General features: G+C 43.3%; 1 protein-coding gene across 2 annotated transcripts; it reads left to right on the forward strand.

Annotated features, from left to right (window-relative positions):
* The first annotated feature begins 18,015 nt into the window (after window positions 1-18,015).
* LOC115175142 (synapse differentiation-inducing gene protein 1-like) lies at window positions 18,016-117,400 on the forward strand. 2 transcript variants are annotated; one of them, XM_029734358.1, is made up of 4 exons: window positions 18,016-18,823; window positions 48,307-48,904; window positions 100,609-100,746; window positions 116,677-117,400. In XM_029734358.1, exons 2-4 carry the CDS (start codon window positions 48,395-48,397, stop codon window positions 117,055-117,057), a joined length of 1,029 nt encoding a protein of 342 aa, XP_029590218.1. In that variant the 5' UTR covers window positions 18,016-18,823; window positions 48,307-48,394; the 3' UTR covers window positions 117,058-117,400. The 2 variants fall into 2 exon arrangements, with proteins under 2 accessions (XP_029590218.1, XP_029590219.1); XM_029734359.1 differs by having other exon boundaries at window positions 116,672-116,921.
* Window positions 117,401-144,179: the final 26,779 nt, after the last annotated feature.

A 144,179-nucleotide genomic window follows, 5' to 3' on the forward strand; every position in this document is an offset into this window, starting at 1 on the left:
AAGCGTTTATCATGAGTAATTTAGTAAATTCACCGGAAGTTTGCGGTGGGTATGCTAGTTCTGAACAATACATGCTAATGTAAAAAGCTGGTTTTTGATATAAATATGAACTTGATTGAACAAAACATGCATGTATTGCATAACATAATGTCCTAGGAGTGTCATCTGATGAAGATCATCAAAGGTTAGTGCTGCATTTAGCTGTGGTTTTGGTTTTTGTGACATATATGCTTGCTTTGAAAATGGCTGTGTGATTATTTTTGGCAGGGTACTCTCCTGACATAATCTAATGTTTTGCTTTCGTTGAAATCGGACAATGTGGTTAGATAAAGGAGAGCCTTATCTTTCAAATGGTGTAAAATAGTCATATGTTTGAGAAATTGAAATTATAGCATTTTTAAGGTTTTTCGTATTTCGCGCCAGGCGCTACCATTGGTTATTGGTGAGGCGTTCCGTCTGTCCATAAGAGGATATACTACTGAGATAAGGAGGAGGCCGGTTCTCTCTCTCTCTCTCTATCTCTCTCTCTCTCTCCCCCTCTCTTTCTCTCTCGCTCACTCTCTCTCTCTCTGTCTTTATCTCTGTCTTCCTCTCCCTCTCTCTTTCTTCCTTGCTCTCTCTCTCTCTCTCTCTCTCTCTCTTCCTCTCTTCCTCTCATCACTGCTGAGTCTGTCATCTGATCAGATACAGTGTTCTTTAAATTGAACATTGAGGTGCAGGTTGTAGGTGCAGGTTGTCATGGTGTTGTAGGTGCAGGTTGTCATAGTGTTGTGGGTGCAGGTTGTCATGGTGTTGTAGGTGCAGGTTGTCATGTTGTTGGTGGTGCAGGTTGTCATGGTGTTGTGGGTGCAGGTTGTCATGGTGTTGTGGATGCAGGTTGTCATGGTGTTGTGGGTGCATGTTGTCATGGTGTTGTGGGAGCAGGTTGTCATGGCGTTGTACAGTAGGTGCAGGTTGTCATGGTGTTGTGGGTGCAGGTTGTCATGTTGTTGTAGGTGCAGGTTGTCATGGTGTTGTGGGTGCAGGTTGTCATGGTGTTGTGGGTGCAGGTTGTCATGGTGTTGTGGGTGCAGGTTGTCATGGTGTTGTGGGTGCAGGTTGTAATGGTGTTGTGGGTGCAGGTTGTCATGGTGTTGTGGGTGCAGGTTGTCATGGTGTTGTAGGTGCAGGTTGTCATGGTGTTGTAGGTGCAGGTTGTCATGGTGTTGTGGGTGCAGGTTGTCATGGTGTTGTGCGTGCAGGTTGTCATGGTCTTGTGGGTGCAGGTTGTCATGGTCTTGTGGGTGCAAGTTGTCATGGTGTTGTGGGTGCAGGTTGTCATGGTGTTGTGGGTGCAGGTTGTCATGGTGTTGTGGGTGCAGGTTGTAATGGTGTTGTGGGTGCAGGTTGTCATGGTGTTGTAGGTGCAGGTTGTCATGGTGTTGTGGGTGCAGGTTGTCATGGTCTTGTGGGTGCAGGTTGTCATGTTGTGGGTGCAGGTTGTCATGGTGTTGTGGGTGCAGGTTGTCATGTTGTGGGTGCAGGTTGTCATGGTGTTGTGGGTGCAGGTTGTCATGGTGTTGTGGGTGCAGGTTGTCATGGTGTTGTGGGTGCAGGTTGTCATGGTGTTGTGGGTGCAGGTTGTCATGGTGTTGTGGGTGCAGGTTGTCATGGTGTTGTAGGTGCAGGTTGTCATGGTGTTGTAGGTGCAGGCTGTCATGGTGTTGTGGGTGCAGGTTGTCATGGTGTTGTGGGTGCAGGTTGTCATGGTCTTGTGGGTGCAGGTTGTCATGTTGTGGGTGCAGGTTGTCATGGTGTTGTGGATGCAGGTTGTTATGGTGTTGTTGGAGCAGGTTGTCATGGTGTTGTGGGGGCAGGTTGTCATGGTGTTGTGGGTGCAGGTTGTCATGGTGTTGTGGGTGCAGGTTGTCATGGTGTTGTGGGTGCAGGTTGTCATGGTGCAGGTAATATATAGTTGCAGTGGATTGTGTGTCAAATGTCCATCCTTCATATTCTCGACCAACCAAAAGTAATAGGAGTAACAGATTGCATTTATTATGAAACATTTTTTCTCAGTCTCAAAATGTGCAATGTCATTGTTATTCTCTACTAAAATGTTAAACCCACCTAGTTCTTCTAATCATGGGCTTTGTTATCATCCAGGTGTGTTGGTTCGCGCTGGGCTCAAAACAAAAGCCTGCATGCCCCCTGTGGGCCCCCTGTGGGCCCCCTGTGGGCCCCCTGTGAGCCCCAAGACCATGGTTGGTAACATTACATTTTGCAGTGTTAAATCAACACTACCCCTAGCTTCAGATAACATATGGTTCTACTCTACAGAGTGTATAAAGTACTGATTATAATGTTACATTTTGCGTGTTAATGTAACACAACATAGTGTACACAATTAACATTGCATTACACTTGCCAGTGAGAGAGAGAGAGAGAGAGAGAGGGAGCGAGAGAGAGCGAGCAAGATGGAGAGAGAGGGAGAGAGAGTGAGAGAGGGAGAGAGAGAGAGGGAGAGAGAGAGGGAGAGAGAGAGAGAGAGAGAGAGAGAGAGAGAGAGAGAGCAAGATGGAGAGAGATGGAGAGAGATGAAGAGGGAGAGAGGGAGCGAGAGAGAGCGAGCGAGATGGAGAGAGAGGGAGAGAGAGTGAGAGAGGTGCCTGGGGGAAAACAGTAATTTACTGTCCCTAATATTCTGTGGCAACGGGATTGAAGTCATTTCAGCACAAACAAATTGGATCTCAGAGCCTCATTGCCGGTGACTCAAGTCAAGCCTAAAGCTATAGTATGCTACGGTAGGGGGGGTATGGTGCAGGTACATAGCTGCAGTATGCTACGGTAGAAGGTTGTAGGGTGCAGGTACATAGAAATATAATTAATAGAGAAGGGAAAAACCCAAAGTAGTTTGACTTGAAAGTGAATGTCTGTTCTATTCAGTCTATTTCTATGGTATAACAGCAGCAGCTACACCACCCAGAGAGGGTCACAGCTGAATCTTCCAGTATGATTGGTGGGTACTTCGCTAATGGGCAATCTGGGTGCCATGCTTCAAAAGGGGAGAGGAGAATGAGAGAAGAGAGGAGGGTGAGAAGTGTGGTGTTTCTGATTGATGTGGTAGAAGTGCTGCCGGGTGCAGCCAACCATCCAGACGATCAGAGCCTGCTCTGTCGGAAGACGGCGGAAGCGTTGATACAGGGGAATGAGGAGCAGGATGGGGCGACGGCTCGTCACATTGAATGAACCTCAGAAAGAGAGAGAGAGAGTCAGAGGACAGAGATGAGCTCAGTGGTTCAGAACTGTTAGGTTATTACACGCTCAGAGACGCCTCCCTTTGTTTCCTCGCTTTCTGTCTATTTCTCTTTCTCTCTCTCTCTCTTTCTCTCTCTCTCCCTTGTGTCTCTCCTTTTCTCTCCCTCTCTCTACCTCTCTCTCCACTCTCTCTCCCCCTTCTCTTCTCTCCTCTCTCTCTCTCTCTCGCTCTCTCTCTCCCTCACTCTGACTCCGCTCTCCCTCGCTCTTTTCTATTGTGTGTTCTGTGGTCATCCCAAACAATGGTTCACATAGTTCCTTACTTATAGACTGTTTGATCTTGTTGACTACTTGTTCTTCTGCGTTAATGGCAGCACTCACCTAAGGGACTGTAACATACTCTCTTTTAAGGAATGACGGGTGGATATATTGTCTCAGTCCATTCAGCCAGCGGGGTTCCCCATCCATCGAGCAGACAGTAAGAAAGAACTCTCCGGGAAAAAGAAAGTTGGAGGGATTTGTTTCATGATTACCAACACATGGTGTGAATGTGGAAACGTACAGGAAGTCCTTTTGTTCCCCAGATCTGGAATACCTCACCATGAAATGCTGATTGAATTACCTCCCGAGATAATTTTCTTTGGTTATTGTCACTGCCATGTATATTCCTCCCCAAGCCGACACCGCGACAGTGGACACTGGACTTTGTGCAAACTGGAAACAGCAGATCCTGAGGCACATTCATTGTAGCTGGGGACTTTAATAAAGGAAATCTGAGGAAAACGCTCCCGAAATTCTTTCAACACATTTTCTGTGCTACAGGCGGGGAGAACAGACGTCACCATTGTTGCTCTCCCTTTTTGGGAAGGCTACAAGGCCCTCCCCCTGCCTCCCTTCGGCAAATCAGAACACGCCATGCATCCTGCTCCTTCTCACCTATAGGCAGAAACTTAAGCAGGATGAAACCTGGACGGTTCTACGTTGGTCTGACCAATCGGAATCTATGCTTCAAGACTGTTTTGATCACGTGGAATGGGGAATGTTCCCAGGTCACCTCTGAGAATAATATCAATGTATACACTGATTCGGTGACTGGGTTCATCAGGAAGTGCATAGAGGATGTTGTTTCTACTGTGACGATTACAACTTTATCCCAACCACAAACTGTGGATAGATGGCAGCATTCACACAAAAATAAAAACGTGACCAACGCGTTTAACCACGACAAGGTGACTGGGAACATAGACATGGAAAAACAGACCAGGTTTGACCTTCGTAAGGCAATCAAAGAAGCAAAACGACAGTATAGGAACAAAGTGGAGTCGCCATTCAACGGCTCAGACACTAGACGCATGTGGCAGGAATTCCAGACAATCACGGATTATAAAGTGAAAGCCAGGCACATCGCGGACACCGACGTCTCGCTCACAGAGAAGCTAATCACCTTCTTCGCCCTCTTCGAAGAAAACAAGACAGAGTCACTGACATGGCCCCCCCACTCACAAGGACTATGTGCTCCTGATCTCCGTGGCCGATGTGAGTTAGACATTGAAGCGTGTTAACCCTTGCATGGCTTCTGGCCCAGACGGCATCACAAGTTGCGTCCTCAGAACATATGACAACAGTGGTAGGCCTAATAGACCTAGTAGGCGTGGTATCCCTGATTACCAACAACAACCCTCAACGTGAACAAAACGAAGGAGTTAATCGTGGACTACAGGAGACAGCAGAGAGAGAAGTGGAGAGGGTCAAAAGCTACAAGTTCCTCTGTGCGCACATCACTAAGATCCTGAAATGGTCCACTTCACACCGACAGCGTGGTGAATATTGTGCAACAGCACCCCTTCAATCTCAGGAGGCTGAAGAAATGTGTCTTGGCCCGTAAGACCCTCACAAACTTCTACAGATGCACCGTTGAGAGCATTCTGTCGGGTTATATCACCACCTGGTACGGCAACTGCACCGCCCGCAAACGCAGGGCTCTCCAGAGGGTGGCGTGGTCAGTCCAACGTATGATCGGGGGCACACTACCCGCCCTCCAGGACATCTACAGCACCCAGTGTCACAGGAAGGCCAAGAAGATCATCAAGGACCTCAGCCACCCGAGTCATGGCTTGTTCACCCCGTTACCATCTAGCTGGAAACAGTACAGGTGCATCAAAGTTGGGTCTGAGAGACTGTAATACAGCTTCTTTCTCCAGGCCGTCAGACTGTTGAACATACGGCCCCTGCCCAGTACCCTACCGTGAACCTTAGACACGTTCACTAGCCGGCTACCACACTGCATCTTAGAGACTACTGTCCTATTTACATAGAGTCATTGAACATTGGTCGCTTTAATAATGTTTACATACTGTTTAAGCCATATGTAAATACTGCATTTTAGTCATGGATCATATATAACTACTGCTGAAGAGAACTTTTTATTTCCATATACAGCCCATACTGTCTATACCAGGGCTCTCCAACACTGTTCCTGGAGAGATAATCTCCTGTAGGTTTACACCAGGGCTCTCCAACCCTGTTCCTGGAGAACTACTGTCCTGTAGGTTTACATCAGGGCTCTCCAACCCTGTTCCTGGAGAGCTACTGTCCTGTAGGTTTACACCAGGGCTCTCCAACCCTGTTCCTGGAGAGCTACTGTCCTGTAGGTTTACACCAGGGCTCTCCAACCCTGTTCCTGGAGAGCTACTGTCCTGTAGGTTTACACCAGGGCTCTCCAACCCTGTTCCTGGAGAACTACTGTCCTGTAGGTTTACACCAGGGCTCTCCAACCCCATTCCTGGAGAGCTAATCTCCTGTAGGTTTACACCAGGGCTCTCCAACCCTGTTCCTGGAGAACTACTGTCCTGTAGGTTTACACCAGGGCTCTCCAACCCCGTTCCTGGAGAGCTAATCTCCTGTAGCTTTACACCAGGGCTCTCCAACCCTGTTCCTGGAGAGATAATCTCCTGTAGGTTTTCACTCCAACCCCAGTTTTAACTAACCTGATTCACCTTATCAACCAACTAATTGTAAGAACCATGTGCGCTAGATTGAGATTGGAGCGAAAACCTACAGGACAGCAGCTCTCCAGGAACAGGGTTGGAGTTAAAACCTACAGGACAGCAGCTCTCCAGGAACAGGGTTGGAGTGAAAACCTACAGGATGGTAGTTCTACAGGAACAGGGTTGGAGTGAAAACCTACAGGACAGCAGCTCTCCAGGAACAGGGTTGGAGTTAAAACCTACAGGATGGTAGTTCTACAGGAACATTGCTAGTTCTGAAATTACTGGTTCTGATATTACTGGTTCTGATTTTGCTGGTTCTAATATTGTTGGTTCTGATATTACTGGTTCTGATATTACTGGTTCTGATATTACTAGTTCTGATATTACTGGTTCTGATATTACTGGTTCTGATATTACTAGTTCTGATATTACTGGTTCTGATATTGCTGGTTCTGATTTTGCTAGTTCTGATATTACTGGTTCTGATATTGCTGGTTCTGATTTAGCTAGTTCTGATATTACTGGTTCTGATATTACTGGTTCTGATATTACTGGGTCTGATATTGCTAGTTCTGATATTACTGGTTCTGATATTACTGGTTCTTATATTGTTGGTTCTGATATTGCTAGTACTGATATTACTGGTTCTGATATTGCTAGTTCTGATATTACTGGTTCTAATAATTTTGGTTCTGATATTACTGGGTCTGATATTGCTAGTTCTGATATTACTGGTTCTAATATTGTTGGTTCTGATATTGCTAGTCCTGATATTACTGGTTCTAATATTGCTAGTTCTGATATTACTGGTTCTAATATTGTTGGTACTGATATTGCTAGTCCTGATATTACTGGTTCTGATATTGCTAGTTCTGATATTACTGGTTCTGATTTTGCTAGTTCTGATATTACTGGTTCTGATATTACTGGTTTTAATATTACTGGTTCTGATTTTGCTGGTTCTGATTTTGCTGGTTCTGATTGTGTTTAATGATACTGTATTGCTAGATATTGCTGCATTTTGCTGCACCTGCTGTGCAGCAGGTGCAGCAAAATTTGATTTGACACTGAAACACACAAACACTTTCCCTCTCTCACCACACATGCAGGGAGGGAGGAAGTATTCACCACATCAGTACCCTGAGTGCAGAGCAGCAGGCGTCAGACCCTTCACTCACAGATCAATCTGACAACGCCAGCAACACTTTGTGTCTGTGCCAAAAATGGTAGGGCACTAACTTTGACCAGAGACCTATGTACCCAGTTCAAAAGTGGTACACTATACACAGTTTATATATATATATATATATATATATATATATATATATATATATATATATATATATATATATATATATATATATATGTGTATGTATAAGTATATATGTATAAGTATATATACATATGTATAAGTATATATATATATGTATAAGTATATATATATAAATATTAGTATATATATATGTATATATGTATAAGTATATATATATGTATATATGTATAAGTATATATATATGTATATATGTATAAGTATGTATATATATATATATATATATATATGTATATATATATATATATATATATATATATATATATATATATATATATATATATATATATATATATATATATATAAACTCAGCCAAAAAATAAACATCCCTTTTTCAGGACCCTGTCCTTCAAAGATAATTCGTAAAAATCAATGAACCATAAACAATTAATGAACATGCACCTAGGGAACGGTCATTAAGACACTAACAGCTTACAGACGGTAAGCAATTAAGTTCACAGTTATGAAAACTTAGGATACTAAAGAGGCCTTTCTAATGACTCTGAAAAACACCAAAAGAAAGATGCCCACGGTCCCTTCTCATCTGTGTGAATGTGCCTTATGCATGATGTAAGGAGGCATGAGGACTGCAGATGTGGCCAGGGCAATAAATTGCAATGTCCGTACTGTGAGATGCCTAAGACAGTGCTACAGGGAGACATGACGGATAGCTGATTGTCCTCGCAGTGGCAGACCACATGTAACAACACCTGGACAGGATCAGTACATCCAAACATCACACCTGCAGGACAGGTACAGGATGGCAACAACAACTGCCCAAGTTATACCAGGAACGCACAATCCCTCCATCAGTGCTCAGACTGTCCACAATAGGCTGAGAGGCTGGACTGAGGGCTTGTAGGCCTGTTGTAAGGCAGGTCCTCACCAGACATCACCGGCAACAACATCGCCTATGGGCACAAACCCACCGTCGCTGGACCAGACAGGACTGGTAAAAAGTGCTCTTCACTGATGAGCTGCAGTATTGTCTCACCAGGGGTGATGGCCAGATTCACGTTTATCGTCAAAGGAATGAGTGTTACACCGAGGCTTGTACTCTGGTACAGGATCGATTTGGAGGTGGAGGGTCCGTCATGGTCTGGGGCGGTGTGTCATAGCATCATTGGACTGAGCTTGTTGTCATTGCAGGCAATCTCAATGCTGTGCGTTACAGGGAAGACATCCTCCTCCCTCATGTGGTACCCTTCCTGCAGGCTCATCCTGACATGACCCTCCAGCATGACAATGCCATAACGCACAGAACGAGCAGTATGGCTGATTTCCTGCAAAACAGGCATGTCAGTGTTCTGCCAAGATCTCAATCCCATTGAGCACGTCTGGGACCTGTTGTATCAGAGGGTGAGGGCTAGGGCCCCCAGAAATGCCCTGGAACTTGCCGGTGCCTTGGTGGAAGAATGGGGTAACATCTCACAGCAAGAACTGGCAAATCTGGAGGAGATGCATGAGGAGGAGATGCACTGCAGTACTTAATGCAGCTGGTGGCCACACCAGATACTGACTGTTACTTTTGATTTTGACCCCCCCTTTGTTCAGGGACACATTATTACATTTCTATTAGTCACATGTCTGTGGAACTTTTTCAGTTTATGTCTCAATTGTTGATTCTTGTTATGTTCATACAAATATTTTCAAATATTATGTTTGCTGAAAATAAACACAGTTGACAGTGAGAGGACATTTATTTTTTGCTGAGTTTATATATATATATATATATATATATATATGCTCCAAAAAATAAAGGGAACACTTAAACAACACAATGTAACTCCAAGTCAATCACACTTCTGTGAAATCAAACTGTCCACTTAGGAAGCAACACTGATTGACAATCAATTTCACATGCTTTTGTGCAAATGGAATAGACAACAGGTAGAAATTATAGGCAATAAGCAAGACACCCCAAATAAAGGAGTGGTTCTGCAGGTGGTGACCACAGACCACTTCTCAGTTCCTATGCTTCCTGGCTGATGTTTTGGTCACTTTTGAATGCTGGCGGTGCTTTCACTCTAGTGGTAGCATGAGACGGAGTCTACAACCCACACAAGTGGCTCAGGTAGTGCAGCTCATCCAGGATGACACATCAATGCGAGCTGTGGCAAGAAGGTTTGCTGTGTCTGTCAGCGTAGTGTCCAGAGCATGGAGGCGCTACCAGGAGACAGGCCAGTACATCAGGAGACGTGGAGGAGGCCGTAGGAGGGCAACAACCCAGCAGCAGGACCGCTACCTCCGCCTTTGTGCAAGGAGGAGCAGGAGGAGCACTGCCAGAGCCCTGCAAAATGACCTCCAGCAGGCCACAAATGTGCATGTGTATGCACAAACTGTCAGAAACAGACTCCATGAGGGTGGTATGAGGGCCCGACGTCCACAGGTGGGGGTTGTGCTTACAGCCCAACACTGTGCAGGACGTTTGGCATTTGCCAGAGAACACCAAGATTGGCAAATTCGCCACTGGCGTCTTGTGCTCTTCACAGATGAAAGCAGATTCACACTGAGCACATGTGACAGACGTGACAGAGTCTGGAGACGCCGTGGAGAACGTTCTGCTGCCTGCAACATCCTCCAGCATGACCGGTTTGGCGGTGGGTCAGTCATGGTGTGGGGTGGCATTTCTTTGGGGGGCCGCACAGCCCTCCATGTGCTCGCCAGAGGTAGCCTGACTGCCATTAGGTACCGAGATGAGATCCTCAGACCCCTTGTGAGACCATATGCTTGTGCGGTTGGCCCTGGGTTCCTCCTAATGCAAGACAATGCTAGACCTCATGTGGCTGGAGTGTGTCAGCAGTTCCTGCAAGAGGAAGGCATTGATGCTATGGACTGGCCCGCCCGTTCCCCAGACCTGAATCCAATTGAGCACATCTGGGACATCATGTCTCGCTCCATCCACTAACGCCACGTTGCACCACAGACTGTCCAGGAGTTGGCGGATGCTTTAGTCCAGGTCTGGGAGGAGATCCCTCAGGAGACCATCCGCCACCTCATCAGGAGCATGCCCAGGCATTGTAGGGAGGTCATACAGGCACCTGGAGGCCACACACACTACTGAGCCTCATTTTGACTTGTTTTAAGGACATTACATCAAAGTTGGATCAGCCTGTAGTGTGGTTTTCCACTTTAATTTTGAGTGTGACTCCAAATCCAGACCTCCATGGGTTGATAAATTGGATTTCCATTGATAATTTTTGTGTGATTTTGTTGTCAGCACATTCAACTATGTAAAGAAAAAAGTATTTAGTAAGATTATTTCATTCATTCAGATCTAGGATGTGTTATTTTAGTGTTCCCTTTATTTTTTTGAGCAGTGTATATATATATATATACTGAGTAGACAAAACATTAAGAACACCTGCTCTTTCCATGACATAGACTGACCAGGTGGATCCAGGTGAAAGCTATGATTCCTTATTGATGTCACCTGTTAAATCCACTTCAATCCGTGCAGATGAAGGGGAGGAGACAGGTTAAAGAAGGACTTTCAAGCCTCGAGACAATTGAAGCATGGATTCTGTATGTGTCCCATTCGGAGGACGAATGGACAAGACAAAAAGATGTAACCTTTTTTTGCCTTTGAACAGGGTATGGTAGAGATCTGAAACACTGCTGGGTTTTTCACGCTCAACAGTTTCCCATGTGTATCAAGATTGTTCCACCACTCACAGGATATCCAGCCAACTTTCGACACCTGGTAGAGTCCATGCCCCCGTCAAATTGAGGTTGTTCTGAGGGCAAAAGAGGTTGCAACTCAATATTAGGATGTTTTCATATTGTTTCGTTCACTCAGTTTCTAAACATTAGTAAAGCCATTAAGCACCTTTCATAGTGAAGGAGAGAAGACCTAGATGGGAGTAAGGAAATGAGATTACAAACTTGGGTACCTGGCTGGTTCTGTTTTGAAGTTAATTGGCTTTAGTGAGCTACTTAAATCTCAAATTAACCCCAATGAGCAATGAGTCTGTCTTTGAACTTTGAATAATGAATAATAAAGTTTGTTTAAAAAAACGAACTGGAGAACAAGGCAGACTGTATCTGATTCGCTTCATAAAACCTGAATGCCATAAAGTGTCCATTCTAATGCTGTTCCCTATTCCTTACAGCAGGGATCATCAACTAGATTCAGCCGCAGGACCATTTTTTTATTGAGCTGAGTGTTGGGGGGCCCGGGAACAAAATTACAAATAATTTGTAGACTGCAAATTGACCGCAAGAAGCCCAGACAGATATAATGTTTGACTAAAACATAATAATATCAATGTGTATACGATCACGTGGTCTCTCTACTATGCGTGGGAATACATGGGAACAGATTTCTTAAATGAATATCACTTGGAGCTGATTTTCTGGTTTAGTTATATATATATTTTTTAATGTCTTTTTTTTATATAGTCTTTTATATTCGATAATGAACATTTAAATTAAAGCACACTTTTTTTCTCCAACTGTTTAATTGATTTATTTTGCTCAGAAAACTTTCGAGGGGCCATATAAAATCACTGCCAGTTGGGGAACCCTGCTTTAGTGGATATAGTGCACTCCTATGCATAACATTGGGCTCCGGTCAAAAGTAGTGATCTATATAGGGAATAGCATGCTGTTTCACCTATAACTCTGATTTGAAGCTTTTATATCATTGAATTTCTGGCTAAATATTTTGCTAGAGGCTCAATTTGATATACAATGTCATCCAGAAAAGACACAATATCATAGCAGTATTACAGACAGGTTATTAGAAGAAGAAGAAAAAGTTGTTGTTGGTACTGAAATGGAATCTGGCACAATGATGATTAAAGCTGCGTTACCTTTCTAAATAAGATATAACACATCACAGATGAACTATCGGAGGACTGTGTGTGTGTGTGTGTGTGTGTGTGTGTGTGTGTGTAATAACACAAATTCTCCTAATAATAAGTGCATCACAGCGTGTGGATTAATGTTGGCAGGAAATATAACTGAATGAAGCTAGTAATATAATATTAATTTGTATTATAACCGGCAGAGGTCTTATGTCTGTTTTCATTTCTCTACACCGATGATAGATTGCACCAGAGAATGAACCAGAACTCTAAATTCTGTCACGGAAACAAAGAGTGTCTTAGTTCTCATCTCCTCTAATATACTCTCATCTTTGAAAGTACTGATGTTATGTTTGGTATTGAACTATATATTCTGGAGAGAAAAAAGAACACAAGATGCAACAATTTCAAAGATTTTACTGAGTTACAGTTCATAGAAGGAAGTCAGTCAATTGAAATAAATTCCTTAGGCTATAATATATGGATTTCACATGACTGGCAATACAAATATGCATCTGTTGGTCACAGATACCTTCAAAAAAAGGTAGGGGACGTGGATCAGAAAACCAGTCAGTATCTGGTGTGACCACCATTTGCCTCAAGCAGCGTGACACATCTCCTTCGCATAGAGTTGATCAAGCTGTTGATTTGTGTCCTGTGGAATGTTGTCCCTCTCCTCTCCAATGGCTGTGCGAAGTTGCTGGATATTGGCGGGAACTGGAACACGCTGTCGAACACGTTGATCCAGAGCATCCCAAACATGCTCAATGGGTGACATGTCTGGTGAGTATGTAGGCCATGGAAGAACTGGGACATTTTTAGGAATTGTGTACACATCCTTGTGACATGGGGCCGTGTATTATCATGATGAAAAATGAGGTGATGTTGGGGGGTGAATGGCACGACAATGGGCCTCAGGATCTCGTCACGGTCTCTCTGTTCAATTAAATTGCTGTCAATAAAATGCAATTGTGTTCATTGTCCATAGTTTATGCCTGCCCATACCATAACCCCACCGCCACCATTGGGCACTCTGTTCGCAAGGATGATATGAGCAAACCGCTTGCCGACAAAACACCATTCACGTGGTCTGCGCATGCTTCTGAAGCCGGTTGGACGTACTTCAAAAATCTCTAAAACAACGTTGGAAGGGGCATATGGTAGAGAAATTAACATTAATTTCTCTGGCAAAAGCTCTGGTGGACATTTCCGCAGACAGCATGCCAATTGCATGATCCCTCAAAATTTTAGACATCTGTGGTTTTGTGTTGTGTGATAAAACTGCACATTTTAGAGTGACCTTTCATTGTCCCCAGCACAAGGTGCACCTGGGTAATGATCATGCTGTTTAATCAGCTTCTTGATATACCATACCTGTCAGGTGGATGGATAATCTTGGCAAAGGAGAAATGCTCACTAACAGGGATGTAAACAAATTTGTGCATAACATTTGAGAAAATATGTTTTTTTTGTGCGTATGGAACATTTCTGGGATCTTTTATTTCAGCTCATGAAACATAGGACCAACACTTTACATGTTGTGTTGATATTTTTGTTCAGTGTAGCTGCAAAGACGAGAAGTCAGCTGTAACGTCATCAACAACCAACGTGAGGAAGAACCCAATGTCTCCGGTTTTCAGAACTGTGAATGAAAACCAATCTGTGTGTGTATGTTTCATAAAGAATTCCTGTGCGTCCGTTTATAGTGAAGTAATTCACCAGGATGTCTCTAAGCTTGAGATATGTGTTGATGAATGGTGTCCGTCATGTTTCCACACACATAAGCAATTTGTCACCAGTATGTGTGTGTGGCTGTGTGTTTGTCTTTAACTATCCTTGAAGGTAACAGAAGTCCTCACAAGGATAGTAAAACAAGGAAAATTCAGACAAGTGGGGACATTTTTCCAGTCCCCACAAGGGGTTTGGTTTAGGGTTAGTGGTTAGGTTTAGGGGTTAGGTTTAGGGTTAGGGGTTAGGTTTAGGGGTTAGGTTTAGGGGTTAGGTTTAGGGTTAGTGGTTAGGTTTAGGGGTTAGGTTTAGGGTTAGGTGTTAGGTTTAGGGGTTAGGTTTAGGTTTGGGGGTTAAGGGTTAGGTTTAGGGGTTAGGTTTAGGGTTAGGTGTTAGGTTAGGGGTTAGGTTTAGGGGTTAGGTTTAGGGTTAGTGGTTAGGTTTAAGGGTTAGGTTTAGGGTTAGGTGTTAGGTTTAGGCGTTAGGTTTAGGTTTGGGGGTTAAGGGTTAGGTTTAGGGGTTAGGTTTAGAGAATAGGTTTAGGTTTGGGGGTTAAGGGTTAGGTTTAGGGGTTAGGTTTAGGTTTGGGGGTTAAGGGTTAGGTTTAGGGGTTAGGTTTAGAGGTTAGGTTTAGGGGTTAGGTTTAGGGTTAGTGGTTAGGTTTAAGGGTTAGGTTTAGGGTTAGGTGTTAGGTTTAGGGGTTAGGTTTAGGTTTGGGGGTTAAGGGTTAGGTTTAGGGGTTAGGTTTAGGGGTTAGGTTTAGGGTTAGGTGTTAGGTTAGGGGTTAGGTTTAGGGGTTAGGTTTAGGGTTAGTGGTTAGGTTTAGGGGTTAGGTTTAGGGTTAGGTGTTAGGTTTAGGTGTTAGGTTTAGGTTTGGGGGTTAAGGGTTAGGTTTAGGGGTTAGGTTTAGAGAATAGGTTTAGGTTTGGGGGTTAAGGGTTAGGTTTAGGGGTTAGGTTTAGGGGTTAGGTTTAGGTTTGGGGGTTAAGGGTTAGGTTTAGGGGTTAGGTTTAGAGGTTAGGTGTAGGGGTTAGGTGTAGAGTTAGGAGTTACGGTTAGGTTTAGGATTATGGTTAGCATTTTGGGGTTAAGGTTAGGCTTACGGTTAGGTTAGGGTTAGGGTTATTTTTAGGGATAGGGTAAATAGGATTTTGGATGGGAATCAATTTCTTTGGTCCCCACAAGGATAGAAATACAAAACTGTGTGTTTGTGCGTGTGTGTGTGTGTGTGTGGCTGTTATTGTGAAGTGTTGTGAATTGAAACACATTCTAGAATGCAGTGCTGAGAATTGAAACACATTCTATAATGCAGTGCTGTGAATTGAAACACATTCTATAATGCAGTGCTGTGAACTGAAACACATTCTAGAATGCAGTGCTGTGAATTGAAACACATTCTAGAATGCAGTGCAGTGAATTGTTGTCACAAGTATTCCCAGAATCCCCGGAAATAGCCCATGGAGTGGGAAGGTTCCACTCTGAACTGTGTTTGCAAGTCTGTGTCAGCCATATTGACAATACCAAACAAAACATTACAATTGTAAATAATAAGGAATACATTGAAAAAAAGTGTGAAATGAAAAAAAAAGACAGATCCATTGTTTCTTCGAAATGTCAAGACACCAACATACCATGGCTTCTATCTCCCTGAATGACCACCACAAAGTGTACAGTAGCTTTTTACTAAAGTACTATTCTTGATAACTGGCTATTGTTACACTCATACTCTTTAATTAAACTGCATGGATGAAATGGGGGGCAGGCTAATCATTGTTTAGTCATCTAAAATGTGTTGTGTTGCCATTGACAATTTGAACAACAATGTACAATTCACCTGCTGCTGAGGTAGAGGTACCCTGCTGCTGCAGTAGAGATACCCTGCTACTGAGGTAGAGACACCCTGCTGCTGAGGTAGAGATACCCTGCTACTGAGGTAGAGACACCCTGCTGCTGAGGTAGAGGTACCCTGCTGCTGAAACAGAGGTACCCTGCTACTGAGGTAGAGGTACCCTGCTGCTGAGGTAGAGGTACCCTGCTGCTGAGGTAGAGATACCCTGCTGCTGAGGTAGAGGTACCCTGCTGCTGAAATAGAGATACCCTGCTGCTGAGGTAGAGATACCCTGCTGCTGAGGTAGAGGTACCCTGCTGCTGAGGTAGAGGTACCCTGCTGCTGAGGTAGAGGTACCATGCTGCTGAGGTAGAGATACCCTGCTGCTGAGGTAAAGATACCCTGCTGCTGAGGTAGAGGTACCCTGCTGCTGAGGTAGAGATAACCTGCTGCTGAGGTAGAGGTACCCTGCTGCTGAAGTAGAGGCAGCAGGGTACCTCTACCTCAGCAGCAGGGTATCTCTACCTCAGCAGCAGGGTACCTCTACCTCAGCAGCAGATTATCTCTACCTCAGCAGCAGGGTACCTCTACCTCAGCAGCAGGGTACCTCTACCTCAGCAGCAGGGTACCTCTACCTCAGCAGCAGGGTACCTCTACCTCAGCAGCAGGGTACCTCTACCTCAGCAGCAGGGTACCTCTACCTCAGCAGCAGGGTACCTCTACCTCAGCAGCAGGGTACCTCTACCTCAGCAGCAGGGTACCTCTACCTCAGCAGCAGGGTACCTCTACCTCAGCAGCAGGGTACCTCTACCTCAGCAGCAGGGTACCTCTACCTCAGCAGCAGGGTACCTCTACCTCAGCAGCAGGGTATCTCTACCTCAGCAGCAGGGTATCTCTACCTCAGCAGCAGGGCGTTTCCAACTGCCTTCCATGGTTCTATTTTTTTCTGGTGCTGCAGTTTAAATTCCAGAAGCAGCACGAGTCACATCGCTTGACTTCAACAACATACCCATGCTCTGCACATTGGCATTCGTACCTTCCCTCCTTCTAATAATGTCCACTGTTTGAGAAGAAACTTCTGAATTTAGCCTAGGTGTTGTCAGTTTGGAATTATATCCACTGGCATAATGCAGTTTCTCTGGACAACCGTAAATTCGGAGTTTGCCCTCCTAAAATAAAATTAAATCGAATTGATCGCAAGACAACCACTTACAAACTAGGCCTATAGCCTACCGATCAATGTCCATGGAATTGAGACATGTCTATGCGGCTGCTTATCAAATCGTTGATAGGTTTTCTGTGGTGCCAGACAATGTCGCCTGTAGCTTTGCTAATGCATAAATGTTTTTCGGCAGGCCAATTTGGTCATTGTTTTCTCAAAGCCCAACATTTCACAACGCTAATCAAGACTGTCATGATTAAGACTGCTGGCTGGTAGGTATAATGTCATTATTTGTTCAGTAATTAAAGTTGGAAATTTAAACATTGCAGATTGTAAAATACATTTGTGATACAACATCATGCTAATCAGCAACCAATAGCTTTTTAAAAAAAAATACAACTGTCCTGTATAGCCTACCTGAACCTGCATGACATGAGCCATCCTCTCTCTCTCCCAGCTTGGATCCAAAGTTGTTGTGTGTAAACCAGTCTATTAATACCAAATAATACAGTCAGTCCACCCTGAAAACACCTGAGAGACTCCCCTGGTCTTCTGAAGATCTCCTGACACACTGTACATTAGATGTCCATTTCGCTGAACACAATTTAAACGCAGTCAACTTAAACCAAGACATACCAGATATAAAAGACTGTTGTTGATATTGCAGCCACACAACTCAAACACCAGTTCACCAGTATGAAGAAAACAGCCTTTTTATAAATCTTTTTTTTTTTGAGCCCTCAAGAACTATTGATCTGTTTTCATCTGCCAATGAATTGTCTGTTCCAGTATCTCGACGACCAGAGCTTCCTATACAGTTCTCCCTTGCGGAGGCAGCAGGGGTGTCCAATACGCCAGTGATTATAACCTATAGGCTTTCCACTGCCAGACTCGCGAACATAAACATATTATACAAACAGTGTCAGGATGCTGTTAACATTAGGCATGAGAGTTGGATGAACTTGCAGAACACTTCACGATAAAATGACACATTTATCGCGGATGAGGACGGATACAAGTCTGGTGGGATACTGTACGGAGCTCGCAAACTGTACACACAAAAATAAATAAAGACAAATTGTAAAAGGAAGGAAGACGATACTACTTGGCTGTGAGAATTTTGTTTAAAAAAAATAGAGCATCTTCAAAGTATGTCTTTATAAACACATACAAAACGAATTATAGGCTACAAGTCTCTCTAGATACATGCCAAGGGCACGTTGACGTGTATTTTTCACGAACCCTATTAAATGTTGACCTGCACAAGGAAAGCGGACTTGGAGACGCATTGCCATTTCGCTCTGAGAACACCGAGTTGGTTTTGAGTGACGTTTCTTCTCTTTTCCTCCGGGGCTATCAGTCTGCGAGCTACACCGTTTTCTAATTGATCCGTCATAAATGTCATTCCTGAACATAAGAAAGCAGCGACAGCAGCTTACTCCTGTATCGTATTATTTCGTCTCATTAATTTCGAAGCCAGAGGATCGATAAACAAGATCAATTTTTTTGTTGAGAGTTGAGAGAAATCAATAGGCGACATATCAACTGCCACGCCGAGACCTATTCCCTCATTGAAGTGAACGCAGTGACATTACGACTCTAACGGACTCGGTCAGATCAGGTGAATCATTTTCAAAGACAAGGACTATCATTGGTCTCACACCAACCGACAATAATGCCAACAGAAATACAAGCAAGTGGCTGTACATGTCAAACAACGTTTGGATTGTCAGGAATTCGCAGGTAAGGACATGTCATGTATTTTAGATATTATTTTTACAAAAGTAACCAACTGTCCTTTTCTTTACGCATCCAACCATATAGCTGCGGCATGTCGTGTTCTTCCCATACGATCATATCTCAGCGCGGAGTGAAAGGAGTGCTTGTTGATTTATGAGAAAATGTATAAACTGCCTAAATGCACATTGTTAACGCAAATTGACTTGTATGTTAAAACGGTCAAAAATATAGTGTTGGACTGTGGCTTTTAGGGTAACCAAATTGGAAGCGCGCACTTTGCGCATAGGCTGTGTTGTGCCTGTGTGTTGGAACGGTGCGGATATTGGCACATTGGATGCTACGTGTTGTGCAATTGGTCTACCCCATCACTGGTCGTTAAAGTCAGTGTATTTTTGTTACTAGATTAGATAAGGACTTAGTTTATAGGCGTGTGAAACACTGAGAGTTACTTTTTTTAAATTGTTTTTTTTTTTCGTTGCAGTGGGTTTTGAGGCATGAGCATACAGCCTCAAATACCTGAAGTGTACATATCTACACATATGACACCTTTGTTGTAAATACTAGATCCATTATCCCTGTAGCTTTCAACATACTGTGTATACTCTACATCCTGACAATAATTGCACAGAATTTTTTATGAGAAGAGTATACTGATTCCAAATAGAAAAGTATGGACTATTGTAAACTGCCCCAAAAAAATTACAGGGAGACAGTGCCACATCTGAATATTCAAACATCTTTGCAATGGTGTTCTGTGGATCTTAAATTCTCTGTGTGAGGAAGATGAAACAGAAAGTATTTTTTTGTCAACTCCCTTTTCTCTCTTAAGTGAACTACTCACAAGATGATTAATTAATTCTTATCAGAGAAGTGGCGGAGACAAAATCAAAAGAGTACAGTTTTGTTGGAGCACTGTTCAGTTCCGTATCTCTCTCTCTCGTGTGTGTCGCCAAGAGGAAGTCAGAGGAGAGCTATAGTCAGGTTGTATCAGCAGGAGTCAGGCGTTCTAATGGCTGGGAATACAGTGGACAGCTGCTGCAGCAACACACACGCACACACACACACACACACACACACACACACACACACACACACACACACACACACACACACACACACACACACACACACACACACACACACACACACACACACACACACACACACACACCTCCGATATACTCCCAGTGAATGGAAGGATGCTTCTCACTCAAAATGAAAAGCAGCACTATACAGAAATAACCGTCTTCTCTCAGATCTCTCTGTGTCTCTGTCTCTGTGTCTCGGTCTATCTCTCTGTGTCTCTCTCTCTCTCTGTCTGTCTGTCTGTCTGTCTGTCTGTCTGTCTGTCTGTCTGTCTGTCTGTCTGTCTGTCTGTCTGTCTGTCTGTCTGTCTGTCTGTCTGTCTGTCTGTCTGTCTGTCTGTCTGTCTGTCTGTCTGTCTGTCTGTCTGTCTGTGTCTCTCTCTGTCTCTATCTGCATCTCTCTGCCTCTCTCTGCCTCTCTCTGTGTCTCTCTGTGTCTCTCTGTGTCTCTCTATGTCTCTCTGTGTCGTGTGTGTGTTTAATATGCTAGTCTGCGTTGTACAGGAATCTGAGACAGTGATGATGGCTCCTGATAACACAGTTAGAAAGGATTAGGGCCTAGTGGACATAGTGTTGATGACATTGTGTTGATGACATTGTGTTGATGACATAGTGTTGTGATGACATAGTATTGATGACATAGTGTTGATGACATTGTGTTGATGACATAGTGTTGATGACATAGTGTTGATGACATAGTATTGATGACATAGTGTTGATGACATAGTGTTGATGACATTGTGTTGATAACATTGTGTTTATGACATAGTGTTGATGACATTGTGTTGATGACATTGTGTTGATGACATAGTGTTGATGACATAGTGTTGATGACATTGTGTTGATAACATTGTGTTGATGACATTGTGTTGATGACATTGCGTTGATGACATAGTGTTGATGACATTGTGTTGATGACATTGTGTTAATGACATAGTGTTGATGACATAGTGTTGATGACATAGTGTTGATGACATAGTATTGATGACATAGTGTTGATGACATTGTGTTGATGACATTGTGTTGATGACATAGTGTTGATGACATAGTATTGATGACATAGTGTTGATGACATTGTGTTGATGACATTGTGTTGATGACATAGTATTGATGACATAGTGTTGATGACATTGTGTTGATGACATTGTGTTGATGACATAGTGTTGATGACATAGTGTTGATGACATATTGTTGATGACATTGTGTTGATGACTTTGTGTTGATGACATTGTGTTGATGACATTGTGTTGATGACATAGTGTTGATGACATAGTGTTGATGACATAGTGTTGATGACTTTGTGTTGATGACATTGTGTTGATGACATAGTGTTGATGACTTTGTGTTGATGACATTGTGTTGATGACATAGTGTTGATGACATAGTGTTGATGACATAGTGTTGATGACTTTGTGTTGATGACATAGTGTTGATGACATAGTGTTGATGACATATTGTTGATGACATTGTGTTGATGACTTTGTGTTGATGACATTGTGTTGATGACATTGTGTTGATGACATAGTGTTGATGACATAGTGTTGATGACATAGTGTTGATGACTTTGTGTTGATGACATTGTGTTGATGACATAGTGTTGATGACTTTGTGTTGATGACATTGTGTTGATGACATAGTGTTGATGACATAGTGTTGATGACATAGTGTTGATGACTTTGTGTTGATGACATAGTGTTGATGACATTGTGTTGATGACTTTGTGTTGATGACATAGTGTTGATGACATAGTGTTGATGACATAGTGTTGATGACTTTGTGTTGATGACTTTGTGTTGATGACTTTGTGTTGATGACTTTGTGTTGATGACATAGTGTTGATGACATAGTGTTGATGACATTGTGTTGATTACTTTGTGTTGATTACTTTGTGTTGGCAGTTTCCTTTGATGGTGGTGGTAGTTATTAATAGGATCAATCTACAGTACACTCCCCATTCTATTACACACATCTGTGTTTGTTAACAGGTAAGATCATACTGTAGGACTACAGTGGTATTTTAATAAGGGGATATGAGAGCAGTAAGAGAACCATTTAGGAAGACGATTCATGTGCTTGATTCAGGTTCTTTACCATTGGCATAGGAGCAGTACAGAGAACCGTTTAGGATGAAGATGATTCATGAAGAATTGTGTTTAGAATAACACCTGCCACATGAGACTAGTCAAGCTCTTCTTAATCTTCTTCTTCTTCTCTAGTCAAGCTCTTCTTCTCTAGTCTAGCTCTTCTTCTCTAGTCTAGCTCTTCTTCTCTAGTCTAGCTCTTCTTCTCTAGTCTAGCTCTTCTTCTCTAGTCTAGCTCTTCTTCTTCTCTAGTCTAGCTCTTCTTCTTCTTCTCTCTAGTCTAGCTCTTCTTCTTCTCTCTAGTCTAGCTCTTCTTCTTCTCTCTAGTCTAGCTCTTCTTCTTCTCTCTAGTCTAGCTCTTCTTCTTCTCTCTAGTCTAGCTCTTCTTCTTCTCTCTAGTCTAGCTCTTCTTCTTCTCTCTAGTCTAGCTCTTCTTCTTCTTCTCTAGTCTAGCTCTTCTTCTTCTCTCTAGTCTAGCTCTTCTTCTTCTCTAGTCTAGCTCTTCTTCTTCTTCTCTAGTCTAGCTCTTCTTCTTCTTCTCTAGTCTAGCTCTTCTTCTTCTTCTCTAGTCTAGCTCTTCTTCTTCTTCTCTAGTCTAGCTCTTCTTCTTCTTCTTCTTCTCTCTAGTCTAGCTCTTCTTCTCTAGTCTAGCTCTTCTTCTTCTTCTCTAGTCTAGCTCTTCTTCTTCTTCTTCTTCTCTCTAGTCTAGCTCTTCTTCTCTAGTCTAGCTCTTCTTCTTCTTCTCTAGTCTAGCTCTTCTTGTTCTTCTCTCTAGTCTAGCTCTTCTTCTTCTTCTCTCTAGTCTAGCTCTGCTTCTTCTTCTTCTCTAGTCTAGCTCTTCTTCTCTCTAGTCTAGCTCTTCTTCTTCTCTAGTCTAGCTCTTCTTCTTCTCTAGTCTAGCTCTTCTTCTTCTCTAGTCTAGCTCTTCTTCTTCTCTAGTCTAGCTCTTCTTCTTCTCTAGTCTAGCTCTTCTTCTTCTTCTCTAGTCTAGCTCTTCTTGTTCTTCTCTCTAGTCTAGCTCTTCTTCTTCTTCTTCTCTAGTCTAGCTCTTCTTCTTCTCTCTAGTCTAGCTCTTCTTCTTCTTCTCTAGTCTAGCTCTTCTTCTTCTTCTCTAGTCTAGCTCTTCTTCTTCTTCTCTAGTCTAGCTCTTCTTCTTCTTCTCTAGTCTAGCTCTTCTTCTTCTTCTCTAGTCTAGCTCTTCTTCTTCTCTAGTCTAGCTCTTCTTCTTCTCTAGTCTAGCTCTTCTTCTTCTTCTCTAGTCTAGCTCTTCTTCTTCTTCTTCTTCTCTCTAGTCTAGCTCTTCTTCTCTAGTCTAGCTCTTCTTCTTCTTCTCTAGTCTAGCTCTTCTTGTTCTTCTCTCTAGTCTAGCTCTTCTTCTTCTTCTCTCTAGTCTAGCTCTGCTTCTTCTTCTTCTCTAGTCTAGCTCTTCTTCTTCTCTAGTCTAGCTCTTCTTCTTCACTAGTCTAGCTCTTCTTCTTCTTCCTCCTCTGTTTGTTGCCATGTATTATATCTTACCATTGTGTCACAGCTTCACGGTAGAATACTGATTGCTCAGTCATAGCTAGAGAGAGAAAGAATTTAGCTGTCTGTCTTCATCGTCGTGGCAGCAGGATAAAGCAGGCCTGGAAAAACAGCCCTGACCGATAAGACACATCGGTATTCTAATGCATCTTCAACGGCTGGCCTTGGGGCTGGGCTGATAATGCCTGCCCTCGCTTGCTGAGGTCAGTTTCTTGATTGGCAGCAGGCTGACACAAGGAAATGTTTCCTGGCTGGCTGCTGCCTGCTGTCTAATAAGGTTGTAGCCTGTAGCACACGGCAGCCCTGTATCAATATGTATCAGCCCTGCTAGTGGAGTGTACAGAGTGAGTGGCCATAGCCCCACTTGTACAGACGACATGCTGCTTACAGGTGGAGGTGGAAGCTGTTGTGTTCTCATCAGCCACCATTTACCCCCAGGGCCATGTCAGAAAACACAACAGCACCCAGGCTACACAAACAGTGCATTCGGAAAGTTTTTAAACCCCTTGACTTTTTCCACATTTTGTTGTGTTACAGCCTTATTCAAAAAAATGTAATCTACACAATATAATGTATTTATAAAAGATCCCCACAGCGTAATGCTGTCACCACCATGCTTCACCGTAGGGATGGTGCCAGGTTTCCTCCAGATGTGATGCTTGGCATTCAGGCCAAAAAGTTCAATCTTGGTTTCCTCAGATCAGAGAATCTTGTTTCTCATGGTCTGAGAGTCTTTAGGTGCCCTTTGGCAAACTCCAAGTGGGTTGTCATGTGCTTTTTACTGAGGAGTGGTTTCTGTCTGGCCACTCTGTAATAAAGGCCTGATTGGTGGAGTGCTGCAGAGATGGTTGTCTTTCTGGAAGGTTCTCCCATCCCCAGAGAGGAACTCTAGAGCTCTGTCAGAGTGACCATCAGGTTCTTGGTCACCTCCCTGACCAAGGCCCTTCTCCCCAGATTGCTCAGTTTGGCCAGGCGGCCAGCTCTAGGAAGTCTTGGTGGTTCCAAACTTATTCCATTTAAGAATGATGGAGGCCACTGTGTTCTCGGGAACCTTCAATGATGCTGAAATGTTTTGGTACCCTTTCCCAGATCTGTGCCTAGACACAATCCTGTCTCGGAGCTCTACGGACAATTTTTTCGACCTCATGACTTGGTTTTTGCTCTCACATGCACTGACATCTGTGGGACCTTATATAGACAGGTGTGTGCCTTTCCAAATCATGTTCAATCAATTTAATTTACCACAGGTGAACTGCAATCAAGTTGTAGAAACGTCTCAAGGATGATCAATGAAAAGAGGATGCACCATACTTATGTAAATAAGGTATTTCTGGGCTTTGTCATTATGGGGTATTGTGTGTAGAATGCTGAGATTTTCGTTGTTGTTTTAATCGATTTTAGAATAAGGCTGTAACGTAACAAAATGTGGAAAAAATCATGGGGTCTGAATAATTTCCAAAGGCACTGTGTCTGTCTCCTGCTCTGTCTCCCACTCTGTCTCTCTTCATCTATCATTCTCTCTGCCCCCAACACACAATTGTGTCCTATATCAGCCAGCCTCCCTTCACACAACTCAGTTCCACCCATCAGCCAGCCTCCCTTCACAGAGCACAGCACAGCTCCATCCATCAGCCAGCCTCCCTTCACACAACTCAGTTCCACCCATCAGCCATCATCCCTTCATACAACTCAGCTCCATCCATCAGGCAGCCTCCCTTCACATATTTCAGCTCCACCCATCAGCCATCCTCCCTTCATACAACTCAGCTCCATCCATCAGCCAGCCTCCCTTCACAGAGCACAGCACAGCTCCATCCATCAGCCAGCCTCCCTTCACATATCTCAGCTCCACCCATCAGCCAGCCTCTCTTCACACAACTCAGCTCCATCCATCAGCCAGCCTCCCTTCACTCAACTCAGCTCCATCCATCAGCCAGCCTCCCTTCACACAACTCAGCTCCATCCATCAGCCAGCCTCCCTTCACACAACTCAGATCCATCCATCAGCCAGCCTCCCTTCACACAACTCAGCTCCATCCATCAGCCAGCCTCTCTTCACACAACTCAGATCCATCCATCAGCCAGCCTCCCTTCACACAACTCAGCTCCATCCATCAGCCAGCCTCTCTTCACTCAACTCAGCTCCACCCATCAGCCAGCCTCTCTTCACACAACTCAGTTCCATCCATCAGCCAGCCTCTCTTCACTCAACTCAGCTCCACCCATCAGCCAGCCTCTCTTCACTCAACTCAGCTCCACCCATCAGCCAGCCTCTCTTCACACAACTCAGTTCCATCCATCAGCCAGCCTCTCTTCACTCAACTCAGCTCCACCCATCAGCCAGCCTCTCTTCACACAACTCAGTTCCATCCATCAGCCAGCCTCTCTTCACTCAACTCAGCTCCACCCATCAGCCAGCCTCTCTTCACTCAACTCAGCTCCATCCATCAGCCAGCCTCTCTTCACACAACTCAGTTCCATCCATTCATGCCTAAACCATAAACCTTCATTTCTTCCACTGACTTTTAGGCTTCTGTGCTATCCCAAACTGATTACACACATCACTGGGAGGTAATAGAATAGAGATAAAGTTGATGTCAATGCATAGTTCTGTAAGACACGCACACACACACACACACACACACACACACACACACACACACACACACACACACACACACACACACACACACACACACACACACACACACACACACACACACACACACACAAACACACACACACAAACAAAGCTGATGTCGATGGCTAGCTCTGTAACACTTCTGTAACAGTTGATTTGAGTTACAGAAATATATCTAACACTGAGTATGAATGGTTTTTTCAGATGTGTGAAAAGGGAGGTTTGGGCTGCCTGGATCCTGCCAGTAGACTAATCCGTCTCCAAAATGACTCCCTATTCCATACAGAGTGCAATGCTTTAGACCAGAGCAGTATTCCATACAGAGTGCACAGCTTTAGACCAGAGCCCTATTCCATACAGAGTGCAATGCTTTAGACCAGAGCAGTATTCCATACAGAGTGCACAGCTTTAGACCAGAGCCCTATTCCATACAGAGTGCAATGCTTTAGACCAGAGCAGTATTCCATACAGAGTGCACAGCTTTAGACCAGAGCAGTATTCCATACAGATTGCAATGCTTTAGACCAGAGCCATATTCCATACAGATTGCAATGCTTTAGACCAGAGCCCTATTCCATACAGAGTGCAATGCTTTAGACCAGAGCAGTATTCCAGCTAGATCCATGATGAGGAGGAAGAGGGAGACATGATGATGAGGAGGAAGAGGGAGACATGATGAGGAGGAAGAGGGAACCATGATGATGAGGAGGAAGAGGGAGACGTGATGATGAGGAGGAAGAGGGAGACATGATGATGAGGAGGAAGAGGGAACCATGATGATGAGGAGGAAGAGGGAGACATGATGATGAGGAGGAAGAGGGAACCATGATGATGAGGAGGAAGAGGGAGACATGATGATGAGGAGGAAGGGGAAACCATGATGATGAGGAGGAAGAGGGAACCATGATGAGGAGGAAGAGAATGGGACAGTAGACCGAAGAAAGAATGGGACAGTAGACCGAAGAAAGAATGGGACTGTAGACCAAAGAAAGAATGGGACAGTAGACCGAAGAAAGAATGGGACAGTAGACCGAAGAAAGAATGGGACAGTAGACCGAAGAAAGAATGGGACAGTAGATCGAAGAAAGAATGGGACAGTAGACTGAGGAAAGAATGGGACAGTAGACTGAGGAAAGAATGGGACAGTATACTGAGGAAAGAATGGGACTGTAGGCCGAAGAAAGAACTGGATGGGACAATGCGTGTGTCTAGAGACTGGTATAAAGGTAGCGTCAGAAAGGAAGGAATGAGGCATAACAACACCAGCAAGGCGAGATAAAGCTAATCCAGGAGGGACCCCTGAGGAGCTTGTTGTGTTCAGGCATGCCCCAGTGCATCCTGGGAGCACGGACCTGCTGGTTTATTCATGGGGGGTGAACTATGTCGAACCCAGTGAGGGGTGAGGAGGGAGGTGCGAGGGAGAGAGGGAAGGAGGGTGAAAGGAGCGAGGGGAGAGGGGGGAGAGGAGGAGGTGAGGAGAAGAGGAAAGGAGAGGGAGAGAGGGGGAGACGGGGAGTGGGGAGCGAAGCAGGAGCGGGAAGTTGCAAGCCACTGGCTTAGAAAACCAATGGCACAGAATGATGTATCGCCTGGGGTTTAGAGGTTACTGAAGACAGCAGCCATCCAGGAGAGAGGATCCACTTAGGTCTCTAAGCCGAGAGAGACAAAGTGTGTGTGAGAGAGAGAGAGAGAGAGAGAGAGAGAGAGAGAGAGAGAGAGAGAGAGAGAGAGAGAGAGAGAGAGATGGGGAGAGACAGAGAGAGACAGACAGAGAGAGGGGAGGGGGACAGACAGACAGACAGACAGACAGACAGACAGACAGACAGACAGACAGACAGACAGACAGACAGACAGACAGAGAAAGATGGGGGCAGGGACAATAGGAGAGCCACTTGGGATTGAAAACCAATAGAGCAAGAAAAGGAGGGATAGTGAGCTGGTAGTGTTCCCAGGCTGTAGTGAATGAGACATGGATGAAACCCTGGGTTTAGAAGGTCACTGGAAACATAATCAATCTTCTCCTTAGTTGATCATTCTACAGTGACTGGCTGCTCCAGTTTATTGCAGCCAGCCAGCCAGCCAGCCAGCCAGCCAGCCAGCCAGCCAGCCAGCCAAGCAGGCCAGGCTTGACCTGCCCCACATTCCTTTACTTCACCATCTCATGTCTGTCTATGGCAGCTACATGTATACCACAGTATGCATTGCCAACATGGTATCATTCAAAAACGGGTTTTTTTTTCGTTTTTTTTTTAGCATCACAGAAAGTGAAAAGATAAGTGTCCTTTGACACATAAATCAATACATAAATGCTAAGTTGTGGAAGAACATGTTTTTGTGCCACAGCACCTCGGTATTGGTTTTTGAACCACAGTATTCTCAGCATTAGACCTCATTCTCAGTATTAATGATCGTGTTACTTCTCATTGGCCAGTTGCTTGATTTTTGTGATTTGCAAAGCGCTTTTATTTTAGTGATCCAGCCAGACAGGAAGGCCAATGGGTCAACACCACTGGAAATAATCTGCACTTTATCAGATTACATGTAATCAGATGAATCAAATCAAGGTTAGGAGGTGCAAGGCCCACTGCAACACTCATAGTGCATACACAAATCAAATCACATTTGCCACCACACACACACACACACACACACATACATACACAAAATCTCACTGGATAGCTCCTGTACAGGTGGTGCTATCTCCTAGGTTACCTGTGCATAGTATGGATATCGAAGCCCATTGATGACAACAACATTATTCTAAGAATAAAAAGGCCCAGACAGGAGCATACACAGAGCGGACAAAACATTAGGAACACCTGCTCTTTCCGTGACATAGACTGACCAGGTGAATCCAGGTGAAAGCTATGATCCGCTATTGATGTCACTTGTTAAATCCACTTCAATCAGTGTAGATGAAGGGGGAGGAGACAGGTTAAAGAAGGATTTTTAAGCTTTGAGATAATTGAAACATGGATTGTGTATGGTGTTCCATTCAGAGGGTGAACGGGGCAAGACAAAAATATTTAAGTGCCTTTGAACGGGGTATGGTTGTAGGTGCCAGGTGCACCGGTTTGAGTGTGTCAAGAACTGCGTCGGTTTAGTAGATAATAAGAAAATATGATCTGTATTTACCTGACTGAGAAGGAATATAATATATATTATTTACAGGAAACTCATTCAACTATCTTAAATGAAGTTGTGTGGGAAAAGGACTGGCCGGGAGAAATATACACCACCATCCAAAAGTTTGGGGTCACTTAGGAATATCATTTTTTTTTAAAAGAAAAGCTAATTTCTGATCAATTTTATGTTATTTTAAATGGACAAAAAAAAAGTGCTTTTCTTTCAAAAACAAGGACATTTCTAAGTGACCCCAACATTTTTGAACGGCAGTGTATGTGCCTGGAAGAACAATTCCCACCATAATGACGATCTAAATTATAATCAATTAATTAATCTCATAAATGTTATTAGAGCTACAGACACATACAAAGAGAATATACACACATTAAATCCTATACACAGAGACCCAGACATAATTGTTAAACAGAACAGCTTCAATACACCTTGGCATAGATTCTACAAGTGTCTGGAACTCTATTGGAGGGACGCGACACCATTCTTCCACGGGAAATGCCATAATTTGGTGTTTCGTTGGTGGTGGTGGTGGAAAACGCTCCAGAATCTTCCATGAGTGTTCAATTGGGTTGAGATCTGAGGTGTAATTCTTTACTGAAACCATTTTCTGTTTTTAAGAACCGAACGAAAGCAAACGGAACGAAATTGCGAGGGACCTACCTGAATTTGTCCTAAAGAAAGTCTCGTTTGCATTTTCCGTTTGTTGTAAATGGTTTCTGAGGCAAAAGTTTTGCAACAGAATCGGCGTAATGACGACACCCCTGATGACTAAGACACACACACACACACACACACACACACACACACACACACACACACACACACACACACACACACACACACACACACACACACACACACACACACACACACTTTAAACCTCCTATGCTCCTTAGAGACCCTTTTCCAAGTCACTGAGATCTCTTTTTCTAGCCATGGTCGGCAGAATAATGGTCAACTGGGTATACATGACCCTAAGCGTGATGCAAAGTTAATTGCTTCATTAATACACTCAGGAACCACACCTATGTGGAAGCACCTGCTTTCGATATACATTGCAAACCTCATTTACTCAAGTGTTTCCTTTATTTTGCCAGTTACCTGTACTGAATACATTTAGACAACTTTAATGTATGTATGTTCTTGGGTGAACCATCGTTATCCTAATGATCAAATCGTCTGCAACAGGTGTAGACTTTACCGATAATTCTAATGATCCGATCTGCTGGTGTGGTCGAGTTTCATCGAGTCTGATAATGAGCTTGGCGTGTGTGTGTGTGTGTGTGTGTGTGTGTGTGTTGCTAGAGGTTTGTGGTCTGCAAACCTCAAAGAGCATGCACTTGCTTCTCAGATTATATTTTACGTCTCAGATGGTATTTTAGCGTCTCAGATGGTATTTTAGCATCTCAGATGGTATTTTAGCGTCTCAGATGGTATTTTAGCATCTCAGATGGTATTTTAGCGTCTCAGATGGTATTTTAGCATCTCAGATGGTATTTTAGCATCTCAGATGTGCGCGTGCAACCTGCAGACGTTAGTTGGTCTCCTGTATCGTGTGAGTCAGTAGCTTTGTTCTAGGGTGTCAGTGTGCTACGCACATACCAGTCGGCGCACTAACTCTGGTCCAGGGTGTTATGTTAACCACTGTTGCTAGTGCAGCTAGCTAGCTACTACACTAACTCTAGTACATACTAACTCTATTACAGACTAGCTAACTAGTACACACTACCTAGTACACACTAACTAGCTAGTACAGACTAGCTACTACTCTAGCTCTAGTACATACTAACTCTATTACAGACTAGCTAACTAGTACACACTACCTAGTACACACTAACTAGCTAGTAATAGTTAGTACAGCACTACCTAGTACACACTAACAAGCTAGTACAGACTAGCTAGCTACTACTCTAGCTCTAGTACATACTAGAGCTAGAGTAGTAGATGCGAGCCCTCCAATCAGAGCTGCTTCCGGTCACAACTTGCAGACTTGTTTACGCTGCTGTGCGTTTTTGTTGCTGTTTTTACTTTGCTACCTGACGGTTTTTACTTTTTCATTACCGTATATTTTTACTTTTTCCCTCACTCAACTTTTTTTTTTTTTTTTTCCTTCAACTTTCCTACCCCGGAGGTTTTATCTGGACATGGTTCGTCAGGACTTCAAACAGCCGAAGCTAAGTAACATTAACATGATGCCTTCTAATTGCAGTCGTTGTACTCATAATATACAGGAGAACGATCGCCTTACGGCAAGGATAGCTGTGCTGCAAGCCCAGCTTCAGACGAAATCGTTAGGCAAGGGTCATTTCAGTGTAGGAAAGGATGAAACAGCGTCTGTGCCACCAGCAAGTACAGATAGTAACGTTAGTATAAACCCCCTCGCACGGTCCCCGCAGCCGGACATCTTTCTCATGGCTTCTGGAGGGAAACGCTGTAGGAATGCTCAACCGGTGTCGCTTATTCAGCCGACAGAAACTTTCAACCGGTTCTCCCCATTAAGCGAGTCGGAGTCGGAGGCCGAGACTTCTCTGGTCTCTGCTCCTCCCGTTGTGGGGTCTGAGACGCCGACGGCTCCCACCATTAGCTCTGACAAATTGAAAGCCCTAGTCATTGGCGACTCCATTACCCGCAGTATTAGACTTAAAACTAATCATCCAGCGATCATACACTGTTTACCAGGGGGCAGGGCTACCGACGTTAAGGCTAATCTAAAGACGGTGCTGGCTAAAGCTAAAACTGGCGAGTGTAGAGAGTATAGAGATATTGTTATCCACGTCGGCACCAACGATGTTAGGATGAAACAGTCAGAGGTCACCAAGCGCAACATAGCTTCAGCATGTAAATCAGCTAGAAAGATGTGTCGGCATCGATTAATTGTCTCTGGCCCCCTCCCAGTTAGGGGGAGTGATGAGCTCTACAGCAGAGTCTCACAACTCAATCGCTGGATGAAAACTGTTTTCTGCCCCTCCCAAAAGATAGAATTTGTAGATAACTGGCCCTCTTTCTGGGATTCACCCACAAACAGGACCAAGCCTGGCCTGCTGAGGAGTGACGGACTCCATCCTAGCTGGAGGGGTGCTCTCATCTTATCTACGAACATAGACAGGGCTCTAACTCCTCTAGCTCCACAATGAAATAGGGTGCAGGCCAGGCAACAGGCTGTTAGCCAGCCTGCCAGCTTAGTGGAGTCTGCCACTAGCACAGTTAGCGTAGTCAGCTCAGCTTTCCCCATTGAGACCGTGTCTGTGCCTCGATCTTGGTTGGGCAAAATTAAAAATGGCGGTGTTCGCTTCAGTAATCTTACTAGTATAAAGACCTCCTCCATTCCTGCCATTATTGAAAGAGATTGTGATACTTCACATCTCAAAATTGGGTTACTTAATGTTAGATCCCTCACTTCCAAGGCAGTTATAGTCAATGAACTAATCACTGATCATAATCTTGATGTGATTGGCCTGACTGAAACATGGCTTAAGACTGATGAATTTACTGTGTTAAATGAGGCCTCACCCCCTGGTTACACTAGTGACCAAACCCCCCGTGCATCCGGCAAAGGCGGAGGTGTTGCTAACATTTACGATAGCAAATTTCAATTTACAAAAAAAAAAACAATGACGTTTTCGTCTTTTGAGCTTCTAGTCATGAAATCTATGCAGCCTACTCAATCACTTTTTATAGCTACTGTTTACAGGCCTCCTGGGCCATATGCAGTGTTCCTTACTGAGTTCCCTGAATTCCTATCGGATCTTGTAGTCATAGCAGATAATATTCTAATTTTTGGAGACTTTAACATTCACATGGAAAAGTCCACAGACCCACTCCAAAAGGCTTTCGGAGCCATCATCGACTCAGTGGGTTTTGTCCAACATGTCTCTGGACCTACTCACTGCCACAGTCATACTCTGGACCTAGTTTTGTCCCATGGAATAAATGTTGTGGATCTTAATGTTTTTCCTCATAATGCTGGATTATCGGACCACCATTTTATTGCGTTTACAATTGCAACAAATAATCTGCTCAGACCCCAACCAAGGAAGATTAAAAGTCGTGCTATAAATTCTCAGACAACCCAAAGATTCCTTGATGCCCTTCCAGACTCCCTCTGCCTACCCAAGGACGTCAGAGGACAAGAATCAGTTAACCACCTAACCGAGGAACTCAATTCAACCTTGCGCAATACCCTAGATGCAGTTGCACCCCTAAAAATTAAAAACATCTGTCATAAGAAACTAGCTCCCTGGTATACAGAAAATACACGAGCTCTGAAGCAAGCTTCCAGAAAATTGGAACGGAAATGGCGCCACACTAAACTGGAAGTCTTCCGACTAGCTTGGAAAGACAGTACCGCGCAGTATCGAAGAGCCCTCACTGCTGCACGATCATCCTATTTTTCCAACTTAATTGAGGAAAATAAGAACAATCCGAAATTTCTTTTTGACACTGTCGCAAAGCTAACTAAAAAGCAGCATTCGCAAATGGAGGATGGCTTTCACTTCAGCAGTAATAAATTTATGAACTTCTTTGAGGAAAAGATCATGATCATTAGAAAGCAAATTACGGACTCCTCTTTAAATCTGGGTATTCCTCCAGGGCTTCATTGTCCAGAGTCTGCACAACTCTGCCAGGACCTAGGATCAAGGGAGATACTAAAGTGTTTTAGTACTATATCTCTTGACATAATGATGAAAATAATCATGGCCTCCAAACCCTCAAGCTGCATACTGGACCCTATTCCAACTAAACTACTGAAAGAGCTGCTTCCTGTGCTTGGCCCTCCTATGTTGAACATAATAAACGGCTCTCTATCCACCGGATGTGTACCAAGCTCACTAAAAGTGGCAGTAATAAAGCCTCTCTTGAAAAAGCCGAATCTTGACCCAGAAATTATAAAAAACTATCGGCCTATATCGAATCTTCCATTCCTCTCAAAAATTTTAGAAAAAGTTGTTGCGCAGCAACTCACTGCCTTCCTAAAGACAAACAATGTATACGAAACGCTTCAGTCTGGTTTTAGACCCCATCATAGCACTGAGACTGCACTTGTGAAGGTGGTAAATGACCTTTTAATGACGTCAGACCGAGGCTCTGCATCTGTCCTCATGCTCCTAGATCTTAGTGCCGCTTTTGATACCATCGATCACCACATTCTTTTGGAGAGATTGGAAACCCAAATTGGTCTACATGGACAAGTTCTGGCCTGGTTTAGATCTTATCTGTCGGAAAGATATCAGTTTGTCTCTGTGAATGGTTCGTCCTCTGACAAATCAATTGTAAATTTCGGTGTTCCTCAAGGTTCCGTTCTAGGACCACTATTGTTTTCACTATATATTTTACCTCTTGGGGATGTCATTCGAAAACATAATGTTAAATTTCACTGATATGCGGACGACACACAGCTGTACATTTCAATGAAACATGGTGAAGCCCCAAAATTGCCCTCGCTAGAAGCCTGTGTTTCAGACATAAGGAAGTGGATGGCTGCAAATTTTCTGCTTTTAAACTCGGACAAAACAGAGATGCTTGTCCTAGGTCCCAAGAAACAAAGAGATCTTCTGTTGAATCTGACAATTAATCTGGATGGTTGTACAGTCGTTTCAAATAAAACTGTGAAGGACCTCGGCGTTACTCTGGACCCTGATCTCTCTTTTGAAGAACATATCAAGACTGCTTCAAGGACAGCTTTTTTCCATCTACGTAACATTGCAAAAATCAGAAACTTTCTGTCCAAAAATGATGCAGAAAAATTAATCCATGCTTTTGTTACTTCTAGGCTAGACTACTGCAATGCTCTACTTTCCGGCTACCCGGATAAAGCACTAAACAAACTTCAGTTAGTGCTAAATACGCCTGCTAGAATCCTGACTAGAACCAAAAAATTTGATCATATTACTCCAGTGCTAGCCTCCCTACACTGGCTTCCTGTTAAGGCAAGGGCTGATTTCAAGGTTTTACTGCTAACCTACAAAGCATTACATGGGCTTGCTCCTACCTATCTTTCCGATTTGGTCCTGCCGTACATACCTACACGTACGCTACGGTCACAAGACGCAGGCCTCCTAATTGTCCCTAGAATTTCTAAGCAAACGGCTGGAGGTAGGGCTTTCTCCTATAGAGCTCCATTTTTATGGAATGGTCTGCCTACCCATGTGAGAGACGCAGACTCAGTCTCAACCTTTAAGTCTTTACTGAAGACTTATCTCTTCAGTAGGTCCTATGATTAAGTATAGTCTGGCCCAGGAGTGTGAAGGTGAACGGAAAGGCTGGACCAACGAACCGCCCTTGCTGTCTCTGCCTTGTCGGTTCCCCTCTTCCCACTGGGATTCTCTGCCTCTAACCCTTTTACAGGGGCTGAGTCACTGACTTACTGGTGTTCTTCCATGCCGTCCATGGGAGGGGTGCGTCACTTGAGTAGGTTGAGCCACTGACGTGGTCTTCCTGTCTGGGTTGGCGCCCCCCCCTTGGGTTGTGCCGTGGCGGAGATCTTTGTGGGCTATACTCGGCCTTGTCTTCGGACGGTAAGTTGGTGGTTGTAGATATCCCTCTAGTGGTGTGGGGGCTGTGCTTTGGCAAAGTGGGTGGGGTTATATCCTGCCTGTTTGGCCCTGTCCGGGGGTATCATCGGATGGGGCCACAGTGTCTTCTGATCCCTCCTGTCTCAGCCTCCAGTATTTATGCTGCAGTAGTTTATGTGTCGGGGGGCTAGGGTCAGTCTGTTACATCTGGAGTATTCTCTTGTCTTATCCGGTGTCCTGTGTGAATGTAAATATGCTCTCTCTAATTCTCTCTTTCTCTCTTTCTTTCTTTCTCTCGGAGGACCTGAGCCCTAGGACCATGCCTCAGGACTACCTGGCATGATGACTCCTTGCTGTCCCCAGTCCACCTGGCCATGCTGCTGCTCCAGTTTCAACTGTTCTGCCTGCGGCTACGGAACCCTGACCTGTTCACCGGACGTGCTTGTTGCACCCTCGACAATTACTATGATTATTATTATTTGACCATGCTGGTCATTTACGAACATTTTAACATCTTTACCATGTTCTGTTATAATATCCACCCGGCACAGCCAGAAGAGGACTGGCCACCCCTCATAGCCTGGTTCCTCTCTAGGTTTCTTCCTAGGTTTTTGGCCTTTCTCAGGAGTTTTTCCTAGGGAGTTTTTCCCAGCCACCGTGCTTCTTTCACATGCATTGCTTGCTGTTTGGGGTTTTAGGCTGGGTTTCTGTACAGCACTTTGAGATTTCAGCTGATGTACGAAGGGCTATATAAATAAATTTGATTTGATTTGATTTGATTTTACTAACTCTATTACAGACTAGCTAACTAGTACACACTACCTAGTACACACTAACAAGCTAGTACAGACTAGCTAGCTACTACTCTAGCTCTAGTACATGCTAACTCTATTACAGACTAGCTAACTAGTACACACTACCTAGTACACACTAACAAGCTAGTACAGACTAGCTAGCTACTACTCTAGCTCTAGTACATGCTAACTCTATTACAGACTAGCTAACTAGTACACACTACCTAGTACACACTAACTAGCTAGTACAGACAAGCTAGCTACTACTCTAGCTCTAGTACATACTAACTCTATTACAGACTAGCTAGCTAGTACACACTACCTAGTACACACTAACTAGCTAGTACAGACAAGCTAGCTAGTACTAGCTAGTACACTACCTAGCTAGTACACACTAACTAGCTAGTACACTACCTAGCTAGTACACTTCAAGCTAGCTAGTACACACTAGCTAGTACTAACTAGCTAGTATACACTAACTAGCTAGTACAAAACTAGCTTCCTAGTACAACACTAGCTTCACTAGTACAGCACTTGCTCTAGTACAGACTAGCTAGCTATTACACACTAGCTAGTATAACACTTGCTTCACTAGTACAACACTTGCTCTAGTAGAGTGTCTGTGGCGTCAGAAGGTATCTGCCAGATCCTATTGAAGGCTTCAGGCAGAAAGCCTCAGTGAGTGATAGCATCCATCCTCCTCCTCCTTCGTTGTGTTGCATTGTTCTCTCTGTTTTGTAGGCAGGCTAAACAAGCCTTAACAATGAGTACACCAGTATCTGTGGGGAGGGAGGCAAACGCACACACACACGCACACACACACACATACGCACACACACACGCACGCACGCACACACACAAGCACATACACAAGAGAGAACACAAACACACCTTGCCCTAGTGTTTAATTAAAATATCTGTATTTTCTACAGAGCATGCAGATTAAGCTGGTTCCAGGAGATGGGCTTTGCGTGTGTGTGTGTGTGTGTGTGTGTGCGAGTGCGTGTGCATGTCTGTGTGTGTGTGTGTTGGATATTCTTTCCTTGTGGGGACCTAAAACACCCAAAAGTCCCCACAAGAAATGTAAAACAAGGAAAATGATCCCTCGTCGGAACATTTCCCACGTCCCCATGAGGACGAACGCTATTTTAAGTTTAAGGGTTAGGTTTAGGGTTAGGGTTAGGGTTACAGTTAGGGTTAGAATTAGGGCTAGGGTAAGGGGTTAGTGGTTAGGGTTAAGGGTTATGGGTTAAGATTAGGGTTAGTGTTATGGTAAGGGTAATGGTTTGAGTTAGGTTTAGTATTAACGGTTAGGGAAAATAAGATTTTGAATGGAAATTCATTTTAGTTCCCCAAGAGAACAGAATAACATAACATGTGTGTGCGTGTGTGTCTGCATGTGTGTGTGTGTGTCTGCATGTGTGTGTGTGTGTGTGTGTGGCTGTCTGCATGTGTGTGTGTGTGTGTGTGTGTGTGGCTGTCTGCATGTGTGTGTGTATGTGTGTGTGTGTGTGTGTGTGTGTGTGTGTGTGTGTGGCTGTCTGCACATTTGTACCTGTGAGTGTTGAGTCTAACTGCAGAATCAGATGTTTGTCCATGAACATCAAATTTCGAAGATTAAATGTAGACATTCATTCCGTATAAGGGTTAAGGTTTGGGATAGGTTAAACATATTAAATTTAAAAAAAAAAACATGTGGCTAGCACTGGCAACCCTCGGAGCCTGAGCTCATCAGCCATCCCCGTCCACAACACCCTAACTAAACCCAAAGCCTACTGTCCATAGCTCCCAAGCTAAACCCTAGCCTACCGTCCACAGCACCCTAACTAAACCCAAAGCCTACTGTCCATAGCTCCTTAGCTAAAACTTAGCCTACCGTCCACAACACCCTAACTAAACCCAAAGCCTACTGTCCATAGCTCCCTAGCTAAGCCCTAGCCTACCGTCCACAACACCCTAACTAAACCCAAAGCCTACTGTCCATAGCTCCCTAGCTAAACCCTAGTCTAACGTCCACAACACCCTAACTAAACCCAAAGCCTACTGTCCATAGCTCCCAAGCTAAACCCTAGCCTACCGTCCACAACACCCTAACTAAACCCAAAGCCTACTGTCCATAGCTCCTTAGCTAAACCCTAGCCTACCGTCCACAACACCCTAACTAAACCCAAAGCCTACTGTCCATAGCTCCCAAGCTAAACCCTAGCCTACAGTCCACAACACCCTAGCTAAACCCAAAGCCTACTGTCCATAGCTCCCAAGCTAAACCCTAGCCTACCGTCCACAATGGTCTATCTAAACCCAAAGCCTACTGTCCATAGCTCCCAAGCTAAACCCTAGCCTACCGTCCACAAAGGTCTAGCTAAACCCAAAGCCTACTGTCCATAGCTCCCAAGCTAAACCCTAGCCTACCGTCCACAACACCCTAACTAAACCCAAAGCCTACTGTCCATAGCTCCCAAGCTAAACCCTAGCCTACCGTCCACAACACCCTAACTAAACCCAAAGCCTACTGTCCATAGCTCCCTAGCTAAACACTAGCCTACCGTCCTCAATGGTCTATCTAAACCCAAAGCCTACTGTCCATAGCTCCCAAGCTAAACCCTAGCCTACCGTCCACAATGGTCTAGCTAAACCCAAAGCCTACTGTCCATAGCTCCCAAGCTAAACCCTAGCCTACCGTCCACAACACCCTAACTAAACCCAAAGCCTACTGTCCATAGCTCCCAAGCTAAACCCTAGCCTACCGTCCACAACACCCTAACTAAACCCAAAGCCTACTGTCCATAGCTCCCAAGCTAAACCCTAGCCTACCGTACACAACACCCTAACTAAACCCAAATTCTACTGTCCATAGCTCCCTAGCTAAACCCTAGCCTACCGTCCACAACACCCTAACTAAACCCTAGCCTACAGCTCCCTAGCTAAACCCTAGCCTACCGTCCACAACACCCTAACTAAACCCAAAGCCTACTGTCCATAGCTAAACCCTAGCCTACCGTCCACAACACCCTAACTAAACCCTAGCCTACAGCTCCCTAGCTAAACCCTAGCCTACCGTCCACAACGCCCTAACTAAACCCTAGCCTACAGCTCCCTAGCTAAACCCTAGCCTACTGTCCACAACACCCTAACTAAACCCTAGCCTACAGCTCCCTAGCTAAACCCTAGCCTACCGTCCACAACACCCTAACTAAACCCTAGCCTACAGCTCCCTAGCTAAACCCTAGCCTACCGTCCACAACACCCTAACTAAACCCTAGCCTACAGCTCCCTAGCTAAACCCTAGCCTACCGTCCACAACACCCTAACTAAACCCTAGCCTACAGCTCCCTAGCTAAACCCTAGCCTACCGTCCACAACACCCTAACTAAACCCTAGCCTACAGCTCCCTAGCTAAACCCTAGCCTACCGTCCACAACACCCTAACTAAACACTAGCCTACAGCTCCCTAGCTAAACCCTAGCCTACCGTCCACAACACACTAACTAAACCCTAGCCTACAGCTCCCTAGCTAAACCCTAGCCTACCGTCCACAACACCCTAACTAAACCCTAGCCTACAGCTCCCTAGCTAAACCCTAGCCTACCGTCCACAACACCCTAACTAAACCCAAAGCCTACTGTCCATAGCTCCCTAGCTAAACCCTAGCCTACCGTCCACAACACCCTAACTAAACCCTAGCCTACAGCTCCCTAGCTAAACCCTAGCCTACTGACCACAACACCCTAACTAAACCCTAGCCTACAGCTCCCTAACTAAACCCTAGCCTACTGTCCACAACACCCTAACTAAACCCTAGCTTACAGCTCCCTAACTAAACCCTAGCCTACTGTCCACAACACCCTAACTAAACCCTAGCCTACAGCTCCCTAGCTAAACCCTAGCCTACTGTCCACAACACCCTAACTAAACCCTAGCCTACAGCTCCCTAACTAAACCCTAGCCTACTGTCCACAACACCCTAACTAAACCCTAGCCTACAGCTCCCTAACTAAACCCTAGCCTACTGTCCACAACACCCTAACTAAACCCTAGCCTACAGCTCCCTAACTAAACCCTAGCCTACTGTCCACAACACCCTAACTAAACCCTAGCCTACAGCTCCCTAACTAAACCCTAGCCTACTGTCCACAACACCCTAACTAAACCCTAGCCTACAGCTCCCTAACTAAACCCTAGCCTACCGTCCACAACACCCTAACTAAACCCTAGCCTACAGCTCCCTAGCTAAACCCTAGCCTACCGTCCACAACACCCTAACTAAACCCTAGCCTACAGCTCCCTAGCTAAACCCTAGCCTACCGTCCACAATGGTCTATCTAAACCCTAGGCTACCGTCCACAACACCCTAACTAAACCCAAAGCCTACTGTCCATAGCTCCCTAGCTAAACCCTAGTCTACCGTCCACAATGGTCTAGCTAAACCCTAGTCTACTGTTCACAGCTCCCTAGCTAAACCCTAGGCTACTGTCCACCCTAGTTAATCCCAAGATTACCATCCACATCGCCTTGGCTAAACCCTAGCCTACCGTACACAATGGCCTAGCTAAACCCAAGTCTACTGTTCATAGCTCCCTAGCTAAACCCTAGCCTACCGCCCACAACACCCTGACTAAACCCAAAGCCTACTGTCCATAGCTAAACCCTAGCCTACCGTCCACAACACCCTAACTAAACCCAAAGCCTACTGTCCATAGCTCCCTAGCTAAACCCTAGCCTACCGTCCACAACAGCCTAACTAAACCCAAAGCCTACTGTCAATAGCTTCCTAGCTAAACCCTAGCCTACCGTCCACAACACCCTAACTAAACCCAAAGCCTACTGTCCATAGCTCCCAAGCTAAACCCTAGCCTACCGTCCACAACACCCTAACTAAACCCAAAGCCTACTGTCCATAGCTCCCTAGCTAAACCCTAGTCTACCGTCCACAACACCCTAACTAAACCCAAAGCCTACTGTCCATAGCTCCCTAGCTAAACCCTAGCCTACCGTCCACAACACCCTAACTAAACCCAAAGCCTACTGTCCATAGCTCCCTAGCTAAACCCTAGCCTACCGTCCACAACACCCTAACTAAACCCAAAGCCTACTGTCCATAGCTCCCTAGCTAAACCCTAGCCTACCGTCCACAGCACCCTAACTAAACCCAAAGCCTACTGTCCATAGCTCCCTAGCTAAACCCTAGTCTACCGTCCACAACACCCTAACTAAACCCAAAGCCTACTGTCCATAGCTCCCTAGCTAAACCCTAGCCTACAACACCCTAACTAAACCCAAAGCCTACTGTCCATAGCTCCCTAGCTAAACCCTAGCCTACCGCCCACAACACCCTAACTAAACCCAAAGCCTACTGTCCATAGCTCCCTAGCTAAACCCTAGCCTACCGTCCACAACACCCTAACTAAACCCAAAGCCTACTGTCCATAGCTCCCTAGCTAAACCCTAGCCTACCGTCCACAGCACCCTAACTAAACCCAAAGCCTACTGTCCATAGCTCCCTAGCTAAACCCTAGCCTACCGTCCACAACACCCTAACTAAACCCTAGCCTACAGCTCCCTAGCTAAACCCTAGCCTACCGTCCACAACACCCTAACTAAACCCTAGCCTACAGCTCCCTAGCTAAACCCTAGCCTACCGTCCACAACACCCTAACTAAACCCTAGCCTACAGCTCCCTAGCTAAACCCTAGCCTACTGTCCACAACACCCTAACTAAACACTAGCCTACAGCTCCCTAACTAAACCCTAGCCTACCGTCCACAACACCCTAACAAAACCCAAAGCCTACTGTCCATAGCTCCCTAGCTAAACCCTAGCCTACCGTCCACAACACCCTAACTAAACCCTAGACTACAGCTCCCTAGCTAAACCCTAGCCTACTGTCCACAACACCCTAACTAAACCCTAGCCTACAGCTCCCTAACTAAACCCTAGCCTACTGTCCACAACACCCTAACTAAACCCTAGCCTACAGCTCCCTAACTAAACCCTAGCCTACTGTCCACAACACCCTAACTAAACCCTAGCCTACAGCTCCCTAACTAACCCTAGCCTACTGTCCACAACACCCTAACTAAACCCTAGCCTACAGCTCCCTAACTAAACCCTAGCCTACTGTCCACAACACCCTAACTTAACCCTAGCCTCCAGCTCCCTAACTAAACCCTAGCCTACCGTCCACAACACCCTAACTAAACCCTAGCCTACAGCTCCCTAGCTAAACCCTAGCCTACCGTCCACAACACCCTAACTAAACCCTAGCCTACAGCTCCCTAGCTAAACCCTAGCCTACCGTCCACAATGGTCTATCTAAACCCTAGCCTACCGTCCACAACACCCTAACTAAACCCAAAGCCTACTGTCCATAGCTCCCTAGCTAAACCCTAGTCTACCGTCCACAATGGTCTAGCTAAACCCTAGTCTACTGTTCACAGCTCCCTAGCTAAACCCTAGGCTACTGTCCACCCTAGTTAATCCCAAGATTACCATCCACATCGCCTTGGCTAAACCCTAGCCTACCGTACACAATGGCCTAGCTAAACCCAAGTCTACTGTTCATAGCTCCCTAGCTAAACCCTAGCCTACCGTCCACAACACCCTAACTAAACCCAAAGCCTACTGTCCATAGCTAAACCCTAGCCTACCGTCCACAACACCCTAACTAAACCCAAAGCCTACTGTCCATAGCTCCCTAGCTAAACCCTAGCCTACCGTCCACAACAGCCTAACTAAACCCAAAGCCTACTGTCAATAGCTCCCTAGCTAAACCCTAGCCTACCGTCCACAACACCCTAACTAAACCCAAAGCCTACTGTCCATAGCTCCCAAGCTAAACCCTAGCCTACCGTCCACAACACCCTAACTAAACCCAAAGCCTACTGTCCATAGCTCCCTAGCTAAACCCTAGTCTACCGTCCACAACACCCTAACTAAACCCAAAGCCTACTGTCCATAGCTCCCTAGCTAAACCCTAGCCTACCGTCCACAACACCCTAACTAAACCCAAAGCCTACTGTCCATAGCTCCCTAGCTAAACCCTAGCCTACCGTCCACAGCACCCTAACTAAACCCAAAGCCTACTGTCCATAGCTCCCTAGCTAAACCCTAGTCTACCGTCCACAACACCCTAACTAAACCCAAAGCCTACTGTCCATAGCTCCCTAGCTAAACCCTAGCCTACAACACCCTAACTAAACCCAAAGCCTACTGTCCATAGCTCCCTAGCTAAACCCTAGCCTACCGTCCACAACACCCTAACTAAACCCAAAGTCTACTGTCCATAGCTCCCTAGCTAAACCCTAGCCTACCGTCCACAACACCCTAACTAAACCCAAAGCCTACTGTCCATAGCTCCCTAGCTAAACCCTAGCCTACCGTCCACAGCACCCTAACTAAACCCAAAGCCTACTGTCCATAGCTCCCTAGCTAAACCCTAGCCTACCGTCCACAGCACCCTAACTAAACCCAAAGCCTACTGTCCATAGCTCCCTAGCTAAACCCTAGCCTACCGTCCACAACACCCTAACTAAACCCAAAGCCTACTGTCCATAGCTCCCTAGCTAAACCCAAAGCCTACCGTCCACAATGGTCTATCTAAACCCAAAGCCTACTGTCCATAGCTCCCAAGCTAAACCCTAGCCTACCGTCCACAACACCCTAACTAAACCCAAAGCCTACTGTCCATAGCTCCCTAGCTAAACCCTAGCCTACCGTCCACAATTCCCTAACTAAACCCAAAGCCTACTGTCCATAGCTCCCTAGCTAAACCCTAGCCTACTGTCCACAACACCCTAACTAAACCCAAAGCCTACTGTCCATAGCTCCCTAGCTAAACCCTAGCCTACCGTCCACAGCACCCTAACTAAACCCAAAGCCTACTGTCCATAGCTCCCTAGCTAAACCCTAGCCTACAACACCCTAACTAAACCCAAAGCCTACTGTCCATAGCTCCCTAGCTAAACCCTAGCCTACCGTCCACAACACCCTAACTAAACCCAAAGCCTACTGTCCATAGCTCCCTAGCTAAACCCTAGTCTACCGTCCACAACACCCTAACTAAACCCAAAGCCTACTGTCCATAGCTCCCTAGCTAAACCCTAGCCTACCGTCCACAGCACCCTAACTAAACCCAAAGCCTACTGTCCATAGCTCCCTAGCTAAACCCTAGCCTACCGTCCACAGCACCCTAACTAAACCCAAAGCCTACTGTCCATAGCTCCCTAGCTAAACCCTAGCCTACCGTCCACAACACCCTAACTAAACCCAAAGCCTACTGTCCATAGCTCCCTAGCTAAACCCTAGCCTACCGTCCACAGCACCCTAACTAAACCCAAAGCCTACTGTCCATAGCTCCCTAGCTAAACCCTAGCCTACCGTCCACAGCACCCTAACTAAACCCAAAGCCTACTGTCCATAGCTCCCTAGCTAAACCCTAGCCTACCGTCCACAACACCCTATCTAAACCCAAAGTCTACTGTCCACAGCTCCCTAGCTAAACCCTAGCCTACCGTCCACAGCACCCTAACTAAACCCAAAGCCTACTGTCCATAGCTCCCTAGCTAAACCCTAGCCTACCGTCCACAACACCCTAACTAAACCCAAAGCCTACTGTCCATAGCTCCCAAGCTAAACCCTAGACTACCGTCCACAACACCCTAACTAAACCCAAAGCCTACTGTCCACAGCTCCCTAGCTAAACCCAAAGTCTACCGTCCACAATGGCCTAGGTTAGGGTTGCCAACTTTTTCACTACCAAATAAGAGACGAAAGGTCGCGTGCCAGTGCACGGTGCCACGGTCGCATGCCAGTGCACGGTGCCACGGTCGCATGCCAGTGCACGGTGCCACGGCGGTGTGGGTATGGTGTTGTGTGAATTAATATACAGTGTATATTCATATTCTTATTCAATTGGAAAGGCAAAACATTTCTATATTCCATTTAGCCTATAGCTTTACTAAAACTGTATCATTATGTAAACTTGTGTGAATAAACCTCAAAATAAATAATCAAAGAAATCACAATTTGGACCTTTACAGCAAAAAACTACTTTTCAAATGCAAAAGAGGAAAAGAGGGGCATGAGTCACTCACCAAGTCTACATATTTTTTGCTACTCTTGACTGATTCAAGCAGTCCTTTCTCCTCTTGCAAGTCACAGTTCCCAGATATTTGAAGTTCATTTTTGATCAGCTCTGTGCTGCATCTGTTTCTTGAGTGTGACCATTTAATGATCATCAGAGAGAAAGTCCTCTCCACAAAGGCATTTGAGCCTGGCACACTGAGGACAAATGAGACAATCCTGAACATGTTGATCAAATGTGCATTCCCTAGGTTTTGGAAAACTGCCACCTACTTCTCACTGGTGGATTTTGTGGTATCCTGTCTGGCTTTTTGTATTTCCTCCCGGCTAGCATAAAACTCTTCATAGAGTTGGTCCATACTGACTGTCTCTGTCAGTGAAGGAGAGCTCCGCATAGATCAGTTTCACCATTACATGTTCTGCTGAGAAATCAAACCACTTGTCAATGTATGTAATGACAGTGTCATAAAACGTCCTGTTGCTGCTTGGACCTTTGTGCCGACAATTGTTTGTCCATCAGCTACTTGGTCTACTCAGAAAAAACTGTCCTGTTTCAACTGAAGCATCTTAAATTTTGAACTTTTGGACTTCCTCGTAAACATCTGTGATGCAGAGCGTTGTTTCCTCCAGCATTTTTTACGAGTTGGTCATAAACACACCCCACTTTGTGGAAAAAGCACAGATAAATCTCAGCAGCTTCCGTTTTTTCTTCATACTCAAAAATACTATTCAGTGCCTCAGGACAAGTCTCCCTAAGGGACCTGAAGTATGATGTAAGAGCTGGCCAGCTTTGCAGGAGACTATCGACAGCTGGAGGAAGAGAGCCATCGTGTGCAAACATGTCGCAGAATTTCGCGCCACTCAGTGTCAACAAAGGCAAAAAAAATAAATAAATGCACACAGTTCCTCTCTTCGGGAAGCGGATACTGATAAGTGGCTGTAGATCTGTAAAACAATTGTCTCAATATCCACTGACCGCTGATCGCAGCCGTGCTTGCAGGCATTATGAGCTATGTGAGCTGGGCAATTATGCTTTCAGAATGCGATTATTGGCTCTGCTCAATAACTGGTAAACAGAGAGGTGTTTTCCAATTATGTCAGTTTCCGCAGTAGACGTCACAAAGAATGCACCGATATTGCTAGCACCTTTAGCTAGCGTGGCCTTGTGCATTTCTGTGGATGCATGCTGAGTTAGGTCATTCTCCCCTCCATGGCCAATTGAGAATTCCCTCGACGGCATAAAGTACAGAAAGCTTTCATCGGGTCACCACTGACAGCCTTAACACACATCTTTATTGCCTCACATTGTTTGTTGTAGCTGCACAGTCTTTTCTATTTTGCATGTTTATCAATACTTCCTTGATATGCCAAACCGACCGAACAATAACAGAAATTACTTTGCAGGAATTGGCCCGTTTACACTATACTGTGATTGGATGAATATACGGGACAAAGGAGGTCCTGTATGGGACAAACCAATTTAGCCAAATATAAGGGACATCCCGGCTAATGCGGGACAGTTGGCAACCCTACCCTAGCTAAACCTTAGACATCTATCTAACACCTACCAGTAGACTAACAACTTCATTACATTCTTCTGGAAGTGTTAAATGCAGTGTTGTCTCTCAATAGCCCAGTGTATTGTGTTTACAACACTGCTTCACTGAGATGGAAAACTGAGTTTACTAACTTCTCTTATTTCCTCTCCTCCCTGCAGCTCTCATCCTGTTCAACACCATCAGTATCTGCCTCCTTCAGTGAGGTCCTCTTAAGCCACTTTCTGCCTCCTTAACCCAGCCACTTCCTTCTCCCCTCCACCCCTTCCTCCCTCCACAATGACCTAGCGAATCCCAAGCTTAATGTCCACAGCTCCCTAGCTAAACCCTAGCTGACGTCTACAAAGCCCTAGCTATACCCAAGTCTACTGTCCACAACACCCTTGCTAAACACAAGCCTACCGTCCACAATGCCCTATCTCAACCCTAAACTACCATTCAACCTAGCTAAACCCAAGTCTACCGTCCACAACGTCTAGGTAAACCCTGGTCTACTGTCCACAGCTCCCTAGCTAAACCCTAGCCTACCATTCACCCTAGCTAAACTCAAGCCTACTATCCACAATGCCCTTAGCTAAATCCAAGTCTACTGTCCACAACACCTTAGCTAAACCCAAGGCTACCATCTACAACACCCTAGCTAAACCAAAAGTCTTATGTCCACAATGCCCTAGCTAAACCCTACTTTCCACAGCTCCCTAGCTAAACCCAAGTCTACCGTCCACAACGCCCTAGCTAAACACTAGACTACTGTCAACTATGCCCTGTCTAAACCCTAGCCTACCGTCCACAATGGCCTAGCTAAACCCAAGTCTACCGTCCACAACGCCCTAGCTAAACACTAGACTACTGTCAACTATGCCCTGTCTAAACCCTAGCCTACCGTCCACAACACCCTAGCTAAACCTTAGACATCTATCTAACACCTACCAGTAGACTAACAACTTGATTAAATTCTTCTGGAAGTGTTAAATGCAGTGTTGTCTCTCAATAGCCCAGTGTATTGTGTTTACACCACTGCTTCACTGAGACGGAAACCTGAGTTTACTAACTTCTCTTATTTCCTCTCTGCAGCTCTCATCCTGTTGAACACCATCAGTAGCTGCCACCTTCAGTGAGGTCCTCTTAAGCCACTTCCACTGACCCCTGAACCCTCGTTGCCATGGAGAACATGAGTGAGCTCCAGAACCCGCTCCTGGACAAGAACAGCAAGCACGTCGTCAACGGTTACGGCGGCGACTTCCCTAACAACCAGTACCAGGAGAACATCATCAACTACTTAACCGGTGGCAACAGCGGAGAAGGAGGAGGTAACACTAACAACGGTACGGTGGCCCATGTGGGACACAACAACCCCAACGGCAAGACGAAAGCCCAACAACTCCTGGACGCCACCTCCCTCCATCTGGCCGTCGAGGCCTTCTACAGGCCTAACTTTATCCTGTACAAGGAGGAAGGGGGAGGAGGCGGCGTCAAGGCCAAGGATTATAAGAGCGAGTGCTGTGAGACTACCTTCACAGAGAAGAAAGAGAAGGAGAGGGAGGCGTCTGTCGCAGTGGAGACCCCCGGCAGCACAGAGGACCCTCAGGCCAAGCTTCTGGAAGAAGGAGACAATGTGAAGATACAGACTGTCTCCTACGAGGTGGAGGAGGAGGAGTATGTGGATTACGAGGTAAGGAAGAGGAAACACTCGGTTGTATCTCCCATAGTAGATTCAGAATTTATGAGCATGCACCTGGGGAATTGTGAGCATGCACCTGGGGAATTGTGAGCATGCACCTGGGGAATTGTGAGCATGCACCTGGGGAATTGTGAGCATGCACCTGGGGAATTGCTGGAAGTGTGAGCATGCACATGGGGAATTGCTGGAAGTGTGGTAAGGGATTTGTGGTTTTGGTAGAAAGTTCGAAACCGCTGTGCCTCCATCCTCTCTAGCTCCTGTGTGTGCTGGCTGGGGGAGCAGTGGGATTGGTTAGGATTGAGGGGTAGACCAGAGAAGAAGGTAGTGGATTGGGAAGTGGTGCAGAGAAGCAGTTACAAGGTTAGGCAGTAGAGCAGAGAAGCAGGTACAAGGTTAGGCAGTAGAGCAGAGAAGCAGGTAGAAAGTTAGGCAGTAGAGCAGAGAAGCAGGTACAAGGTTAGGCAGTAGAGCAGAGAAGCAGGTACCAGGTTAGGCAGTAGAGCAGAGAAGCAGGTACAAGGATAGGCAGTAGAGCAGAGAAGCAGGTACCAGGTTAGGCAGTAGAACAGAGAAGCAGGTACCAGGTTAGGCAGTAGAACAGAGAAGCAGGTACCAGGTTAGGCAGTAGAGCAGAGAAGCAGGTACCAGGTTAGGCAGTAGAGCAGAGAAGCAGGTACCAGGTTAGGCAGTAGAATAGAGAAGCAGGTAGTAGGGTTGTTGTAATGTTTTACAGTAAGGAAAGTAGTAATGTGAAGTATATTACAGCATCTCTGCTGTAAAGGAATATTACAGTATGAAACTAGCAACTCTGGTGACAGGATACTGCTGTAAATTTACAGTGAAATTCTTCCTGAAATCTAAAAGAAAAATAATACATTTGTACATATATACAGTACCAGTCAAAAGTTTGGACACACCTACACATTCCAGGGTTTTTCTTTATTTTTACTATTTTCTACATTGTACAATAATAGTGAAGACATCAAAAACCATGAAATTTCACATTTGGAATCATGTACTAACCAAAAAATATTTATATTTGAGATTCTTCAACGTAGCCACCCTTTGCCTTGATGACAGCTTTTCACACTCTTGGCATTCTCTCAACCAGCTTCATAGTCACCTGGAATACATTTCAATTAACTTTTGTTAAAAGTTAATTTGTGGAATTTCTTTCCTTCTTAAAATGTGTTTGAGCCAATCAGTTCTGTTGTGACAAGGTAGGGGTGGTAAACAGAAGATAGCCCTATTTGGTAAAAGACCAAGTCCACATTAAGGCAAGAACAGCTCACATAAGCAAAGATAAACGACAGTCCATCATTACTTTAAGACATGAAGGTCAGTCAATCTGGAAGATTTCTTAAAGTGCAGTTGCTTAAACCATCAAGCGCTATGATGAAACTGGTTCTCATGAGGACCGCCACAGGAAAGGAAGACCCAGAGTTACCTCTGCTGCAGAGGATAAGTTCATCAGAGTTACCAGCCTCAAAAATTGCAGCCCAAATAAATGCTTCACAGAGTTCAAGTAACAGACATCTCAACGTCAACTGTTCAGAGGAGAATTAAGCCTTCATGGTCAAATTACTGCAAAGAAACCCCTACTAAAGGACTCCAGTAATAATAAGAGACTTGCTTGGGCCAAGAAACATGAGCAATGGACATTAGAATGGAAGTCTGTCCTTTGGTCTGATGAGTCCAAATTTGATATTTTTGGTTCCAACCACCGTGTCTTTGTGAGATGCAGAGTAGGTGAACGGATAGTCTCTGCATGTGTGGTTCCCACCGTGAAGCATGGAGGAGGTGTGATGGTGTGGGAGTGCTTTGCTGGTGACACTGTCTATGATTTATTTAGAATTCAAGGCACACTTAACCAGCATGGCTAACACAGCATTCTGCAGCGATATACCATCCCATCTGGTTTGCGCTTAGTGGGACTGTCATTTGTTTTTAAACATGACAATGACCCGAAACACACCTCCAGGCTGTGTAAGGGCTATTTGACCAAAAAGGAGAGTGATGGAGTGCTGCATCAGATGACCTGGCCTCCACAATCATCCAACCACAACCCAATTGAGATGGTTTGGGATGAGTTGGACCGCAAAGTGAAGAAAAAGCAGCCAATAAGTGCTCAGCATATGTGGGAACTCCTTCAAGATTGTTGGAAAAGCATTACAGGTGAAGTTGGTTGAGAAAATGCCAAGAGAGTGCAAAGTTATCATCAAGGCAAAGGGTGACAACTTTGAAGAATCTAAAATATATTTGAATTTTTATAACACTTTGTGTTACTACATGATTCCATATCTGTTATTTCATATTTTTGATGACTTCACTATTATTCTACAATGTAGAAAACAGTAAAAACAAAGAAAACCCATTGAATTAGTAGTTGTGTCCAAACCTTTGACTGGTACTGTATATTTATTCAAATTGGTAACAACATTAACATCAAATTACCAACAGAATTGACGGTAGAAATAAGAACAGTTAACACATATGTAACCAAATAAGAGCATCATTACAACACTAATTTAAAAACTACATTGTGTGCCTATGTGTGTGGTGGGGAGAGAGAGACGAAGAGAGAGAGAGAGGGAAAGTTGGGATTGGGTACAATCCTAGATCTACGATCAAGGGGCAACTCTCTTCTGGTTAAGGGGGGGGTTCAAAGGCAGTGAAACACACAACGGGACAGTTTGGGCAGGAGAGCATCCAGGAGAGAGAATTCAGCGCAGAATCATGTGTCCTTCATGGGGTTCCGTAACAATCATCCTCAGATCTGATTGGTCAGTTCTTCTCACCCCTTGGACAAGCATAGAAAAAGAATGACTAGAATGAGAGACCGAGAGCACCAGGGCTTTTACTCTGTAAGAGACAGGTGACAAAGGACATAATAGGCAGGTGTCGTGTGTGTGTGTTGTGTGTGTGTGTGTTGTGTGTTGTGTGTTGCGTGTGCATGCATGTGAGGTCTTTATTCAAACTCAGTGAGCTCTTGGAAGAATGGGGCAATGTAGGGGTTGTGAACCGCTGGCTTCCTCTGGACCACCTTGTCAGTTTGTCACATCTTCAGAGTTCATCAACTTGGGCTGACTCGAACCAGGAATCTGTACAGCCATAGATCCAATATAGTTTATGAAATCAATTTAGAGATTGAACAAATAACTTACAACAGCTAGAGACACCTACTTCAAACCCTGGCTAACTAATATAGTATTGCTATAGCTACAATACCACAGATTATTTTACCAGACTCACAACAGTTTCCTTTCTTTCTGTGCCTCTTAATTTTTGCATACTACTGGTACAGTGAACAGGTTTAGCTAAAACTGTAACGTTATGGAACAATGTTGTTTAAATCAAACAATTGGTACACTTGGAGAGGCTATATGGACACCCCCTGGCCTACAAAACGACGAGGTATGTCGCACCGCCGAGAGCCGAGTGAATGGAGGACAGTGTTCCGGTGTTGTTGCCATTCATGCTCTCCCTATTGAGTAGACTGTATCACAGTGACATCTAGATGGCTATCAATATTACTTATTTATAGTGTAGGCTGCTATTCTACAACTACAAAAAATGGCCGCGTTACTAGCTAGCGTTACGTGACGAAGCTTATCATCACAACAATTATTGTCTGGGTGATGTTTTTCTAGGTCGCACAGCAAGATATTTACGAGCAATTTAGAGCAGACAGAAATGGCTTGAGCTAGCTAACTAGCTTAGCTACGAAAACATTCAGTTGGCTAGCAATGAAGATTCTTATTCTTCCACTTCACAACCACTTAAAGAAGATATTTACTAATAGTCAGAACTTCATGCATCTCACCTGACAGCATGAGGTTGGCGCCTGAAACTGATCATTTAAATATGAATCTACAGTAGGCGTAAGCTACTGCTCTAAAGAAATACACTATGTTAGAGTAATCTTTACAGGAGGTTTCCAATTACAGGTAGTAACAGTATTTTACCTGGTAATGCAGTGCAATCGAACAGCATTAATTATGTTATACACATTTCTGTTATTTTATTATGTATTCTACAGTGTTCTACTGTTGAATTTACAGAAAACTCTTACAGTGCAGCCACAGCGAGTTGACTGTTCTCTCCCGTCTCCCCCTCACCCTCCCTTCCTAGCAGTTGAACAATGACATTCCAGTTACCCAGCAGTTGACCAATGATATTACAGCCATTCTCCCCTTTTGAAAACCTCTCTGCTCTGCTCTGCTCTCTACCTTTGCTGTGTATACAGTATATACCTCAACCATAGAACGCTGTGCCTCCTGTGTTCCAAGATGGCGTAGCAGTGCAGACGTTGTTTGTCATTCTCCCGTGTACATTTTGTATATATTTCAATTTATTTTCAATCTTTTTTTCCATTTTTAAATTAAATATACCTTCCGGCAACCCACCTCACCCAATGTGAAACAAATCCGCTATTTTTAGACCTTATAGCCAGAACCTCCATCAGAAGCTAGTCATCAGAAGCTAACCAGCTAATTAGCTACTAGCTAATTTAGTCATTGTTTGCCACTGCTAGCGGCCTTTACCTTTTGCACAGACACCAGCCGCTTTTAGCCTGCTAACTCTTTTTTTGAGAGCCGTGTCTTCCGCTTGCTAGTGTAGTAACGACTACCCAGCGGCTTCCCTGTTTCATCTATTGCTGTTCACTGGACACTATGATCACTTGGCTACATTTTGTTTATCTGTCGGCCCCAGCCTCAAACTCAGGCCTTGTGTGTAAATAACTGACCCTTTCTGCCCATTCATCGTCATTTTACCTGTTGTTGTTGTCTTAGCTGATTAGCTGTTGTTGTCTTACCCATTGTTGTCTTAGCTAGCTCTCCCAATCAACACCTGTGATTGCTTTATGCCTCGCTTTATGTCTCTCTCTAATGTCAATATGCCTTGTATACGGTTGTTTAGAATAGTTGTCATTGTTTCAGTTCACTGCGGATCCCCTAGTCCCACTCAACATACTCAACCTCAGATACCTCTTTTGTGATACCTCTTTTGTCCCACCTCCCACACATGCGGTGACCTCGCCCAGTATAACTAGTGCGTCCAGAGAAGCAAACTCTCTTATCGCCACTCTATGCCTAGGTTTACCTCCACTGTACCCTACCATACCCCTGTCTGTACATTATGCCCTGAATCTATTCTACCACGCCCAGAAATCTGCTCCTTTTATTCTCTGTCCTCAACGCACTAGACAACCAGTTTTGATAGCCTTTAGCCGTACCCTCATCCTACTCCTCCTCTGTTCCTCGGGTGATGTGGAAGTTAACCCAGGCCCTGCGTGTCCACAGGCACTCTCATTTGTTGACTTCTGTAACTGTAAAAGCCTTGGTTTCATGCATGTTAACATCAGAAGCTTCCTCCCTAAGTTTGTTTTACTCACTGCTTTAGCACACTCCGCCAATCCGGATGTCCTTGCCGTGTCTGAATCCTGGATTAGGAAGGCCACCAAAAAATCTGAGATTTCCATCCCCAACTACAAAATGTTCCATCAAGATAGAACTGCCAAAGGGGGAGGAGTTGCAATCTACTGAAGAGAAAGCCTGCAAAGTTCTGTCATACTTTCCAGGTCTATGCCCAAACAGTTCAAGCTTCTAATTAAAAATGAATCTCTCCAGAAATATGTCTCTCACTGTTGCCGCCTGTTATAGATCCCCCTCAGCTCCCAACTGTGCCCTGGACACCATATGTGAATTGATTGCCCTCCATCTATCTTCAGAGTTTGTTCTGTTAGGTGAGCTGGCAGTCCTACAATCTAAGGAATACCCTCAATCTCACACAAGCTAACAAGGAACCTACCAGGTACAACCCTAAATCCATAAACATGGGCACCCTCATAGATATTATCCTGACCAACTTGCCCTCCAAATACACCTCTGCTGTTTTCAATCAGGATCTCAGCGATCACTGCCTCATTGCCTGCATCTGCCATGGGTCCGCGGTCAAACGACCATCCCTCATACCTGTCAAACACTCCCTAAAACACTTCAGCGAGCAGGCCTTTTTAATCGACCTGGCCCGGGTATCCTGGAAGGATATTGGCCTCATCCCATCAGTAGAGGATGCCTGGGTGTTCTTTAAAAGTAATTTCCTCACCATCTTAAATAAACATGCCCTTTCAAAAAATGTGGAAGTAAGAACAGATATAGCCCTTGGTTCACTCCAGACCTGACTGCACTCAACCAGCACAAAAACATCCTGCACTAGCATCGAATAGTCCCTGCGATATGCAACTTTTTAGGGAAGTCAGTCACCAATACACGCAGTCAGTCAGGAAAGCAAAGGATTGCTTTTTCAAACAGAAATTTGCCTCCTGTTGCTCTAACTCCAAAAAGTTTTGGGACACTTTACTCTTTTCTCTGTTTACATCAACGATGTCGCTCTTGCTACGGGTGATTCCCTGATCCACCTCTACGCAGACGACACCATTCTGTATACTTCTGGCCCTTCTTTGGACACGGTGTTAACTAACCTCCAAACGAGCTTCAATGCCATACAACACTCCTTTTGTTACCTCCAACTGCTCTTAAACGCTAGTAAAACTAAATGCATGCTTTTCAACTGATCGCTGCCCGCACCCGCCCGCCCGACTAGCATCACTACTCTGGACGGTTCTGACTTAGAATATGTGAACAACTACAAATACCTAGGTGTCTGGCTAGACTGTAAACTCTCCTTCCAGACTCACATCAAACATCTCCAATCCAAAATGAAATCTAGAATCAGCTTCCTATTTCGCAACAAAGCCTCCTTCACTCACGTCGTCAAACATACCCTTGTAAAACTGACTATCCTACCGATCCTCGACTTCGGCGATGTCATTTACAAAATAGCCTCCAACACTCTAATCAGCAAACTGGATGCAGTCTATCACAGTGCCATCCGTTTTGTCACCAAAGCCCCATAAACCACCCACCACTGCGACCTGTATGCTCTCGTCGGCTGGCCCTCGCTACATTTTTGTCGCCAGACCCACTGGCTCCAGGTCATCTAGGTAAAGCTCCGCCTTATGTCAGCTCACTGGTCACGATAACAACACCCACCCGTAGCACACGCTCCAGCAGGTATATCTCACTGGTTATCCCCAAAGCCAACACCTACTTTGGCCGCCTTTCCTTCCAGTTCTCTGCTGCCAATGACTGGAATGAATTGCAAATATCGCTGAAGTTGGAGACTTATATCTCCCTCACTAACTTTAAACATCAGCTATCTGAGCAGCTTACTGATCGCTGCAGCTGTACACAGCCCATCTGTAAATAGCCCATCCAATCTACCTACCTCATCCCCATATTGTTTTTATATACTTTTTTGCACACCAGTATTTCTACTTGCACATCATCATCTGCACATCTATCACTCCAGTGTTAATTTGCTAAATTGTAATTACTTTGCTACTGTGGCCTATTTATTGCCTTACCACCTCACGCCATTTGCACACACTGTATATAGACTTTTTTTTATGTTGTTTTATTGACTGTATGTTTTTGTTTATTCCATGTAACTCTGTGTTGTTGTTTGTGTCGCACTGCTTTGCTTTATCTTGGCCAGGTCGCAGTTGTAAATGAGAACTTGTTCTCAACTAGCTTACCTGGTAAAATAAAGGTGAAATAAATAAATAAAAACCTACAGTATATTACCTCAAACATAGAACGCTGCGTCTCCTGAAACAGCTAACTCTCCTCTTTACCTGGACAACATTTTAATAGTGGGATATTTTGTCAGCCCTTTTTTTTCTACTTACCCAGAGTGATACGAACTTGTGTTTACCATTTTTATTTCTCTGCATGCAGTTTGAAGGGAAGTTGCTAACTAGTGTTAGCGCAATTGCTAACTAGCGTTAGTGCAATGACTGGAAGTCTACCGGAAAAGTTAGCAAGCTAGCAGTTGTTCTTATTTCTGGAATCACTGTCTGAAAATAGAGAGGATTTGTGTCTGCAAACACAAGTGCTTTGTGCTGTAGGAAGAACCTGCAAGTAAGCGATCCATCTGATCCCGTACACCATGCGTATCCCGTACACCATCCCGTACATCATCTTCACTATCTTTTCAGGTTCAGCCAGGGCCAGACATTGGTCAAACAGCCAGGGCCAGACATTGGTCAAACAGTCAGGGCCAGACATTGGTCAAACAGCCAGGGCCAGACATTGGTCAAACAGCCAGGGCCAGACATTGGTCAAACAGCTAGGGCCAGACATTGGTCAAACAGCCAGGGCCAGACATTGGTCAAACAGTCAGGGCCAGACATTGGTCAAACAGCCAGGGCCAGACATTGGTCAAACAGCTAGGGCCAGACATTGGTCAAACAGCCAGGGCCAGACATTGGTCAAAACATTCACCAGCAATATCAATTCAAACTGCACATACAGTTGTGTCGGAAGTTTACATAAACTTAGGTTGGAGTCATTAAAACCCGTTTTTCAACCACTCCACATATTTCTTGTTAACAAACTAGGGTTTTGGCAAGTCGGTTAGGACATCTACTTTGTGCAAGTAATTTTTCCAACAATTGTTTACAGACAGATTATTTCACTTTTAATTCACTGTATCACAATTCCAGTGGGTAAGAAGTTTACATACACTAAGTTGACTGTGCCTTTAAACAGCTTGGAAAATTACAGAAAATTATGTCATGGCTTTAGAAGCTTCTGATAGGCTAATTGACATCATTTGAGTCAATTGGAGGTGTACCTGTGGATGTATTTCAAGGCTTACCTTCAAACTCAGTGCCTCTTTGCTTGACATCATGGGAAAAAGAAATCAGCCAAGACCTCGGAAAAAAATATGTAGACCTCCACAAGTCTGGTTCATCCTTGGGAGCAATTTCCAAACGCCTGAAGGTACCACGTTCATCTGTACAAACAATAGTACGCAAGTATAAACACCATGGGACCACGCAGAAGTCATATCGCTCAGGAAGGAGACGTGTTCTGTCTCCTAGAGATGAACGTACTTTGGTGTGAAAAGAGCAAATCAATCCCAGAACAACAGCAAAGGACCTTGTGAAGATGCTGGAGAAACAGGTACAAAGTATCTATATCCACAGTCCTATATTGACATAACCTGAAAGGCCGCTCAGCAAGGAAGAAGCCACTGCTCCAAAACCGCCATAAAAAAGCCAGACTACGGTTTGCAACTGCACATGGGGACAAATATTGTACATTTTTGGAGAAATATCCTCTGGTCTTATGAAACAAAAACAAAACTGTTTGGCCATAATGACCATCGTTATGTTTGGGGGAAAAAGGCGGAAGCTTGCAAGCCGAAGAACACCATCCCAACCGTGAAGCACGCTGGTGGCAACATCATGTTGTGGGGGTGCTTTGCTGCAGGAGGGACTGGTACACTTCATAAAATAGATGGCATCATGAGGGGGGAAATTATGTGGAGATATTGAAGCAATATCTCAAGACATCAGTCAGGAAGATATTAAAGCTTGGTCGCAAATGGGTCATCCAAATGGACAATGACCCCAAGCATACTTCCAATGTTGTGGTAACATTGCTTAAGGACAACAAAGTCAAGGTAATGGAGTGGCCATCACAAAGCCCTGACCTCAATCCTATAGAAAATTTGTGGACAGAACTGAAAAAGTGTGTGCGAGCAAGGAGGCCTACAAACCTGACTCAGTTACACCAGCTCTGTCAGGAGGAGTGGGCCAAAATTCACCCAACTTGTTGTGGGAAGCTTGTGGAAGGCTACCTGAAATGTTTAACCCAAGATAAACAATTTAAAGGCAATGCTACCAAATACTAATTGAGTGTATGTAAACGTCTGACCCACTAGGAATGTGATGAAAGAAATAAAAGCTGAAATAAATAATTCTCTCTACTATTATTCTGACATTTCACTTTCTTAAATTAAAGTGGTGATCCTGACTGACCTTACACAGGGAATTTTTACTTGGATTAAATGTCAGGAACTGTGAAAAACTGAGTTTAAATGTATTTGGCTAAGGTGTATGAAAATTTCCCACTTCAACTGTGGATTTCGGAGATCCCTATCTGTACAAAACACAATATAGAGATCCCTATCTATTCAAAACACTATATAGAGATCCCTATCTATTCAAAACACTATATAGAGATCCCTATCTATTCAAAACACGATATAGAGATCCCTATCTATACAAAACACGATATAGAGATCCCTATCTATTCAAAACACGATATAGAGATCCCTATCTATTCAAAACACGATATAGAGATCCCTATCTATTCAAAACACGATATAGAGATCCCTATCTATACAAAACACGATATAGAGATCCTTATCTAACACTATCTAAAGACCCAATATGTGTCTCAGCTGTTAGTGCTGTCAAAGCTGACTATATGACATTATCTGCCTGATATTCAGGCCTGTGTGTGTGTGTGTGTGTGTGTGTATGCACATATATGCATGCCTGCGTATGTGCGCAGCGGCTCTCCATCCCTCTATCAGTCCCTTTCTCCTCTATCCATCCCTCTCTCTCTCCTCTATCCATCCCTCTCTACTCCCTCGCTCCACCCTGTCTTTAATGGTCACCAGGGACTATGCCGTTTTGGATCTCTTAACAGTGTAATAAAGGCCCAGATTTTATCTCCTGATAAACACCCACTTTAAATCTCTCTCTACCACCGTCAGATCTTACTTTCCTCCAGAGAGAGAGAAGGAGAGGAGAGAAAGGGCGATGAGGGAAGGAGGCATGGAGGGAGGGAGACAGAAATAAATCAGTTCAATGTAATTGAAGACAATTGGGAAAATTGGAACACACTAAACAAACAACAGGAAGAGCTACAGTATCTATCCAAAATTGAGATTTATTGATAATCATTTCTCCAAATCTTTTCTGGGCCTATAACAAAGAACCAACACATATACACGATTGATTACATAGCAGTCAGCTATTAAAGACAACTAGAACTGACCAGATTTACATTCAAAATACAAAAAACCCTCCAGCCCAAAAAGGCCTGTGGTGTTGATGGTATCCTAAATGAAATGATCAAATATACAGACAACAAATTCCAATTGGTTATACTTAAACACTTGAACATCATCCTCAGCTCTGGCATCTTCCCCAATATTTGGAACCAAGGACTGATCACCCCAATCCACAAAAGTGGAGACAAATTTGACCCCAATAACTATAGTGTGATATGCGTCAACAGCAACCTTGGGAAAATCCTCTACATTATCATGAACTTAATTTCCTCAGTGAAAACCAATGTCCTGAGTAAATGTCAAATTGGCTTTTTACCAAATTACCGTACGACAGACCACGTATTCACCCTGCACATCATTATTGACAAACAAATGAAATCAAAAGCAAAGTCTTCTCCTGCTATGTTGATTTCCAAAAAGCTTTTGACTCAATTTGGCATGAAGGTCTGATATTTAAACTGATGGAAAGCAGTGTTAACGGGAAAAGATGCGACATTATATAATCCATGTACACAAACAACAAGTGTGCCGTAAAAAAAAAACACTTCTTTCCACAGGGCCATGGGGTGAGACACGGAGGCAATTTGAGCCCCACTTTCTTCAACATATGCTGTATATCAATTAATTTGCCAGGGCACTAGAACAGTCTGCTGTGTAGATTCTGTCAGACCTGTGCACTGAAAGTTAATCTCAGTAAGAAAAAAATAATGGTGATCCAAAAAAGGTCCAGTTGCCAGGACCATAATTACAAATTCCATCTAGACACCGTTGCCCTAGAGCACACAAAAAACTATTCATACCTTGGCCTAAACATCAGCACCACATGTAACTTCCACAAAGCTGTGAACGATCTGAGAGACAAGGCAAAAGGAACATCAAATTTGACATCCCAATTAGGATCTGGCAAAAAATACTTGAATCAGTTATAGAACCCATTGCCCTTTATGGTGAGGTCTGGGGTCCACTCACCAACCAAGAAATCACTAAATGGGACAAACACCAAATTCTCTTTATGCAGAATTCTGCAAAACATCCTCCGTGTACAACATCAAACACCAAATATTGCATGCAGAACAAAATTAGGACAATACCCGCTAATTATCAAAATCCAGAAAACAGCAATTAAATTAAACAATCACCTAAAAACAACTGATTCTCAAACCTTCCATAACAAAGCCCTCATTTACAAAGAGATGAACCTGGAGAAGAGTTCTGCTCACAAACACAAACAGACTGTCACGTTGTATAATGATAGGAGACAGGCGCAGGAATACGAAATAGTTATTTTTTATTTTTTTTTCACTACCCAAAATAGTGTACGTCATGGTCATGACTAGAAGGCCGGTGACGTAGACCTCTGCAACTGGTACACGGAATGAGCAGCAGTACCGGGGGAATCCGTGACACAGACCCCACAGAGCCCCAGGACACCAACATAATTAGACCCAACCAAATCACGAGGAAACAAAAAGATAATTGTTTGACACATAGGAAAGAATCAAACTGGAATGTTATTTGGACCTAAACAGAGAGTACACAGTGGCAGAATACCTGACCACTGTGACTGACCCAAAATTAAAGAAAGCTTTGACTTTGTACAGACTCAGTGAGCATAGCCTTGCTATTGAGAAAGGCCACCGTACACAGACCTGGCTCTCAAGAGAAGACAGACTATGTGCACACTGCCCACAAAATGAGGTGGAAACTGAGCTACACTTCCTAACCTCCTGCCAAATGTATGACCATATTAGATACACATATTTCCTTCAGATTACATAGACGAATAAAGAATTTAAACAAATCCAATTTTGATAAACTCCCATATCTATTTAGTGACATACCACAGTGTGCCATCACAGCAGCAAGATGTGTGATCTGTTGCCACAAGAAATGGGCAACCAGTGAAGAACAAACACCATTGTAAAGACAAACCCTTTCATTCAACTATTTGCATATTGTTACATTGCCAATAATATATTTTAAAACTAATGTTTAATGTTCTTTTTATTTTTATCATTTCCGTTTGTCTTTCACTTGCTTTGGCAATGTAAACATCTTTCCCATGCCAATAAATCCCTATGAATTGGAGAGAGAGAGAGACAGAGAGATCTTAAAAGGAAATAGCATAAGCATGTAAAAAGCTAAACAAATGCTTTTACAAAAATAAACTTTATGTATTTTCATTCAGGCAGTTGACTAGCCTAATCTAAATTGTTCAGTTGAAGGGTCCTCATCAGAGCACAATGGCCATGGTTTTTACTGTGATGTGTGTCTGTTATAATGAAGGACCACTCTAAAGCGGATCTACTTTCAGCTCAGTAAAGATGATGAGGATGATGAAGGACAAGATCTCATATTATGGATGAACGTCTATTTTTTTTTTTTTTACACATTCATTCCGTTACAGAGCTCAAAAACAGAAAAAAACTCAACTAGTTACATTTAGATATTTGTTCTGAGTGGTTAAGGCTATGGTTTGGGGAAGGCTTAAAACAAAATAGTTAAAAATGATTTGCTCTTAACATTATTGTGACTATTCTCGCAGTTTGCTAGAGCATGGGGACATGCTGTAGAACAGTGGTCTAAGCAGCGCACTCTGTCTCTGAGCATCAGAATTTCACTTCCAGGGCAGCTAAGACCAAAGGAAGGCAGTTTAGAATTTGTTTGGGTGAGCGATGTTACGCACACCTCTCGGAAGAGGGAACGCAACACCATGCTACAACTCAACTCTCCGTGGTGTGAAAGAGGTACGGGACTGTAGATGGAGGTAAAGAGGTATGGGACTATAGGTGGAGGTATAGGACTGTAGGTATGAGTAAGGATGACAAGAGGCAGAGAATTACCGTTTACAGGGAATTTATTCCGTCGCACGGTAATTTGGGGGAAAAGGGGCTGGACAGAACCAAAGCAAAGTAAATATCAAAGCCCCCTCTCCTATCTTACCTTACCTGCCTACCCAGTACTTACCTAACTAGCACCACCTGGTGCACTAACCAAAATACAGGGGATGGTCCGCCCAGGTCTTACCTAGTGTGCATACACAGTGAATACTACAGGTTATGTATGCCCGTGGGCCTCTTGCCTAAGTGCTCCCTAGGTGCCTTCCCCTTCCCCACTGGGAACAAATGAAACAGAATATTCCAAATGTAAGTAACAATTCCAATAATCAAACACAGTTCTATTGGCACACACCTCAAATCAGCAGCTACACAATACTTAACAAAACTCTGAACAACAACACAGAATTTACCAATCAGCTCCCCAGCAACAATCAACACAGGACACACTCATGTCTGTTAGCAACAACCAACATAACAACCCTCAGCCATCAGCCTCCTCTCTCAGCAATCATCTGCCCTCTTCTGAGCAACTGAACACTGGCTTATAAAGCTTCAGAAGGAGTTGGTAATGGGAGACAGCTGCATCCTGACGAGGGGGTGGGGTCAGCTCTCCAATCATCAATGGGGGCCGACCAATCAGCTGCTTGTAGAGAATTTCAGGAAGTCATTTCCTGAAATACATACATGAAAATACACAGACCACAACACAGAAACTGGGGAACGTAACAAGCGACCAAAGGAAGGCAGTTGTTTTAAATCTGTTTAAGTGAGCGACCAAAGGAAGGCAGTTAAGAATTTGTTTGGGTGAGTGACCAAAGGAAGGAATTTGTTTAGAATTTGTTTGGGTGAGTGACCAATATATCGAGATTCTCAGGACCATTTCAAAAGTCTGAAATCGGCGTCTTTTTTTAGTGATCAGTCTTGTTTAACACTGGCTACAGCTAGTGATGACCAGAGACAGACTGCAATACATGCTATGGGGCGTTTTCCAATGTTTGGTTGGCACCACATTATAATGAGAATGAAAAAAAAGGGCAGAGCTCTAAAATCCCCCCCCCCCCCTGCACAATGGAATGTTCATGTACTGTAGAATACTGAGGAAGGACTCTAGAGTTCTGGAACATTTTTATCTTTCCAGATGGTTTATCCATTATGGCCATTGGTCCACACACCACAGAATGTTTCATTGAATGTCAGTTCTTATATCCTTCTGATTCTGTGGTCACATGTACGGTAGATATGCTGAAGTCGTACGCTGTGGGTCTCTTTGATCATGTAGGTGAAACATACGGAGCATTCGCAGATGTATCTGCTCGTATGTAAAAAAAATAATAATCTCAGGCTAAGGAAGGTAAGGGAAGTGCTATTTGTCAGCCATCTGTCACACCATCTCCCAGAGCATGACATTAGCATTTATAGGCAGATTTTCAGTCTTTGACGGAAATGTTTTTACATTTCTGTGATATTTTCATGGAAATGGGACCTGTTCCAATTCCAATCTCTTGCTCCTGGCATTTTCTACAACACAGACACACTGACAAATTCCAATACAGATTCCAATACAGATTCCAATACAGATTCCAATACAAACCAGAGCAGCTCTGAGATCAATACAGATCAGTCCATTTGGGACACGCAGACAGAAATGCATTTTTGAATCAGATGACGTATTAAAAAGTAACTGTTCTCCGATTCTGCAGTGTGGATCAGAACCAGCTTGGACACGGGAATAAACAGTACAGTTAACCATTCTAAATCTAAAGGAACGTCACTAGAAATTACATCAGAGAAATGAATCTAGAAATGTGCTCAACCCCTCGCCCCACTGCTCACATTTCCTTTCATTCCCATCCCGAGTCCCCTTTGCGATTATAGGAAGCGTTCCAAATGGCTCCCTATTCCAATAGGGCTCTAGTATATAAGAAATAGGGCACCGTTTGGTACACATCCCAGTGAGATCTTTCAGGGATAGACCCCCCGTTTTCTCATTTAGCAGGAAATGATGAGCAAATGGTTCTGTGCCAGTTGTAATCTCTCAGATCATTTGGGCTAGCAGTGAGACGGCCGGTCTGTTGCCTTCTCACCTGCATCTCTCGGTTATAGCGTTTGTGAAGAATCTCCACTGAAAGAGCTTTTTAGTCCAGGGCTTAAATCTTTGTCTGGGAAACACGGCCCTTAGTGTTGCGTTTTCTGTCTGTTTCACAAAAAATATGTTGCAAGAGGACAATGTGCTCAGGTTTTCCCAGGTAGCAATGAGTTCTATGCTTGATGTTGACAGATGATAGCTCAGTGGTGCCTCAACACAGATTAAAGATCTGAGTACAAAATGCTTTCCAAAAATAAAAATATTTTCTCTCTCTTGCACTCTGCAAATGTTCTTTTCTCCTCCATGCTTCACACAAACACTACCACACACTCCCACATAGTTAACACAAACACTCCCATACAGTTATCACAAACACTCCCATACAGTATCATACAGTTAACACAAACACTCCCATACAGTTAACACAAACACTACCACACAGTTAACACAAACACTACCACACACTCCCACAGAGATAACACAAACACTCCCATACAGTTATCACAAACACTCCCATACAGTATCATACAGTTAACACAAACACTCCCATACAGTTATCACAAACATACCCATACAGTTACCACAAACACTCCCATACAGTTATCACAAACACTCCCACACAGTATCATACAGTTATCACAAACACTCCCAAACACTCCCACACGGTCTCATACCATCTCATACAGTTATCACAAACACTCCTGCATATACACTAGCAAACAAACACCTAATTTATTTGTTGGTCAATCAAGTTAGACAATCTGTGATCTCTAGCAGGCGAGGAAGAGAAAGAGAAAGAGAGAGAGAGAGAGAGAGAGACAGATAGAAAGAGGAGATAGACAGAGAGAGAGAGAGAGAGAGAGAAGGAGAGAGAGACAGATGGAAAGAGAGAGAGAGGAGAGAGAGACAGATGGAGAGGGAGAGAAGGAGAGAGAGACAGATGGAGAGGGAGAGAAGGAGAGAGAGACAGATGGAGAGGGAGAGAAGGAGAGAGAGAGACAGATGGAGAGAGAGAGAGAAGGAGAGAGAGATGGAAAGAGAGAGATACAGAGGGAAAGGGAGAGAGAGAGATACAGAGAGATAATGAGACAGATGGAGAGAGAGAGAGAGAGTGAGAGAGAGCCAGATAGATAGAGAGAGACAGATGGGGAGAGAGAGAGAGAGAAGGAGAGACAGATGGAGAGAACGAGAAGGAGAGAGAGACAGATGGAAAGAGAGAGAGATACAGAGGGAAAGAGAGAGAGAGATACAGAGAGATAATGAGTGGGAGAGAGAGACAGATGGAAAGAGATGGAGAGAGAGAGAGATGGATGAATAGAGAGAGAGAGAGAGAGAGAGAGAGAGATGGATGGATGGATGGATGAATAGAGAGAGAGATGGAGAGAGAGAGAGACAGGGTAAGTGAGTCACACTGCTGGCTGACTGTCATCAGCATTGGCTAGGGTGGAGACTCCGTTTTTGCAGGTATGCTCTCGCTCTCCAGACAGTCTTTGAAGCACCTGCATAGCGGAGCCCACTTTATCTTAACTCGGCTCCTGAGGAAAAACCATTCATTATAATATACGCCATTTGGCCGACACTTTTATCCAAAGCGACTTACAGTCATACATACGTTTTAGGTATGGGTAGTCCAGCTGTGTGATGAACTTCTATGTGTATACCTGTTAGAAATTGAGAGCTCCAGGCTAAAACAGTCTCCACCTTAGACAAAGCTGACTAGAGGCAGTCAGCAGTGAGTTTGTTTTCTCCCCGACAGGAAACGTACTGTGTGTTTCCACTTCCCTGACCTTGTTTGTAAAATAGATTTGATGTAATCAATCAAATGTATTTATAAAACCCTTTTTACGTCAGCCGATGTCACAAAGTGCTTATACAGAAACCCAACCTCAAAAAAGCAAGCAATGCACATGTAGAAACAGGACGTTCAAACGTGTTTTCTGTGAGAGACGATGTAATACCTGCTGAGGTACTGAACAGGAAGCTGAACATCAAGGAGGCTCCTTGCTCCACTAGAAGGAGAGAAGTCAGTCACATAGTAGAAAACACTGTAGAATGATTTAACTCAGCTCTGCATGTTACACTAGTCCAAAAAACATATTTAGTAAAGTATCAAGACAGATGACGTATAGATATTTTTTTGGGGGGGGGGGTCAGGTTCAACCACATATTATTCTAAAGAAGCGTCAATTAACATGGAGCGTTGCATCATGGGTACGTGTGATGCGTTATGCATCCAGGTCTAACATGGAGCGTTGCATGATGGGTACGTGTGATGCGTTATGCATCCAGGTCTAACATGGAGCGTTGCATGATGGGTACGTGTGATGCGTTATGCATCCAGGTCTAACATGGAGCGTTGCATGATGGGTACGTGTGATGCGTTATGCATCCAGGTCTAACATTGTGTAACCCACTTGTGTCCCTCCAGTTCCTCTTTGATTCATATCACTTCCTGTCTGTCAAATAACTTGTATGTTACAGCCGTCGCCTAGAGGGCTTGTCAGATTCTTGTCATCTCATCTCTTTTTCTCTCCGGTCATGTCTGACACCGTCTCATTGGTTGAGAAGTTCTTATATGGCTCTCTGATTGGCTGATGTGAATTTCTAATATGGCAGCTGACAGGCTGTGAATGTCTAATATGCCTGCTGATTGGTTATGAATGTGTAATATGACTCTCTAAATTGATCTCTCCGGTTAGGTCTATTATTGGCTCTTGAATGTATAATATGACTGATGATTGGCTAATATGGCTGCCATGACAGGCCATATCCTATATAAAACGCCACTGCCAACGGCTAATCAATTACCTGCTAAATGATTACCCAAGCGTTTCTCTGTAATGCTGAGGCATTCTCAGTAAGATAGATATTACATTAATAATGCAGGACTGTGTGTAGGAATGCATTCAGGTCCTAACTCTCACTTTCAAAACAATTTCTCCAGTTAGGTATTTTAGAGAAGCACATTAGAGTAATCAGCCCAGTAAATACTTTTAAAAGTTTTGTGTTTGTCACGTGAGATTTACAGCCCTAGCTCTTGTGAGATTAGTGTAATGTCCGTTTTACTGATACACACACGCATGATACACACACCGTCTTGTATAGCTAACCTTGTGGGGACACACAATTCAGTCCCCTTCAAAATCCTGTTTTCCCTAACCCCTAACCCAACCCTAACCTGTACTCTTACCCTAAAACTAAAACTAACCCTAACCTTAAAACTAACCCTAGCTCCTAACCCTGACCCTTAACGTAATTCTAACCCCAGTTCTAACCTTAAATGTCCTCAGTTGGTCAAATGTTTGTTGGTTTACAATTATTGTGGGGACTTCTGGTCCTCACAAGAAAAGTTAAACATGTCTTGTAAAACTAACCTTGTAGGGACACAAAATTCAGTCCTATTCAAAATCCTTTTTTCCTAAACCCTTACCCTAAACCTAACACTAATTCTAACACTAATTCTAACCTTAACCATAAACCCACTAGAAATAACATTTGACCTTGTGGGGACTAACAAAATGTACCCAGAGTTTGTTTACTATTCTTGTGGGGACTTCTGGTCCCCACGAGTATAGTTAAACATGTCCACACACACACACACACACACACACACACACACACACGCTCACTAAGATTAACACAATGGTCCTTGAGCACCCCGCACACGTAGCCGGTGAGCTGAGCCAAATGAGTCTGTGTGTAAATCACCTTGCCTTATTAACAGCTCAATAAACCCCAGTGTGTTCATACCAGTCTGCTAGACTCTGGGCGTCCATCAAACTGCCTGATGAATTACCACCCCGAGGACCCCACAGCCTCAGGACCATCAGGCAGTCAATCAGGTACCTGCCCTGGCATAACTTACACACCTCATCACATGGACAGAGAGAGGAGGGACAGAGAGAGGAGAGGGACAGAGAGAGGAGAGGGACAGAGAGAGGAGAGGGACAGAGAGAGGAGGGACAGAGAGAGGAGGGACAGAGAGAGGAGGGACAGAGAGAGGGACAGAGAGAGGAGAGGGATAGAGAGAGGAGAGAAGAGAGAGGGGAGAGGGATAGAGAGAGGAGAGGGATAGAGAGAGGAGGGGGACAGAGAGAGGAGAGGGACAGAAAGAGGAGCGACAGAGAGGACAGAGATAGGGATAGAGAGAGGACAGGGAGGAGAGAGGGATAGAGAGAGGAGAGGGATAGAGCGAGGAGATCCAACCTGGAACTGAGTGAGTAATGTTTTGTCTGAATCTTTATTTTATATTCAAAAGCCAAAAAGAAAAATACATTACAATGATATATTTTACTTTATGGGGACTGAATGCTGAGTTGAACTATCCAGCTTGCTAGGACAAAGAGATACAAGGAGAGGGAGGTCACAGTTGTAAATGAGAACTTGTTCTCAACTGGCCTACCTGGTTAAATAAAAGGTGAAATAAAAAAATGAAAAAAATACAACTTCAATTAGTACTGACGTGTCAAGTGAGAGGTATCAGAGCCCTTTAGTCCAACAATGGCAGGATAATCAAACAGGCTACCCCAACCAAATGCAAAGGGCTTTGAAGCTGCCTCCCGCTGTTCAGAGGTAATTAAAATACAGTACCCTCTGTATGTAAAAAAAATGATAAGGCAAGAAAAGATCACAAAATGGAGCTCCTTATGGAAAATCAAGAGACACTTTTTGCTGACTATTATAAAAATGGGAACATAAGCAACTTAATCTTCCACACAGACCATCCCCTGGCATGGCACAGTGCTATATTAACCAGACCATCCCCTGGCATGGCACAGTGCTATATTAACACACTACCCCTCTGTTAAGAAGGGGGGGGGGTGTTAACGAGGGGTGGAAACTCAGGATATTAGACAATGAGGACTCTGAGTCAGCTAATATAAATCTCTATAAGTCCGGAACATTATTTGTGCAGGGCAACCCCCCAAACAGTTTCAGCTGGACTTTCACATAATCAAAGAATTAGCCCAGCAGGAGAAGCTCTCCCTTGAGAAAGATACCCCCACCCCGAGCGGATCAGACCAGACCTCTTCATTATATAACCCCACAGACGAGCCACCCCAAGCGGAAAGTCAACCTCCCAGCACAGAGTACTACTCCCTCATTGAAATGAAGGATAAATTCACCCAGCTGGAGGTAAGGCAAGTAGAGCTGGAACAGCAGGTGATTACACTCCAGTCAGCACAGACCCAGACAACAGTCCAGCACAACAACACCCCCTTAACCAGACCCAGAGAAAGAGCTGGAGGTGGAGAGAGACATATCTGCACTCTGGACTGTAATGAGACAACATCTACAAGAGAAAGAGCTGGAGCAGGAGAAGAACAGAGCACTAGAGGAGAGGATCAGACTGCTGGAGGAGGAGAAGAACAGAGCACTAGAGGAGAGGATCAGACTGCTGGAGGAGAGGGTGAGGGGGGTGGCGTGTGACAGAGAACAATCTACTGGCACGCTGGACAAAACGTTCCACTGTAACAGTTAAGGTGTAAACTTGGCAGTAGAACATTTTAACAGTATATTTGACCTCTCAGCTTCCCTATCAAATCTAAAAATCTAAAATAGAAAACCCAAGAAAGTGAACAACAATGACAAATGGTTTGATGAAGAATGCAAAAACCAATGAATGAAATTGATAAACCTATCCAACCAAAAACATAGAGACCCAGAAAACCTGAGTCTATGAGTGTAAGCCTTCACTATGGTGAATCACTAAAACAATACAGAAATACACTACGGAAAAAGAAGGAACAGCACGTCAGAAATCAGCTCAATGTAATTGAAGAATCCATAGAATCTAACCACTTCTGGGGAAATTGGAAAACACGAAACAAACAACAACATGAAGAGTTATCTATCCAAAACCGAGATGTATGGATAAACAACTTCTCCAATCTTTTTGGCTCTATAACAAAGAACAAACAACAAAAACATATACATGATCAAATACAAATATTATAATCAGCTATTAAAGACGACCAAAACCCATGGGATTACCCAATTACATTGAATGAATTACAGGACAAAATACAATCCCTCCAACCCAAATAGGCCTGTGGGGTTGATGGTATCCTCAATGAAATGATCAAATAAACTGAGCAAAAAAAGAAATGTCCTCTCACTGTCAACTGCGTTTATTTTCAGCAAACTTAACATGTGTAAATATTTATATGAACAAAACAAGATTCAACAACTGAGACATAAACTGAACAAGTTCCACAGACATGTGTCTAACAGAAATGGAATAATGTGTCCCTGAACAAAGGGGGGGTCAAAATCAAAAGTAACAGTCAGTATCTGGTGTGGCCACCAGCTGCATTAAGTACTGCAGTGCATCTCCTCCTCATGGACTGCACCAGATTTGCCAGTTCTTGCTGTGGGATGTTACCCCACTCTTCCAACAAGGCACCTGCAAGTTTCTGGACATTTCTGGGGGGAATGGCCCTAGCCCTCACCCTCCGATCCAACAAGTCCCAGACGAGCTCAATGGGATTGAGATCCGGGCTCTTCGCTGGCCATGGCAGAACATTGACATTCCTGTCTTGCAGGAAATCACACACAGAATGAGCAGTATGGCTGGTGGCATTGTCATGCTGGAGGGTCATGTCAGGATGAGCCTGCAGGAAGGGTACCACATTAGGGAGGAGGATGTCTTTCCTGTAACGCACAGCATTGAGATTGCCTGCAATGACAACAAGCTCAGTCCGATGATGCTGTGACACCGCCCCAGACCATGACTGACCCTCCACCTCCAAATCGATCCCACTCCAGGGTACAGGCCTCAGTGTAACGCTCATTCCTTCAACGATAAACGCAAATCCGACCATTACTCCTGGTGAGACAAAAACGCTGTCCTGTCTGGTCCAGCAAAGGTGGTTTTGTGCCCATAGGTGACGTTGTTGCCGGTGATGTCTGGTGAGGACCTGCCTTACAACAGGCCTACAAGCCCTCAGTCTAGCCTCTCTCAGCCTATTGCGGACAGTCTGAGGACTGATGGAGTGATTGTGCGTTCCTGGTGTAACTCGGGCAGTTGTTGTTGCCATCCTGTAACTGTCCCGCAGGTGTGATGTTCGGATGTACCGATCCTGTGCAGGTGTTGTTACACGTGGTCTGCCACCGCGTGGACGATCAGCTGTCCGTCCTGTCTCCCTGTAGCTTTGTCTTAGGCGTCTCACAGTACGGGCATTGCAATTTATTGCCCTGGCCACATCTGCAGTCCTCATGCCTCCTTGCACCATGCCTAAGGCACGTTCAAGCAGAAGAGCAGGGACCCTGGGCATCTTTCTTTTGGAGTTTTTCAGCATCAGTAGAAATGCCTCTTTAGTGACCTAAGTTTTCATAACTGTGACCTTAATTTCCTACAGTCTGTAAGCTGTTAGTGTCTTAACGGCCGTTCCACAGGTGCATGTTCATTAATTGTTTATGGTTCATTGAACAAGCACGGGAAACAGTGTTTAAACCCTTTACAATGAAGATCTGTGAAGTTATTTGGATTTTACGAATTATCTTTGAAAGACAGGGTCCTGAAAAAGGGATGTTTTTTTTTGCTGAGTTTATACAGACAACAAATTCCATTTGGCTATACTTAAACTGTTTAACATCATCCTTAGCTCTGGCATATTCTCCAATATTGTCACGTTTGTCATATGATGAAGGAGACCAAGTTGCAGCGTGTGTATCGTTCCACATTTTTTTTAAACTGTGAAACTATGCAAGACATACAAATAAACTACTAAACAAAATAACAAACCGTGACAAAGAGGTGAAACATACACTACCTCAAAATAATCTCCCACAAAACCTAGTGGGAAAATCAACAACTTAAATATGATCCCCAATTAGAGACAACGATGACCAGTTGCCTCTAATTGGAGATCATCCCCCCCAAAAAACATGGAAATACATAAACTAGACAAAACCCCCAACATAGAAAATAGAAACTAGAACCAACATAGACATAAACAAACTAGACAAAACCCCCTGTCACGCCCTGACCTACTCTACCATGCAAAAATAAAAGCTTTCTATGGTCAGGACGTGACAGTACCCCCCCAAAGGTGCGGACTCCGAACGCACAACCTTAAACAACAAAAGAAAATACAGGGAGGATACAGGGAGGGTTAGGGTGGGTGTCGGTGGCGGCTCTGGTGCAGGACGAAGAACCTTCACATCCAGCGGATCCTCCTGCATCGGAGGCGGTTCTGGTGCAGGACGAAGAACCCTTACATCCTGCTTATCCGCCAGCCTAGGAGGCGGCTCCGGTTCGGGGCATAGCCCCCGCTCCGCCAGCTGATCCCTCCGCTTTCGTGTCACCTGACCGAGGATCATCGCCGGAGGCTCTGGACCGCAGACCGCCGCTGGAGGCTCTGGACCGCGGACCGCCGCTGGAGACTCCGGACTGCGGACCGCCGCTGGAGGCTCCGGACTGCGGACCGCCGCTGGAGGCTCCGGACTGCGGACCGCCGCTGGAGGCTCCGGACTGCGGACCGCCGCTGGAGGCTCCGGACTGCGGACCGCCGCTGGAGGCTCCGGACTGCGGACCGCCGCTGGAGACTCCGGACTGCGGGCCGTCTCTGGAGGCTCCGGACTGTGGGCCGTCTCAGGAGGTTCGGGACTGTGGGCTGTCTCAGGAGGTTTGGGACTGTGGGCCGTCTCAGGAGGTTCCGGACTGTAGGCTGTCTCAGGAGGTTCCGGACTGTAAAACTCTCGCCGGAAGCTCCAAACTGGGAACTCTCGCCGGAAGCTCCGAACTGGGAACTGTCGCCAGAAGCTCTGGACTGGGAACTGTTTCCAGAAGCTCTGGACTGGGAAGGCGCACTGGAGGCCTGATGCATGGGGCTGGCACAGGTGGCGCAAGACTGGTGACACGCACCTCAGGGCAAGTGCGAGGATCGGGCACAGGGCATACCAGGCTGGATAGACTCACCGGAGGCCGGGTGCGTGGGGCAGGTACAGGATATACTGGGCCGTGGAGGCGCACCGGAGGTCTCGAGCATAGAGCTGGCACAACCCATCCTGGCTGGAGGATTACTTTCGCCCGGCAAATGCGGGGCGCTGGCACAGGACGCACTGGGCTGTGAATGCGCATTGGCGACACAGTGCGCGGAGGCGGCGCAGGATATCCTGGACCGAGGAGGCGTACTGGAGACCAGGAGCGCTGAGCTGGCACCACCCTTCCTGGCTGAATGCTCACTCTAGCCCGGCAAATGCGGGACGCTGGCAACGAGCGCACCGGGCTGTGAATGCGCACTGGAGATACAGTGCACATCACAGCATAACACGGTGCCCGACTGGTCACATGCTCCCCACGATAAGCATGGGGAGTTGGCTCAGGTCTCCACCCTGACTCTGCCAATCTACCCATGTGCCCCCCCCCAAACATTTTTTGGGGTCTGCCTCTCGTGCTTGCCTTGATGGTATAACGCCTTGTAATATCGCCGTTCTGATCTCGCTGCCTCCAACTCCTCCTTCGGACGGCGATACTCCCCGGGCCTTGTCCAGGGTCCTGCTCCATCCAGGATTTCCTCCCATGTCCAACTCATCTTCCCTGTAAATGCACGCTGCTTGGTCTTTTGGTGGTGGGAGATTCTGTCACGTTTGTCATATGATGAAGGAGACCAAGGTGCAGCGTGTGTATCGTTCCACATTTTATTTAAACTGTGAAACTATGCAAGACATACAAATAAACTACTAAACAAAATAACAAACCATGACGAAGAGGTGAAACATACACTACCTCAAAATAATCTCCGACAAAACCTAGTGGGAAAAATAACAACTTAAATATGATCCCCAATTAGAGACAACAATGACCAGCTGCCTCTAATTGGAGATCATCCCCCCAAACAAAACATAGAAATACATAAACTAGACAAAACCCCAACATAGAAAAAGGAACTAGAACCAACATAGACATAAACAAACTAGACAATACCCCCTGTCACGCCCTGACCTACTCTACCATAGAAAATAAAAGCTTTCTATGGTCAGGACGTGACAAATATTTGAAACCAAGGACTGATCAACCCAATCCACAAAAGTGGAGACAAATTTGACACCAATAAGTACCGTGGGATATGAGTCAACAGCAACCTAGGGAAAATTCTCTGCGTTATCATTAACAACAGACTCAAACATTTCCTCAGTGAAAACAATGTACAGAGAAAATGTCAAATTTGCTTTTTACCAAATTATCATACGACAGACCACGTATTCACCCTACACACCCTAATTAACAAACAAACAAACCAAAACAAAGGCAAGGTCTTCTCATGCTTTGTTGCCTTTCAAAAAGCCTTCGACTCAATTTGGCACGAGGGTCTGCTATGCAAATTGATGGGAAGTGGTGTTGTGAGAAAGTGGCGACATCATAAAATCCATGTACACAAACAGGTGTGCGGCTAAAATGTGCAAAAAACACAAGTTTCTTCCTACAGACTCGTGGGGTGAGTATGCAGCTTAAGCCCCACCCTCTTCAACACACAAACACACACACATATATATATACACACATATCGGTGAATTGGCGAGGGCACTAGAACAGTCTGCTGCACCCGGCCTCACCCTACTAGAATCTGAAGTCAAATGTCTACTGTTTGCTGATGATCTGGTGCTTATGTCAACCACCAAGGAGGGCCTACAGCAGCACCTAGATCCTCTGTACAGATTCTGTCAGACCTGGGCCCTGACAGTAAATCTCAGTAAGACAAAAATAATTGTGTTCCAAAAAAGGTCCAGTCGCCAGGACCACAAATACAGCTAGACACCGTTGCCCTAGAACACACAAAAACACACAAAAAACTCTACATACCTTGGCCTAAACATCAGCGACCCACAGGTAATTATCACAAAGTTGTGACGAGCTGAGAGACAAGGCAAGAAGGGCCTTCTATGCCATCAAAAGGAACATAAAATTTGACATACCAATTAGGATCTGGCTCAAAATACTTTAATAAGTTATAGAACCCATTGCCCTTTATGGTTGTGAGGTCTGGGGTCCGCTCACCAACCAAGAATTCATAAAATGGGACAAACACCAAATTGAGACTCTGCATGTAGAATTATGCAAACATATCCTCTGAGTACAACGTAAGACACCAAATAATGCATGCGGAGCAGAATTAGGTCGATACCCGCTAGTTATCAAAATCCAGAAAAGAGACGTTCAATTCTACAACCACCTAAAAGGAAGTGATTCCCAAACCTTCCATAACAAAGCCATCACCTACAGAGAGATGAACCTGGAGAAGAACCCCCTAAGCAAGCTGGTCCTGGGGCTCTGTTCACAAACACAAACACACCCCACAGAGCCCAAGGACAGCGACACAATTAGACCCAACCAAAATCATGAGAAAACAAAAAGATAATTACTTGACATGGGAAAGAATTAACAAAACAATCAGAGCGAACTAGAATGCTATTTAGCCCTAAACAGAGAGTACACAGTGACAGAATACCTGATCACTGTGGCTGACCCAAACTTAAGGAAAGCTTTGACTATGTACAGACTAAGTGAGCATAGCCTTGCTATTGAGAAAGGCCGCTGTAGGCAGACCTGGCTCTCAAGAGAAGACAGGCTACGTGCACAATGGCCACATAATGAGGTGGAAACTGAGCTGCACTTCCTAACCTCCTGCCAGATGTATGACCATATTATAGACACATATTTCCCTCAGATTACACAGAACCACAAAGAATTCAAAAACAAACCCAATTTTGATAAACATATCTACTGGGTGAAATATCACAGTGTGCCATCACAGCAGCAAGATTTGTGACCTGTTGCCACAAGAAAAGGGCAACCAGTGAAGAACAAACACCATTGTAAATACAACCCACATTTATGTTTATCTATTTTCCCTTTTGTACTGTAACCATTTGCACATCGTTACAACACTGTATATATATATACATCATGACATTTGTAATGTCTTTATTCTTTTGGAACTTCTGTGAGTGGAATGTTTACTGTTCACTTTTATTGTTTATTTCACTTTGTATTATATTTCCCTTGCCAATAAAGCCCCTTGAATTGAATTGAACTGAGAGGAGAGATAGATAGAGAGGGATAGATGGAGAGAGGAAGGGGATAGAGAGTGATGAGAGGGATAGAGAGACAGAGGGATAGAGAGAGGGATATAGAGAGGGGATGGAAAGAGAGAGATAGAGAGGGGTAGAGAGACAGAGTGATAGAGAGGGATATAGAGATGATAGAGAGGGATATAGAGGGAGGGATAGAGAGAGCAATAGAGGGATAGAGAGAGAGAGAGAGAGAGAGAGAGGAGAGGGATAGAGAGATAGAAGGATAGAGAGAGGAGAGAAAGAGAGAGAGCGGGATAGAGAGAGGAGGGGGATAGAAAGAGGGATAGAGAGAGGAGAGGGAGAGAGGGAGAGAGAGCAATAGAGGGATAGAGAGAGAGCGAGAGGAGAGATAGAGAGAGAGGGGGATAGAAAGAGGGATAGAGAGGGAGAGAGGGAGATAGAGAGAGGAGAGTCAGGAGAGAGATAGAGGGATAGAGAGAGGAGAGGGATAGAGAGAGGAGAGTCAGGAGAGAGAGAGAGGGATAGAGAGAGGAGAGTCAGGAGAGAGAGAGAGGGATAGAGAGAGGAGAGTCAGGAGAGAGGAGAGTGATAGAGGGATAGAGAGAGGGATAGAGAGAGGAGAGTCAGGAGAGAGGAGAGTGATAGAGAGAGGAGAGTCAGGAGAGAGATAGAGGGATAGAGAGAGGAGAGTCAGGAGAGAGGAGAGTGATAGAGGGATAGAGAGAGGAGAGAGAGATATAGGGATAGAGAGAGGAGAGGGATAGAGAGAGGAGAGAAAGGAGAGAGATAGATAGAGGGATGGAGAGACAGGAGAGAGAGAGAGAGAGATAGAGAAACAGGAGATGGATAGAGAGAGATAGAGAGGGGTAGAGAGACAGAGTGATAGAGAGGGATATAGAGGGAGGGATAGAGAGAGAGAGAGATAGAGAGAGCAATAGAGGGATAGAGAGAGAGAGAGAGAGAGGAGAGGGATAGAGAGAGAGAGAGAGAGAGGAGAGGGATAGAGAGAGAGAGCAATAGAGGGATAGAGAGAGAGAGAGAGAGAGGAGAGGGATAGAGAGAGAGAGAGAGAGAGGAGAGGGATAGAGAGAGAGAGAGAGAGAGAGGAGAGGGATAGAGAGAGAGATAGAAGGATAGAGAGAGGAGAGAAAGAGAGAGAGAGGGATAGAGAGAGGAGAGGGATAGAGAGGGATAGAGAGAGAGAGAGGGATAGAGAGAGAGAGGGATAGAGAGAGGAGAGTCAGGAGAGAGGAGAGTGATATAGAGAGAGATAGAGGGATAGAGAGAGGAGAGACAGGAGAGAGATCGATAGAGGGATGGAGAGACAGGAGAGAGAGAGAGAGAGAGGAGAGACAGGAGAGAGAGGAGAGACAGGAGAGAGAGGAGAGACAGGAGAGAGATAGAGAGACAGGAGAGAGATAGAGACAGGAGAGAGATAGACAGGAGAGAGATAGAGACAGGAGAGAGAGATAGAGAGGAGAGGAGAGGGATCAGAGGATGCTAGCGTGGCGAGGATACATCCGTCCAACATTAAAACACACGAGGCAGTCCTTTGTCGTTGTTATGGTGACTAGTTGTGCCTACCCATAGACCAAAGGGTTAGACAACCTGGCGATGACATTCTTGTTGCGTGTTTGTTATGCGTGTGTGCGTGTGTGTGTGTGTTTGTGTGTGTGTGTGTGTGTGTGTGTGTGTGTGTGTGTGTGTGTGTGTGTGTGTGTGTGTGTGTGTGTGTGTGTGTGTGTGTGTGTGTGTGTGTGTGTGTGTGTGCGTGTATGTGATCACAGCCAGCCAGATCCCCCTCAGGCAGCAGGCCCAGATGACCTGGTGTGACATTCTTGCTGCAGTCACCGGGTCTCCTTTGTAGCAGTCTAATTAACATGAAAGGTCTGCTCTTAGAGCACAGCACTATAAAGACCTATTGTTACAGCTGGTCACATCATAAAGGCTTCATTCTCTGGTGTATTAGATTACTATGGCCCGGTGTCGTAGTCAGAAGAGGCCGTTGTACTCTGTGTTAATGGATAAGTCTGAGGGTAATACTATTTCTAAATGTAAGTGACCTATAACCTTCCAGTGACCTATGACCTTCCAGTGACCTATAACCTTCCAGTGACCTATAACCTTCCAGTGACCTATGACCTTCCAGTGACCTATAACCTTCCGTGTTCTGGTGTTATTGTTTGTTGTTATTCACCTAGATTCAGAAAACCCCCATGATGTTCAATTAGCGTATTCACCCTCTAAGCCACGTGTGTCCAACTCATTCCACGGAGGGCCGAGTGTCTGCAGTTTTTCCACTCCACTCCTTGTACTTGATTGATGAATTAAGGTCCCTGATTATTATATATATATATATTATTATATTATAGTTGTTTAGGGCTTAATAAAACCTGCAGACACGAGGCCCAACATTAAATGAGTTTGACAGCTCTAAACAAAATCATGCGTATCTATTCACAACCACTATAATATATATATATATATATATATATATATATATACTCTGTACCCAGGCCTCTCATATGTTGTTTTCCCATTGGGCCCAATGGAGAACCTGGCTATAAGTAGCACTTGGATCAGTCTACTGCTAATGAACACACACACACACACACACACACACACACACACACACACACACACACACACACACACACACACACACACACACACACACACACACACACACACACACACACACACACACACACACTGAATGGAAGATACATTTAGCCTCCGATCTTGTTATGTTTACATAAACAGGCTTGATACAAGGACCTATGGGACCTCATTAAAAATGTCACGACAAGTGTGTGTGTGTCTGTGTCTGTCTGTGTGTGTGTGTGTGTGTGTGTGTGTGTGTGTGTGTGTGTGTGTGTGTTTGATTACATAAGTCTAGTAAAGCTGTAGAGGTATGTAGTTGGCATTCCACAACTTTGATGATTTGACCTTGGTGGTACAGTACATGGCAAAAAAACGTATAGTTGAAGAAGGAATTACATTTGAACCCCTTTCTAATTGCTTTTATATGCCACCTCGTTCTCATTTTAGAAACTGGCAGTGTATGAGGATAACCATGCTTCCCCTCTGATTTAAAAAAATAAATAATTCAGAATTTATTATACTGCAGTTCTTATAAGCTTATTTTCCCCACTTAGCAATTACGTGAGTTCCTCTGTCCAGTGTCTGTGTTCTTTTGCCCATCTTAATCTTTTACTTTAATTGGCCAGTCTGAGATATGGCTTTTTCTTTGCAACTCTGCCTAGAAGGCCAGCATCCCGGAGTCGCCACTTCACTGTTGACGTTGAGACTGGTGTTTTGCGGGTAATATTTAATGATGCTGCCAGTTGAGGACTTGTGAGGTGTCTGTTTCTCACTTTAGACACTCTAATGTACTTGTCCTCTTGCTCAGTTGTGCACCGGGGCCTCCCACTCCTCTTTCTATTCTGGTTAGAGACAGTTTACGCTGTTCTGTGAAGGGAGTGGATCACAGCGTTGTACGAGATCTTCAGTTTCTTGGCAATTTCTCAGAACAAGAATAGACTGACAAGTTTCAGAAGAGAGTTCTTTGTTTCTGGCCATTTTGAGCCTGTAATCAAACCCACAAATGCTGATGCTCCAGATACTCAACTAGACTAAAGAAGGCCAGTTTTACATTTACGTCATTTAGCAGATGCTCTTATCCAGTGCGACTTACAGTAGTGAATACATACATTTCATGCATTTTTTAAATCTTTTTGTTTTCTTTTTCTTTTTTTTGTACTGGCCCCCCATGGGAACCAAACCCAAAACCCTGGCGTTGCACACACCATGCTCTACCAACTGAGCCACAGGGAAGACCCTCAGCATACAACATTTTTCAGCTGTGCTAACATAATTGCAAAAGGGTTTTCTAATGATCAATTAGCCTTTTAAAATGATAAACTTGGATTAGCTAACACAACGTGCCATTGGAACACAGGAGTGATGGTTGCTGATAATGGGCCTCTGTACGCCTATGTAGATATTCCATAAAAAAATCTGCCGTTTCCAGCTACAATAGTCATTTACAACATTAACAACGTCTACACTGTATTTCTGATCAATTTGATGTTATTTTAGATGAACAAAAAATGTGCTTTTCTTTCAAAAACAAGGACATTTCTAGGTGACACCAAACTTTTCAACGGTAGTGTATGTTCATGTCTTAGTTGTTATTAAGCACTGTCAACACTTTGTTCAACACTTTTAGGCTCATCAGCAATAAAATACAACAAAAGTATATACATGTATTACCAGTGTGATCATATACCTAAAATTCTGAAATATAATTTGTCAGGGTAACTCAAGCATAGCCAATATGCATTGATAATGTATTGGGTCTATAGCTGACTGTACAATCCACATTGCTACAGAACTGATTAATAGGCTAATGTTGCAATTGGCTTATGTTTTTTAAATCATGTAAAAAAAAAACATCTGATCTACTTTTGGACTCAGAAAGTGATCTTGAATCAGAAAAGGTTGGAGACCACTGACTGACACGATCTGGGCAATCGATAATCTGATTTAATTGAAGGCATTCCAGGTGACTACTTCACTAATCTGGTTGAGAGAATGCCAAGAGTGTACAAAGCTGTCAAGGCAAAGGTGGGCTACTTTGAAGAATCTCAATATAGTTTGATTTGTTTAGGACGTGATTCCAGGTTGGGCATCGATCATCTGGAAAATGGGAGGTGTTACACCGAACATAGAGGTGAAAGACAGACACAGTGATGGTAAAAGTACCCAATTGTCATACTTAAGTAAAAGTATAGATACGTTAATAGAAAATGACTCAAGTAAAAGTCACCCAGCAAAATACTACTTGAGTTAAAAGTAAAAAAGTATTTGGTTTTAAATATATGTAAGAATCTAAAGTAAAAGTATAAATCATTTCACATTTTATATTTAATATTAAGCAACCCAGACGGCACATTTTTTTAAATATTTTTTTTTAAGGACAGCCAGGGGCATACTCCAACACTCAGATAAAATGTACAAATGAAGCATCTCTGTTTAGTGAGTCCACCAGATCAGAGGCAGTAGGGCTGACCAGGGATGTTCTCTTGGACCATTTTCTTGTCCTGCTAAACATTATAAATGTAATGAGTACTTTTGGGTGTCAGGAAAAATGTATGGAGTAAAAGGTACATATATTCTTTAGGAACGTAATCGAGTAGAAGTTGTAAAAAATATAAATAGTAAAGTACAGATATCATAGAAAAAAAAGTAATTAGTACTTTAAAGTATTTTTACTTAAGTACTTAACACCACTGGTGAGAGAGTGCGACAAAGGAGTAGGGAGAGGAGGAGGGAGAGAAGGAGGGGAAAGAGGGATGAGTAGGGACAGACAGAAGGTAAAGGAGAGAGTCACACAGGATAGAAAGAGGGAGGGAAAATGAGGAGGAGTGAAGGAGAGAGTGGCAGAAGGAAAGAACGTAAAGGAGGGGGTAAAGGAGGTAAAGGAGGGATGACAGAGCAATAGATTGGAACGATGCAAATAGGGAAAGAAGGAAAGAGAGAAACAGACAGAGGGAGGGAGGAGAGAGTAGGAGGGAGCGATGGAATGACAGAGAGGAAAGAGAGGGAGGGAAAGAAGGAGAGAGACAGACAAAGGTAGGGAAGGAAGCAAGGACCGGGGAGGAGAAAGAGTAGGCGGGAGCAATGGAATGACAGAGATGAAAGAGGAAGGGAAAGAAGGAGGAACTGAAAGGAGGGGGTTAATCTCATCTCCCCCACGCTGTGTAGGCAATGTGGCAACCTTCATTACCCGGACCTCTCCCTGTTTCTGCTGTCATGGCAATGGGATGTAGCCATCTATTAATCTATGGTTCTGTCAGTACTCTAGCTACCCCGTGGTGACAGCAGAGTGTGTGTGTTTTCATCTGTCATTACCTGTCTAGCCCTAGCGTAACAGCAGATCTATCAGACAGACATGTCCCATAGGATAACACTGGAGCCATGTCAGCACTAAACTGCAGTATCACCCCATGCATACACATCATATACTAAGGTTTATAGGACTGCTGTTTCTTAGAAACAACAACGCTCTGTAAATCTCCATGGAAATGTACCAAGAAGAGGAGGGTGTGTGATACAGCTCCTGACAGTTGCTGAGAATGTTCCTCTCTTCATCTTCCAGTAGCAAGACAGACATAACATTCTGAGATCCATATATTTCTTAGAGCATGGTGAGAGTGTGATTGTCCTACGGTTATTTTGCATACAACCTACTTGGGAACAATGCAGGATAGTTGCTTGGCTTTGGAACATTCTCAGCAAATTTATTAAGGAACCTGGCTAAAAAAAAACGTAATTTTCTGCAGAAGTGGTGTTGGACAGCCAGTAGGTGGCACTATCTCCCAGTACCCCAGGGCAGTGATTGGGGACATTGCCGTCTTTCAGATGGGAAGTTAAATGGGTGTCCTGCCTCTCTGTGGTCACTATAGATCCCATGGTATCATGGGATCATGGTGTCCAGCTAAATTCCCAATCTGTCCCTCATACCATCAATTAATCAATCAAATCTATTTATAAAGACCTTTTTACATTAGCAGATGTCAAATTGCTATACAGAAACCCAGCCTAAAGCACCAAACAGCAAGCAATGCAAATGTAGAAGCACAGTGGCTAGGAAAAACTCCCTAGAAAGGCAGGAACCTAGGAAGAAATCTAGAGAGGAACCAGGCTCTGAGGGGTGGCCAGTCCTTTTCTGGCTGTGCCGGGTGGAGATTATATAAGAGTACATGGCCATAATAATTACAGTGGTTGTAGAGGGTTTAACAGGTCAGTACCTCAGGTGTAAATGTCAGTTGGCTTTTCATAGCCGAACATTCAGAGGTCTTGACAGCATGTGCGGTAGAGAGAGAGAGATTCGAAAACAGCAGATCCCAGACAATGTAGCATGTCTGGTGAACAGGTCAGGGTTCCCTAGCCGCAGGCAGAACAATTGAAACTGGAGCAGCAGCACGATCAGGTGGACTGGGGACAGCCAGGAGTCATCAGGCCAGGTCGTCCTGAGGCATGATCCTAGGGCTCAGGTCCTCTGGGAAGGGAGGGACATAGAGAGAATTCGAGGGAGCATACTTAAAATTCACACTGGATACCAGATAAGACAGGATAATTACACCAAATATAAACAGACTGAGGCTTCCAGGGTAGGCAATTCTAGGAACTCACCATGTTTCATTGAAATGTACAGCTGTGTGTCGTCCGCATAGCAATGAAAGTGGACATTGTGTTTCCGAATGACATCACCAAGAGGTAGAATATATAGTGAAAACAATAGTGGTCCTAAAATGGTACCTTGAGGAACACTGAAACTTATAATTGATTTGTCAGAGGACAAACCATCCCCAAAGACGAACTGATATATTTTCGAAAGATAGGATCTAAACCAGGCAAGAACTTGTCCGTGTAAACCAATTAGGGTTTCCAATCTCTCCGAAAGAATGTGGTGATTGATGGTGTCAAAACCAACACTACGGTCTAGGAGCACGAGGACAGATGCAGAGCCTTGGTCTGACGCCATTAAACTTTAATTTACCACCTTCACGAGTGCAGTCTCATTGCTATGATGGGGTCTAAAACCTGACTGAAGCATTTCGTATACATTATTTGTCTTTAGGTAGGCAGTGAGTTGCGGCGCAACAGTTTTTTCAAGAATTTTGAGAGGAATGGGTGATTCGATATAGGCCAATAGTTTTGCACATTTTCCGGTTCAAGGTTTGGATTTTTCAAGAGAGGCTTTATTACTGCCACTTTTAGTGCGTTTGGTACACATCCGGTGGATAGGGAGCCATTTATTATGTTCAACATAGGAGGGCCAAGCACAGGAAGTAGCTCTTTCAGTAGTTTAGTTGGTGTCCAGTATGCAGCTTGACGGTTTAGAGGCCATTAATATTTTCATGAATGTGTCAAGAGATACTGTATTAAAAAACTTGAGTGTCTCCTTTGGAGAAATACGCAGATTTAAATGGGAGTCCGTAATTTGCTTTCTAATGATCATGATCTTTTCATCTATTCATCACTGCTGAAGTGAAAGCTCTCATATTGGATGCTGCTTTTTAGTTAGCTTTGCAACAGCATAAAAAATGCATTTTGTATTGTTCTTATTCTCTTCAATTAGATTGGAAAAATAGGATGATCAAGCAGCAGTGAGGGCTCTTCGATATTGCACGGTACGGTCTTTCCAAGGTAGTCGGAAGACATCCAGTTTGGTGGAGCGCCATTTCAGTTCCAATTTTCTGGAAGCTTGCTTCAGGGCTCGGGTATTTTCTGAATATCAGGGAGCTTATTTCTTGTGACAAATGTTTTTTGTTTTTTTAGGGGTTCGACTGCATCTAGGATATTACGCAAGGTTAAATCTAGACGTTCCGCTAGCGGAACACCTGCTCCAATAGCCAATGATGGGCGTGGCGCGACTTACAAATACCTCAGAAATACAAAAACTTCAATTTTTCAAACATATGACTATTTTACACCATTTTAAAGACAAGACTCTCCTTTATCTAACCACACTGTCCTATTTCAAAAAGGCTTTACAACGAAAGCAAAACATTAGATTATGTCAGCAGAGTACCCAGCCAGAAATAATCAGACACCCATTTTTCAAGCTACCATATAATGTCACATATATCCAAACCACAGCTAAATGCAGCACTAACCTTTGATGATCTTCATCAGATGACACCCCTAGGACATTATGTTATACAATACATGCATGTTTTGTTCAATCAAGTTCATATTTATATCAAAAAACAGCTTTTTACATTAGCATGTGACGTTCAGAACTAGCATACCCCCCGCAAACTTCCGGTGAATTTACTAAATTACTCACGATAAACGTTCACAAAAAACATAACAATTATTTTAAGAATTATAGATACAGAACTCCTCTATGCACTCGCTATGTCCGATTTTAAAATAGCTTTTCGGTGAAAGCACATTTTGCAATATTCTAAGTAGATAGCCCGGCATCACAGGGCCAGCTATTTACACACCCACCAAGTTTAGCACTCACCAAAGTCAGATTTACTATAAGAAAAATGTTATTACCTTTGCTGTTCTTTGTCAGAATGCACTCCCAGGACTTCTACTTCAATAACAAATGTTGGTTTGGTCCCAAATAATCCATAGTTATATCCAAATAGCGGCATTTTGTTTGTGCGTTCAAGACACTATCCGAAAAGGGTAAATAAGGATTACGCGCCCGATGCGTTTCGTGACAAAAAAATTCTAAATATTCCATTACCGTACTTCGAAGCATGTCAACCGCTGTTTAAAATCAATTTTTATGCCATTTTTCTCGTAAAAAAAGCGATAATATTCCGACCGGGAAAGCGTGTTTACGTTCAAAGAGAGAGAAAGTAAAAACATAGGATCCCCTTGTGCACGAGCCTCAGTCTGATGGCCCTCTGATAGAGCACTTACCAAAGGCGCTAATGTTTTACATCATTCAGCTTTTTCCAGGGTTCTGAGAGCCTATGGGAGCCGTAGGAAGTGTCACGTTACAGCAAAGATCCTATGTTTTCAATAAACAGAGCCAAGAAGCTCAAGGAATGGTCAGAGAGGGTACTTCCTGTTTGGAATCTTCTCAGCTTTTTGCCTGCCATATGAGTTCTGTTATACTCACAGACACCATTCAAACAGTTTTAGAAACTTTAGGGTGTTTTCTATCCAAAGCCAATAATTATATGCATATTCTAGTTTCTGGGCAGGAGTAATAATCAGATTAAATCGGGTACGTTTTTTATCCGGCCGTGAAAATACTGCCCCTTAGCCATAACAGGTTAAAGAAGAGATGGAGAGGGAGAGAAAGAGGGACAGAGACACTTAACATTGCCACATTAAGAAACTACTCTCAACTACAATAACAATATATTTTGCACACGAACCGCCGCCCACTCTGAGCAAGAAATCATGAATGTATTTACGTGAAATGCCTGGATTCGCCGGGGATCTCTCGGTGAACGGGGCAGCCTTGGAAATGGTGTTGGGCCTTTTCGCGACATGCTTGTAAGGCTCTGATTATCCAAAATGGTTCCAACAATTCGTCAACTGTTGTTTTTTCTCTTCGTAGCTGTCCGGTATCTGGTGATTGTCATGTAGTCCTGAACAGAACTACAGAGTTGATTTTCCTTCCATTCGCTCTTGAATATACTTCTTTGAAGATAGGCTATCCAGCCATATCGATGGATCCCCAGTGGGGTGATGAGAGTAGCGTAATACGTTTGTTTGAGCAGTGTAACAGGATGGTCCTACTTAAATTCTTGTTTCGAAGATACTTTTCTTATGACAGCTAACCAGTGATTGTCTGGGAGGTGAGCTTATCATCTATACCTCATGTTGAGATTCAAAGTTCAAACCATTTTAAATGTGTAGCTACTGCTTCACGCTTTTTCTGGTTCAATGTGTTTTTTTCTTAACCCATCATTTATATCTTTTGGTCGAAGGGGGCGGTTCCGTGGGGCTGGCACATTCCCTGACCTCACTCCACGGCGGTGATTACTCACTGTGCAAAGTTATGGAAAACATGTTCTCTCTTATAGCTTCTCAAATTACATCCCTCTCAACAAAAATACATTAATAATTTTTCATATTACATAAACAACCAATAGTATGGAAGCTTCATACATGTAGTGTGTATACTTTCCAAGTTGCAGCATTTCCTTTATAACATTTTTAATGACATCACAAAATAACAAACAAAATGACATTAGCGTTCAATAGATCGCCTCTGACCATTCTTCACGTGCTATGTTAGAAATATTGTTTTAGTATTCACTTTGAACGTGTTAGAGTTTCAACAGGAAAAAGGTCTGTTGAGACAAAGCAGATTCCTTTAGTGAATTTGGCGCGCACAGGGCAGGATCTTCTCCCTTGATGTACAACAGGACGTGAGTGGCATTCCCCACTAGGTCTATATCCCCACTAGTTCTATATCCCCACTAGTTCTTTATCCCCACTAGTTCTATATCCCCACTAGTTCTTTATCCCCACTAGTTCTATATCCCCAATAGTTCTTTATCCCCACTAGTTCTTTATCCACACTAGTTCTATATCCCCAATAGTTCTTTATCCCCACTAGTTCTTTATCCCCACTAGTTCTATATCCCCACTAGTTCTTTATCCCCACTAGTTCTATATCCCCAATAGTTCTTTATCCCCACTAGTTCCATATCCCCACTAGTTCTATATCCCCGCTAGTTCTATATCCCCACAAGTTCTATATCCCCACTAGTTCTATATCCCCACTAGGTCTATATCCCCTCCTCATTTAGGTCGTTAACTGATTTTTGTACTCCGACGTCCTTGGGTAGCTGGAGGGAGTCTGGAAGGGCATCTAGGAATCTTTGGGTTGTCCGAGAATTTATAGCCCAGCTTTTGATGATCCTTGGTTGGGGTCTGAGCAGATTATTTGTTGCGATTGCAAATGTAATAAAATGGTGGTCCGATAGTCCAGGATTATGAGGAAAAACATTTAGATCCATGGTATGACTGTGGCAATGAGTAGGTCTGGAGACCTTGATGATGGCTCCGAAAGCTGTTTGGAGTGGGTCTGTGGACTTTTCCATGTGAATATTAAAGTCACCAAAAATGTTAATATTATCTGCTATGACTACAAGGTCCGATAGGAATTCAGGGAACTCAGTGAGGTTCGCTGTATATGGCCCAGGAGGTCTGTAAACAGTAGCTATAAGAAGTGATTGAGTAGGCTGCATAGATTTCATGACTAGAAGCCCCAATTATGAATACGTAGTCTTTTTTTTGTTGTTAATTTAAATTTGCTATCGTAAACGTTAGCAACACCTGCACCTTTGCTGAATGCACGAGATATGGTCACTAGTGTAACCAGGATGAGAGGCCTCATTTATAACAGTAAATTCATCAGGCTTGAACCATGTTTCAGTCTGGCCAATCACTTCATGATTATGATCATTCATTGACTATAACTGCCTTGGAAGTGAGGGATCTAACATTAAGTAGCCCTATTTTTAGATGCAAGATATCACAATCTCTTTCAATAATGACAGTGAGATTACTAAGGCGAACACCGCCATGTTTAGTTTTGCCCAACCTAGATCGAGGCACAGACATGGTCTCAATGGGGATAGCTGAGCTGACTACACTGACTGTGCTAGTGGCACACTCCATTAAGCTGGCAGGCTGACTAACAGCCTGCTGCCTGTTCTGCACCCTATTTCATTGTGGAGCTAGGGGAGTTAGAGCCCTGTCTATGTTCGTAGATAAGATGAGAGCACCCCTCCAGCTAGGATGGAGTCCGCCACTCCTCAGCAGGCCAGGCTTTGTCCTGTTTGTGGGTGAGTCCCAGAAAGAGGGCCAATTATCTACAAATTCTATCTTTTGGGAGGGGAATTTTCAACCAACAATTAAGTTGTGAGACATCGCTATAGAGCTCATCACTCCCCCTAACTGGGAGGGGGCCAGAGACAATTACTCGATGCCGAGACATCTTTGTAGCTGATTTACACGCTGAAACCATGTTGCGCTTGGTGACCTCTGACTGTTTCATCCTAACATCCTAACATCGCTGGTGCCGACGTGGATAACCAGATCCCTACACTCGCCAGTTTCAGCCTTAGCCAGCTCCATCTTCAGATTAGCCTTTACGTCAGTAGCCCTGCCCCTTGCTAAACAGTGTATTATCGCTGGATGAATATTTTTAAGTCTAATATTGCGGGTAATGGAGTCAATTTGTCAGAGCTAATGGTGGGAGTCCTCGGCATCTCAGACCCCGTCACGGGTGGAGGAGAGACCTGAGGAGGCTCGGCCTCTGACTCCGACTCATTGCTTAATGGGGAGAACCGGTTGAAAGTTTCTGTCAGTTGAATGATCGGCGACACCGCTTGAGCATTCCTACAGCATTTCTTTCCAGAAGCCTTGAGAAAATTGTCCGGCTGCGGGGACCGTGCGAGGGGGATTTATACTACTATCAGTACCTACTGATGGCACAGACGCTGTTTCATCCTTTCCTACATTTAAATTGCCCTTGCCTAACAACTGAATCTGAAGCTGTGCAGGCAACACGGCTCACCATAAGGCGATAGTTCTCCTGTACGTTATGACTACAGCGACTGCAATTAGACGGCATAGTATTAATGTTACTGCTTAGCTTTTTCGGCTGGTGGAGGTCCTGTAGAACCATGTCCAGACAAAGTGTCCGGGGTGAAATAGTTGAATGAAAAAAGTAGAACGAGATAAAAACAAAAAAACAAAGATGTTGGTATTAAAAGTAAAAGATGAAAAGTTTGGCAGATAGCCAAGTAGCAACAAACAGCACAAGATCATGGAGACAAGTCCGGAAGTTGAGGGCGAAGCGATGAGCAGTGGATCCCCAATGTGATCAGAGCTAGGAGAGAGGTCTGGAGATAAAATATGTTTATCAGTCTGATGGTCTGGATATTAAAAGATGTTTATCAGTCTGATGGCCTGGATATAAAAGCTGTTTATCAGTCTGATGGCCTGGAGATAGAAGCTATTCATCCCCAGCTTCTAATTGGCTCTTTCATCCCTCCTTCTCTCCTGTGTAACTATTCCCCAGGTTGTTGCTGTAAATGAGGTGTTCTCAGTCAACTTACCTGGTAAAATAAGGGTATTTTAATAAATAGTTACCTTCAAATAACCCTCAAACTCAACTCTGGACCTCGAAGCCAGTTCCACTGTGTTTTTTCATTGTTCCCCTCTAATCAGGGACTAGACCTGGGGCACCAGGTGGGTTCAATTAATTATCAGGTAGAACAGAAAAACAGCAGGCTTTGGACCTCATAGTGTAAGAGTTTCATATCCCGGACCTATGATTTCTCAGAACGTTCATAAAACCTCCCAGGAAAGATTTCAGGAAACCAGAGTAAAACATTCTCAGAACCTCCCTGCAACCAGAGTAAAACATTCTCAGAACCCCCCTGAAACCAGAGTAAAACATTCTCAGAACCTCCCTGCAACCTAAAAATAGACATTCACAGAACAGGCAACATTTTTACTTCCGTTCCCAGAACGTTTAGAAAACGTTCCATTTTACTGGTAAGGATACTTATGGCTTAATTCTCAGTACCAATGGGGAACCAAAAACGTACGCACCACAACTTCCAAGAAACCAAATGTGCTAGCTGGGAAGTGGACTCTGGAGGTGGTGCTAAGACCACTCTGCTCGAAGCAATGGGGGATGACTAGGCTTTATCATTATGTGGGAATCATTATGATATGCTGTGATCTCGGTGTGCCTCTGCTACAGCAGTACTGTAGAAAGAAATGAAAAGTATAGATCATTTTGCCTGGGTTATATTGTGTTAAGAAATGAATAAAGCACAGATGGAACTCGGGGGGTTGAAAAGAGTTTCTCTCTCTCTGTCTCTCTCAAAAGGGAAAATAAATAAACATAAATATGGGTTGTATTTACAATGGTGTTTGTTCTTCACTGGTTGCCCTTTTCTTTTGGCAACAGGTCAGAAATCTTGCTGCTGTGATGACACACCGTGGTATTTCACCCAGTAGATATAGGAGTTTATCAAAATAGGGTTTGTTTTCAAATTCTTTGTGGATCTGTGTATTCTAAGGGAAATATATGTCTCTAATAAGTTTATACATTTGGCAGGTTAGGAAGTGCAGCACGATTTCCACCTCATTTTGTGGGCAGTGTGCACAAAGTCTGTTTTCTCTTGAGTGCCAGGTCTGCCTAAGGCGGCCTTTCTCAATAGCAAGGCTATGCTCACTGAGTCTGTACATAGGCAAAGCTTTCCTTAAGTTTGGGTCAGTCACAGTGGTCAGGTATTCTGCCACAGTGTACTCTCTGTTTAGGGCCAAATAGCATACTATTTTGCTCTGTTTTTTTTCCCAATGTGTCAAGTAATTATATATATTTTTTCTCATGATTTGGTTGTGTCTAATTGTGTTGCTGTCCCAGAACCAGCTTGGTTACGCTTTGATCACATCGACAGCGTCATTGCATTTTGGTAGACCAGAATTGCATTCATTTCCAATGAAACCCTGTGTTTTCCTTGCAGCAGTTTCAGGCAGTTTCAGTGCGTTCAGTGTGGTGCATACTTTGGATTTATCGAACTTACAGTTCAAGTCAGAAGTATATGTACACTGATGTATTTCAAGGCCTACCTTCAAACTCAGTGCCTCTTTGCTTGACATCATGGGAAAAATCAAAAGAAATCAGGCAAGACCTCAGAAAAAAAATTGTAGACCTCCTCAAGTCTGGTTCATCCTTGGGAGTAATTTCCAAATGCCTGAAGGTACCACATTCATCTGTACAAACAATAGTATGCAAGTATAAACACCATGGGACCACGCAGCTGTCATACCGCTCAGGAAGGAGACGCATTCTGTCTCCTAGAGATTAACATAATTTGGTGTGAAAATTGCAAATCAATCCCAGAACAACAGCAATGGACCTGTTCTGTTGTTGCCTAATTGTTTTTTTGTTAAATTTCCACATTACTTTCCATCCATCTATAGCATTTCTTAATATTATTCAGTTCCTTTGGCTCTGATGCCTCATGACTGAGTATTGCTCTGTTCCAGTAGACTGTGATTTTGCTGTGATCTGATAGGGGTGTCAGTGGACTGACTGTGAACGCTCTAAGAGACTCTGGGTTGAGGTCAATGATAAAGTAGACTACAGTACTACTGCCAAGAGATGAGCTATAGGTGTACTGCACCTACCATAGGAGTCCCCTCGAAGCCTACCATTGACTATGTACATACCCAGCATGCGACAGAGCTGCAGGACCCATTTTTGTTGGTTATGACGTCATAGTTGTGCCTAGGGGAGAAAATGGGAGAGGGAATGCTGTCACCTCCAGGTAGGTGTTAGTCCCCCTGTGTGCTGAGGGTGTCAGGTTCTTATCCAGTTCTGGCATTTAGGTTGCCACAGACTAGTACATGTCCCTGGGCCTGGAAATTGTTGATATCCCCTTCTAGGATGGAGTAGCTGTCATCGTTAAAGTATGGGGATTATATTGGGGGGATATAGGTAGCACACGAGGACATTTATCTCTGTTGAGATAATTCTGTTATTCATTTCTAGCCAGATGTAAAATGTTCCTGTTTTGACTAATTTAATAGTGGGTTAGGTCTCCTCTATACCAAATTAGCATACCTCCTGAGTCTCTTCCCTGTTTCACACCTGGTAGTTTGGTGGATGGGTCCCTCTCTCTCCCCCCACTCTCTCCCCCTCTCTCCCTCCCCCACACATACAGTCTTTTTCATTTCTTCTCTCTCCATCCTGCACGCCACCAGTATAGCTTGTACCCTGCACCAGGGATGATGGTAGGATGGTAGGTCAATTTGTGATTTATTTTTATTCCACCTCTCTCATCCTAGAACATTCTCCAGCAGTGAGAATATATTAATACTCACTCCTGTGTTGATGGAAAATGAAAAGGAAAACCATTGCATCACAAATCCAGACAGTGTACAAAGGACTGCTGTAATGACTAGGATTTATGCTTCAGGTGCACACAGGCCTATCACTGGTATTCTTCCAAAGAAGATTGGGGATTTAATAAAATGATATTTAAAGGGCTGTGAGATTTGTTTTTCTCTGACCAAAAATAATTGCACCATAGTGGGAATAACACAGTATCCCTACATATATGTACATATCTACCTCAATTACCTCGTACCCCTGGACATGGACTCGATACTGGTACCCCGTGTATATAGACAAGTTATGTTTACTCATTGTGTATTTATTGTATATAGCCTAGTAATCGTTACTCATTGTGTATTTATTGTATATAGCCTAGTAATCACTACTCATTGTGTATTTATTGTATATAGCCTAGTAATCGTTACTCATTGTGTATTTATTGTATATAGCCTAGTAATCGTTACTCATTGTGTATTTATTGTATATAGCCTAGTAATCGTTACTCATTGTGTATTTATTGTATATAGCCTAGTAATCGCTACTCATTGTGTATTTATTGTATATAGCCTAGTAATCGTTACTCATTGTGTATTTATTGTATATAGCCTAGTAATCACTACTCATTGTGTATTTATTGTATATAGCCTAGTAATCGTTACTCATTGTGTATTTATTGTATATAGCCTAGTAATCGTTACTCATTGTGTATTTATTGTATATAGCCTAGTAATCGTTACTCATTGTGTATTTATTGTATATAGCCTAGTAATCGCTACTCATTGTGTATTTATTGTATATAGCCTAGTAATCGTTACTCATTGTGTGTTTATTGTATATAGCCTAGTAATCACTACTCATTGTGTATTTATTGTATATAGCCTAGTAATCGCTACTCATTGTGTATTTATTGTATATAGCCTAGTAATCGTTACTCATTGTGTGTTTATTGTAGATAGCCTAGTAATCGTTACTCATTGTGTGTTTATTGTAGATAGCCTAGTAATCGTTACTCATTGTGTATTTATTGTATATAGCCTAGTAATCGTTACTCATTGTGTATTTATTGTATATAGCCTAGTAATCGTTACTCATTGTGTATTTATTGTATATAGCCTAGTAATCGTTACTCATTGTGTAGTTATTCCCTGTGTTAATATTTGTTTTATTATTTCCATTTTTTTCTCTCTGCATTGTTGGGAATGGCCCGTAAGTAAGCCTTTCACTGTTAGTCTACACCTGTTGTTTATGAAGCATGTGACAAATAAAATTTGATTTTATTTGATTTTTTATTTGATTTGGGTGAACTCACCATTTAACAGCATCTCTCCTCCCTTAATCTGGGTGAACTCTCAAACCAACAACTAACAAACAAACATTGTCCTTATAACGTTGGTATAGAGATAGAGATATACATTTATTGCTGCGTCTCAGTCCACCGTATGTCGGCCGTCCGCATGGTTGCCGAGCTACAGAGGTGTTTTTCAGACCATGAGAATTCCCAAAAATTGGTGTTCTCACGAAAACATCTGTAGCGTCAGAACGGTTTGGCCTAAAAACTAATAATGACCACTTACAAGTATCATGGGACTCATCTGAAGGTGACCCATACAAATGAATGAAAGAATAGCTTAGAAGTGTACTATCTATTTAACCTCTACGATATCGGTGTCCCTATACCGCGACGGTTGTTGCTAACGTGCGCTAATGTGACGAGCATGACGTTGTAAGTAACAGCAAACTTTCCAGGACATAGACATGTCTTATGAGGGCAGAAAGTTTAAATGTCCAATTTACAGTAGCTATTACACTGAAAGAATGCCATACTATTGTTGTAGGAGAGTGCACAACCACTTCTATCACAGCAACTGGTTTGATACATTCACCTCAGAAGGTAAATAATGTACTTACATTCAGTAATCTTGCTCTGATTTGTCACCCTGAGGGTCCCAGAGATAAAATGTAGCATAGTTTTGTTTTGTTTAATCAAATCCTGAATCCAGGATATGTATATAATTGGTACCATTGGAAAGAAAACACTTTGAAGTTTGTAGAAATGTTAAAATAATGTAGGAGACTATAACACAATATATATGGTAGGAGAAAATCCTAAGAAAAACCAACCGGAAATCTTTTTCGTTTATTTGAGAGCCTATGCACTTACAATGGAAAGTATAGGGAAATAATGAAATCTAGCTCCCAGTATGCAATTCCTATGGCTTCCACTGCGTGTCAGTAGTCTTTGTTCAAGGTTTCAGGCTTGTTTCTTCCAAAACGATTAAGAATAATGAGTTTTAGTACAAGGACACCTGCTTGGAAATTTGTGTGTGCGCGCGCCATGAAGACAACACACACCTGCTAAAATCGGATTCCTTTTGAAAATACTTCTTTCCCTATGAAATATTATAGTTTGATTACATTTTAGGGTATCTGAGGATTAAATATAAACGTATTTAGACTTGCTGAAACAAAGATTAGGGGGAGATTTTTGGATTCCTATCTTGGCATGTTGAACGAGTGGATTACTCAAATCGATGGCGCCAACTAAACAGACTTTTTGGGATATAAAGAATGATTTTATCTAACAAAACAACACTACATGTTATAGCTGGGACCCATTGGATTACAAATCAGAGGAAGATTTTCAAAAAGTAAGTGAATATTTAATCGCTATTTGTGAATTTAGGAAACCTGTGCCGGTGAAAAATATTTTGATGAGGGGCGCCGTCCTAAAACAATCGCATGGCATGCTTTCGCTGTAAAGCCTACTGTAAATCAGACAGTGCAGTTAGATTAACAAGAATTTAAGCTTTCAACTCCTATAAGACACTTTTATGTACCTAAATGTTTAATATTCAAAATTTAAATATGATTATTTATTTGAATTGTGCACCCCAGCAGTTTCACCGGAAGTTGTCCAGCTAGCAGGATCCCTATCCCAGAGAGGTTGTAACTTGGGACAAAACTTTTTGGGTAGCCTTCCACAAGCTTCCCACAAAAAATTGTGTGAATTTTGGCCTGCTCCTCTTGACAGAGCTGGTGTAACTGAGTCAGGTTTGTAGGCCTCCTTGCCCGCACACGCTTTTTCAGTTCTGCCCACACATTTTCTATAGGATTGAGGTCAGGGCTTTGTGATGGCCACTCCAATACCTTGACTTTGTTGTCCTTAAGCCATTGTCCTTAAGCCATTTTGCCACAACGTTGGAAGTATGCTTGGGGTCATTGTCCATTTGGAAGACCCATTTGCGACCAAGCTTTAACTTCCAAGCTGAAGTCTTGAGATGTTGCTTTAATATATCCACATAATTTTCCCTTTGCATGATTGCATCTATTTTGTGAAGTGCACAAGTCCCTCTTGCAGCAAAGCACGCCCACAACATGATGATGCCACCCCCGTGCTTCACGGTTGGGATGGTGTTCTTCGGCTTGCAAGCCTCCCCCTTTTTCCTCCAAACATAACGATGGTCATTATGGCCAAACAGTTCTATTTTTGTTTCTTCAGACCAGAGGACATTTCTCCAAAAAGTTCGATCTTTGTCCCCATGTGCAGTTGCAAACCATGATCTGGCTTTTTTATGGCAGTTTTGGAGCAGTGGCTTCTTCCTTGCTGAGCGGCCTTTCAGGATATTTCGATATAAGACTCATTTTACTGTGGATATAGTTACTTTTGTACCTGTTTCCTCCAGCATCTTCACAAGGTCCTTTGCTGTTGTTCTGGGTTTGATTTGCAATTTTCGCACCAAAGTACGTTCATCTCTAGGAGACAGAATGCGTCTCCTTCGTGAGCGGTATGACGGCTGCGTGGTCTCATGGTGTTTATACTTGTGTAGTATTGTTTGTACAGATGAACGTGGTACCTTAAGGTGTTTGGAAATTGCTTCCAAGGATGAATCAGACTTGAGGAGGTCTACAATTTTTTTCTGAGGTCTTTGCGAATTTCTTTTGATTTTCCCATGATGTCAAGCAAAGAGGCACTGAGTTTGAAGGTAGGCCTTGAAATACATCTGCAGGTACACCTCCAATTGACTAAAATGATGTCAAGTCCTGACCAGTAAAGGGGTTATTTGTTAGTATTGTTTGGTCAGGACATGGCAGGGGGTGTTTGTTTTATGTGGTTCGGGGTTTGTTGGTATATGTGTTTTGTAGAGGGGTGTTTGTTTAGATTAGTCCGGGGATTTTGGTTAGGTTCTATGTTGTGTATTTCTATGTTAGATCTAGGGTGTTTAGTTCTATGTTTAGTTTATTGGGATTGGGCCTTCAATTGGAGGCAGCTGTTCCTCGTTGCCTCTGATTGAAGGTCCTATGTATAGGGGTGTGTTTGTTGTGGCTATTGTGGGAGGTTGTTTGTGCCCTGCTATGTTTAGCCTGCATTACTGTTTAGCTGTCGTTCGTTTTTTCGTTTTGTTGTTTTTGTATAGTGTGCGTCATAAAATAAAGATGAGCATTCACGTACCCGCTGCATTTTGGTCCACTTCCTACGACGGCCGTTACAAATGATGTAGTTTAGCCTATCAGAAGCTTCTAAAGTCATTACATAATTGTCAGGAATTTTCCAAGCTGTTTAAAGGCACAGTCAACTTAGTGTATGTAAACTTCTGACCCACTGGAATTGTGATACAGTGAATTATAAATGAAATAATCTGTCTGTAAACAATTGTTTGAAAAATTGCTTGTGTCATGCACAAAGTAGATGTCCTAGCTGACTTGTCAAAACGATTGTTTATTGACAAGAAATTTGTGGAGTGGTTGAAAAACGAGTTTTAATGACTTCAACCTACAGTGAGGGAAAAAATAATTTGATCTCCTGCTGATTTTGTACGTTTGACCACTGACAAAGAAATGATCAGTCTATAATTGTAATGGTAGGTTTATTTGAACAGTGAGAGACAGAATAACAACAAAAAAATCGAGATAAATGCAAGTCAAAAATTGTATTAATTGATTTGCATTTTAATGAAGGAAATAAGTATTTGACCCCCTCTCAATCAGAAAGATTTCTGGCTCCCAGGTGTCTTTTATAAAGGTAATGAGCTGAGATTAGGAGCACACTCTTAAAGGGAGGGCTCCTAATCTCATTTTGTTACCTGTATAAAAGACACCTGTCCACAGAAGCTTCCAATCAATCAGATTCCAAACTCTCCACCATGGCCAAGACCAAAGAGCTCTCCAAGGATGTCAGGGATAAGATTGTAGACCTACACAAGGCTGGAATGGGCTACAAGACCATCACCAAGCAGCTTGGTGAGAAGGTGACAACAGTTGGTGCGATTATTCGCAAATGGAAGAAACACAAAAGAACTGTCAATCTCCCTCGGCCTGGGGCTCCATGCAAGATCTCACCTCGTGGAGTTGCAATGATCATGAGAACGGTGAGGAATCAGCCCAGAACTACACGGGAGGATCTTGACAATGATCTCAAGGCAGCTGGGACCATAGTCACCAAGAAAACAATTGGTAACACATTACGCTGTGAAGGACTGAAATCCTGCAGTGCCCGCAAGGTCCCCCTGCTCAAGAAAGCACATATACATGCTCGTCTGAAGTCTGCCAATCTGAATGATTCAGAGGACAACTGGGTGAAAGTGTTGTGGTCAGAAAAGACCAAAATGGAGCTCTTTGGCATCAACTCAACTCGCCGTGTTTGGAGGAGGAGGAATGCTGCCTATGACCCCAAGAACACCATCCCCACCGTCAAACATGGAGGTGGAAACATTATGCTTTGGGGGTGTTTTTCTGCTAAGGGGACAGGACAACTTCACCGCATCAAAGGGACGATGGACAGGGCCATGTACCGTCAAATCTTGGGTGAGAACCTCCTTCCATCAGCCAGGGCATTGAAAATGGGTTGTGGATGGGTATTCCAGCATGACAATGACCCAAAACACACGGCCAAGGCAACAAAGGAGTGGCTCAAGAAGATGCACATTAAAGGATTGGACCCTTTTTGACATACCCAATCTCACTGCATGTAGCTCAGGACCTGAAGCAAGGATAAGCATAGTCTTGATACCATTTGAAAGGAAACACTTTGAAGTTTGTGGAAATGTTCAAACTTCTTTGGGATAGGGGGCGGTATTTTGACATCCGGATGAAAAATGTGCCCAAAGTAAACTGCCTGATACTCAGGCCCAGAAGCTAGGATATGCATATAATTGGTAGATGTGGATAGAAAACACTCTAAAGTTTCTAAAACTGTTAAAATATATCTGTTAAAATATATCTGTGAGTATAACAGAACTGAAATGGCAGGCGAAACCCTGAGGACAAACCATAAAAAAAAAAATAATTCAGCATACTACTGATTTCAATGCCTGGCACTTTTATAATAGAGTGAAATCGTCCCCGATTGCAGTTCCTAGGGCTTCCACTAGATGTCAACAATCTTTAGAAAGACTTTTAGGCTGGTTTTTGGAAAAATGAGGGAGAAGTTGTAGTTTTTCCTAAGTGGTTCCCATTTTAGCTGTAGAGTTTCCAAGCGCATGGCCGAGAGAGCGCGTTCTTTTTGTTTATCTCCGGTAAAGACAATAACGATTCTCCGTATTAAATTCTATTGTTTATTTGCGTATTAGGGTACCTACGGTTTGATTATAAATGTTGATTGACTTGTTTGGATAAGTTTATTGGTAACATTTGGGATTCATTTTGTATGCATTTTGAAGGAGGGAAACCGAGTGGAATATTGACTGAAGCGCTCCAGCTAAACTGAGTTTTTATGGGACCTTTTGGAGTGCCAACAGAAGAAGATCTTCAAAGGTAAGGCATATATTATATCGCTATTTCTGACTTTCGTGTCGCAACTCCCTGGTTGAAAATGATTTGTTTTGCATTTGTGTGCTGGACACTGTCCTCAGATAATCGCATGGTTTGCTTTCGCCGTAAAGCCTTTTTGAAATTTGACACCTTGGCTGGATTAACAACAAGTTAAGCTTTATTTTGATGTATTGCACTTGTGATTTCATGAAAGTTTAATATTTATAGTAATTTAATTTGAATTTGGCGCTCTGCCGTTTCACCGGATGTTGGCCAGGTGGGACGCTACCATCCCACATATCCATAAGAAGTTTTAACTGTCCCTGTAACGTGGGAAACTTCCCCTTTTTTCTTTTTTTTTGTCTCTCCACTCGTCCTAAAAATGTATTTCAGTAAAGTTGTTTCTCTCCTCCTGTACAATGAGTGAAGATAACTTAATCTTGTTCTATATGAACTGTAATGGTGGTAGGAGCATTGGGTCAGTTGTACAACTGACTATGTATCCCCGTTCTCCTTTTTAACAGTGTTTGTCTCTTTCAGACGGACTGCTCCAGTGAAGATAACTTGATCATGTTATATATGAACTGTCATGGTGGTGAACTATATTAACACTGTTGGTCTCTTTCAGACGGACTGCTCCAGTGACAGCGAGAGTGAAGATAACTTCATAGTGATCCCACCCAGAGACCACCTGGGCCTGGCCATCTTCTCCATGCTCTGCTGCTTCTGGCCCCTGGGCATCGCTGCGTTCTACTTCTCCCAGGGGGTAAACATGACACACACACACATACCCGTGATACAGCACGGGTTAACACCCACACCTGTCACTACCATGAAGTCACTGCTTTATACTTCTCAGGCCTAACACACACCCACACACAGGACAGGCCGTTGATGGCAAACCTACCTCAAGTGTGAAGTCTTATCGAAGGCTCGACATCCAGTCTCCTCATCTGTCTGTGCAACCACGGCAACCATGGCAAGCAGGCAGAGAGGCAAGACAGGCAGACGGACAGACAGACTGGCAGACAGGTGGGCAGACAGGCGGGCAGACAGGCAGGCAGGAAGGCAAGCAGGCAGGCAGACAGACAAGACAGGAAGGCAGACAGGCAGGAAGGCAGGCAAGACAAGCAGACAGATAGACAGGCTGGCAGGTAGACAGACCAGCTGGCAAGTAGACAGCCAGGCAGACGGAAAGGTAGACAGCCAGGCAGACGGAAAGGTAGACAGACAGGCAGATGGAAAGGTAGGCAGACGGAAAGGTAGGCAGACAGGCAGATGGCAGCTAATTTAGTTCTTCCTCAGTAATTATAGGAAATAATGTAGTTTAGTGTTCAGAGATGGCTAATTCCTCCAGCCTGTCAATCTACCCCGAGTTGAAGCAGCTTGAAAAGGACATGGTAGAAAAAGGCAGATATGTAGGCGGCATTACTTTAAACACATACTAAGTAAGTATTGCAGAGAAAATGTTGTGAGTAGCTTGCCCTGAATTCAAAACGTTCTGCTGACAAGCCCACAACAATTAGCCATAGTTTTCTCTTTCCGAAACGCACGGTCCTTTTCCAGATACAGCATAAATGATTGCTAACGATTAAAACATCCTGCCAACACAGTAAATAGACTGGTGGCTTATATAAAATATTTGACAGTATGGGTAGGCTACAGTAGGCCTATTGCTGTGCGATAGGCTACAGTATTTATGTGATAGGAGAGTGACATCATTGCCTTTTAAATCTCAGAGCCTATACCAAGGCAGGACAGGAGCGTGACATCATCGCCTGTTTAATCTCAGAGCCTATACCAAGGCAGGACAGGAGCGTGACATCATCGCCTGCTTAACCTCAGAGCCTATACCAAGGCAGAATAGGAGCGTGACATCATCGCCTGCTTAACCTCAGAGCCTATACCAAGGCAGAATAGGAGCGTGACATCATCGCCTGCTTAACCTCAGAGCCTATACCAAGGTAGAATAGGAGCGTGACATCATAGCCTATTTAATCTCAGAACTGTAATAATCTATTGATAAACTAAATATTGAACAAGAATTCATCTTTACGTGCCGTGGCCTAATGACAACAGTTCCAAATGATACAGTAAATAAAGGCTGTTATTGTCACCATGAAAAGGTGAATGTATGAGGAATCAAGGTAAGACCCAAGTGCAGACTGTGTTGACGTAACGATGTTTATTGTAGCAACAGAGGTAGGCAAACGACAGGTCAAGGCAGGCAGGGGTCGATAATCCAGAGCAGAAGCCAAGGTACAGGATGGCAGGCAATCTCAGGGTCAGGTCAGGCAGAGGTTGGTAGTCCAGAGACGGGGCAAAGGTACAGGATGGCAGGCAGGATCAGGCAGACTGGTCAGGTGGGCGGGTACAGGGTCAGTAGAGGCAATGGTCAAAAACCAGGAGGACGAGAAAAAGAGAGACTGGGGAAAAACAGGAGTTGAGACAAGACGCTGGTAGACTTGAACAAACAAGACGAAGTGGCAACTTAAAGACAGAAAACACAGGTATAAATACACGGGATAAGTGGGGAAGATGAGCGACACCTGGAGGGGGGGGGTGGAGACAAGCACAAGGACAGGTGAGTTTTAATGCTCATTCACGTACGCACCATTTTACGACAGGTCTGATTTATAACGGGAAACATGGGTATGTATGGCGTGCGCCAAGTTTATAAATCTCAATATTTTTTTTTTTTACATGCACAGACTTTTCAGAAATGGCGTACACAGAAATGTAGTGTGAAATTTAGGTAATGGTAATAAGGTCATTTCCAGTTTATACATATGTGGCAGGTAGCCTAGTGGTTAGAGCTTTGGGCAAAATACCAGAAGGTTGCTAGATCTAATCTCCGAGCTGACAAGGTAAAAAAAATCTGCCCCTGAACAAGGCAGTTAACCCACTGTTCCCTGCTAGGCCATCATTGTAAATAAGAATTTGTTTTTAAATGACTTGCCGAGTTAGATAAAGGTAAAAGATAAAAGCCACGTAGTAGAGGCCTTTATCCAAAGTACATTGACATTCTGATGTGCTCTTTCAGCACTCTACTCTTATCTCTCCTTTCTACTTCTGATCTATCCAATATCCAATATGGGACGACCCCACTTCATGGAAAATCTGTTAAAACAAATACACCTCTACCCACTCTCTCCATCCCTATCTAAATTGATCAGATATTCCTCATGTTTAGGGCTTTTTGTCATTTTCTTTTGGGGTGGGGCACCTTGTTTTTAATAGGTATTTCCAGCATGTTCGCTGCAGGTAGAGAATCCAAAGAAATGACACAATCTGTCTCCAATCAATCAATGTCTGGCTGTGCACGTGTGTGGGGTAGGGGGGAAGTTGCCTATAAGCCAACTTATGACTGATCTATATGGAGGGTGTGACGCATTTACGGAGCCTTCCGGAGGTATGCAGAGGTCAAATTAAGCTCCGTACCGCATCGCTGTGTGCCTCCCAAATGTTGTAACAATGTGTAGGGCTCTGTATAGTTCCACATTGACATGATTGGTTGACGGTAGTTGGGGGCGGGAGATCCTGTGTAAACACAAATACAGTTACTTGACAACTTCCTTCACAACACCTCTGCTCTGCTCCCCGAAGCACAAAAAGTATAAATACCCTGACTTCTGCCGTATCAACGTCAATGCCGCACGGCCAATGCAATTGCCGGATTGACCATGCAGCTCCTTTAAGTCAGGGTAGGCGTAGCTCTGCAAATCTTAATCGCACGAAGCCTATTATTTGGCAGGGAATACCATTTGTAGATCAGTGATTGTACACCTCATTTTGCTCCAGCTGATCATCTCCAACAGACTCAGAAGCAAAAATGGGTCAATTAGGATGCAGTGAAAGGAGAGAGAGAGGCACTAACCAGGTTTCCATCCCGGGTCCAGTCAAACCCGGGTCCAGTCAAACCCGGGTCCAGCGACTGTCAAGCTAACACCTTAACCGTTATGCATAGAGGTCCAAACGTTTTTGGCCAACACCTTAACCGCTATTGCCAAGCGGTTTGAATAGTATTCCATGCCGAATAATAGTCTTTGTCCATATACATAGGTTTGGTTTTTTCCCAGCAGAACTCTGCGAATTGAATGTCTGTGCTCGCATTCTCCCTAAACTGCAATATTACTGTTGTTTGTTCCTCTTGAGCCACCGTAGCTACAACATAGCCATAACACTTCCTCAAAATAGTCAGAATGAATAAAATGGATTAAGAAATCTGCATTTAGTTATGTTTTTGCAGAGGTCTTTTTATATCCACACTACATGGTTCTAGCTCCAATTTTGGAGATCGGAGACAGAATCCCGAAGTCGTTGTCTACTCAGGGCGTTTAACGTGAGCGGGTCAGAGACGCAATCTGAGAGCTACCGATCCCGTCTTTGAGGAGTCCCAGACGTCTCAATGTTTTTAATCATGTTTCGATATTATCGGCACAAAATCTGCAATGCTCTTTAAGTGTGAGATGTGGAATGACAAGTTTTGAGAATGGTTAACAGCAATAGACAATGAGAGATTGCCTGAGAAGAAGCCAGTGAGATTATACGCTGTTTCGCATCACCTGGAATGTGTAGACACTCCAGCAGGATCCATGACTACTAGTATACGTTTGTACTTGACTTTAAAACCAAAGTGTCAAATCATTACAGCTCTGAAGTTCACAAGCAATGTTGTTCAATTCAAAATGTTTGCTAGATATTTCAACTCTATGGCAAGCGTAAATGTCTGACTGACAGTTGTGAGGCTGCTTTGAGCCACAGCTCGTTCTAGCTACGTTAACAATCTGATCACATCATTGTTTTGTCGAGGCAGCGTAGCATGGAGAATCCTCACGACCAAGTGAAGAATCTTATAATGTGTGACCCTCGTCTGTGACACATCGTTTAGTGTGCGCGCCTCTGCGTTGGCAAGACAAAAACAAATACAGGAAAGACAGTCGTTTAACCTCTTAGATGTAATGACAAAATGTAGATTTAGAAACACATCAAATGGCTTCCACAACATATGATCAATATCAGAAAAAAATGGGATTGATAGACCTAACAGCTAGAAATGGGCAGATGTTTTAGTAAGTGGTCAGGTGTGTCCCTAAACCTCTCCAAACTGGCATATGTCTATAAATCCAGTGCTATTACATATTTGCAATGTTATTAGTTCAGTATAAAATCACAATTTCTACCATATCAACCTCACTTAAACATTGTGGTGGTGTTATGGGGGTTTCCAGGATGGGTGGGTATAATTTGTGGAATGTTCTAACAGGAATCTGTTCCAAAAACGTTTGTAGATATAGATGTACTATTGTAAAGTGGTTGTTCCACTGGATATAAGGTGAATGCACCAATTTGTAAGTCGCTCTGGATAAGAGCGTCTGCTAAATGACTTAAATGTAAATGTAATGTACAAGGACATCAACAAACAACGCATACAAAGTAGCATGATCAATTCACCTAGCTAACTAGCTGCCAAATAGGCATCAACTCACCACATAGCTTATTCTTAAATGTTCGTCCATAGGCTACCAGAGTGAGGACAGACATTTTTCGGAATAAACATGGTGAGTGAAAAACGTAATTAAATTGCCCACTCCCTACCCGGTATCTTAATTAGCCGCAATACAACTTTGTATGCGCTGTTTGTTGGCAACTTTGTTATTTACAAAGTTTTTTGGAACAGATTCCTGTTGGAACGTATCACAAAATATACCCGCCCATCCAGGGTACATTCAAGTGTCCTTCCAACTTCTCTATAGTGTCACAAATGTGGTAATCGCACTGTTTTTGCACACTGGATGAGCCTAAAAGTTATTGTTCACTATAAACTATACATTTCTACAACACCAACCTCTCTCAAACATTGTGGTGGTGTCGGGGGACGTACAGGGGATATCCAAGTGTTTTTCATCATGTTTTTCATGCGCAAATATATAGTCACTCGGTGGATATTTGATGTTGCCATTAAGTCATACATCATCAGATAACATTGACAATAGGCTAGATGTGTTCCTACCAACCTAAGGATTCATTTAATATCCCCCTATGTTGCTATAGCTCAGACAGACCAAATGGAAGCCTTGTAAGATGTTTTCTGTTTGGTGAAAACGTTGTGTAAATAAACATGTTGGCTCTAGGGCTCGTGATCAATAACGATCACAGGCCGACAAATAAGACCATCCTCATGATCTGTGGAGTCCTGCCTTTCGGTGTGAATCAACGTATTCCGTGATTATTTTGTTTATGTTTCAAAACACTAACCGAAATGTAGGTAGCAGCCATCTTGAAATGAGATCATCGGCACGGCCTGCCCTTATACATGTGCATGCCTATATATGGTAATAATTCACACTGGTGATTTTAAGGCACAGATCGATAGCCAAGATACTTAGCTTTCAGCAGACACCATGCTTTTGCAGATAGGTGCTATCGTTCTCATACCAGACTGAATTGTACAAAACAAAATCAAATAGAGTCCCCAAATATGGGGACTATACATATTTACATTTACATTTACATAATTTAGCAGACGCTCTTATCCAGAGCGACTTACAAATTGGTGCATTCACCTTATGATATCCAGTGGAACAACCACTTTACAATAGTACATCTATATATTTTTTTTTGGGGGGGGGGGAGCGCAGCAATGTTAGGATTTTGAAAAATTGTGCAGTATACAGACGTGGCCAAAAATATTGAGAATGACACAAATATTAATTTTCACAAAGGCTGCTGCCTCAGTGTCTTTAGATATTCTGTCAGATGTTACTATGGAATACTGAAGTATAATTACAAGCATTTCATAAGTGTCAAAGGCTTTTATTGACAATTCCATGAAGTCGATGCAGAGTCAATATTTGCAGTGTTGACCCTTCTTTTTCAAGACCTCTGCAATCCGCCCTGGCATGCTGTCAATTAACTTCTGGGCCACATCCTGACTGATGGCAGCCCATTCTTGCATAATCAATGCTTGGAGTTTTGTCAGAATTTGTGGGGTTTTGTTTGTCCACCCGCCTCTTGAGGGTTGACCACAAGTTTTCAATGGGATTAAGTTCTGGGGAGTTTCCTGGCCATGGACCCAAAATATTGATGTTTTGTTTTCCGAGCCACTTAGTTATCACTTTTGCCTTATGGCAAGGCGCTCCATCATGCTGGAAAAGGCATTGTTCGTCACCAGACTGTTCCTGGATGGTTGGGAGAAGTTGCTCTCGGAGGATGTGTTGGTAACCATTCTTTATTCATGGCTGTGTTCTTAGGCAATGATTTGTGAGTGAGCCCACTCCCTTGGCTGAGAAGCAACTCCACACATGAATGGTCTCAGGATGCTTTACTGTTGGCATGACACAGGACTGATTGTAGCGCTCACCTTGCCCGTAAAGAGCTTCTGGACATCAAAACAGCGATTACTCACCATGAACTGGACAAATCATTTTTATTTAATGAGTCGGACGAGAGGTATTTACTCCAGACACCCGAGAAAAAATATATATCATATCATTGTAAGGATCCGAGTGGCTAATCTGCGTTGACCGATGGATAATAAATAATAAAGTGAACAAACTACAAGCACGTATATCCTACCAACGGGACATTGAAACCTGTAATATCTTATATATCGCCGAGTCATGGCTGAACGACAAAATTGGCGGGTTGGAACAGGAGCCTCTGGGGTGGCGGTCTATGTATATTTGTAAACAACAGCTGGTGCGTGATACCTAAATAAACAGGAAAATGCTCATCCAGAGGCTGCACTCCTAGTGGCCGGGGCCTTTAATGCAGGGAAACTTAAATCAGTTTTATCTCATTTATACCAGCATGTTAAATGTGCAACCAGAGGGGAAAAAACCCTAGACCACCTTTACTCCACACACAGAGACACGTACAAAGCTCTCCCTCGCCCTCCATTTGGCAAATCTCACCATAATTCTATCCTTCTAATTCCTGCTTACAAGCAAAAACTAAAGCAGAAAGCACCAGTGACTCGGTCAATAAAAAACTTCAAGGAGCGAGACTCTAACCAGGAAGCTATTAAGAAATACCGCTTTTCCCGCGATGAACCAACAAACAGGCAAAGTGTCAATACAGGACTGAGTTTGAATATTACTACACCGGCTCTGACGTTCGTTCGATATGGCAGGGCTTGCAAACTATTACAGACTACAAAGGGAAGCACATCAGCGAGCTGCCCAGTGACACAAGCATTTTTATTTATTTCACCTTTACTTAACCAGGTAGGCAATTTGAGAACAAGTTCTCATTTAGAATTGCGACCTGGCCAAGATAAAGCAAAGTAGTTCGACACATACAACAACACAGAGTTACACATGGAGTAAAACAAAAAACATACAGTCAATAATACAGTAGAAAAATAAGTCTATATACAATGTGAGCAAATGAGGTGAGATAAGGGAGGTAAGGGCAAAAAGGCCATGGTGGCAAAGTAAATACAATATAGCAAGTAAAACACTGGAATGGTGGATTTGTGGTGGAAGAAAGTGCAAAGTAGAAATAGAAATAACGGGGTGCAAAGGAGCAAAATCAATAAATAAATACAGTAGGGGAAGAGGTAGTTGTTTAGGCTAAATTATAGATGGGCTATGTACAGGTGCAGTGATCTGTGAGCTGCTCTGACAGCAGATGCTTAAAGCTAGTGAGGGAGATAAGTGTTTCCAGTTTCAGATATTTTTGTAGTTCGTTCCAGTCATTGGCAGCAGAGAACTGGAAGGAGAGACGGCCAAAGGAGGAATTGGCTTTGGGGGTGACCAGAGAAATATACCGGCTGGAGCGTGTGCTACAAGTGGGTGCTGCTATGGTGACCAGTGAGCTGAGATAAGGGGGGACTTTACCTAGCAGGGTCTTGTAGATGACCTGGAGCCAGTGGGTTTGGCGACGAGTATGAAGCGAGGGCAAGCCAACAAGAGCGTACAGGTCGCAGTGGTGGGTAGTATATGGGGCTTTGGTGACAAAACGGATGGCACTGTGATAGACTACATCCAGTTTATTGAGTAGGCTATTGGAGGATATTTTGCAAATGACATCGCCAAAGTCAAGGATCGGTAGGATGGTCAGTTTTACGAGGGTATGTTTGGCAGCATGAGTGAAAGATGCTTTGTTGCGAAATAGGAAGCCAATTCTAGATTTAACTTTGGATTGGAGATGTTTGATGTGAGTCTGGAAGGAGAGTTTACAGTCTAACCAGACACCTAGGTATTTGTAGTTGTCCACATATTCTAAGTCAGAACTGTCCAGAGTAGTGATGCTGGATGGGCGGGCAGGTGCAGGCAGCGATCGTTTCAAAAGCATGCATTTAGTTTTACTTGTATTTAAGAGCAGTTGGAGACCACGGAAGGAGAGTTGTATGAAATTGAAGCTCGTCTGGAGGTTTGTTAAGTGTCCAAAGAAGGGCCAAAAGTATACAGAATGGTGTCGTCTGCGTAGAGGTGGATCAGAGACTCACCAGCAGCAAGAGCGACATCATTGATGTATACAGAGAAAAGAGTTGGTCCAAGAATTGAACCCTGTGGCACCCCCATAGAGACTGCCAGAGGCCCGGACAACAGGCCATCCGATTTAACACACTGAACTCTATCAGAGAAGTAGTTGGTGAACCAGGCGAGGCAATCATTTGAGAAACCAAGGCTATTGAGTCTGCCGATGAGGATGTGGTGATTGACAGAGTCGAAAGCCTTGGCCAGGTCAATGAATACGGCAGCACAGTATTGTTTCTTATCAATGGTGGTTACGATATCGTTTAGGACCTTGAGCGTGCTGAGGTGCACCCATGACCAGCTCTGAAACCAGATTGCATAGCGGAGAAGGTGCGTGGGATTCGAAATGGTCGGTAATCTGTTTGTTGACTTGGCTTTCGAAGACCTTAGAAAGGCAGGGTAGGATAGATATAGGTCTGTAGCAGTTTGGGTCAAGAGTGTCCCCCCCTTTGAAGAGGGGGACGACCGCTGTCCAATCTTTGGGAATCTCAGACGACACGAAAAAGAGGCTGAACAGGCTAGTAATAGGGGTTGCAACAATTTCGGCAGATCATTTTAGAAAGAAAGGGTCCAGATTGTCTATCCCGGCTGATTTGTAGGGGTCCAGATTTTGCAGCTCTTTCAGAACATCAGCTGACTGGATTTGGGAGAAGGAGACATGGGGAAGGCTTGGGTGAGTAGCTGTGGGGTGTGCAGTGCTATTGACCGCAGTTTGGGTAGCCAGGTGGAAAGCATGGCCAGCCGTAGAAAAATGCTTATTGAAATTCTCAATTATAGTGGATTTATTGGTGGTGACAGAGTTTCCTATCCTCAGTGCAGTGGGCAGCTGGGAGGAGGTGTTCTTATTCTCCATGGACTTTACAGTGTCCGCATACCAATGAGCTAAATGATTTATATGCTCGCTCGAGGCAAGGAACACTGAAACATGCATGAGAGCGTCAGCTGTTCCGGACCACTGTGTGATCATGCTCTCCATAGCTGATGTGAGTAAGACCTTTAAACAGGTCAACATTCACAAGGTCGCATTACCAGACAGATTACCAGGACGTGTACTACGAGCATACGCTGACCAACTGGCAAGTGTCTTCACTGACATTTTCAACCTCTCCCTGACTGAGTCTGTAATACCAACATGTTTCAAGCAGACCACCATAGTCCCTGTGCCCAAGAACACCAAGGTAAGCTGCCTAAATGACTACCGACCCGTAGCACTCACATCTGTAGCCATGAAGTGCTTTGAAAGGCTGGTCATGGTCATGGTTCACATCAACAGCATTATCCCAGAAACCCAAGACCCATTCCAATTTGCATACCGACCCAACAGATTCACAGATGATGCAATCTCTATTGCATTCGACACTGCCCTTTCACACCTGGACAAAAGGAACACCTATGTGACAATGCTGTTGATCATTGACTACAGATCAGTGTTCAACACCAGTCCTATCAAAGCTCATCACTAAGCAGCTAAGCACCCTGGGAATAAACACCTCCCTCTGCAACTGGATCCTGGACTTCCTGACGGGCTGCCCCCAGCTGGTAAGGGTAGGTAACAACATATCCGCCAGGCTGATCCTCAACACTGGAGCCCCTCAGGGGTGCGTGCTCAGTCCCCTCCTGTACTTCCTGTTCAACCATGACCGCATGGCCAGGCATGACTCCAACACCATCATTAAGTTTGCCGATGACACAACAGTGGTAGGCCTGATCACCGACAATGACGAGACAGCCTATAAGAAGGAGGTCAGAGACCTGGCCGTGAGGTGCCAGGATAACATCTCCCTCAACATGATCAAGACAAATGAGATGATTGTGGACTACAGGAAAAGGAGTGCCAAGCACGCCCCCATTCTTATCGACGGGGCTGTAGTGGAGCAGGTTCAGAGATTCAAGTTCCTTGGTGTCCACATCAACAACAAACTAACATGGTCCAAGCACACCAAGACAGTAGTGAAGAGGGCACGACAAAACCTATTTCCCCTCAGGAGACTGAATTATTTGCCATGTTGTCCTCATATCCTCAAAAGGTTCTACAGCTATACCATTGAGAGCATCCTGACTGGTTGCATCACAGCCTGGTACAGTATGGCAACTGCTCGGCCTCCGACCGCAAGGCACTACAGAGGGTAGTGCGTACGGACCAGTACATCCCTGGGGCCAAGCTTCCTGCCATCCAGGACCTCTATACCAGGCGGTGTCAGAGGAAGGCCCTAACAATTGACAAAGACTCCAGCCACCCTAGTCATAGACTGTTCTCTCTGCTACCGCACCGCAAGCGGTACCGGAGTTCCAAGTCTAGGTCCAAGAGACTTCTAAACAGGTTCTACCCCCAAGCCATAAGACTCCTGAACATCTAATCAAATGGCTACCCAGACTTCTTGCATTGCCCCCCCCCCCCCTTTTACACTGCTGCTTCTCTCCGTTATCATCTATGCATAGTCACTTTAATAACTCTACCTACATGTACGTATTACCTCAATTACTTTGACTAACCGGTGCCCCCGCACATTGACTCTGTACCGGTACCCACTGTATATAGCCTCACTATTGTTATTTTACTGCTGCTCTTTAATTATTTGTTACTTTTATTTTTTGGGGGTATTTTTCTTAACTGCATTGCTTGTAAGTAAGCATTTCACTGTAAGGTCTACACCTGTTGTATTCGGCACATGTGACGAATACGATTTGATTTGAAGAAAAAAAAAAGAGACTTCGGTAACCGAACTTTGACTTTGCTCAAGAAAAAGAATTCTCGAGAGCCCCAAAAAATCTTGCCGAAAAATAAAGCAAAACGTCCCCGTATGTTGTCATAATATATGTTCAAACTGTTTCAACTGTTACAGGTTTAAGGTGATCCCCTACACCAAACACACACACACAACCAGACATTGGTTGATTGATTGATTGGAGACAGTTGGTGTCAATTAAATAACATTTCCTAGGATTTTCTGTGTGTGTGTATGTGTGTGTGTGTGTGCGTGCGTGCGTGCGTGCATGCGTGTGTGTGTGTGTGGATATAGAGGCCACTATACAAGATATAGAGGCCACTATACAACAACCCTGGAGATATAGAACCCACGATACAACAACCGTGGAGATATAGAACCCACTATACAACAACCCTGGAGATATAGAACCCACGATACAACAACCCTGGAGATATAGAACCCACTATACAACAACCCTGGAGATATAGAAGATGAAATACATTAATAAAGGACTCAATGTGATTTCCCAGCAGGCAGGTGGAAGGAAAAAGGATTCAGAGGGTTTGGAAAATAATTAAAATCAATTAACAGCCATAGCTCTGGAGGATGAATGTCAAAGGGCCATAGCTCTGGAGGATGAATGTCAAAGGGCAATAGCTCTGGAGGATGAATGTCAAAGGGCAATAGCTCTGGAGGCTGAATGTCAAAGAGCCATAGCTCTGGAGGATGAATGTCAAAGAGCCATAGCTCTGGAGGATGAATGTCAAAGGGCCAAAGCTCTGGAGGATGAATGTCAAAGGTCTATAGCTCTGGAGGATGAATGTCAAAGGGCAATAGCTCTGGAGGAGGAATGTCAAAGGGCCATAGCTCTGGAGGATGAATGTCAAAGGTCCATACCACCGGAGGATGAATGTCAAAGGGCCATAGCTCTGGAGGATGAATGTTAAAGAACTACGAGACTGTCAGAGGACGGGAGGGTTGATCTTATAGAACTACAAGACTGTCAGGACTGGAGAGTTGATGTTATAGAACTACAAGACTGTCAGAGGACTGATGTTATAGAACTACAAGACTGTCGGAGGACTGGAGAGTCATTGTGGGTCGTTATGAGCCGTTATGGGTTGTTATGAGTCTTTATGCATCGTTATGAGTCGTTATGGGTCACCACTCTCCGCAAATATTGAGGCTGATAACACAGTGAATAACATGAGTATCCGGGGAGAGAGAAGCAGCTCTGAGCTTTAGATAGGGAAGTAAATTACCTTCAATACTTGGCCCTAATAGGCGCTTGTGCTTTGTTTGCACAGATAGTGATAAATGCTGCCTTCAGCTTTATAAAACACAGCCTCCGAATTAACCATCTGTGCTGCCAAGTTTAGAGGCAGTCATTTATGTTTTGAAAATGCAAATAAGATACCTAAAGAGTTTATCTCGCTAATAAACTCTGAATCATAATAAAGGCTGGGTATAAACAAATTCAGGAGTCATAATAATCTAACAAATTACAGTTAATGGATTTTTGTGACTTCATAAGATTAGGACAGATTATGTTGTTGTGGTGTTTTTGTAAGAGAAAGTGTTTGTACAGAATGAGGGAGGGAGATAAGGGAGGCTGGGAGAGAGGGAAAGGAGGAGAGAGAAACAGGTGGAGGGAGCGAGGGAGGGATTTTAAAATGTTTACAACACTGTCCAAGTCAGTAAGCACCCAGCTAAGTCTCAGATGCTATCTCGCTCTGTCTGTCTGTCTGTCTGTCTGTCTGTCTCTCTGTCTCTCTGTCTCTCTGTCTGTCTGTCTGTCTGTCTGTCTGTCTGTCTGTCTGTCTCTCTGTCTGTCTCTCTGTCTCTCTGTCTCTCTGTCTCTCTGTCTATCTGTCTATCTCTCTCTTTCTCTGACTGTGACGCCACATTTCAATAATTCAGTCAAGGTTGTAGAGATAAAGCTGTAAGGCTTCAACCATTTACTTCTCAAGGGGATTCAAGGACAATGGAGAAAAACTCACAGAGACGCTCATATTCACAAGTCACACACACAAGGACACAGATGTACAAACACACACACACACACTCTGTCCATTCACTCCATCCCTCTAAGGCTGACACTCAGCCCTGTAAATCTGTCCACAGGGAGACCAGCTCAACACTGTGACATTATTATTCATCTGAAGCCGAGCTACGGATTGATTAATCAATTACAGGCTGTTTAATAGACGGCTTTATTAAAGAGATGAAATAACAGGGTCTGAAGTGTTTGACTCGTTACCCATAAGACCCTAAAAGCGGGGTCACAATATGAACAACAGAGAACTGTATTTTTCTCCTCTTTATTAATAAATGGCTTCCAAAGCTAATTTCCCATAAGACCACAGTAATGGTGCCATTGTTCCAATACTCACTTTGTTGGCATGGAAACTAATGGTTGTCTTGAATATATTTTTCTGTTTGTTTGATTTGGTATTCCGGCTGTTGCTTTGCTTCCTCTAGCTGTATAGCAAGGTATCTTTATTTTTATTTTTTAAGTGCTGTCTCCTGAAAACTTCTCTGTATACAGGAAACAAAAATAATAAAAGGGGGTAGGAAAAATGTTAAAATGTTGAAAAGGCTACATCTGTGTGTTTGTTATGCAACAAATGCCTGTTTCACTGCAGTCATCTCCCTCTGTGTTTTTCTGAAGCAGCTGAGTCCAGGCTAGATCTCCCTCTGTGTTTTTCTGAAGCAGCTGAATCCAGGCTAGATCTCCCTCTGTGTTTTTCTGAAGCAGCTGAGTCCAGGCTACATCTCCCTCTGTGTTTTCCTGAAGCAGCTGAGTCCAGGCTAGATCTCCCTCTGTGTTTTTCTGAAGCAGCTGAGTCCAGGCTAGATCTCCCTCTGTGTTTTTCTGAAGCAGCTGAGTCTAGGCTAGATCCTGCTTTGTGAACCATAAGACAGAAAACAGAGCTGGTAGCTGCGATTCTGATCATAAGCAAGAAACCTTTTTTGGGTACAATATGTTTACTCTACATTACCATGCAAAAGGAGATTGACAGAATATATTTTGGACAACAAAAAAAATACAACATCTTATTGTAGTTATTGGTTTTATCAGCAATGTAGAGCTACAGTACATGAGATTGACAGGACAAGGTTTGATGACATCAGTGTTTTTATAACCCAGTTGTGTATTTTTGTGTATTGTTGTGTATTTTGAGGTACTGGAATATACTTCAGCAAAATCAGCTGCCCAAAACCACCTTCACTTTCTATGACAGTACTTAGGGAAATATAAAATCTAGGCCCCGTAGCTTGACCGTGACCCACTGTTACCTCATGGTTAACAATTCCTGTTTAGTTATACCAAAAAAGTGTATTTATCTGACAGGCTTTAGTGAGCATGGACCTCATTTTGTAACCGTTCTGTTCATTTCAATCTCAATATCTGGCTATTTCTGAAAATAATACGTCCGTATAAAAATATAGAGATTTATAAACTTGTTGCACGCCACACATACCCCATGTTTTCCCCGTTATTAATCAGGCCCGTGGTAAAACTGTGTAAAAAACGAGCGTCATAACCCTGCCTGGAAAACACCTTCCGTTCATCTTTTATGGTCACAATAACGCTGTATAATTGGGTACTATTGGAATGAAGTAGTTTCTCAAAGAAAGAGCAATGACAATCAAATGTTTTTGGAGGTATTAGCAAAAAAAAAATTTTATCTTTTGCTGTAACTTATGCTGTAAAAGACTGTGACAGTTTCTGAAAGAGAAAACTACGGCAAACCAACCGACACGCTGGACAGCTCGCGTATTCTGAAACATTGTCTGGGCTACTCAACAACAACAAAATATAACATACTTAATGTCAAAGATCAATTGTCTGTTCAACCTGTTAAATGTGTATTATAAACCTTGCTGCCTACGGGATCGCATACAGCAAAAAAAACTATTTAGTAGGCTACAAAAGACAGGTTGGTTGTTTAGCAACAAAACCAATGCATGCACAACTATGGGGCAAAGACTAGGTTGGCTTAGATTGTTGATAACATGTAAACTGTATTCAGTCTCCAATGTTTATATAAAAAAAACTTAAAACATAAGCACTTGTCTCTCAAATACATCATTACAGTTGTTGGTTAGCTACCTAGATATCACATTTTAGGCATATTAGCATAGATCACATCAGTCTTTCTCTCTCTCTCTCTCTCTCTCTCTCTCTCTCTCTCTCTCTCTCTCTCTCTCTCTCTCTCTCTCTCTCTCTCTCTCTCTCTCCTCTCTCTCTCTCTCTCTCTCTCTCTCTCTCTCTCTCTCTCTCTCTCTCTCTCTCTCTCTCTCTCTCTCCTCTCTCTCTCTCTCTCTCTCTCTCTCTCTCTCTCTCTCTCTCTCTCTCTCATCTCTCTCCTCTCTCTCTCTCTCCTTCCTTCCTCCTTCCTTCCTTCCTTCCTTCCCTCCCTTTCAACCTCTCTCTCTCTCTCTCTCTCTCTCTCTCTCCTTTCTTTCTTTCTTATCTCTTCCCTTCCACCAGACCAGCAAGGCGGTGACGAAGGGCGACTTCCCGCTGGCGAGCATCGCATCGCGAAGGGCTTTGTTCCTGGCGGCCCTCTCCATCACCATCGGGACAGGCGTCTACGTGGGGGTGGTGGTGGCCCTCATCGCCTACCTCTCCAAACCAGGTCACATATAGCAGCGCCAGGGGGATCTGGTCCTACCGGTAATGGAAGACTGCTACTGCCAGGGAAAGGTTTAAGGGGGGGCATCATTTATTTTTTTCTTCCACCATCACTCTATCTGTCCAGCCTTCTCTCAGACTACCAGGGGAACAACAGGAGAGCAGTGATGAACCACCCCTTCTCAATGGACACACTGCTACTGCCAGGGAATGGTTTGAACTGCCCTCCTCCCGTAACATAACAGCACTGCTGACATGGAATACGTTCCTCTATCTTTCTCCCTCATCCCTTCATCTCTCTATCCTCCTCCCTTCAGCCTCCCTACAGGCAGCAAAGATTAGATGAAGGAACAAAGAGGAGCTAGGCATGGAGGAGGAGGAGGAGGAGGAGAAGAGCAAGGGGAAACTAGGACAGAGAGAACACAGACACTGTTTTCTCTGGGAAAAGTTATCTGAAGTGAGGTAAAGAGGAACACAGTTTGAGTTGTGCTGTCCTGTTCTGTTCGCCTTTCCCCCCCTGTAGGGTGTTTGAACTTTGCTTTGTTACTTCAACATTCTACAGACCATTACAGAAACAGAGATGGGTGGGGAGGGAGGGATCAGACAGCAAAAAACATTGTTTGCAATTACTGAGACTTTAGCAGACGGAGGGACTTCAAGGGACCGCAGTGTCTGGAGGTCTCACTGAGAGGACTATAAAAACGTCCTTGAATTCTCTATCTGTATGCCATCCGAACCAGGTTTGAACATTTTGATTATTTGGAGCCCCTGCTACTAACTGACTATCTCTGTTAATTTACCATCAAATGCTTCTTCAATGGGCCTGGTTCTAAGGCCTACTGCTGGGTGGTTCTCTGTCAACATGAAGCCTCCTCCCGTCTGCTTCTCTCTCTCTCTCGTCTGAGATGAGAGAGAGGGAGGGAGGGAGGGAGACAGAGAGAGAGAGAGAGAGAAAGAGGGAGAGAGATTCATGCTGATGGTGATGTCATATAACAGACCCCTATTGCTTTCTGCCTTTCAGAACTTTAACGTTTCTGTCTGGCCAATGGCGCGTTTTCATCTTCAATAAGGAGACTTTTGGGACTATTGTCAACAAACTCAGAAGTGTTTAATTGCAGTTTGTCTTTTCATTGAAGAAAACAAGGATAATGACAACAAAGAAAAAGCTGCATCCAAACATTGACAGATTTCATCAAAGAAGGATTTGTTTTGTGTATTTCTTAGCTGAACCAGCTGCGATGGCATGAATTCAATTATATGAATTAAAGAAGAAAAAGCTCATTTCCTGCTCTCTGCAGGTGAACTGGGAGGGGGGTTACCAGGGAGATAACTATTGTGCATCATTCTGAAGTTAAGTTTACCCGGTTAAAGCTACATAAATGGCAGTCCATCAAAGAGAAGCGCCTTCCACACAGACGCCAGTTCAATGAGGACAGAATAAATCATCCTCTAGTACTAACTAGTACTAATCTACTAATCTATCATCTGCATCATAAACTCAACTCCCTGGTCTCTGGGACCAGTGTAAACTCAACTCTCTGGTCTCTGGGACCAGTGTAAACTCAACTCTCTGGTCTCTGGAGCCAGTTTAAACTCAACTATCTGGTCTCTGGAGCCAGTTTAAACTCAACTATCTGGTCTCTGGGACCAGTGTAAACTCAACTCTCTGGTCTCTGGATCCAGTGTAAACTCAACTCTCTGGTCTCTGGAGCCAGTGTAAACTCAACACTCTGGTCTCTGAGACCAGTGTAAACTCAACTCTCTGGTCTCTGGGACCAGTGTAAACTCAACTCTCTGGTCTCTGGGACCAGTGTAAACTCAACTCTCTGGTCTCTGGAGCCAGTGTAAACTCAACTCTCTGGTCTCTGGAGCCAGTGTAAACTCAACTCTCTGGTCTCTGGAGCCAGTGTAAACTCAACTCTCTGGTCTCTGAGACCAGTGTAAACTCAACTCTCTGGTCTCTGGGGCCAGTGTAAACTCAACTCTCTGGTCTCTGGGACCCAGTGTAAACTCAACTCTCTGGTCTCTGGAGCCAGTGTAAACTCAACTATCTGGTCTCTGGGACTAGTGTAAACTCAACTCTCTGGTCTCTGGGACCAGTGTAAACTCAACTCTCTGGTCTCTGGGACCAGTGTAAACTCAACTCTCTGGTCTCTGGGACCAGTGTAAACTCAACTCTCTGGTCTCTGAGGTCTAACTCAGTGTTGTGATACAGTAAAGTACAGGTATTCAATAAATGCCTTTCCAGGACCCAGGCAGAGTGTGAACAGTGAAGCGTTGAAACCCAACACTGTAAAAATTACAGCCCCCTCCCTCCCATATGCTATAGGAGATATTAAAAGGAAAAAACGATTTCAGTATCACTAATAAAGACTGAACCGTGTGGATTTGGCTCCTGAGGGAAAAAGGCTGGGAAGTGTTTTGCTATAATGGCTCCCATTAGAACTCAGCAGCAGTAGCCAGAAGGCTATACGCTTGGAAAGTGGAGACATCAGAAAACGTTAAAAAAGTCAACATTGTGTATACAGCTTGACGTTTGAGAGACACCGTCGTGCTTGCTAGCAAGGAGATTTGCGCTGGCTAATTAACGGTAAATACTGTAAGTGAATTGTTTCCCCTCTCAATTAGCCAAACTAAAATTGTTTTACAGTTAGTTAGCAGTCACTATTTTGCTAGCTACGCTAGTGCTGCCATGCCAATAATAACCTGTTTCCTAAAATGACGGGTGTTTCCAGTTGTATTTACATTTTAACGTTGTGACCCGCAGCCATGCGAATCCACTTTTGTCTGCAGTCGGTAGACATGTTGTTTGAACTGTCTTTTTCAACTGCTGTGGGCATTGTCTCGCCAACAGGCTAATTATGTCTGACCATTATCAATAGACACACAGAGAGACTTCTTCTTCATTAGACTAGACACCGAGGCCATGCACGCTCACACACACACACACACACACACACGTACACACATACACACACAAACACACACACACACACACACACACATACACACACATACACATACACATCCTGGGTGGCAGTCCCAGATAACAGCCCACCATGTTTTAATTGATTTCCTAGAAACTTTTGTTGTTCTGGGCCGTTAACACTCGCCTCATTCATTACCTAATGAACTGAACTCACTATTTACACCTGGTTGCTCCTACAATTACATGACCTTCGACCTTTCAACCTCCCACCCCTTTTACTGTACGTTCCCATGGCAACTGTTTGGTCCCAACTGTTGCAGAGTCATTGATTTTACTGCAGTGTGTCTGAATCAGGGTCACACAGAGTGTTTCTTGGTAGTCTTATACAAATCTACTTTGAACACCTTAAACACCTCACACACATGGTTATGGGCTTAAAATAAAGAAGACACCTGTAGCATATCAGATGTAGAGTTGAAATGTATTACATTTTGAGTTTGCATCTCAATAATACACTTTATACAGTATACATCCCAGAAGACTGAAATTTTACAAAACTGTTTGACGTAGAAACCCCGTATTTTCATCGGGTTTCTTTAAATAATGTTAATTATTTATTAATTTATGATACATATTAATAACATTCCACCCATGAGGCCACTAGGTCATTTGACTGCAGGAAAGGGGATCTATGATAGATCTGTCTCTGCTCTGTGGAATCCTTTAAGATCACATTATACAATATTAGTGCTTGCACATTGTTCTGATGCCCAACACTGTCAACTACTACTGAGAGATGTTATAAGTAGTTTTGTTTGTTTTTACAGTGTCCATATTAGGACATTCAACTCCACCTGAGACTGAAGATGTCCTAATATGGACACCATATTATTGTTTGTTTATCTTTTTTTGTTGTTGAGGAAAACTCTTCACTGCTGATAAATCTGCTGATAAATGATTTGTGTTCTGTTCTGTATGATGTGTTTTATGTGGCTCTTTAGTGAACCAGGTATTGTCCAATATGTCGAATAGGGTTTACCATTAATGTTGATGCTGTTGTTTCTCCCAACTCTAAACCTTATTGGCTGATGATCTCCATCTATGTAACAACGCTTAAACTGATAGGCTAAACATTTCCGTGTACGTAACTAAGAGATTTTAACAGGATGTTTCTGAGCATTCTTCAATACCAGGGTGGTCATGTTATCTCTGAGTATTGTGATATTGAAAAAATAATAATTGAAAAAAGATTTAAAAAATGACTTGCATTTTATGTTGGATTTACATTAAGGTTGGGATGCCCTACCTACTGTACGTCTTGTGAGATGATAACATGTACATATTCCGGGATGTAATTTAAAATAAAAACAAAAGGAGATGATTTTCTTTTCTTAAAAATTGAAAATGTTTTTCTTTCTCAGTCGTTTGGCAAATCAAATCACATTTTATTTGTCACATGCTCCGAATACAACAACAACCTTACAGTGAAATGCTGACTGACAAGCCTTTAATCAACAATGGCAGTTTTAAGAAAAATAAGTGTTAAAGTATTTACAAAAATAAACAGAATTAAAAAATAAAAAACAACAAAATATAAAAAGAAGAAATTAATTAAAGAGCAACAATAAATAACAGTAACGAGGCTTTATACAGGAGGTACCGGTACAGAGTCAATGTGGAGGCTATATACAGGAGGTACCGGTACAGAGTCAATGTGGAGGCTATATACAGGAGGTACCGGTACAGAGTCAATGTGGAGGCTATATACAGGGGGTACCGGTACAGAGTCAATGTAGAGGCTATATACAGGGGGTACCGGTACAGAGTCAATGTGGAGGCTATATACAGGGGTACCGGTACAGAGTCAATGTGGAGGCTATATACAGGGGGTATAGGTACAGAGTCAATGTGAGTAAAGGGACAATTCATACATAATAATGTATGAATAAAGCAGCAGTGTAAAAATGGGGGGGAGGGGGGTTCAATGAAAATAGTCTGGGTGGCCATTTGAATAGCTGTTCAGGAGTCTTATGGCTTGGGGGTAGAAGCTGGCTGTTAAGCTGCCAAATATTTTTAGTCTCTTGAGGCATTGTTGTGTCCTCTTCATAACTGTCTTGGTGTGTTTGGACCATGATAGTTCGTTGGTGATGTGGACACCAAGGAAACTTGAAGCTCTCAAGCTGCTCCACTACAGCCCCGTCGAATGAGGGACGTGCTCGGCCCTCCTTTTCTTGTAGTCCACAATCATCTCCTTTGTCTTGTTCACGTTGAGGGAGAGGTTGTTATCCTGGCACCACACGGCCAGGTCTCCTTAGCTTAGTGATGAGCTTTGAGTGCACTTTGGTGGTGAATGCTGAGAAGTAGTCAATGAACAGCATTCTCACATAGGTGTTCCTTTTGTCCAGGTGGCAAAGGGCAGTGTAGAGTGCAATAGAGATTGCATCATCTGTGGATCTGTTGGGACAGTATGCAAATTGGAGTGGGTCCAGGGTTTCTGGGATAATGGTGTTGATGTGAGACATGACCAGCCTTTCAAAGCATTTCATGGCTACAGACGTGAGTGCTACGGGTCGGTAGTCATTTAGGCAGGTTACCTTAGTGTTCTTGGGCACAGGGACTATGGTGGTCTGCTTGAAACATGTTGGTATTACAGACTCGGACAGGGAGAGGTTGAAAATGTCAGTGAAGACATTTGCCAGTTGGTCAAGTAATGCTCGGAGTACATGTCCTGGTAATCCGTCTGACCCCGCAGCCTTGTGTATGTTGACCTGTTTAAAGGTCTTACTCACATCTGCTACGGAGAGCGTGATCACACAGTCGACCGGAACAGCTGATGCTCTCATGTATGCTTCAGTGTTGCTTGCCTCGAAGCGCACATAGAGGTATTTTAGCTCGTCTGGTAGGATCGTGTCGCTGGGCAGCTCGCTGATGTGCTTCCCTTTGTATTCTGTAATAGTTTGCAAGCCCTGCCACATCCGACGAGCTTTGGAGCCGGTATAGTAGGATTCAATCTTAGTCCTGTATAGACGCTTTGCCTGTTTGATGGTTCGTCATAGGGCGTGGCGGGGTTTCTTATAAGCTTCTGGGTTAGAGTCCCGCTCCTTGAAGCGGCAGCTTTAACCTTTTAGCTCAGTGTGGATGTTGCCTGTAATCCATGGCTTCTGGTTGGGGCATGTAAGGGCAGTCATCGCGGGGACTGTGGAGACGACGTCATCGATTCACTTATTGATGAAGCCAGTGACTGATGTGGTGTACTCCTCAATGCTATTGGAAGAATCCCGGAACATATTCCAGTCTGTGCTAGCAAAACAGTCCTGTAGCTTAGCATCTGCATCATCTGACTGCTTCCGTACTGCGTGAGTCACTAATACTTCCTGCTTTAGTTTTTGCTTGTAAGCAGGAATCAGGAGGATAGAGTTATTGTCAGATATGCCAAATGGAGGGCGGGGGAGAGCTTTGTGTGCGTCTCTGTTTGTGGAGTGAAGATGGTCTAGAGTTTTATTTTCCTCTGGTTGCACATGTGACATGCTGGTAGAAATTAGTTAAAATGGATTTAAGTTTGCCTGCATTAAAGTCCCCGGCCACTAGGAGTTCTGCCTCTGGGTGAGCATTTTCTTGTTTGCTTATGGCCTTATAAAGCTCGTTGAGTATGGTCTTAGTGGCAGCATCGGTTTGTGATGGTAAATAGAAGGCTATGAAAAATATATATAAAAACTCTCTTGGTAAATATCATGGTCTACAGCTTATCATGAGATACTCAACCTCAGGCGAGCAGAACCTTGAGACCTCCTCAATATTAGATTTTGTGCACCAGCTGTTATTGACAAATAGACACAGACCACTGGGCCAGTAACCAAAAGGTTACTGGATCGAATCCCCGAGCTGACAAGGTAAAAATCTGTTGTTCTTCCCCTGAACAAGGCAGTTAACCCACTGTTCCCTGGTAGGCCGTCATTGTAAATAAGAATTTGATCTTAACTGACTTGCCTAGTTAAGTCACAGACGTACCTCAGTACCCACCCACCCACTGACAAGTCACAGACGTACCTCACTACCCACCCACCCACCCACTGACAAGTCACAGACGTACCTCAGTACCCACCCACCCACTGACAAGTCACAGACGTACTTCAGTACCCACCCACCCACTGACAAGTCACAGACGTACCTCACTACCCACCCACCCACTGACAAGTCACAGACGTACCTCAGTACCCACCCACCCACTGACAAGTCACAGACGTACCTCAGTACCCACCCACCCACTGACAAGTCACAGACGTACCTCAGTACCCACCCACCCACTGACAAGTCACAGACGTACCTCAGTACCCACCCACCCACTGACAAGTCACAGACGTACCTCACTACCCACCCACCCACCCACAAGTCACAGACGTACCCCAGTACCCACCCACCCACTGACAAGTCACAGACGTACCTCACTACCCACCCACCCTCTCACGTCAGACAACCCTCCATACTGACATTCCGCCACGTAACAGATAGTAGAGAAACAAGAGATTTCACACTGCAGTCAGCATTGTCATGGGAACAATCACATACACACACTCCTAATGCTACCACTGTGGTGATTAAAGGGGGGGGGGGGGATTATGTCGTGCATAAGTATCCTCCGTGAGCGTGGTTGTCATTATCTGCAACATGAAAGGGGCTTACACACACACACAAACACGCACACAGACACACACACAAACACGCTCACACACATACACACACACACACGCACACACACACGCACGCACACACACACAGGCATATCTCTGAAAGCAGCTAACACCAGACCATGTTGGTTGGCCAATCCTCTTTTCTGCTCTGTCTGTCTGTGGCAGGTGCCTAAACTGGTTTTGAATGGTGTGTTATATTTAGAAGGTCTTTGTATGTATGTGTGTGTGTGTGTGTGTGTGTGTGTGTGTGTGTGTGTGTGTGTGTGTGTGTGTGTATAGCAGTGTGTATGGGGTGGTGTGTGTATTTTACATCCAACTAGCTCTCAAAGTCTCACGTCGGAATTAGACGTTTATCCACATTTCTAAGACGTCAAATGTTGAAGTGTTTAAGGTTAAGTTTAGGCATTAAAACCGAATGGTTAAGGTTTGGGTTTGGGTTAAGGTTTGGGTTAAGATTTGGGTTAAGGTTTGGGATAAGGTTTGGGATAAGGTTTGGGTTAAGGTTTGGGTTAAGGTTTGGGTTAAGGTTTGGGATAAGGTTTTGGTTAAGGTTTGGGTTAAGGTTTGGGTTAAGGTTTGGGTTAAAATTTGGGTTAAGGTTTGGGATAAGGTTTTGGTTAAGGTTTGTTTGGGTTAAGGTTTGGGTTAAGGTTTGTGATGGGCTTAAAACAAACATCTGAAAAACAACTTTCTAGCACCGGATTCGAAACTCGCAACCAGAGGCAGAAGCTTACGCCCATCCACCATCCCAGTCCACAACATCCTGGCAAAACCCAAACCTACTTGAAGGTGACAGCACTCACTGTGGCCCCTAGAGGCCTGTTTCCACGTCATCTCCCAACGTCCCCAGACATGGATGGGCGTTAAATATTGACTTGTATCATTGGTGACCTGGCTGTTACATCAGTGTGTATGGGGTAGAATTTTCCATTAGGAAACGTGACAGGGAAGATCTTAATTTTACTGGCCATGTGAGAAATTTACCGGACACGTACACATTGGGTGTGTAACCCATTAGGGCATCCACCCACGGTGAACAGAATGACAGAAATCACATTTAGATTATGATAATACATTTTAACAAAACATGCAACTCCTGTAATGAAGCAGCCAATAAAACATAATTTTCAAACATTTGCCAAAAATGCAATTTGCAGGAAAAAAGGGTAAACACCATTCTAAAAAAAGGTAGGGATAGAAATCTCTATTTGGAAACTTAGAGGGTGAATCTAATGATGCAACAACTAGGATGGGTGGCGTTGACGACGATAATGCAGTTGGGTCCTGGACAACGAAAGAAAGTTGATATGACAACCGATAGAACAGGAGAGTAATATGTCTTGAGTATAATTTAAAGAAGAAGGGGTGGGGGGGTAGCCTAGGCGTGTCTCTCTCCAGAATGCATATGGCTCAGCTCTCCAGAATCAACTCAGCTGTCTCCCGACAATTTTTTGTTGTTGCGGCATTCATTGTTTTACGTGAATTGTTTGCTCTTTGATTGTTTCTATTTAGCATATGTCACCAATAGTGAATGTACCATAACTGTTAATTCTAGTCATTTGGTTAGGCTACATTCATTTCTGTTAATGCATTGTATTACTAATCAGGCCTAATGTCATTCACCATTTTCATTCTCGGAGTGGAAACGTTGTTTGCAAAGATCACAACGTGCTACACTACAGTTTATTTCATGACCATCATTTATGAGTTGTCAAAAAAATAAAAAATCTTCTTTTGTTTGGAGTGGGTCCATGTAAACAAATAGTGCCTGAACACTCAGAAACAAGTAGCTTAACTTGCCTGCTGGCTGCTACTTACAAATGTAGGAAAGTGGCCAATTTGGGATGTTTTAGTTGGGTGGTTTGAGCCTGAATGCTGATTGGCTGACAGCCGTGTTATATCAGACCGTATACCACGGGTATGTCAAAACATGTATTTTTACTGCTCTAATTACGTTGGTAACCAGTTTATAATAGCAATAAGGCAGCTCGGGAGGTTGTGATATATGGCCAATATACCACAACTAAGGGCTGTGTCCAGGCACTCAGCGTTGGTCGTGGATAAGAATAGCCCTTAGCTGTGGTAAATTGGCCATATACCACACCTCCTAGGGCCTTAGTGCTTAATTGTCTTCGTCAACAGGTCCACCAGTAATGCGCTTGGCTTCTTAGTCATTTTTTTCTTCACCTCATGCATTAAGTCAAGGAAGTCTATTTATGTTTTTTTTTAACATCCATTGTGAATGATAGCCTAATAGTTCCTCACAGTAGGCTATCTACTTGAAAAATCGTTCCAACAATCTCCCCCCTCGATAATCACCAAGCCTCGGTGTGGAGAGCAAAATATCATCATTTGATGATCCCATGTATTCAGTGGAAATGTCCTAAAAACACAGTTGAAGTCGGAAGTTTACATACACTTACGTTGGAGTCATTAAAACTCGTTTTTCAACCACTCCACAAATGTCTTGTTAATAAACTATAGTTTTGGCAAGTCGGTTAGGACATCTACTTTGTGCGTCACACAACTAATTTTCCCAACATTTGTTTACAGGCAGATTATTTCACTTATAATTCACTGTATCACAATTCCAGTGGGTCAGAAGTTTACATACACTAAGTTGACTGTGCCTTTAAACAGCTTGGAAAATTCCAGAAAATAATGTCTTGGCTTTAGAAGCATCTGATAGGCTAATTGACATCATTTGACAATAGGAGGTGTACCCGTGGATTATTTCAAGGCCTACCTTCAAACTCAGTGCCTCTTGGCTTGACATCATGGGAAACTCAAAAGACATCAGCCAAGACCTCAGAAAGAAAATTGTAGACCTCCACAAGTCTGGTTCATCCTTGGGAGGAAGTTCCAAATGCCTAAAGGTACCATGTTCATCTGTACAAATGATAGTACGCAAGTATAAACACCAAGGGACCACGCAGCTGTCAAACTGCTCAGGAAGGAGACGCATTCTGTCTCCTAGAGATGAACGTGCGAAAAGTGCAAATCAATCCCAGAACAACAGCAAAGGACCTTGTGAAGATGCTGGAGGAAACAGGTACAAAAGTATCTATATCCATAGTAATAGGAGTCCTATATCGACATAACTTGAAACGCCGCTCAGCAAGGAAGAAGCCACTGCTCCAAAACCGTCACAAAAAAGCCAGACTACGGTTTGCAACTGCACATGGGGACAAAGATCGTACTTTTTGGAGAAATGTCCTCTGGTCTGATAAAACAAAAATAGAACTGTTTGGTCATAATGACCATCGTTATGAGGAAAAATGGGGAGGCTTGCTAGCACAAGAACACCATCCCAACTGTGAAGCATGGGGGTGGCAGCATCATGTTGTGGGGGTGCTTTGCTGCAGGAGGGACTGGTGCACTTCACAAAATAGATGGCATCATGAGGAAGGAACATTATGTGGATATATTGAAGCAACATCTCAAGACATCAGTCAGGAAGTTAAAGCTTGGTCGCAAATGGGTCTTCCAAATGGACAATGACCCAAAGCATACTTCCAAAGTTGTGGCAAAATGGCTTAATAAGGACAACAAAGTCAAGGTATTGGAGTGGCCATCAGAAAGCCCTGACCTCAATCCTATAGAAAATCTGTTGGCAGAACTGAAAAAGTGTGTGCGAGCAAGTAGGTCGACAAACCTGACTCAGTTACACCAGCTCTGTGAGGTGGAATGGGCCAAAATTTGCCCAACTTATTGTGGGAAGCTTGTGGAAGGCAACCCAAAACATTTGACCCAAGTTAAACAATTTAAAGGCAATGCTACCAAATACTAATTGAGTGTATGTAAACTTCTGACCCACTGGAAATGTGATGAAAGAAATAAAAGCTGAAATAAATCATTTTCTCTTATATTTTTCTGACATTTCACATTCTTAAAATAAAGTGGTGATCCTAACTGACCTAAGACAAGGAATCTTTACTAGGATTAAATGTCAGGAATTGTGAAAAACTGAGTTTAAATGTATTTGGCTAAGTTGTATGTAAACTTCCCACTTCAACTGTACATTTCTTTCCCCTTGCGCAAGAACAGATGTCCGTTGCAATGTCCCGAGCTCACTGGTGCGGGAAACTATTTGACACGATGTTTGCAAGTTCGCTAAAAACAACTTGGGCACGGATCCAGTTGATTGATTTGATCTAACGTTGCACACTTCAGTAGCAATAACTCAAGTCAAGACAGATAGAAAGGGAGGAAGACAGGCTGAGTAGAGAGATGAATGTGATGAAAAGAACCAGAATTTTCATCAGTATATTTTTGTCTTTAGGCCTATGTATTTTACTTAGTGTAGACTATTTTTACTTCGTTGATAATAGAAGTAATAGACCAATGGCTGCATTGGACATTTCTAAGTTAAATGTGCTCATTTAGGCTATTTAGTCATACTTTCTCATTAGTTTCATTTTAACTTGTATATTTTAATATATATATATATATATATATATATTTTTTTTTTAATGATTAACCATTTGACAATGATTTTGAGAAACAAAAATGTTATTATTGAAATGAAACGGTTCCATGAAAATCCACATATGAAAATCATAACTGACACGCCGACATATTTTGTATGCATTCCCAAACTTGAAATAATTGCCTTCACTTTTCTGTGGTCTGATTTTCAAGCAAAGTAATACATGCCTCATAATATAAAGTAAAATATTCAGGTTTCAAACAGTAAAGTATGTTTTTAAAATGCGTACTGCCTCCAGCTCAAATTGTAAAGTGGAAGGTTAATGATAACTTTACTTACATGCTTTAAGAATATATATACTGGAATAAATGGAAACCCTGGTATGTGAACAGCAGTGTGGGGTGATGTGTGTGTGTGCCTGTGTGTGTACTAAAGTGTGTATGAGGTGTGTGTGTGTGCGTGTGCGTGCGTCTGTGCGTGTGTGTGTATGTGCGTGCGTGAGTGTGTGTATGAGGTGTGCGTGTGTGTGCGTGTGTGCGTGTGTGTGTATGAGGTGTGTGTGTGTGTGTGTGTGCGTGTATGAGGTGTGTGCGTGTGTGTGCGTGCGTGTGTGTGTGTGTGTGCGTGCGTGCGTCTGCGTGTGTGCGTGCGTGTGTACTAAAGTGTGTATGAGGTGTGTGTGTGTGTGTGTGTGTGTGTGTGTGTGTGTGTGTGTGTGTGTGTGTGTGTGTGTGCGTCTGTGCGTGTGTGCGCGTGTGTGAGGGAGAGGTTTAGAGAGTGTGATGCTGTTATCTCTGCTCTCTCCTCTCTCTGCCAGTGGGTGGAATCCCTGAGAACAGGCCTTCCAGAAACAACAATGACTCAGGTGCCTGAAAAGTCACACAGACAAGCTACATCCCACCTTACCTAGTCCCTTCGGAGAGACAATGCTTTTAAATAACATTCTGTACATTATCCTACAGCGCTGCTTTATGTATTCCTTTGTTTGACTAGAACGTGACAGGGATAATGTGTCGCCCAACACAACAGCATATATTATGAACAAAAATAGCATATCAAAAGCTGAGAATAACTGTAGTCCTACCGTTTACCATTATAGTTATAACAGTGATACAGTGTGTTTCTGTGATACAGTGTGTTTCAGTGATACAGTGTGTTTCTGTGATACAGTGTGTTTCAGTGATACAGTGTGTTTCTATGATACAGTGTGTTTCAGTGATACAGTGTGTTTCTGTGATACAGTGTGTTTCTGTGATACAGTGTGTTTCTGTGATACAGTGTGTTTCAGTGATAAAGTGTGTTTCAGTGATACGGTGTGTTTCTGTGATACAGTGTGTTTCTGTGATACAGTGTGTTTCTGTGATACAGTGTGTTTCTGTGATACAGTGTGTTTCAGTGATACAGTGTGTTTCAGTGATAAAGTGTGTTCAGTGATAAAGTGTGAATCAGTGATACCGTGTGATTCAGAGTGAGTGTGTTTGTGAATGCTCTCTCTAGTCTAAAATCCATGCATGACTAAATGTTCCTATTGAATTCCTTAAAACAATTTCAAAAGAGATGATTAAATATTGCCAAATGCCGACACAACCGAGACAAACGAATCAGCTTTTTGTTTAAAGACTGGAACATGTTTGAGTATTTTTAGATTGAAATGGACCCGTAACTACAAAGCATCAGGGTGGAAGGCTGCTCCTCCTCTCATCTCCTCTCTCATGACTCAACAACACTGACGGTTCGTTGCTGCTTCTTGGTTGGTCTAGAATTGGAGAGCAAAACAAAATACAGAGTGAAAAAAAACAACCCAGAATGCACAGCTAAATAATATTGATTGTGTATGACCAGATCAATATATTTAAATAAAATAGATTTGTACACAAACTGACAAAACAACTATGCCACCAAACAAATACTGAAAGACTTTTAAGAGAAACTTATATCATGAATGATGATAAAGAAGTACAGTATGTAAAATTGTTTTTTTAATCAAAGTATATTGTCTCTCTGATTATCTCAGTCAAACTCGTTTAACTGTTAAGAGACAGATCATTAGTGTGACTTCATACCAAGAGTTTTCACACTGACGAGAGGTGCTGTCATTGATTAGTAATCAATAAAGATGTCAATGTTGAATACCACATCCCCTGAAGAGAGACAGAGAACAGCAAGAAGTTCATGTGTCCCACATAACATTCTATTCCCTTTATAGTGCACTACCTTTGACTAGGGCCCATAGGGAATAGGGTGACATTTGGGACACACATTTTATGAGATTCTTTGTCACGCTTGACAATACATTTCTCTCAGACAGATGTTAGTCCCCAATCTAAAGACACTAAGGCAATATTGTGACGAATTCCTATAAACATTGAGTCAGAGAGCGTGAGCAAAAGAGAGAGAGAGAGAAAAAAAAGTAGAAGAGAGCGAGCGAGAGAGAGACAGAGAGAAAAAGAGAGAGACCTGGCTCCCATATCTATTGGGTGAAATACCACAGTGTGCGATCACAGTAGGAAGATTTGTGACCTGTTGCCACAAGAAAAGGGCAACCAATGAAGAACAAACACCATTGTAAATACAACCTAAATGTATGTTTATTTATTTTCCCTTTTTTACTTCAAGTACTTGCACATAATATGACTTTTGAAATGTCTTTATTCTTTTGGAACGTTTGTGAGTAATGTTTACTGTTAATATTTGTATTGTTTATTTCACTGCTGTTTATTATCTATTTCACTTGCTTTGGCAATGTAAACATGTTTCCCATGCCAATAAAACCCTTCAAATAAAATTGAAATTGAATTGAGAGAGAGAGAGAGAGACAGAGAGAGAGAGAGAGAGGGGCACTAGAATAGTCTACAGCACCCGACCTCACCCTACAAGAATCTGAAGTCAAATGTCTACTGTTTGCTGATGATCTGGTGCTTCTGTCCCCAACCAAGGAGGGCCTACAGCAGCACCTAGATCTTCTGCACAGATTCTGTCAGACCTGGACCCCTGACAGTAAATCTCAGTAAGACAAAAATAATGGTGTTCCAAAAAAGGTCCAGTTGTCAGGACCACAAATAAAAATTCCATCTAGACACCGTTGCCCTAGAGCACACAAAAAACGATTCATACCTCGGCCTAAACATCAGCGCCACATGTAACTAACGATCTGAGAGACAAGGCAAGAAGGGCCTTCTATGCCATCAAAAGGAACATGAAATGCGACATATCAATTAGAATATAGCAAATAATACTTCAATCAGTTATAGAACCCATTGCCCTTTATGGTTGTGAGGTCTGGGATCCGCTCACCAAACAAGAATTCACAATATGGGACAAACACCAAATTTAGACTCTGCATGTAGAATTATGCAAAAATATCCTCTGAGTACAACGTAAAACACCAAAGAATGCATGCAGAGCAGAATTAGGCCGATACCCGCTAATCCATAAAAGAACAATTCAATTCTACAACCACCTAAAAGGAAGATAATCCCAAACCTTCCATAACAAAGCCATCACCTACAGAGAGATGAACCTGGAGAAGACTCCCCTAAGCGAGCTGGTCCTGGGGCTCTGTTCACAAACACACCCCACAGAGCCCCAGGACAGCAACACAATTAGACCCAACCAAATCATGAGAAAACAAAATGATAATTACTTGACACATTGGAAAGAATTAACAAAAAAAACTGAGCAAACTAGAATGCTATTTGGCCCTAAACAGAGCGTACACAGTGGCAGAATACCTGACCACTGTGACTGACCCAAAATTAAGGAAAGCTTTGACTATGTACAGACTCAGTGAGCATAGCCTTGCTATTGAGAGGGGCCGCCGTAGGCAGAACAGGCTATGTGCACACTGCCCACAAAATGAGGTGGAAACTGAGCTGCACTTCCTAACCTCCTGCCAAATGTATGACCATATTAGAGGCACATTTTTCCCTCAGATTACACAGACCACAAAGATTTCGAAAAAACGAATCCAATTTTGATAAACTCCCATATCTATTGGGTGAAATACTACAGTGTGCCATCACAACAGCAAGATTTGTGACCTGTTGCCACAAGAAAAGGGCAACCAGTGAGGAACAAACACCATTGTAAATACAACCCATATTTATATTTAATTGTTTTCCCTTTTGTACTTGAACTATTTGTACATTATTACAACACTGTATATAGTCATAATGACATTTGAAATGTCTTTATTCTTTTGGAACTTCTGTGAGTGTAATGTTTACTGTTCACTTTTATTGTTTATTTCACTTTTGTTTATTATCTTTTTCACTTGCTTTGGCAATGTTAACATATGTCTCCCATGCCAATAAAGCCCCTTGAATTGAAATTGAAATGAATTAATAGAGGCAGACATGTTTGTTTGACTGTCCTTGTGGGGGCCAAACAATTAATTCCCATTCAAAAACCTATTTTCCCTGACCCCTAACGAAACCAACCCTAACCCTAATCTTAACCTAATCCTAATCTTAACCCTAACTCTAACCCTAAAACTAACCCCTAAACCTTTTTCCTTTTTGGGGATAAAATGTCCCTACTTTTTTTACTATCCTGAGGACTTTTGGTTCCCACAAGGATAGTAAAAGCAAAAGTACACACACACAGACACACACACACACACACACACACACACACACAGACACACACACACACACACACACACACACACACACACACACACACACACACACACACACAGGACAACAACGCAATGCAAGTCAATGAAAGAGAAAGTCTAAAGCCTATCTTTAACCAGGTCCCGTAGGGAATAGGGTGCCATTTGGGACGCAGGACACTCCTATGGATCCCTCTCTGATCCCAGACACTAAAATCTGTCTTTGGTGGTTTGGTGATTAACATTCTATCTGTTACTCTCTCTTTTATCCTGCAGTAGGAGAAAAGACCGTGTCAGGTAATCACAGGGAGTGAGAGAAGGAGAGGGGGGGAGAGAGAGAGAGGGAAGAGGGGGTGAGAGAGGGAGGGAGAGAGAAAAGGGGAGAGAGAGAGAGGGAAGAGCGGGTGAGAAAGGGAGAGAGAGAGGGAGAGAGAGAGTGAGAGAGGGGGGTGAGAGAGGAAGGGAAAGAGAGAGGGAAAGAGAGAGGGGTAGAGAGGGAGAGAGGGAGGGAGAGAGAGAGGGGTAGAGAGAGAGGGAGAGAGGGAAGAGGGGGTGAGAGAGGGAGGGAGAGAGAAAGGGGGAGAGAGGGGAGAGAAAGAGAGGGCTGTGAGATGGAGGGGGAGAGAGGGAGGGGGAGAAAGAGAGCAAGATCATTCTCAAGTCAAAGCCAAGACCAAAGGTACCAGATGGAAGTTAGTGTTTGTGTACAGTGTGAGCATTTGTGTGTGTGTGTGTGTGTGTGTGTGTGTGTGTGTGTGTGTGTGTGTGTGTGTGTGTGTGTGTGTGTGTGTGTGTGTGTGTGTGCGTGTGCGTGCGTCCCTCCTCTCACCAGCTTTTTATTCCACTTGGAGGTGTATTATTATGCATGAGGGATTGGCTCATGACTTGGTTTCCATTGGCTTTCAGAACTCATGAAGTTCAGTGATAATGTAGTGTTTTTGCATCTGGTGGAGGCAAACATTGCTTCCATTCCTGGAGAGAGTTTCAGCTGGCTGTAGAATTTCATTTAGCCTCTGTGACTCTACGACGTTTTACAGAAATAGCACGATGAGGGACAGATAGGTTTTGACTTTGAACGTGTCCTGACTGACCACGAGAATCAGGTTTCCAATGAATAACTTCAATCAGACACCCTTTCACCCACAGAGGAGGGAGGAAAGAACTAGCAGGGATAAAGAACTAGCGGGGATAAAGAACTAGTGGGGATAAAGAACTAGTGGGGATATAGAACTAGTGGGGATAAAGAACTAGTGGGGATAAAGAACTAGTGGGGATAAAGAACTAGTGGGGATATAGAACTAGTGGGGATAAAGAACTAGTGGGGAAAAATAACTAGTGGGGATAAAGAACTAGTGGGGATATAGAACTAGTGGGGATAAAGAACTATTGTGGATATAGAACTAGTGGGGATAAAGAACTAGTGGGGATATGGAACTAGTGGGGATAAAGAACTAGTGGGGATAAAGAACTAGTGGGGATAAAGAACTAGTGGGGATATAGAACTAGTGGGGATATAGAACTAGTGGGGATATAGAACTAGTGGGGATAAAGAACTAGTGGGGATATAGAACTAGTGGGGATAAAGAACTAGTGGGGATATAGAACTAGTGGGGATAAAGAACTAGTGGGGATATAGAACTAGTGGGGATAAAGAACTAGTGGGGATATAGAACTAGTGGGGATAAAGAACTAGTGGGGATAAAGAACTAGTGGGGATATAGAACTAGTGGGGATAAAGAACTAGTGGGGATATAGATCTAGTGGGGATAAAGATCTAGTGGGGATATAGAACTAGTGGGGATAAAGAACTAGTGGGGATAAAGAACTATTGGGATATAGAACTAGTGGGGATAAAGAACTAGTGGGGATATAGAACTAGTGGGGATAAAGAACTAGTGGGGATAAAGAACTAGTGGGGATATAGAACTAGTGGGGATAAAGAACTAGTGGGGATAAAGAACTAGTGGGGATATAGACCTAGTGGGGAATGCCACTCACGTCCTGTTGTACATCAAGGGAGAAGATCCTTCCCTGTGCTCGCCAAATTCACTAAAGGAATCTGCTTTGTCTCAACAGACCTTTTTCCTGTTGAAACTCTAACACGTTCAAAAGTGAATACTAGAACAATATTTCTAACATAGCACGTGAGGAATGGTCAGAGGCGATCTATAGAACGCTAATGTCATTTTGTTTGTTATTTTGTGATGTCATTAAAAATGTTATAAAGGAAATGCTGCAACTTGGAAAGTATACACACTACATGTATGAAGCTTCCATACTATTGGTTGTTTATGTAATTTGAAAAACGATTAATGTATTTTTGTTGAGATGGATGTAATTTGAGAAGCTATAAGAGAGAATTGTTTTCCATAACTTTGCACAGTGAGTAATCACCGCCCTGGAGTGAGGTCAAGGAATGTGCCAGCCCCACGGAACCGCCCCCTTCGACCAAAATATATAAATGATGGGTTAAGAAAAAAACACATTGAACTAGAAAAAGCGTGAAGCAGTAGCTACACATTTAAAATGGTTTGAACTTTGAATCTCAACATGAGGTATAGATGATAAGCTCACCTCCCAGACAATCACTGGTTAGCTGTCCTAAGAAAAGTATCTTCGAAACAGAATTTAACTTCTTAGGGCTAGGGGGCAGTATTGAGAATTTTGAAAAAAATATGTGCCCGTTTTTAACTGCCTCCTACACCAACTCAGAAGCTAGAATATGCATATTATTGTTCAGGTTTGGATAGGAAACACTCTGAATTTTCTAAAACTGTTTGAATGGTGTCTGTAAGTATAACAGAACTCATATGGCAGTCAAAACCCTGAGACAGATTCTGACAGGAAGTGGATACCTGATGTGTTGAATTACCTTTAAGCCTATGCCATTGAAACACACAGGGGCTTATTAATGTATTGCTTCCACTAGATGTCACCAGCCTTTACAAAGTGTTTTGAGTCTTCTAATGTGAGATCTGACCGAACAAGAGCCATGGAACGGTGATGGCCGATTAGACTCTGGCGCGCGAGTTCATGTTGGGTACTCTCGTTCCAATACGTTTTAAAAGAGAACGCAATCGTCCGCCTTGAATTTTATTCATGTTCTGGTTAAAAAAGGCACTAATGATTTATGCTATACAACGTTTGACATGTTTGAACGAACGTAAATATTTTTTTTCCCCTCGTTCATGAAGTGAAGTCCGGCGGGCTTAGATCATGTGCTAACAACACGTAGCTTTTTGGACATAAATGATGAGCTTTTTTGAACAAAACTACATTCGTTATGGACCTGGGATTCCTGGAAGTGACATCTGATGAAGAGAATCAAAGGTAATGGATTATTTACATAGTATTTTCGATTTTAGATCTCTCCAACATGGCGGTTAGTCTGTATCGCAAAGCGTATTTTTCTGGGCGCAGTGCTCAGATTATTGCAAAGTGTGATTTCCCAGTAAGGTTATTTTTAAATCTGGCAAGCCGGTTGCGTTCAAGAGATGTAAATCTATAATTCTTTGAATGACAATATAATATTTTACCAATGTTTTCTAATATTAATTATTTAATTTGTTGTGCTGACTTGACTGCCGGTTATTGGAGGGAAACGATTTCCTGAACATCAACGCCATAGTAAAACGCTGTTTTTGGATATAAATATGAACTTGATAGAACTAAAAATGCATTATAACATAATGTCCTAGGAGTGTCATCTGATGGAGATTGTCAAAGGTTAGTGCATAATTTTAGCTGATTTTCTGGTTTTGGTGACACCTGTCTTTGAATTGACAAAACATTACACACAGCTATTGTCAATGTACTCTCCTAACATAATCTAACTTTATGCTTTCGTCGTAAAGCCTTTTTGAAATCGGACAACGTGGTTAGATTAAGGAGATGTTTATCTTTCAAAGGGTGTAAGATAGTTGTATGTTTGAAAAATGTGAATTTTGACATTTATTTGGTTTCAAATTTGCCGCTCTTGAAATGCACCTGCTGTTGATAGGGTGCACCACGGGTGGCATGCTTGCGTCCCACATAGCCCCAAGAAGTTAACCTCTTATGGCTAGGGGGCAGTATTTTCACGGCTGGATAAAAAACGTACCCGATTTAATCTGATTATTAGTCCTGCCCAGAAACTAGAATATGCATATAATTATTAGCTTTGGATAGAAAACACTCCAAAGTTTCTAAAACTGTTTGAATGGTGTCTGTGAGTATAACAGAACTCCTATGGCAGGCAAAAACCTGAGAAGGTTCTGTTCAGGAAGTACCCTGTCTGAACATTTCTTGCCCTTGTTGATTCTCTCTATCTATTACAAGGGATCTCTGCTGTTACGTGACACTTCCCACGTCTCCAATGGGCTCTCAGAGCCCGGGAAAAACAGGAATGACGTAATTCAAAGCCCTGGCTGAAACACACGAGAGCAAAAGCTAAATCGGCTATCAGTGGAGAAATGCTTAGGCTCGTGACCTGCCCCACCCCCGTCTTTCGGTTTTTCAATCAGTTTACAGACATGCAGATTCCCGGTCGGAATATTATCGCTTTTCTACGAGATAAATTGCATAAAAATTGGTTTTAAACAGCGGTTGACATGCTTCGAAGTACGGTAATGGAATATTTAGAATTTTTTTGTCACGTTCTGCGCCATGCGCACGACCGTGATTTACCATTGGGATAGTGTCTAGAACGCACGAACAAAACGTCGTTGATGGAACATAACGATGGATTATTTGGGACCAAACCAACATTTGTTATTGAAGTAGAAGTCCTGGGAGTGCATTCTGACGAAGAACAGGAAAGGTAAGACCATTTTTCTTATAGGAAATGTGATTTTGGTGAAGGCTAAACTGGTTGGGTGTCTAAATAGCTAGCCCTGTGATGCCGGGCTATGTACTTAGAATATTGCAAAATGTGCTTCATCCGAAAAGCTATTTTAAAATCGGACATATCGAGTGCATAGAGGAGTTCTGTATCTATAATTCTTAAAATAATTGTTATGCTTTTTGTGAATGTTTATCGTGAGTAATTTAGTAAATTCACCGGAAGTGTTCGGTGGGAATGCTAGTTCTGAACGTCACATGCTAATGTAAAAAGCTGGTTTTTGATATAAATATGAACTTGATTGAACAGACATGCATGTATTGTATAACATAATGTCCTAGGTGTGTCATCTGATGAAGATAATCAAAGGTTAGTGCTGCATTTAGCTGTGGTTTTGTTTTTTGTGACATTATATGCTAGCTTGAAAAATGGGTGTCTGATTATTTCTGGCTGGGTACTCTGCTGACATAATCTAATGTTTTGCTTTCGCTGTAAAGCCTTTTTGAAATCGGACAGTGTGGTTAGATTAACGAGAGTCTTGTCTTTAAATAGCTGTAAAATAGTCATATGTTTGAAAAATGGAAGTTTTCGGATTTTAGAGGAGTTTGTATTTCGCGCCACGCCCATCATTGGATATTGGAGCAGACGTTCTGCTAGCGGAACATCTAGATGTAAGAGGTTAAGTAGGACCATCCTGTTACACTGCTCAAACAAATGTATTACGCTACTCTCATCACCCCACTGGGGACCCATCGATATGGCTGGATAGCCTATCTTCAAAGAAGTATATTCAAGAGCGAATGGAAGGAAAATCAACTCTGTAGTTCTGTTCAGGACTACATGACAATCACCGGATACCGAACAGCTACGAAGAGAAAAAACAACAGTTGACGAATTGTTGGAACCATTTTGGATAATCAGAGCCTTACAAGCATGCCGCGAAAAGGCCCAACACCATTTCCAAGGCTGCCCCGTTCACCGAGAGATCCCCGGCGAATCCAGGCATTTCACGTAAATACATTCATGATTTCTTGCTCAGAGTGGGCGGCGGTTCGTGTGCAAAATATATGGTTATTGTAGTTGAGAGTAGTTTCTGAATGTGGCAATGTTAAGTGTCTCTGTCCCTCTCTCTCTCTCCCTCTCCATCTCTTCTTAACAAGCATCGATGTTGTTGTCATTCCGCTAGGGACCTGTTTTCAGTGTATTAAGTCTCCAGTCAATAACCGGTGCAGAGTATGTGTGATTATCCTGTGTTCCCATTTCATACATAATTAAACCAATTTGTGTAGTACTGAATCAAAGGTAAGGCTGGGTTTTTGCAGATGCAAGGCAGTTACGACTGTTCAGAATGATGATATGATATGAGGTTATGATTAACCTCTGGACGGGCTCCTATCGCCATTTGCATAACAAAATGTAATATATATTTTTTCAAATATAGGACTATTTTATATCGTTTTATAGATACACCTCTCCTGAATCGAACCACGTTGTCCGATTTCAAAAAGGCTTTACAGCAAAAGCAAAATATTAGATTATGTTAGAGGAGTATATCGTAAAAGTAGCCACATAGCCATTTTCCGACCAACCACATGCATCACAAATAACCAAAAAACAGCTAAATGCAGCACTAACCTTTGACAATCTTCATCAGATGACACTCATAGGACATCATGTTACACAATACATGCATTCTTTTGTTCGATAAAGTTCATATTTATATATAAAAACAGCATTTTACATCGGCGCGTGACGTTGACTAAATAGTGCTACAATTTACTAAATTACTATTCGAAAACATTTTTAAAATGTAATATTGTCATTCTAAGATTTATAGATTAGCATCTCTTGAAAGCACCTCTAATGCCAGATTTAAAAATAACTTCACTGGGTAATCACACTTTGCGATAAAAGGGGATGCGATAAAAAATAGGCTACCGTTACAGGTCAGCGCCATCTTCGAACAATCGCATATCAAATCTAGTCTTGTATACTATTGTCAATAATCCCTTACCTTTGATTATCTTCATCAGAAGGCACTTCCAGGCATCCCAGGTCCACAACAAATGTATTTTTTTGACCATCTAACAGGATATGAGAAGGACTGACCATCTAACAGGATATGAGAAGAACTGACCATCTAACAGGATATGAGAAGGACTGACCATCTAACAGGATATGAGAAGGAATGACCATCTAACAGATATGAGAAGAACTGAGCATCTAACAGGATATGAGAAGATCTGACCATCTAATAGGATATGAGAAGGACTGACCATCTAACAGATATGAGAAGGTCTGACCATCTAACAGATATGAGAAGGTCTGACCATCTAACAGGACATGAGAAGAACTGAGCATCTAACAGGATATGAGAAGGACTGACCATCTAACAGGATATGAGAAGGACTGACCATCTAACAGATATGAGAAGGACTGACCATCTAACAGGATATGAGAAGGACTGACCATCTAACAGATATGAGAAGGATTGACCATCTAAAAAATGGTCTGACCGTTAAAGTTTAACACCGGCAATGGGAATCTGACCATCTCACACACACACAAACACGCACACATGCACACAAGAGCACACATACATTCCCCCCCTCCCCACCCACACACACACAGACCTCAATCATGAATGCAGCCAGCTTCGTTGGCAGCAGAAGGCCCTATGCTCTAGGTTGGTCTCTATATTCAGACTCAAAGACCCCCCAGGCATCTTACCCACAAACCAAACCCCCATTCATACCATACCACCATTCATTATATTGGGGACATTTCTTTGCAAATAAATAGAGCACAAACCCACAGCAACATTGTACCCAGAGCTCCGGTATCACTGTACTGTGTCCTGTATGTACCCAGAGCTCCGGTATCACTGTACTGTGTCCTGTATGTATCCAGAGCTCCGGTATTACTGTACTGTGTCCTGTATGTATCCAGAGCTCCGGTATCACTGTACTGTGTCCTGTATGTACCCAGAGCTCCGGTATCACTCTACTGTGTCCTGTATGTATCCAGATCTCCAGTATCTCTGTACTGCATCCTGTATGTACCCAGAGCTCCAGTATCACTGTACTGCGTCCTGTATGTATCCAGATCTCCAGTATCACTGTACTGTGTCCTGTATATATCCAGATCTCCAGTATCACTGTACTGTGTCCTGTATGTACCCAAAGCTCCGGTATCACTGTACCGTGTCCTGTATGTATCCAGATCTCCAGTATCACTGTACTGTGTCCTGTATATATCCAGATCTCCAGTATCACTGTACTGTGTCCTGTATGTACCCAGAGCTCCGGTATCACTGTACTGCGTCCTGTATGTATCCAGAGCTCCGGTATCACTGTACTGCGTCCTTTATGACCCTGAACACACACACAGTAAATAGGGAGGAAAACACCATGATGAGAAAGCCCAAAGGAGCATTCATGCATCGACTGCAATTTAGACTTGCCTGTCAGTCTGTCAGTCTGTCAGCCAGTCAGTCAGTTTAATAGAAAGAGATACGTGCCAGGTTGGTTTTAACAATAAAGATATATATATATATATATATATAGAATCAGGCAGGCTAGCACTTCCCAGTGTAGCAATTGAAATGATGTCATAGTGATGAGTCACATAGAACAGGATGTTTCAGGTCCCAGTTGGTGCCGTGTTCCCTGCTCACTACAGATGTAGGATTTTCACTTGTTCCCTGCTCACTACAGATGTAGGATTTTCACTTGTTCCCTGTTCACTACAGATGTAGGATTTTCACTTGTTCTCTGTTCACTACAGATGTAGGATTTTCACTTGTTCCCTGTTCACTACAGATGTAGGATTTTCACTTGTTCCCTGTTCACTACAGATGTAGGATTTTTACTTTCAACCAGTTTGCTATAGCAGGAAAAAAGGTAATAGGATGTCATTTGGAACACTATACAGGAAATAGGATGCTATTTGGGACACTATACAGGTAATAGGATGCTATTTGGAACACTATACAGGAAATAGGATGCTATTTGGGACACTATACAGGTAATAGGATGCTATTTGGGACAATATACAGGTAATAGGATGTCATTTGGGACACTATACAGGTAATAGGATGTTATCTGGGACACTATACAGGTAATAGGATGTAATTTGGGACACTATACAAGTAATAGGATGCTATCTGGGACACTATACAGGTAATAGGATGTCATTTGGGACACTATACAGGTAATAGGATGTCATTTGGGACACTATACAGGTAATAAGATGTCATTTGGGACACTATACAGGTAATATGATGCTATCTGTGACACAGCCATGTTGCTGATATCCATAGCACACTTTTTAGCTGATAAAAGACGTATAAATTAAACACTGCATTTCATTCCTCCAAACCCTTTAGCAATATGAATGGTCGTGTTCGGTAATGAATAGCGAAGCAACTAACAACAACACATATCATCATGGCCATGAAGATGCTGTTGCTATGCGAGAGCAAAGCACATTGGAGAGTGGGGAGGGATGAGAACAAACTTGACAGTTTGGAAGTTCAAGAGAATCTCCTGTACTTTGGTATATTTTTTAGTAGCTCTGAAAGTAGCGCCAACGAGCCAAACGTGGTCCTTGAAAATTGCATATTTCATCACATACACTACCGGTCAAAAGTTTAGAACACCTACTCATTCAAGGTTTTTTTTTTATTTGTAGTATTTTCTACATTGTAGAATAATAGTGAAGACAACAAAACTATGAAATAACAAAAAAGCGTTAAACAAATCAAAATATATTTCATATTTGAGATACATCAAAGTAGCCACCCTTTGCCTTGATGACAGCTTTGCAATCTTGACATTCTCTCAACCAGCTTCATGAAGTAGTCACCTGGAATGCATCGTTCTTAATGCGTTTGAGCCAATCAGTTGTATTAGTTGTTTTATTTCCAGCAGGAAACAAGTAGTTCACTGGGATTCCAACATTCTGATTGATGTGTGCTATAGCATTTTTTTTTTTTAAATCACTAATCGTAGGGGATTTTTTGATTAGGGTCATTTATCAATCTTGCGTAGGCACAAATCTGTGCCTAAACCATGCGTGGAATCTTTCCCACCAAAGTGTGGGCTTTATCAATATTAACTTTTGCTTGATAGTGTATGGAAATGTATGCAGAGCCACGACCATGCATACCCAAAGTGCCAAGTTGTGGAACAAAGGAACTGCTTGTCAAGCATAGAATGGGGAAAATAAACGTTGAAAATGTGTGAAATTGTGAGAGTAATAACTACATAATTGTTCTATTTAATTGTATTTCAATTGTGAATTAATGCAACATATCTTGACAGGCTAGATATAATTTGACCACATCAGTGCATATGTTACGATAATAATCCATGGAAAGTACAGTAATTTGCTAAATTAGAGGCACATGTGAAAGTGAAACCGTTGTTGAAATACTATGAAAGGCTGAGATAATGGTAAATCCAATGAGAGATGGATGATCTTGTTATGTTGGAAGATTTGGCACGTTGCATTTCACAGAGCGCAATTTTAGAAACAAGTGTGACCTTTTTGCAGAAAGTACAGATTGGCTCGTCAGATATCGTTTCACAAAACCAATCTTATGTGATCTTTGGGAGGATTTAAGACCTACTTTAGAAAGGTAAACACATGCCATTCCAGTACACAGCAAAGTGCTATTCAATCTCTGGGTTTTGGCAACGGGCACTTTTCAGCAGGAGCCAATGTTTTGGATGCAATCATATACTCCTCAATACGAACTGAGCAATAGACGGCCCCCACATGGCCATAAAAGCACCAGCCCAAAACGAGTTCAACTATATGAACAGAAAAGGTTTCCACTATTAATGTGCAGGTGAAAGGTTACGTGATGCATAGCTGAATG

Source organism: Salmo trutta, chromosome 35, assembly GCF_901001165.1.
Source record: "Salmo trutta chromosome 35, fSalTru1.1, whole genome shotgun sequence".
NCBI lineage: Eukaryota > Metazoa > Chordata > Actinopteri > Salmoniformes > Salmonidae > Salmo > Salmo trutta.

What these genes read in the sequence shown, in the direction of transcription:
- LOC115175142 (XM_029734358.1), top strand. Translation starts at nt 48,395, where the DNA reads ATGGAGAACATGAGTGAGCTCCAGAACCCGCTCCTGGACAAGAACAGC. An exon ending in AGGAGTATGTGGATTACGAG is followed by an intron (nt 48,905 to 100,608) that starts GTAAGGAAGAGG and finishes GGTCTCTTTCAG; the next exon opens with ACGGACTGCTCCAGTGACAG. An exon ending in CGTTCTACTTCTCCCAGGGG is followed by an intron (nt 100,747 to 116,676) that starts GTAAACATGACA and finishes CCACCAGACCAG; the next exon opens with CAAGGCGGTGACGAAGGGCG.